Raw genomic sequence first — 103,441 nt, 5'->3', positions numbered from 1 at the left:
ATGACATCTATTCAGAGCTACATATGTTATATAATTTTATAGATCTTAGAGTGCTAAGCCTGGCCAAAGCTACGTGTCCTTACCACGATAAGTACCTACTCTTAAGCTTGCATTGTTGAAACCGATGTCGTGACTGCTTCACACGAATTGGCAAGTCGCGTGACTACATCAAAACTTCCGTGAACACTATCCTTTAATCTTTCATGTCAAGACATCTGTCCTTGTATGAGTGAAGCAGTGAAAGCATAAGCAAACACAAATAATCAAGAACAGTCACTGCTTTAAAGGATCGTTGATTAGTTGACTTTAAATTAGACTATTTTAGGATTCATTGTGAAGCCCTGATTGGTCGAAAAGGAGAGTATCAACTTCTGTGATAGTATCTAAGCATATATTGTATTGATGTTTGCAGATTTAAATCTGAATGCTTGAAAAAGCTAACTTAACATCTTTGATGTCTTTATCCAACATTCCAAGTACACGTATATAATATTTATACGGCTCAGTGTATCTATGTAAATGACTGCTTTAATACTGTTTTTTTATGCATATGGTATATAGTGTTATATTCTTTACATGGAATATAATGACATATCGTACGATGGCTGAAAGGTGCCTGACATAGAACTAACATAAGATTTCTAGGCCTATTAGAATGCTCTTCCGAAGGCCGTAAAACAGCGACAGAAAATCTGATTTTTGTAATTATTTTGTTACATTTTTATATCTCTATTGCTACATTCACACTTTTCTTAAATGCACCTGTCTATACAGGTAGCTGTTTGGTTCTTAGTATCATACATTTTATAATGATTTAACCTTATAAACCTTTTATACCTCATTATTATTGACATCATTAGATCAAATTTAATTACATGAAAGGGAAAAATAAACTAAGCACACAAAGACAGCATGCCATTCTTTTAGTAACAATGAATAATCACCTCTTTTCATGTGAGATTTATTTTAACGTAGTCTTGTATTTAGATAACATGAGATATATTGACAATGTTACCAGAACATGATCATGACCAGGATTTACATGAAAGAAATCAATGAAGAAGAAGAAGACGCTTACTCTCCTGGATCACCTTATGATAATCTCCTTTCGCATTTCCCCATGTAAATCTTACGTTTGCTCAGATTTTGCGCAAAGTTTTATCGAATTTGACTTTGAATAAAGATTCTGTTGATATAACGGTATATGTTGTTTTGTTTTATTTATTTTTCTTTGTTTTGTTTGTTTGTTTTTTTTCATTCAGTGAGAAGTCGAATTTGAAGTTTTCCACAATTCACAAATGAATTTCTTACATTACTGTATAAATAATAGTTGGTATTAAAACCAGTATTTTTAAATATGTATTACAACTGGTTGTTTAACTTTAAAATTAGATGATTATTGTTTTATACTTGAATTCAACATAATTTTCTTCAAATGTAGGAAAATGTATTAGCTTTTCATGGAAAAATGGTTTAAATAATAGATTTAAGTGAGCACCCTTGTGTTATTGTTACTAACGACAAATTCCTGTACGGATTATGCCACACTTTCTTTTTGGATGTAATTAGACGTGATATATTCCGTGCATGAAGTCAACTGACGGACAAAATCATAACACATGCTTCCAAAAGATGCAGATTGATGCAAATCATGGGGGAGTTTTATAGTTTATAGTGATCTCACTGAGGAATATTCTATTTCATTTTGCGATATGAAGCTGGATGTGTTTGATGCTCGTTAGTTAGCCTATTTTATACCATGTTCCCATTTGAGAACGTGACATTACTAACTTCGATTGACCAAGGTTACATGGCGGATGTCACTGAAGAAGCAGAAGACACTTACTCTTCTGTTTTTCTGTTCTGAAAGATATGGCGGGTATGAGTCTCCATAGTAGTTGGAGAAAATTTCATGTCTATATATTCGATGAATCCATATTTGCATAGTGCTGAGAACGCCAAAGCTTGCTTAGATACCTGACCAATCTTCGACAGATAAATTGTTCTTGAATAATCGAGCCATATTGCCAAGATACCTTTCGGCATTTGTTACTATACTTTGAGATAATCTGGACATTTAACGTTTCAGATTGCTAAAAAAAGTCCTATTAAAATCTGAGGACCTACTAAATGGATTATTGCGAACTGAAAACGGAGCTTACATCTGTTTCTTAAGCTCCAGATTTTTATAATCTTGTTTTCTGTATTGTATGCCTGCCATTCTAACCCTTCGTTGAAAACAAACTGAAAACAAGAATGATGTTTTCCATTTATGGAAAAGACCCAGTCGCCGTCTGGATCATAGTTGGTGAGTACTTTAACAGGTAACGAACTGTCATTTCTGTGTATTAATGTGATTGGCGTCATTAGGTGTTTGACATATGATGGAGATGTTAGCAAATATTGCTCTTTACCTTGACTTTCATTCAGATAATACTATACAGCATTACTGAACATTAGGCCAACGTCACACATCAATTTACCCTCACAACTGCATCAATTCATTAGGCCAACGTCACACATCAATTTACCCTCACAACTGCATCAATTCATTAGGCCAACGCCACACATCAATTTACCCTCACAACTGCATCAATTCATTAGGCCAACGTCACACATCAATTTACCCTCACAACTGCATCAATTCATTAGGCCAACGTCACACATCAATTTACCCTCACAACTGCATCAACTCATTAAGTCAATTCCTAGATTAATGATTTGGAAATTTTCCGACAGTTTTTTCATAATACGATATTACATGACTTACCTATATCAGTCATTTGATGGCGTGACGAGATTTTATAGAAATTCGGTGAACAAATTCTATTTATATGTCGGTGAATATTGAGATGTCCTTCAGGGCTTTGTTTACTAACATCGATTTAAAAAAACTACATAGAATGTTTAACATTTTTATTGTGTGTCCTTCCATCGCGGTTAGTTGTGTTTTAGGTATTGAGGAAACCTTCAGCATTTTAGTGTGTGTATGGAGAAGGAAGAGAGGACAAAAAAAAGATAGTTAAAGTGCGATTAAACTTGTTTTGTTTACTTTATTCAGAATGATATAAGACTAACGTTTTAATGCATTTAGCCCAGTGAAAAGTCCCGGAAGTCAAATGAGAGGGACGGCTGTGATAATCGATGACGGCAAGGATAAATCTGATATCGTTGTTGAAAAGAAACATCAGATATCTGCAAAGATGGTATAGAGTTAGTTCGAAGCTATTGATTTTGTCCTTACTTACCAATTACTTATTTTTTTCGTGTTTGATTTTCAGAGTCAAACAGATGAGCTCGTGTATATTTTTTATACAAAACGACATTCTCGTGGTTTTTTAACTTAATATATTCTTTTTCTTTTACCTGTGTCTATTTCATATATAAATAATCTTGACCTTATCAATGCGTGTTTAAATACTTGAAATAAGTAAAATTATATTTCATTAGATTTGATTACAATAGTACGGAAATAAATAGGGCACTCCGGTTTTCTCCTATAGAAAGACCCCGCGCGCGCTTCCGTGCGGGCCGCGAAGAGTGATTAATATTAGCTTAAAAGCTCTGTGTCGCAATTATTGTAAAAATAAATAGTGTCTGTATCTTTTCTTTATAATAATTTTGCTTACGGATTCTTTATAATGAAAATAAATGCATAAATAGATAGATAAGATAGGTATTAAAATTGTTCTTCTCGTTCATTACTGTAAAATAATTGATTTTCGCATGGCATTAATTTTCGTTCAATCCATAAAATTGTAAGCCCACGAAATGGCATCGATTGTTGTAATGGTGGATTTTGAGAGGCATATTTATTCACGAAATCAAATGACAAAGAAATTAATCTTTTTGGGAAAAAAACTTTTGCCGCAAGACAGTGAAAGAATCTGCAGTAAAAAAAAAACTTAATCTGGCATTGAATTTTTTGTGAGCGACTCCAGAATTTTAACTTTGAATGTCATAGAAATAGAATATGAATATATAATTCAATGACAGTGTTATTCTAGTGACTAAATCGGGGTTGAAAATCTACATGCTTTCGCAGGACACCTTAGTAATGGACACTTTACTGACAAATCCTCTTTTACTTAATAGTTTTCCTAGGAGGTTTTGTGAGGCCAGAATTCCAAGAATGGATCTGGAATGATGATGTAGGTCTCTTGAACCATTCCATCAGTTCTCTCACTATGTCCACTACAGCTTCATCAACGGTCAGCTGCATGGTCATTTGTACTGAATGGTTTACAATGATTGCTTCGACACTGACCTCAGGGAAAAGAGTATGCGAATGTAATACTGAGAGTAACGGTTTGACATCATATTCCGGAAGTCGTCTTTGGAACAGTAAATATAAATTAGTATATTTAAGGAATTCACGGTCAGTGTCATTACTGTCATTTTGACGAAGGTAAAGAAAGACAAATGTTGTGAACATTTGTTGAGCCACTTATTGGCCTTCTGTAAAAAGCTACAATACAGCTTATATATTATACATTGACTATATAATCTATTTATCCTACAACATTGATAAAAAATGCACTTTCAAATATTCGATAATTTGTTGTTAAAAAAATGTGTTTACCTGACGTTGATGTTACGCTGACTTATGCCTACTGACGTTCGCCAAAAGAATTGCTCGGCGCGGAAATGTTGTTCTTAACTTCAACAGATATAACATTCATTTTTGTAAATAAATTTGTTCTTTGCAGTAAATAAAACCACAGTTATTTATGTGTATATATATGTATATTCATTTTTAGACATTCCTGCAGAATATGAAGGATCTGAGTCTCTAGGATTCTTCGTCAAGTTGTACGAAAATTATTGGTACACATTCGACGAAGCCAGTGCAAGATGTGCACTTGATGGCGCGAGATTGGTTGTCATAGATACAATGGAAAAGTTCAGCCTCATTCCTTCGTTGCCCGGATACAAAAGTAAGTCTTATTCTGATCAATTCGCGTACTTTTTTTTACAAATTAATATGTAGTCTTACTACCAAGCATCACATGACCATTATAAACGCAAGTACGAACATTGCGACTCATTATCCGATTAGGATACTATGCTGAATATTGGAGATATAATTTCGATATAAGTTTTTTTTTACCTGTCTAATAGACAAAGGCGACCTAATGGTTAAGACGTCTGGCACTAGTTGTCCACCTCTGGGTCTCGGTTTCGTGGCCTACGTATTGTCCACAAAACGGTGTTTTTTGTTTTGTTTTGTTCTGTTTTCTCTCTTTTTTTATCTTTTCTTTTTTCCTGGAACTCTTACTTTCGTTCATCTGTCTGTCTGTCTGACAGTTTGTTATATACTACAATTTAGCGATTTCGAATGCTAGTGCCGACATCTTTCTATCTAGTCATTGTTCACCTTTCCGTACAATCAACGTCAATGACCGTCTGTTTTAATTAAGTGATTTTCAAGCCAAATTCAAGACTTCATTCTGAATTATTTGAGCCATATGAAAATGAGTATGTATTGATTTCGCATTCAAGGTAATCTTTATTATCTCGTCGGGGCAAATGACAATGAGCAAGAGGACACCTTTGTGTGGAGCACCGGAAGTCTTGTGTCACGTGATACACAGTTATGGCACATTTATCAACCAAACAATGCCGCGGGAAACCAGAACTGCCTTACTCTGTTTCGGTCACAGTACGATGACGTCACATGTACAAATGATTTCAAATTTATTTGCGAACTTGTATAAGAAAATTCCCTTTATCTCACATTAAAATATAATCGTCTGACATGGAGCAGTTTTGTCCTTTTATATTCTGCTATTCATTGACTATATCAACATCACTTCTTTGTTCAGGAGCAGGTGAAAACACACTTAAAAAGGTCTTATTTAACACATGATAACGAAACGAAATATCCATCTACAGACTTATGTGACAGTCGTGATTTTAGAACCAAATCAATGTTTACAATGTAATAGATTACTTAAATGTAGTAGTTATTGCCAGTGTTTTCCTTTGTGCAATACCAATGAAAATTGTCTTCAAATTTTATCTAAATCCGCCAGTGACTTGGTCAAAATACTCCAATGAAAAAAAGTCAATATATTGAATTTGTATTGTTTTAATGCTGATTATTTTGTTCTTTTATCATGAAACAATATTGGATGGAATTTAACTGCAATTTAATTAGCCAAACGACAAGGTGTCAAGGTCACTGGGTCGATGACTAATGTTGAGCGACAATAAAAACAACGGAATACCAAGTATTTAACAACATGAGTCAACAAAATACACCTTGCTGGATTAATAAGCACAGGAATAAAGGTTTCTTAACCAAGCCAATCTCCAATGTTTTTACAAATGAGTTATGTCTGCAACTTAACAAAGGAACTGATCTATGTACACCGTGCGGCATGATAGGTGTGTTCGAACAGTACACTTATATCTCGCCATGGTGGTTCTGTCCATTATACGTTTTGCTGTGTTACTTACCAATGACATATACCATAGAACGTATATCAATCCGTTCATAACAGGACGTTTTAGAAATACTGACGGAGAGTATTTTAAAAAAATACTTATTTCGTATTATTAGCCAGAATTTCAAAGTGACAACGAGGTCTATTTCTATTTCGATTGCTTTGTTTTTATCTTATGAACAACGACAGTTGTTTTTCGCGCAAATATACACATAAAGAGGTTAACTGATAATCATAAAAATTGAAATATGTATATATTTGCGTCATATATATTTATATGATAACGCATGCGCACAAACACCGTCGTCTGTAAACAAAAATAGCTACCCGCCTTAATTGGTTGCGACTGTGTCACTTCTGTCAGTTTCAATTCTGCTCGCCATCATGTGTTCGTGTCTACAAAATGAACTGCCTCGTGTTTACAACTATTATGCGAAGTTATCAGAGCCAAATTTAGATAATTTCCCGAACTAAAAAAAGTAGTCAAGCTAGACAAAGGAAATCGGCAGTGAATATCAGAATATCATAGAAACGTAAATGGACATATATAAAACACGTACAACCAATAAAAAGTAATTTTAACCGCGATGTTCCTTTGAATGATGTAATTGAATAAATATTCATTTAGTAATATGATAGTATTGGATTATATCTTCAGAAGGGACTTCATTATAAGCAAATGTCTATTTTTCACTAATTTGTAGTTGATGCCATGGTAACTATCTAATTTTCATAACAATTTTTGTTAAAATAACAAAATTGTATCTTTGTTAGTTTGATTTCATTTTTTTTTTCACAGAGTTAAGCAGAGAGAAGAAACTAAATATAACATAGGAAATGAAAACAATTATCTGCTGAATTTTGTAACGAAACGTTATTTCTGTATTTTAATGTTGCCATGGTAACCAAAATTTGTGGAAAAGACAAAAAAAAATAATGCAATTTAACAAACAGTTTCAAACACATCTATAAACAAGCGCCTTAAATGCAATTGCAGACCTTATCAAAGTATTTCCTTTAGTATGATTTACTGGATTTTCCAACGGATGTTTCGTTATCTTGACTTCTAGGACGTGTTCAGAAAGATATGTTCATAAATTAGAAGAATCTTGACGGGAGATACAACATATATACATTAATTGTAAACACATGTCAGCTGAATAGTAATCACATTTCATTCACAAAACACACATTGCTAACTATGATACAAAGTCTAAAAAAAAAAATATGCAGGCTTCGTAATTTCCGTCTTGAGCCCATCACGTGAGGTCAATGTCGCGGATGGCGGTGATATCTCACACTCACCTAGTTACATGTTATCAAGTATCACGATCGTGTACCTGTTAAGGAATGGTCTTTTCAAGATGGCGGATCTAGACGGTCACGAAAGGTAGGTGCTCACTTTATAATATAAAGTCTTTGGTTAAAGTAAACATTCTGAACGAAACAAGTACCTCGCGAAACTCAGAAATACTCGAGATTTGTATTACGATATTTGTATGGTGCTGTCACGGTCATAAATAATGAGCGAACTGTTGAATTCGGCATCGAAGCGGAACTTGCTGTGATATTTTAAGCCCATATAGAAATATCTTAGCAGTCTAAGGTATATTTTTATTGTCAGGGAGATACGTCCATAACATCCGATTTTAGCGATATATCATCTAAGGTTATCGCCCTATTCACAAAAACGAAGGAAAACATTCTTGTCTACGTTGCGAACGGAAACTCAGAAGATATAGCAACTTTGATTGAAAATGTTACGAATTAGTTCCAAAAAATTCCCTTTTCGGTTATGGATTGGTCCTATTATAGACTAAAATTAAATTAATTAAGAAAGAAATTGAAGTATATGTACCTTAATATATTGTACAGTACACTTATTTTGGTTTCAAATCGTTTTATCGTATTCTACAGTTAACAACTGAACTTCAGTAAATGGAATGTATCGTTTTAAATTTCTGGTCCAAGTCTTAAATGGGAAATTTTGTGCAAAATGAAATGCTGATCTCGAAGTTAGATATCGGCCTTGACAGTAAAAGTACTTGAACAGTACAAAAGTTTCCGCTTTAAAAAATGTTACGTCAGCTACTTGTACCTCATCTCATGCCATTTCATATTTTTCATAAAGAAATAAAGCCCCGTAAATATTGTAATACGAATTTCGAGTTCGCAATGTACTTGTTACGGTCAGATTGTCTTCATAAACCAATGACTTTGTAGCTTAAAGGGAGCACCTACCTTTCTGGGCCGTCTAGGTCCGCCATCTTGGAAAAGAGAGTTGTGATATGGTTGACGATTTTATTGATTTAGTGATTTTTTCCAGAAAAAAATAAAGATGTGTTTGCAAATTGGCTGATAAATTTAGAGCTGTAACATATGCACGTAGGTATACTGCAATGCGCTTATGTAATATGCAACTTCATTATGGATGTTACGGGGCGTGCCGGTTTTGAAAGTATCGTGGAATGTTCTTCTGGTGTAAAATATTGCTGATGTTAATTGCATCCTCTACCTTATTTATAAACTCAACTTTCATAAATTGTTGTGGGAGGATCGCTTCCGTTAACTGGAATATGAATTTTAAAATACTTCTGGATTCTGCTGAAAACTATGCAAGACAATTTTTGAAACGATAGCATGCGGCATTTGATTCCCTTTCTGAGCGGTGGGTTAAGTCCATTCGGTCCATCATTCGTAAAAGAGTTTGCAGCTTGATATCAAAAATGATAACAAAACATAGGTCAGCTTTCCTCGATCCTGATGTTAAATCCACACTTTAAGATTTACTTAGCAGGTATGTTATTGTGCCTGTCAAAAAAGCGTCCAGTAACTTGATCCTTGTCTGCAAACACTTACACTACCTGCATACAAAAAGATCTCGGTTTGCCTGCTGGCTTGTTAGCTGTTCAACCAAGCTTTTGTAAAATCTTTACCATGTAAGTACCATCAAATCTGAGATACAGTCTTATGATGATACTGTTTACTGAAGAAGTTGAATCAATACTATGTGGATTTTAAAGAACTCCAAAAAGCTTTTGACCAATCTTCAACACCCTCTTCTAAAAAATCCATTTCTTCTATAGTGCTCTAATTAATTGCTGCGATATGAAGCTGGGCGTGTTTGATGCTCGTAAGTGTGCCTGTTGGTTCCGATGTTGTATACCTTGTTCTCATTTGAGAACGTTATATTACTTACATGGATGGGTCAATATTTAGTCGGCGGAAATCTTCGATGAAGCAGAAGACGTTTACTCTTCCAGAACACCCGGTTTTATTCTACTTGTACTTTTTCGGGAGTCTCCATGTAGATGTTTAGAGTATGATATATGTTGATATGTTAGTGTTTTTTGGGGTTTTTTTATATTTCTTTGACAGGAAAATATTTAAAATAATTTAATTTTAGGGCAATTTAAAATTTAAAAAAAAAATAAATAAATATCCGTATGAAAGAGTGTTGTTGACAGCATTTTCTCCTCCCCAAAATGCCCACTTTCTATTTTACAGGCGAGCGCATGATATACTGAATTAGTTATTACAGAAAGATATTTTGCCAACTCTTACAAAGTATACTTATCACAAGTTCATGCGTGTGTATTGTTATCTGACCCAACCAGGCAATATAACATGCATATCCTAACACGTCTGATCAAGAACTAGTCAATAAGAATGTATGATGATTGCATGTATGCTGAAAAAACGCCACGAGTGCAAGGTATCTGTATCCACCTAAAATACTGTACAAATTGTTCTGCGCTATTTCTCTTTGTTTAATGCGCCAAGTTAACGAAAATAACCACGTAGTTACGCATAGGCCTACATTTGAAAGATCGCTGTTTTTGTGGCCACCTCGGAATCCATCAGGTGATGTCAGACATTTGGCAGCTCCACACAGAATAAGTGTGAAGAATTTAACGTCGTGAATGTTTGGTGTCTTACTAACACTGCTATGCTTATTGTATATCGCTCATCCAATATTACGAATTGCAATTTTTAGTTCTACTGTGAGTTTTGCTTTGTAAACCAAGAGGAGATCACTCCGAATGCATGACGTCACGCCAAACATGGATTTCTTTGTGGATGAAGTGTGTGGATAGTTAACATCAAAGCCATTATGTGCCATTAGAGCCAGCAAAGTATGTTCGCAATGACAAAATGTATATTTTAACTATTTTTTACTGGTTGGAAATGTTGATATAAGGCAGTACGTTTTATATGTAAACAAAATGCTAGCCTCGAAAGGTCTATCGTTTATGCTGACATAAGTTTTTACTAGATAGACTAAGTAACAGATGATTCTTAATCTCCCAAACAACATATCGTCTATCAATGTATTTTAGTGGGCACGATATTTCCGCTATTTCGTGGAAGATAAACGCGACCATAAAAATTGAATCTTTGAAATAATGAGACATGTGCTATTGGATGTCATTTTAAATCCAGATCGCTGAATGTTTAATTCATTAAAAATATCATTTAATCAAAGAATTTGCAAAAATTTCGACCATTGAAATAACCAGTTAAAAGTATGTAAAATTAATGGAAAAAATTGTGGATATTGGGTATACTTGTGTTGTAATTCGAGTGAAGTTTCCTGCTCTTTATGGACCTATATAGAATACGATCTCAGAGAAAAGACGTTCATGTCCACTGTATACAGGCCAACATCAATGTAACATGTGCGGAGGGAAAAACCCTGGTATTTTTAGAACATTAAAGATAAAAGAAAGCCCTTAAATAATTTACCTAAAACAGAGTTAATTCTGTATTTGCTCCAGTTATATATTCAGCTACTCATGAACTTCATAATTCATGGAAGTACAGCCGTTTCCTCCAACACCGACTTGACGATGCGAAGCTCGAACTTTATTGTTTAGATAGAGAATGGAAAGATGATGGATATTGTAAAAACATTTATTGACATGAAATAAATTATAATATCCTGCTTGATCATTGCAATACAAATTCTAATTTATCGTATTGGCAGTATTTCAGTGTGTTAGTTCTCCTATGTTACATTCTTTGTTTTTGTCGACAATCTAGAGCTTATCTTTTAAAACACTGATCATTTATTCTCTATGTTGTACTCATTTAATGATAATAAATGGTTTTCGTTTGTGGTCTTCTTGTAATACAACAATAGACGAAACATGGTTGGTTGATACCAAGCAAGGTAGGAATATATAGGTCTGATTAGAACCTACTGGACTGTTATCACTGATTCTCATAAAATAATCGCCGTGACTAATTCGCTTAACATGAAATATTTTTTCAAACATGTTATATACTTCCAGCTTGGGTACAATTTTTTAGCATGAATGGTATGTTTATTTGAAGGGTAAAATCCCTTATATGGCTTATTACAGTAACAACTAATGACGTCACAAGTAAAAACAATAACATTAGAAAAAATTCAAAGGTATGAATCACATGATTTAAAACATAATCGCCAGATTTAGAAAATTGAATGAAAAGAAAATGAAAAAAACATCAGATTAAAACATTTGATTTGAAATCTGAATTATAGGCATTAAACTAGATTTTTAAAAAAATGAATTACGAAAATTCATGAAATATTTTGAATATATTAAACAAGACTCATGATCAACACGTACGAAAAGTTCAACAGTATATATCATAAATTATTTTAATATTTAAATTGCACAACAAGACTAACGTAGCGATTCACAAGATATAGAATGATCAGCAAAACATTTTTTTTAAACAAATGATGCAATAACAAAAATCATCAATGAAGAGAACACAATAAGAACTTATATTGTTTTATAAAGGTACAGAATTACGATTATGAATAAGGTAATGTGGACTATGATATCATACAGACCTTAGTAAAATAGTTCTTACCTTAATAACACATCATTTTTTTCTAAACTGACTATCTGCAAAATAGTTCTTACCTTAATAACACATCATAGTTTTAAACTGACTATCTGCAATAACAAGAAAAATACCAACATGTCAACATAGTTATATTCCAAACTCAAATTCACTAAAAAGGAAATAATTGTAAAAGGCAATAACCTGCTTTCGGGTTGTCGAATACTTTGGTCACACCTTCATGATATCTATTAAGTCTTTTTTCTACATGAGAATTCGTGGACAAGAAATAGCAGTCCATTGGCGTGAAAGTAATGAAATATCAACGTCTGTAATTCCATACAAGTAAACACATGGGAGGTCGTATGGTGCAACGATGACGCAATCACCTTCCACCTAGGCGTCCTAGGTTCGATTCTCCGACATCATAAAATAAGGGGTCATGTTCCCGACCACGAAGGTTTTCCCTGGATACTCCGTTTCCGTCCACAGTAATACCCCTAGTGAATTTCCATAGACACAACAAGAATAAACAATATTAGTTCGAATAACTTCTATAGCGATTGTTGTGAAAAAAATATTCCTATTTGAATTTAAAGACATCGTGGACACCTGGCTACGTAGTATTCTCCACTGAAACGAGACCATAGGAGTTAAAACAAACACTAAGAAACATATTCAATATCTATTGAGACGCCTTAAGCCCGTTTTAAAAGCAGTGTGAGTCTTTCTATCAAAACTACCTGCAAAATCACCACGGATGTACTAACCAACCAGAATCAAATCTCAAATTCAACGATAAAAAGGCAAAATATTCACAAAAGAGAGGTTAACTCGGAGATGTTTTCACACTCGGAGAAAAAGACCAGGTTTCCAGGAGTTGAAGCTTTGTCTGTGGCATCGACGAGACTCGGCATGATGGTCAATCAAAGTAAATATAGCCATGTCCTTAAAACGTTTGTAAACCCATCATATAAAACCAGGTGGATGTTTCTTAAACTAGTTCACAAATAAATCTGAAGATATCTGTACAATAGATATCATCATACTTTGAATTAGAAAGTGAGACACAGTTTTGGTTTCCACCTGCATTATTTGGTTGATACTGGTGCCACAACTGTGCATCACGTGACATTGGAGTTCCGTTACTCCAAACAAAAGTGTCTTCTTGAGCTTCATCATTCGCCGCGACGTGGTAGGTGTATGCAGCTGGAAAAAAAACCGTAATGTATCACCATGAATAATTCATCATATATAATATTGTTTATTTAATCATGACATACCGAAAAAATTCGCACTACTGGGATTGGAATTTTTTTTATTTGTTTTGTTTTATTTTGAAAACATGAGCAAAATGTTTCGGTGAATCTAAAGATGGTGAGCTGACTATATATCTTCCATTACATAACACAAATTTTACACGATCAACATGATTAAAGAAAAGGAAGGACACACCAATAAACTGAACATATTGTCCTTCCGAATTATTCGATTATATATGCCTTGTTGCACAGAGGTTCCATTCCAAGGTCGGGCGTGAAAATATCGGTCAAACCACGTGGATTCCCTTAAAGTACCCCGGATGCTTCCTATGCGATACACCATACAGCATAGTAAACAAGATTCAATTAAAAAGTGAAGTATTTTTCAGAAAGATAAATGCGCTAACTTTGCATCAAGAAACCATTTTGAAATATTTCAAGAATTGACCAAAGTCAACAATGCCGAAGAATAGATATAGAGAAAAACTACGCACAGGAATGACTAATTTAGTGATCATGTTACAAAACAATTTTCTGACAAAACTCACAATTGTAATCTGATAGTGTTACGATAAAGTTGAATCTCTCCATGGTATCCACGACAACCAATCTGGCACCCTCAAGTGCACAAACTGATTCGGCTTCCTCCTTTGTCTTCTTGTATTCTTCATAGAATTTGACGTAGAACTTTAGACGCAAACTTCCGTTATATCCCACTGGTATGTCTGGAATTTACAACGCATTTCAATCTCATGTTTAATGTCATTCGATGACATATGGAAAATATTTTTTATCAATAAGAGATGAACATAAAGACATACTCAAACTGATGCTTGATGTCAGTCGATGAAATATATAAAATTTGAAATTAACACAAAGATATAAAAAGTAAAAGGTGATTGTACAAAAGCCACTCAAATGAACACCATCCTTCAAAACAAATGAAGAATAAGATCCATTTGAATCAAACAATGAATTTAACCATTCAGATGTTTAACCTTTTGGAGACTCGTCAGTGATACGTAAGGAATATATTTTAGATCTAGGAGGCGAATAAAGAAAATCTTGTGATCTAAAAAAGTCCTGATTGGGAGATACAGTTGTGTCATATTTCAATTGTCATCACAATACACAAGGGTAAGCGTCTTCTGCTTCAACGACGACCAAAGCTTTGTAAATTTTGGTCATTCAAAGCACGCCATGTCACGTTCTCAAAATGAGAACAAGGATAACAAGTACTATGTGTAATGTAAGTGATTATTCTGTTTTAAACAAAAATATTTCATTGAAATTTTTATTTCTATCTTATATCATAAAACGCCGTTGTTGGTAATGCTTTTTATTTGCAAGCAAAATTATTTCGTAAACAGGAGGAGTCATTAAACAAAATAACACAGAATTTATTCGGTATAACATTTGTTTAAAAATCATAGTACCAAACTGAAAAACAACATCAAAACGCCGGACTGAAAATCGAGACCTATTTTCTTTGATAGTATTCAAACATAACTTTATTAAAGTAAATTACTAACAGCTTATTTTCTGGATAGGCTTATTTTCTAACATCAACTTGTTTTCGAGTCTTTAGGGTATGTTTATATCCTGAAGATGATATTTTCAATGTATAAAGTAAATTACCTGGGAAAATCTGGCTAAATTAACCATAAAACATGTTGCCAGATACTGTTTTCTTGCTATTTTTGTACCGTTAGCACATCTTTGAACAAAAGCACGTAACGTGTAGCATGTTATTTTCGCCGGGAGGCTATTTTCGCTATTTTCCCTAATGCGTAAGGCATTGATAAGATCGCTAAACAGACTGACTGACTCTCAAAAATCAAAGGATTTTTCAACAATTGATTGAAGGGTTACAATGTCCCCGAATACAGAGTATCTGTTGCATGGTAGGGAGTACTTTAATAAATTATCATTTCAATCATTCCCTCTCTGATAATGTTGTTATAGCTCACTGCTGTGCTTTAAGTCCCCGAGGTTTGCTCTAACGTGCTTGCAACGATTCATTCGGAATATACACGTGTATTTGACGTTGTTTTAAAATTATCTGATATATGAAAATTAAGAAATTTATCTAAGAAGGTACCTAGTGTACCTCCCCGCGCAGATACGAACTTTTCATTCTATCAGTTTTCCTCAATCGCTTCCTAGGCATCACTGACGAGTCCTAGAAGATGAAACAGCTGTGTGGTACAGTGTTATTCATTTTTTGTCTCTACTGTATCTAACTCTTAATCATTAAAAGGTAATATGTTTGTACAGTCTCCTGGTCATCATTATGATAACCTCTCGTAGTGTTTGACTGATAAGTCAGCAATTATGTATTTGAAACATGACGTTGGAAGCAATATTCACGAAAACATTGGATGCAATCCTACATCTAGAGAGCGAAAATTAGATTAAATTATGTAATGAAATATCATATTCTTTCATTTCAAATAAAAAACTGCCAAAATTTCCGTTGGCTCAATGGTTAAAGCAAATATAGAAAGAGACTAAGCTTGAACAGGAAATATCAAATAGTATTTATATTTTTATGTAGGCTGTGTGTTACATCAGGTTTGTTTTGCTATAAAGATTCTTATCTCGCACACAATTTCAGTTCAGTAGCTGTGATATTATAAGTTATGAAACACTGACATCGTATAGCGTAAATATCATTTTTTCAAAGACTAGTCTTGTTCTTCTTTAGCACGTTTTTAAAATGAAACATGTACACATATCGTGAAATATAAACACTCCCGCGAACTTGAAGCGGTATTGAGTTGTCGTTCTTGACTACAACGCTAAGCATGATAGGAGCCCGCTCAAGCCGAATTCGTCGCCCGGACGGAGACACAGTTTCATGTTATTCGTAAGTTCTTTCTCGTTTATTGTGAAGTAAGTGTACTGTTTTTTATATCAAGAAATTATTCAAAACTCATATGCGCTCATATTTTAGCATGCGAAGCTCTGGATTTGTCGTGACAAATACCGGGGTAAGAAATTCCCTTTGGAATTTGCCGACTCTAAATTAGATCGAAATGACGACATTTGCTTTATTCAAGCTATTTCATTGGTTGGTATAATAAGATGATGGATAATCGTCCTACGTCATTTTAAAAGTAATATGCGATTGGCTGAGAAAAAGAAAAGTTATAAACGCGAAACCAGGGAACCCCTGCAAGGCGTATGCTCGGTATACAGTCACGGACTATCTCCTGACTTCAAGATAACCTTTTTTGACGGTGAAATTCCGTTTGCTTTTAAATTAGAAATTAATTGTACATTTTCATGAATACTTCAACTATAATTCGCCGAAAGTAATAGAGTTAATTTTTCATCGATAGCGAACAACGGACGGAAAACTCAACTCCGGCTTTCATGCACAAGAAACTGTTCACTCGCCAAGAACAGTAACTCTGTATATATCTCAAAGGACAAGTATTTCCCGCTATGTGGACATTTAAAATTTTTGCGTACTGAAACCAGAGGAAAATATGATAATTGAATGGTATGGAATCACAGCATTACAAACTTCACACTTACATAACCACGGTAGGGTTCCCGGAAGTGACGTTATACCGTTAAATGTGGAGTAACAGATACATAGACTTGTCGCTGACTTGAATATGGCTGCAGCTGTGGTTGTCTCCCCTGTACAAATGATTACGCAGTTGACTGCTGATAACGTTTGTGTGGTCAAAAGGGGAGAGCTGACGGACAGGTTAGAGACGTCCACGTCATCCACCCATGTCGTCTCCAGGAATTCTGACGTCACAGAACCGTTCAATGTAACTATGAAGATAAAAACAGAATGATATTTTATGGTACTATTTGACATCACGGTGATCACGATGACAGTGAATATATACGAGTAAAATCGTTAAACCAAATAGAATCACTACAGTAGTTATACACCCTATTATCATAAAAAAAACAACCACTTAACGATAACGATCTTCTTCTAAGCTTTAAACTATAGGTCATCATAGACCAGTCCTAGAGAGACAAAACAAGGGTGCATATTGATTCAATATGTGACTCTACTAGTGTCATTTAGTGTATCTAAGACTCCGACAGTCGATTAACACGTGATTAACGTTTGTGTTTAAACAAGGATAAATTAACAATGGAATTTAAGAAGATCGAAACATGTTTTCAAACCTCCTGATAAAGGAGTTTGTTTCGTGTACATTGCCGACGAAGAAAAGGAGAAAATTAATTAAAAACAAGTGACATATTATGTACCCTGATTTTTAGATATTTAATACAAATATCGTCGTGAAAATTAAAAAGTTGGTCGTGTTATAGTTTCGAAATTCCACGTCAGTTAGTAAGGTTGAATTATCCAAATATACGGTAGTTAAAAAAGGGCGAAATGTCAACACTTCAACTTAGTTTAATGGGGGAAAATCGATATGTCGCGCAATACCATTTAACGTTAAACAATTTTTTTCTACCTTTCAAATGTTTTATAATTATGAAAAAATCCATATCACCGCTTGGCATTTTTACATAAATTGTTAAATATAAGTAATCAATGATGTGAAGGGCACCGGAAGGACGACCCTACATTTGTTTGTGTTACTTAGCGTCCTTTTAACATCTAAGGATATTTAGGTCATTTTTCCTGAGAATGTTAGGTATGTACGCGTGTTTAGTGCGTGTGCTCTCGGAGGGCTCCAGTAACGGAGGCCGTAACGGACATCTGACTATAAAGATCTATATTATATATATATATGATAAAAAGCCACATAGGCCTACATAGCTCTACAACTTACAAAGACTTTGTCAGTTCATAAAAAAATCTTTTGCAAACTTGAAATCCTATTTCTTATACATGAAGCAACACAAATACCATTAATCCAGACTTATTGCTTGTTGAAACAAAAACAAAATTTAATATCTCAACTTATTTTACCCCTGCGAAAGTGGGTCAACGTCATTTATTTACTTGGTAGTCCTTCATCCCATCATACTACAGCACTCGGGCCCTTTTGGTTACAGAGAAGAAGTCGTTTAAATGTTTTGAAATATTTGACACCTGTGACCTTGAAATTGGGTCAAGGACATTTCACGTGAACAAACCTGGTAGTATTTCAACTAAGCATGCTCTAGGTCCAATATCACAACCCTTGACCTATTGGTTATTGAGACGAAATCGTTTAAAGGTTTCAACACATTTTAATCATTGTGACATTGAAAGTCATTCAAGGTCATTCATTTTCACAAACGTTGTAGCCCTTCGACCCAAAATTCTATTGTCCCAATATCAACACCCTAAGCTTTTCTGTTATTGAAGTGTCGTTTAAATATTTCAACACGTTTGACCCTTGCGACCTTGACAGTTTGTCTAGGCCACTCATTTTAACAAACTTGGTTCCCTTTTTCTCAACATGCTACAATTACAACAACAGCAAAATGGTTTTTGAAATATTTGACCCCAGTGACCTTGAAAGTGAATCAAGGTCATTCGTTTTACCAAACAGTTTAGCACTTTACCACAGGCCATATATTAGAACCTTAGTTATTGAGAAGAAGTCATTCACGAAATAACAAAATACCATTTTTGATAAAACGAAATATTTCGAAATAACGAGATAATACCAGGTTAAAACAAAATAAAATTATCGTGACATGTCAGTAAAAAGTTTCCGTAAGAATCCCAACCAAACGACCCAGCTTTTTTTTCGAGAAAAATCAAGAAAAACAGATTTATAAGTTAAGATTAAAACTAAGAGTAATTGCTATGACATCAAACAGATTAGTGGATATTTTTTTATATAAACATACTTACCAAATATCGTCAGAGTTATGATGAAACTTTTTCCATGTTCCGAAAACATTGTTACGTCATAAAAACTCCAAGACGGAATGTTGATCAAACGACGCAGTAGAAATATATGAGTGAAACGAGCACAGTTAACCAGAGAAAAATTGTACTAAGACAGGAAAATCTAGTCTATTTTTTCTATTATGTCTGTACCACCGCAATTCATTTAAGAAATTGTCTTTTTAGAATTTATTTCCGTTGTGGGTTAATCTATCTTCTGATTTGGCTGCACGCGTCTGTTAACTATCTCGTTAGAGCAGTTGGATGATAAATATGTATCAAGCCCTATGAAGGTTTGGGAGAATAGACAGTAAGTCTCGTTCTAACTGGATATTTATATAAAGTGAATATTTCAAGGCCTCATGAATATGTAAATATTTAGATAACTTATGCGTTAACAAGGACTTATAATGATATTTTCTATCCGTTTATACAGTCATTGTATTTAAAAAATGAATATGCTTCATAAGATAATCGATGATTATCTTTTCAAATGATAAACACACTTTTGTGATCATTTATGAAATTTTGGAATCAGATATGTATCTAACAATGGCCATTCTGAACAATATGGGATAAACAGACGTGTGATATTCAATAGTTCTGCTGTATTTACTATCTAATTGTAATAATACTAGTTGGTTGGTCGCCCGTATCTTTTCTTTTATTATTTTTTTTTCAAAGTAGACGACAGACTACTGAGTTTTAAAAAAAATCTAATAAATAAAAAACATCAGACGAAAAATCGAATCTTAACGGAGTTTTAGTTCAAACGAAACTTCGATGAAATTTGGACAAAATATGAACAAAAGAATGAATTACACGGAAATTCCTGAAAAACACATAGAGAATAAGACCAGGTGTTCTGGAAGAGAAAGAGTCTTCGGCTTCATCGACGACCCCCTGGTGTTAGACCAAAAAAGGAATTATTCCTGCTTTAGTACCTTACACAGAACGGCAACACAAAATCGCTGCTTGTTGATATTTCTTAAGACTTAATTTTCATGCAATATTAACGTGAGAGAAACAATTAAGAAACATAAGTCATGCACTAACACAGCTTTACTGCATCATAGAGTTATCTCCCCTCCCACAATGGAGTGCTATGTTCTCTTCAGATGGAATCTGCAGGTCAAGTCTGAGAAAGTTTTATCGCATGATATGGACAGAATCGTCGAACTAAATCTCACCGGAATTAGGACAGTAGATTAATGTTGGCGTCAACATCATGGAAAATAAAGACTTTCTCATCTATAAAAAAAACAAGCCACATTGTATCTAACGGTATGTTCAAATATGTTGTAATTTAACTCATAACGAGTAGGACACAAATATTTCGTGAACTTGGAAGTTTTGTTAGAAATTAAGTTCGAATGTCCCGATATGATTACCACTTAATACAGATTTAATGCTAGCACAGCAGGCATATCTTGAAAGCGATAAGAAAATGATCAAATCTTAATGTATATACAAAAGTATTTATTTATTATTTATCTATATTACTTATTTATTACTTATTAATAACTTATTCATAGTACCTATTTATAATTGATATATTACCTATTTATTACTTTTTTATTATTTATTTATTTCTTATTTATAGTACTATTTATATTACTTACTTATATTACTTATTTATTACCTATTCATTACTCATTCATAGTACTTACAAAGACTGTGGGCCTTATATGCTTCAGATTTAATGGACGATTATAGATCGGTGATATCACTTTAATTGTCGTGTTTCGATTTTTCTAAACAAATTTCATGGAAGGACGAAACGGCTATAACATACCTTTTAGTTCATTGTGTGATTCCTCTGTGTTTAAATCAAAATTAAAACGCACTAATGCACCTTTGTGTGTGCTGTATAATAATGGAGATTAGAAATGTTTGGATAAAATTTTAGTCCCCAAGGGGTGTTGTAATTAATTCACCTACCACGTGTTTATTAATTCGAATAATAGCACGGTATTAAAACGTGCGAGTCACGTGCGAGTCTGCAGTACAATCTTTTCACTTACTGATCCATCAATGTATGTTGCTGAAGATAAGTCGATAATCGATGAAGTCCATCAGTAAATAAAGCCTAGTGTAACTGTACTTAGATTGTTTATTGTGCTCAGAACTATCAAAGGTATCTTGTAGACACGGCTAGATAAATGAACGTCCGGAATAAATGTGGCGTGTAAATCGGGAACGGTTATGTAAATCACCTGGATACGACATGGGGACGCCATTACCTTACGCTGGTACCGCGACCAATTAATTCATTAAAACAGTCCAAACAAAAATATGGTACTTGTTTTTTTTAAATATTAATAACAAACAACATTAATTAAATCCTTCTATGCACTTTTACCTGAGAAATTCCTGAATTTAAAACGATAACTTTGTCCTCGTTTTAATATCAGACAAGTGATTGTTTACACAAATATTAATTTGGTGATGCTTTCTGAATTATACATTTTTCAGGTGAAATTCTGAGCCGTTTTATTTGACATAAACAACATCAGGTTTATTATGTATTTTAGTAAGTAATAGTTAAACAAAACAAAATCCTGAGAAAACAGGTTTCTGTCGATTACAAGAAAATGTTCTTAACCATTGTGTTACAATAAAACTTTGCAGATTTTGGAAGTCGCGACATATATCTTTTTCAGTATTGATATCAAAGCTTATACTGTAGATCGGGTTCTTTTCATTGTCTTTACCTGCAGACTGAACACAGAAATTATCTGTTATACAGGATTGTCTCCTGTTATTTGAATTGTAACAATTAATGTTTTCTATATTAAAAAAATACCATAAGAACAAAAATTAAAACACTTTCCATTTCACAACCAAATGCTATATGGAGAAAATCTTTTCTCAAATTCGTCAACAGAAAGATATTCGGTATTAAATGTGATTATTAGAGTTTTGGCATTTTCAGGGTGCCTTTAACCTGAAGGAGCCAAGGTCGTTAAAACCTTTTTTACAGGATATACAAACTTGTAAATCTGAATGCTTAATCTTATTGTAATTTCTCCCATTAGGAGTCTTCATCACCGGCCTATAACTACATTTTCTTTTTCAAATCATTGTCTTCTATATATATTGAATCTTACTTTTGTTTTTATTGATATGTGAATTCATGAAATGAGAATATTTTTTTTTTATTTAAAGGCGAGATGAAATGAAATATCAATGACGAGTTTCATGAATCACATATCAAAGAGAAAAATAATTTAAGATTATCTTTTCCCATGATTGATTTTACAAGTAAATATGCTAGAAAACTTACATTTCTACTTCAAATTGGCCCACTCTACATCTATTATATCAATTGTTACGTCACCATGCAATTTGTGAACGCGTGACGTCGTTTGGATAGTCTACAGTGACGTCACAATTAGCTATATATATTGATCTTTAAACACATGTTTGGATGGAATCTTTTAAATATATCTCGTTAAAATGTGATAGCGTGAAATTCACTGGGAAAAAACAAACATAAATTTCTGTCAAACGAGAGTTACATATGGCATCGCCATTTTTTACATTCTCGGCACGATGACCTAACTCCCTGCTTCTTTGTTGTTTTTTTTAATTTTTATTTCAAAGTAACATCGTTTCCATTGCTGAAGTAGCGACAGGACAACACAGACATACATTCTATACAGATTAATGGGTTCTATATTCAAGGATTGAATACAATAACATAAAAAAGATACATTGAAGATAAGATTGAGAATGAGAACCATAGTGTTAATTTTGTCACTTCTCTAAAATACTGCAACGGTTTGGAAACGATCATAAATGATATATTCGCTTTACGATACAAAAGGCTCATTGGGTGTTCCGAATCATCATTTGTTTCTTTTTCATTTGGTGTTTTTAAAAAGCTTTCAAAATTAGATCAATAACGATGTTATACAAGTTCACAAATGAAGTTCATTTGATTGTGACAGGACGCGTCATCGTAAACCCACTGGTACAACACTAGGCAGTTCTGATTGTTGTGATGATTGTCAGGTTGTGAGGGCGCCCATAGGGTTGACTGGCGTGATACCGCGCTTCCAGTTTCCCAAACAAAAGTGTCTTCAGCTACCTTATCATTGGCACCAATATGGTAATAGCTGTTATCTGTAAAAGAATTAAAAGATCAAAATATCATTGCCAACCTCTTGTCATGTATATCAGTCACTGCTTGTAGATTAGTTTTGTCAAATTAGCGCAACAATGAATGAAGACTTATCCACAATGATTGCGACAGATAGCAAATGCAATAAGAGGAATCATATTTTTAGCGCAATACCTTATTCAGAATTTGTTTGTTTGTTTGTTTTTTTTTTTTTTGTTTACTGGTGTGTAAACTGCATCTTTACTGATATTTTACTAAAGTGTCACTCGTTATATCCGTAAAAAACAAAAAGGGGAAAAATATATTTACATTTGGACAATCAGTTTTTTTTATTTACCCTACTTTTAAGAAATTGTAATCGTCATTCACTTGACTTTATAAATGTATGCACCCACGGAACGGACCGACAACTGATAGAACTTGATAGGCAAATAGCTAATACCGTTTTTGCGGGAAATCTGGTCAGATTTCACGTGTACCACATTGTAAATATAATAGATAAACATACATTTACAGCATTTGTTCATAGGAATATATAGATCTGGTTTCTCTGTATACAATTAGGGAATTATATGCTTACTTTTTGCATATATTTGATATTAGACAATGAATCTTGAGTTTTAACAGGACATCAATTTCTCCATAGTCGATGTCGATCATCTGTCTCTACAGGAAAGATGGCCGCCATCTTTGGGCTAGCGTCGGCGTTCATGAGTATATCGGGGATTGGACCATGAAAATTATCCAATAAGAAAATGTGTTACATAACCATTATTTTAGAATTTGAAATAGATAAATCAAAATTGGAATCCCTTCTATAGTATACGAACATTTCACGTCACTTAAACTGGTGATATAGTTGTGTTTGTCAACTGTTTCCATCACAACTAATCTCCCACCGTCTGCCGCGCATACGTTGTTAGCAGAGTCGTGTGACAGCCATTGATCTGCAACAATCTTCATGTACAAACCAAGTGAATGGTTATGTATGTAACCGTCGATTTGGACTGGAAATTAAACATAATTAGATATAAACGTGTGTAAAACAATATTATCTTCAATTTCAGCCAGTCGGAAGTTCAGTGTGAATACTGCTTATGCGCTAACCTTGGCGCGATAAGAATTTAACACAATATCGACAAAAAGGGCCATGCTGGATTACGTAGCGGTTAAAGCAATCATATTTTAGAGTAATATTTTAGCGCGTCAAGTGTTAAAATGAAATGACTGCTAAAATGAGATGATCACTGAGACAAGTACGTTTAAAATATGCAGTAATCAAACTACAGGAACTGCTTGCCACTAAGGCTAGTCATTCAAGAGACTAAAAAATGTCCTTAAACTAGGAGCTATTGACATTGGGATTTTATAGTCTACATAGATTGCCATTAGATAAGTAACTTCAGTGATATTGCATTCGTGATATTTGAAACACTCCTGACGGTCTAAAACTGTAGCTCAAAGAAAAGATAGTGGTTCTTTGCTTGAGAAATCAATATTTGTCTACCTGTCGAAATTATTTTTATCAAATTATTTTATCCTTATTTTATGAATTAAATTTTAAGAAAAATAACTCCAACTGCTGAGTACGTGCATTTTCAAACAGTAAGATAAGAATGTCTGTGGCGGATCGAGAACCTAATTACATTATCCCATAGACTCATTAAAATGGTTAACAAAACAAACGAAGTTATTCCCTCAAAACTAAAATATGCTGAAGTGTCTGCCAGTGACTTTTATCAAAGGTAAAAAATAACACCCACACTCCGAAAGGTACCTGTAACATGAGTAAAGGGAGGTAACTTGGTATTGAAACTGTATTTGAAGTCAGAAGGAACACTAATTACAATTTCCAGTGGACAATAAACATAGGTTTTGTCTCGGATCAATTGGTACAATTTTAAAATTTTAAAAGAACCTAAGGTAACTATCGAATTGCCATATCAAAGTGTACACTTAAATTTGGAACCGTTCTAATTGTTGTTATATTATGACGCTGTATACTTTAAAATTACAGTTGATTGAGAGAGAGAAGAATTCGGCCTAGATAAAAAACGATCTTTAAAATGAAAAGAAAATATTTTTTTTCTCTTGACAAATTTGACTTTTCCATTTTTTTCTTTAGAATGATTTGTTTTAAATCTGGTTATCTTTGAAACATTAGAAGGCAAAAAAAATACATGCTGTCGATTCATTAACGAGCTAATAACAACAGAACATTGGCCTATGACGGAGTCAGCCTAGTATCGAACAGCTGATTATCTCGTCAATCCTTAAATCGATAACAATAATCAAATATTTGTTAATTGTATGTATGTATTGCCGTGTTCCCTTCATCGAAAATCTTGGACAAAACACAAACTGGACATCAGCCTCTTTCCTTCATTTAAGGAACGTGACAAAAAAGGACATTTTACTAAGTTAAATGAAAGTATTCAACTATATTGAACCCTCTTGTAAATCTGAACATGACGATAACAATAGAAAATATCTGCTACTAGTTAACAAAAGTACAAAATAAATAACGTGTAATTGTTTATAGGAAATAAATCCTTACGACTCCAGAGGCGATTGCCCATCAATGACGTCATAGTGGTCAAGCTATCGTAGCAATCACAGGTACGCGTCCTAGTGTTATAAATAGCGGTTTTGGACGATGTTGTTTTTACACAGGTGGCAAGACAGACGATTAAAGTCGTGACAGTAGTGGTCAGTAGGGATGGACTACAGGCAAGGTCAACACTGGACAATTCCTCCCGCCACTTCACGCCTCCAACTGTCACCATTATCTTCAGTTCCTTTACGGAATTTGTCTGTTCAACATACAAATAAAAAGTCCATGAGATTTCTGTAACCTGCACGCCATGTTTGAATTCATTTGAATGGCTACACGGTTTAGATGTAATAAACCTTCTCTTGGAATCTTCCGATATTTGAAAAAATGAAATGTATTGAATTATGGAGCTGAAGACCATAACAATCTGGATGTTTTTTTCCTCAGTTACCCTGTTATCATCGCTACCAGGTGCCCTTTTCTTGTGTGTTAGTCGACAATCTTTGCTATAGTCTTACAGCGATATTTTTGTATAGAAAACATCGGATCAGCATTGGCAGCTACGGAATTTTAATGTTGATATTAATAAGTAAAGCGGTCGAGATAAACGCTAGACATCGTCAAGATCAATGAACGATTGTTTTTTTTCTTGTAAATTATCAATCAATCATTTACTGTTAAGTTCTTTCTCTCATTCCCATGTAATTTTTTCCTTTAAACTTGCTGTAGATTACCGGTAACATTGCGCCGTTACTTCAACACTTTGTTGTTAACATGTAGGTTGAACATACCATAATTTAGGCACTTTGTCGAATATTTGGTACGAAGCATGTAAGGTGTAAATAAGTGAATAAGCTGTGAGTCAAATGTAAGCAGTAAGGAGAGTGTAAGTTGTAAGGCTAGTGTAAGTTGTAAGGCAAGTGTAAGATGAGAGTAAGCCGAGTGTAAGTTGTAAGGCGAGTGTAAGTTGTAAGGTGAGTGTAAGTTGTAAGGCGAGTGTAAGTTGTAAGGCGAGTGTAAGTTGTAAGGCGAGTGTAAGTTGTAAGGTGAGTGTAAGTTGTAAGTCGAGTGTAAGTTGTAAGGCGAGTGTAAGTTGTAAGGCAAGTGTAAGATGAGAGTAAGCCGAGTGTAAGTTGTAAGGCGAGTGTAAGTTGTAAGTCGAGTGTAAGATGAGAGTAAACCAAGTGTAAGTTGTAAGGCGAGTGTAAGTTGTTAGGCGAGTGTAAGTTGTAAGTCGAGTGTAAGATGAGAGTAAACCAAGTGTAAGTTGTTAGCCGAGTGTAAGTTGTAAGGCGAGTGTAAGATGGGAGTAAGCCGAGTGTAAGTTGTAAGGCGAGTGTAAGTTGTAAGGCGAGTGTAAGATGAGAGTAAGCCGAGTGTAAGTTGTAAGGCGAGTGTAAGATGAGAGTAAGCCGAGTGTAAGTTGTAAGGTGAGTGTAAGTTGTAAGTCGAGTGTAAGATCAATGTAAGGCGAGTGTAAGTTGAAGGCGAGTGTAAGTTGTAAGGTGAGTGTAAGTTGTGAGGCGAGTGTAAGATGAAAGTAAGGCGAGTGTAAGCTGAAGGCGAGTGTAAGTTGTAAGGTGAGTGTAAATTGTATGGTGAGTATAAGTTGTAAGTAGAGTGTAAGTTGAAGGCGAGTGTAAGTTGTAAGGTGAGGGTAAGTTGTAAGGCGAGTGTAAGTTGTAAGGCGAGTGTAAGTTGTAAGTCGAGTGTAAGTTGTAAGGCGAGTGTAAATTGTATGGTGAGTATAAGTTGTAAGTAGAGTGTAAGTTGTAAGTCGAGTGTAAGTTGTAAGTCTAGTGTAAGATGAGAGTAAGTCGAGTGTAAGTTGTAAGGCGAGTGTATGTTGTAAGGCGAGTGTAAGTTGTAAGTTGAGTGTAAGATGAAAATAAGGCGAGTGTAAGTTGTAAGGTGAGTGTAAGTTGTAAGTCGACTGTAAGTTGTAAGTCGAGTGTAAGTTTTAAGTCGAGTGTAAGATGAGAGTAAGCCGAGTGTAAGTTGTAAGTCGAGTGTAAGATGAAAGTAAGGCGAGTGTAAGTTGTAAGGTGAGTGTAAATTGTATGGTGAGTATAAGTTGTAAGTAGAGTGTAAGTTGAAGGCGAGTGTAAGTTGTAAGGTGAGGGTAAGTTGTAAGGCGAGTGTAAGTTGTAAGGCGAGTGTAAGTTGTAAGTCGAGTGTAAGTTGTAAGGCGAGTGTAAATTGTATGGTGAGTATAAGTTGTAAGTAGAGTGTAAGTTGTAAGTCGAGTGTAAGTTGTAAGTCGAGTGTAAGATGAAAGTAAGGCGAGTGTAAGTTGAAGGCGAGTGTAAGTTGTAAGGTGAGTGTACGTTGTAAGGCGAGTGTAAGTTGTAAGGCGAGTGTAAGTTGTAAGTCGAGTGTAAGTTGTAAGGCGAGTGTAAGATGAGAGTAAGCCGAGTGTAAGTTGTAAGGCGAGTGTAAGAAGAGAGTAAGCCGAGTGTAAGTTGTAAGGTGAGTGTAAGTTGTAAGTCTAGTGTAAGATGAATGTAAGGCGAGTGTAAGTTGAAGGCGAGTGTAAGTTGTAAGTCGAGTGTAAGTTGTAAGGCGAGTGTAAGATGAGAGTAAGCCGAGTGTAAGTTGTAAGCCGAGTGTAAGTTGTAAGTCGAGTGTAAGTTGTAAGGCGAGTGTAAGATGATAGTAAGCCGAGTGTAAGTTGTAAGCCGAGTGTAAGTTGCAAGTCGAGTGTAAGTTGTAAGGCGAGTGTAAGTTGTAAGTCGAGTGTAAGATGAAAGCAAGGCGAGTGTAAGTTGAAGGCGAGTGTAAGTTGTAAGGTGAGTGTAAGTTGTAAGTCGAGTGTAAGTTGTAAGCCGAGTGTAAGTTGTAAGTCGAGTGTAAGTTGTAAGGCGAGTGTAAGATGATAGTAAGCCGAGTGTAAGTTGTAAGGTGAGTGTAAGTTGTAAGACGAGTGTAAGTTGTAAGTTCTCTATTGGCAGTGAGTAAGATAGGAGTAATCTGAGTATATGTTATATCTAAGCTGAGTGGAAGCTGCAAATAATCTAAGAGTAAGCTGTATACAAGCGGTGAGTAAAATATGAGTAAGCTCAGTGTAAGTTATATATAAGCGGTGAGTAAAATATGAGAAAGCTCAGTGTAAGTTATATATAAGCTTAGTGTAAGCTCTAAATAAACTAAGAGTAAGTTCTATATAAGCGTTGAGTAAGATATGAGTAAGCTGGGTGTAAGTTATACATAAGCTCAGTTTAAGCTGTGAATAATTTAAGGGTAAGCTGTACATTCACGATGAGTATGCTGAGTATTGCCTGTGTTATTTTCTCTACAAAGAAAACCTAAACAATAATACATTGATTTTCATTTTGCCATCCTTGATAGTGGGACATCTAGAAAACGGATACATATAGTATATATACAACGTATAATTATTCGAGAAAGATTGAAATTACAGCGTGCAGATTAGTTATTTCATGTCAACTGGTTTTCACCGCAAAGAAAATCGTCTTATTTTCAAAGCAGATGTATTATTCAATGTATACCATATCTTATCTGATCCCTGAATTCTTACCAGACCAGTGGATCGATTTCACAAAAATGACTACATATATTACAAACACCAAGCATGACATATTAAAGTAACTATTTATAGAAACTGAATGTAGTGTATTGTCCTCTAGAAACAGGTTCGTAAGGTTAAGAAACTGTACGAAATCTCTAAGGAATTTTCTTTGCTATCTTTACCTTTAAAACAACACTGTTGGAAATAAAAAATCGAAATCAGGTTATAACAACAGATAGAGGTCAAAGGTCGTTAGACAGTAAAAGGCATTATGCTTCTGAATCAATTAAAACGGACTAGGAATTAATTAATTAATTAGTTAATCTAGTTTGTCATAACAACCAATGTTCGCATCGATAAAACCTGCATCAGGATTAATTAGGTTCTTGGAGTGATAAATCGAGTTTCAAATATACCGTGCTGCACAATGGAGACACAGGTGTGAATTCACGAGTTTAAAAAGACAATACTGAACGAGGAAAAAGAATATCATTACATCCCCAGAGAGATCTTGGTGGCCAACATGGTTGAATCTTTACCCTTTTCTCTTCGTTGCTCTCATTTGTTCTTAATCATACAGAATTTGAGAATTCCTCTAAGTAAAAGCAATACTGAAGATTAACAGTCACCTACCAGCTATGTCGTTTTCGTTATATCTTCGGTTTTTTATCAATTCCATAAATATGGACATTGGAAACCATTTGCATAGGAAGTTTATGAATGGTTCATTCAGCGTTTCTAAACAAAACGCCATTATTTAAATTCAAGGCCACATGTCAGTCATTGATTTTTTTCTAACCCGTCCTGAATTTTTTTTAAATGTGCAACAAGAGACAAACTATCCAGCCTGTTTTCCTTTTCATTTAACAGCGATAAACAAACTTTCATTGCCAAAATTAAACATGACCGACTGTCAACAATGTTGTTTTCAGATCAGTACCGATTCTAAAGGGAACAAATGGACCAAGGGAAATCTGCCCATGTGATCTGAGAAAGGTCCATCTTTTCCATCTCATGAAATAATGATAACAGATTTTTCATAGTCGGAAAATCAAGAAGGCCGCCTGTCAGCTATATCGTTTGTTTAACCAATTCCAAAATCAAAATGGGTAATCTATATATGAAATATGAGAAATATCCATAGAGCACTTCTAAAGAAATATCGAGGGTGAAAATTGCTTAAGGAAAAACGATTTATGGACGACGGCAGATGATGGACACGCTGCGATTCAGTTTCGTCCTTCTAGGACTCGTATGCTATAATGCTAGAAGTAAAAAATTCCAATAAAAAAAAAGGTAAACAAATATCGAGAGGAAAAAAAATGTTAGAATACAGTGATATAAATGAGAATATTCATCTCCATCAATCAATCTATTAGGTCGATTAAATATGCAGACATTAAACAATACGAAAAGGTATTTTGTGACAATGTTTTCTATGATTGTTATAATTAAATACTTACCGTTTAATCCACACCGTTTTTCACAAATGACCATAAATGTTCAAATTAATCACGTGTAAATTATTGTGTACAATCTGAATTATACACATTTATATCCCCGTGATACATACCGATTTAATTAACATCACGTCATATACAGCCAATATTCAGAAATTTATCTAATTACAATGTCAGTACATCTTACCATCTATATATTGACATCGACCAACATTCTCTAAGGCATCAACGAATATTGCGGACCCATCAACGAGTCCTAAAAGTTTGGCGGGATTCTGCACGCGATCTTGTTTTTAATTGAACACTACGATTTTGTTTGTTTATTATATTAACATGCTTGTATACTACAGATAAATCGATGCTTGATTGAAAAAAAAAATAATAATAAAAACACTCCTTTATAATTTAGAGTACAGAGAGGTCATCTTCTTTCATGAGATAAACACAAACGCCTTTTAAATTCGCTTCAAATTGTCGGCTGGCGATTGGGGAATTCGGACCAAACAATACACGGATTAATCATTTTTATCTCCAATCTCATTATCTTCGATCGAATTGTAACAGAGGAAGTTAAACCCTGTAATTTAACTTTCCGATGTGTCGATGTACTGCTAGAGAATGATGTGACATATATACGGAAGTATATAGTTTAAATAAAATCTTTAAAAACTATATGTAAATTTGTTTCTCAGCTTCTTACTTTAATCTTACGCTTTACACAGAGAAAAGCGTCACCTTGTCGATTGTCTGATATTATACACTCACCTACAAGATTTGATATACATATTAATCGTGAAAATCGTTAATTTTCGTGGTGGATTCTATTTGTGCTCCTCGAAAATTACCATCACTGCCCTTTATCAAAATCTTATATCTGGAACATATCTTTGCTTTAATTAAAACTGGGAAAATGAAACACGCTGATTATACAAAAAAAATATGTGCAGTGTACCTATGGCAAGGCCCGCAATTAATCAACTGCAGAGACATTGATCCTTGTTAAAAGTTTCGTGTCCAGAACAAAGCTTCACTGCTTGCATTTGAACTAGGATCATGAAACTTGGTATATACATTGGTCACGTTAAAAGAATGTGCAACGTTTTAAATTTAGGGCATGCAATATCTTATTTATATTAAGGTTATTGTCCTGTTTTTTTTAATTATTCAAAATAGGATAATGAACCTTGGTGTATATTTACTTGTCATACTAAGAGTATGCGCTATGTTCATGTACCAAATTTAGGCCCCGGAACTACTTAATTCACCAAAAAAAACTAACTGCTTCTTTTGAATGTTGAATATTTAGAAAGTTTAACTTCCTTGACACTTAAAAGCTCCATTTCCGTGCCGAGGAATGTGAAATGAACCAGTCTTATTTGACGTGGTTCATTTGGCTCTGCCCCCATCGGCTGTCAAGCTTCACGCACAGTGAAAACTAAGGGCGGTTACTCTGGGAAATCAGAATGACGTGTTGTGTCCTTAAGCACAACACATTTTTTTCATTATTGCTCTGACATGCGACGGAGCTTCTGTACGTTGTTCACTGAGGTAGCAAATGGCTGTTTCTTACAAGGAAACATCCCCTCAGAATAATAGTACAAACAACCAAGCAAAATTACAATAAGAATTTTCATCAAAGGGAAATAACTCTGTAATTAAGAAGTTGCGGGCCCTGAAATTTTCGAGGAACGAAATGTATAAATGAAAGATAGGAATCCTCAAGTGGGACATGTTCGCATTGTTCAGATATTTGTACGTGAATCCTTCATACTAGTGTAATTGTATAACAAAATATTTTGGAAGTAGTATAAATTCTCACCGACAAGTTGTATAACTTTCAACAGATACTGTAAAATCATTTATTTTCGTGGATGATTTTTTTTTTTTTTTCGATGAACTTGCGGTTTCTCTTATTCCAAGAATTTATATATCCAAACAAGACAAAGAGATAAATACTAACAAATATTTTAGTTCATGTTCTGGTGGATTTGATGTGTAAGATGAATCTACGAAATCAAGTACATATTTTTTTCAAACCACGAAATTCGAGCCCCACGAAAGTACAGGGTTTTACAGTACCATTGTATAGTACTGTATAATTACAACTATTTTCATGAGATTGTATTCAAAATAATGTGTGTTAAGGCTTTTAACAATCCCTTTAATGTTCCGAAGACATGAGATCATTGGTTTTTGTTTTATTACCGAGGACTATTTAAACATTTTGTTAATGAGTTATCTCCCCTTAGAAAGTTTGGACAGCAATATCATAATATAATACCAGTTTTCTCCAGCGCTGTATTATTGTTGTTATCGGAATGTCATGTGTTGGTTTATAAAAATTTCATGCAGAAAATTCACAACAAAAAGACTGACACTGAAAGAAAAAAAACCAGGACACTGAGCTTACAATAAAAATGTATATAAATGTTTAATTTGTACTATTTTTACAAAAATGTTTATTTGCACTTTTTAACGGTTTGTATAGACTTTCAACTAATAAACGTTTCTTTTGTAACATATTCTTGTTACCAGAATGTGTACATAGAACAGAGGATCAAGAATGTTAGAGTCTTCAGTCATAAACAACAGTGAACAGACATTAAGTGCCAAGTTCTGTATACAGCTATGTCTTAAAATCACACCACTTTTATTATGAAGTTTTTCATCATTGTACACAATACAAACAGATGTTATGGTACTGTGAAATTTCTTCAATGTAGTTCTAAATCTGCCAGGTAGGAAACCCAGACTACATGTATATATACTTAGTGAGATAATCAACAGGTCTGATATCTGATATTTCACTTTATGTGATGTGGACAACGTAATTACAACCTGAGTGTTATATTTAAAAGCTTCACAGAAAGTTTTTAATCTTTTAAAATATCATCCAGACAGTTGTTATAACTGTCCACATTACACAGAGTTCATTGTGAGCTGTCTTTTCTCAATTTGAAGTGAGATATGAGAGATATCATCCTGTTTCAGAGGAAATAACTTCGTCTGTAGCAGAATGGTTGTTTTTTGATGCAACTAAGTTTGTAACCTGAAATTGTGGTAAGAAGATTTGATAGTGATTTTGAAAGCAGTCAATAAAATTAAATATCTTTATATCATTTTCTTATATTTGCACCAACTTAAACATATACACAGTAACTGGTAGTGTACTGCTGATCTTCCTGCAGGTTGATGATATGTCTATCCATTTGAGGGAATCAGAATACATGGAACACAAGTTGTCCTGTTTCACCATTTTCAATTTCTCACTCCTGGTAAAGTAACTGTCAAAACAGATGTCTTTTTACTGAATTTTGCTCCAGCATCATCATCCATTATCTTACATGGGAAAACCAGATGCAGGTCATACCTATCTTCGACTGTCAGCTGAAGGTCATCCTGTAACAAAAGCATCAACTTTACATTCTGGCTCAAATATGCTTTCAAAGAATGTGTAAATACTTTGAGGGAAACACAGCATTTTTTTCACTTTATATTTGTTTATCCACAAATTTCTGATTTTTGTCTGAGAATTAGTTTGGGCGATATGGATGATAGATATAACAATATCTTTTTTGATATTTCATTGGTAAGGAAACATATTTTGAAAATCACATGTAAGAATTTGACAAAAAAAAATTTTTTATAAAAAACAGGGAAAAAAAATCTTTTTTGGGGGATAAAAAATACTTCAAACATAAAAATAGAGACACAGGATAAGATCGCTCTTACCTTTGAAATATCAAGTTCACATTCACCAACACTTTTAACTCCTGGAAGCTCAATCTTCACAGTGACATGATCTATTTCTTCATGATCATTCCGTACAGAATCCATTGTATATACAGGGCAAACCAGTTTGGAATTACTTTGAGAGGAAATCTCTTCAATAATGCCTGTTTTCTTTACTTCTGTTTGATTAGGCATTTTAATAGTAGGAGAATCATATGTGGTTCCCATGTTATGCCCATTAGCTTTTGATGAATTGCTTTCTTCTGTTGACAAATTTGCTAATTTATTCAATAAGGAATTTTTTGCACCTGATGCCAAGGGTCCGAAACTTGATTCTAATTCTGATAATTGTTCCTCAAATTGTTGTTCACTTTTTTGTGATTTTTTAGAAAAACTTTTGTGGAGCAGAGTTATGTCCCCTTTGTGGGTAATGTCACTTGGTAATAACGTAAAACTTCGAGAGATTTCCACTTTGTGTTGATGTTGGATAAAATCAATTGCTAAATTTATCAGAGTCTCACGGTCTGCAAATGATTTTGTGTCATGACCGTATTCTTGAATAACTTTTGGGTTGAACGCACACGATGTCATTGAATAATCGCCTGGAAATAAACAATGATGTCTGAGTTAGGTATATTCTTTATATAAAATATTTTTCAGAAATTCCTGGCAACGTTCATTTTTATTCTCATGTTTCTAAAAACAAAAACATTGCTATTTCATCCAATATACATATGAAACAGGAAAATCATTGATGATTTTATCAAAATACTGAAGTACATATACAGGGTCAACAACTTCTTACCGACAGAATAGAAGTTCTTATCATACAAACAATAGACGATTTGAGTGTGACATTCTGATAACTAAATATCTATCATCACTTTCATCAAACAAATGACCAGTGTAAAGCGTACTAGCATAAGGAATGGACCAACTATAATCCTATGAACACTAAGTTGACAAGACGGAAAACAGATAAAAAAAAAAAGAAAAAAAAAACGGATAAACAAGATGGTAACAATGTGCTGTAGTCAATATGTGTTGTTTGAAAAAAGACAAAAGAGGAAAAAAGAAATCATCATCCTCATGTCAAATAATAGATGGTCATTACCTTCACATATCGAGAGCGACAATGTGTTTTTAAAAGAAAACTTGTAATGAATCTAATGTATAGTTATCACATCTGTATGTGTTTGGGTTAATGTTTTATGTTACGTTTGGACATTAATTCAATTATACTAGATCCAAAAACGGAATTTGAAAATTTTGAATATATTTAAAAACATTGTTATAATATCATCCATTATTCTGTTTGCACTTAAACATAACATGTTACCTGTAACTGTTATATATGTAACATGTAACTGTTCTATATGTTACCTGTCGCTGTGTTATATGTTACCTGTAACTGTTCTATATGTTACCTGTAACTGTTCTATATGTTATCTGTAACTGTTCTATATGTTACCGGTAACTATTCTATATGTTACCTGTAACTGTTGTGTATGTTACCTGTAACTGTTCTATATGTTACCTGTAACTGTTGTATATGTTACATGTAACTGTTCTTTATGTTACCTGTAACTGTTCTATATGTTGCCTGTAGCTGTGTTATATGTTACCTGTAACTGTGTTATATGTTACCTGTTACTGTTCTATTTGTTACCTGTAACTGTTCATAACTGTTCTATATGTTACCTGTAACTGTTGTGCATGTTACATGTAACTGTTATATATGTAACATGTAACTGTTGTATATGTTACCTGTAGCTGTGTTATATGTTACCTGTAACTGTGTTATATGTTACCTGTTACTGTTCTATATGTTACCTGTAACTGTTCATAACTGTTCTATATGTTACCTGTAACTGTTGTGTATGTTACATGTAACTGTTATATATGTAACATGTAACTGTTGTATATGTTACCTGTCGCTGTGTTATATGTTACCTGTAACTGTTCTATATGTTACATGAAACTGTTCTATATGTTACCAGTAACTGTTCTATATGTTACCTGTAACTGTTCTATATGTGTCCTGCAGTTGTTCTATATGTTACCTGTAACTGTTGTATATGTTACCTGTAAATGTTCTATATGTTACCTGTAACCGTTGTATATGTTACCTGTAAATGTTCTATATGTTACCTGTAACTGTTCGATATGTAATCTGTAACTGTTCTATATGTTACCTGTAACTGTTCTATATATTACCTATAACTGTTCTATATGTAATCTGTGACTGTTCTATATGTTACCTGTGAATGTCCTATAAGTAACTCACCTATTTGCCAATCACTTAAAAGACTAAAACACACATTATAATGTACGAGTATGCTAGCTTCTTTATCTAATTCAAAATTATATGTCTTGATTTGAGAAGACCAGTGAAGAAAATTCCTTTACACAACATACCATATTTATCTTGACCTTCTGAAATATCAGTACCAGTGACTGGAACAGCATCTTCCGGTGACTTAGGTTCAGGAACTCTCGTCCAGGAACAGAAGTTGATGTAAAAAGACTTCCGTCCAGGTACCTAAAAAAAATGCGATATCGTGGTGTTATGGTAGGTTAGACAAAAAACTCAGGACTATAAACTAGACATTGAATCTATATATATATCCATGCTTTTCACTGGTTTGAGATTAATTTCCTTGTCTCCCCTGAGCGATTCTGCTTTCAAATCTATTATGTCAAGCCAATGATGCAAAAAATTGGACCAAAAAATGACACATACCTAATAAGGCCAGCAGGGTAGGAGATAACTAAACATTCACTCCATTGTTGGTGATCTGAGATGGAGGATCTCAATCCTCGGGAAAAGATAAATAGGCTACAAAATAACCTTTTCCCTCCAGTTGAGTTCACTCAGTATCTTTTCTGAGGGGGTGAAAGGTTCCATCACTCCATTAGTGATCGTTTTTTAAAGTTTCTTTTTCATAATTAGATAACATAATTACTTCTGTATTATGGTGAGAATATAAAAGAACAGAATAATAAACAAATTCTTTCATGTGATGATTCACTTATCAGTAACTTGTGAAGGATATGTAAATATGTAATATATGTAAATTATCTAAATTACTCACCAGTAGGTTAGTTTGAACACACATGTGAGGTGTGGGCGGGGACATGAACTCCTGACCCTCCTTAATGTGCTTGTCTATGAAATTTTTATATGCTTTGGGGTCCGAGTTTGCCATATCATCCAACATTGACCATATATGCTGGGCTTGATGCATCATAGAATCGCTGTCAACTTTTTCACTGGTGTCCATGTTGGTTTCTTTCTCTTGTTGTCAATCAAAGTAGCTGTGTCCGAGTAGATCTGTGTTTTTTCTGGAAAATAAAATTTACTTCGGATTTTTTTATGTTTTCAGCATCTGAAATAATTGGATTTTTCATCATAATGGAAACGTTTCTAAATCCAGTCTCGACCACAAGCCTGATAATGGGGGCTGTGTTAACACGCTCAAGATTAATTATAATACAAAGAAAGCCTAATTAAACTTTAGAGAAAATGCTTTCGGTATTGAACCCATTGATCAAGGTAAGAACATTTACTTTTTGTCGTCAATTCCTCGCAGTGGACATATGTGGATGTGATGGTTGTTGAACCGCAGGCCACAACACGAAAGTAGCGTCCTTAGTATGCGTAATACGTCACAAATTGTGTCCTCAAGGGAGGCCACTCTAAATTTTGCACAAAAGCGTGAGGGACACGGTCGTCGATGATTGATCGGTCAGTATAAATACAGAAATGTTTGGGTTGATCTTTTCTAATGTATGAACACGATTATGTTGTACTTTGTAAATGACATCTACATGGCTTATCGTAAATTAATCAATCAATTTATTTGATGTGACCATTAATATGTGTAGGTTATTTTACTTGGCGTGGTTTTCTGGTACAGCCTACAGGACCTAGCGGTTCTCTACACCAGTCTCGTTATCACTCTCTATAAATGTTGTGATCCTGTCACTTCTAATTGGGGCTTTAAAGTCATAGAATATGCTCTGGTTTCCCCAATGTTATCCAATCTGCTTTTGAAGGTATCTTTCGTTGGTGCACTAACAATATTTTCTGGTAGGTTCTTCCATATATTGACAGTTCTAATGGAGAAGTAGTTTTCCGGAGTTCAGCTTTGTTTGGTTGAGGGTAGAAGTTTAGAGAGTTTCCCCTGGTTCTTTGTCTAATTGCTGAGTTCCTCCATAGTTCCACAATACTGCTTGCCTCTGGATCATAATGCTCGTGTAATATGTTGTACAACTCCATCATATCCCCTCTTACACGTCTATATGATGGTGTAGGTAATCTCTTCAGTCTCTCATGGTAGCTCAACTCTTTAAGCCCAGGTATCTGCTTTGTCGCCCGTCATTGAACACCTTCTAGCTTCTCAATATGCTTCATTTTGTAGGTGACCACACAGGACTAGCAAAGTTTAGACGTGTTCTAACAAAACTCTTGTACAAAGGGATAAACAAATCTGCATTTAGGTATTGGAAAGTTCTACATATTATTGCAAAAATAGAGTTTGCCTTGTTGACCTCCTCATAAATATGTTTCTCAAAATTTAAATTATTATCTATGATTACTCCAATGTCTTTTTCGGTTTCTCCTATCTGTAAGGATTTTCGCTGTAGTGAGTATTCTGTAGTTTTTGGTTTCCTGTTAATGTGCATGTATTTGCATTTATCAGGATGAAATCTAAGAAGCCATTCATCACTCCATTGGGACATTCTATTGAGATCACTTTGTAATACATTGCAGTCATTTTCACTGGAGATTATTCTAAATATTTTAGTATTATCTGCAAATAAGTATACATCCGATTCCACAATATCTGGCTAGTCATTTATAATGATGACAAATAATGTGGGTCCTAAAACTGATCCCTGTGGTATACCTGAAGTGACATTAGTCAACTCTGAGTTTTCCCCATTTATTGAATCTTTTTGCTTTCTGTTGTACAAGAATTCCTTTATCCAACATTGCATATTAGTGTGTATACCGTAGGACTCCATCTTACCGACCCATTGTTAGAAAGAAATAATAAATTAACTTTGATATCAAGGGTGTTTCAATGTTCATTAGATCTGTTTGATGAATCATACCTATAATTTTCAAGAGCAACACATATGGGAAGGGAGGCAACTGTGTTTTACATGACGTTATCTTTCCAGTCATTTCAATTTTCTGTCAGGTGCTTGTACTCTCTAAAGCATTTTCATGTTCATCAGTCTACATATACATATTCCCATTCACATATATCTATCAGGTACCAAGTCCTGTACTCTTTTTGGTTGAATTTCTGGAAATACTTAAATTTTCATTATGAGCCCAATTATTTTTAGCAATGCAAGTAATTATTAACAAAAATAAATCATAGATTCATCACAGTGCTTTTGAAAATGAATTTGATCTTTACTTATGTACATTGTAAAGAAATCTTACATCCCTGTAGAGAAATTTAACTATATTTGTTAATTTTTCTTTTTCAGAACTCCTTAATTGAAAACAGAATATTCTTTGGCATATGGCTTTAACATTGATGGGAAAAGTATTCGTCTGTTTATTGTGGCTAGAGAGAAGATGTTCACATCTGCTGCTAAAACCCTGTTGAGGAATCACATTCGCCATGCCGACACTCATAACAGGGTAAAAGGACACACAGAGAAATTAGATACAATCAACATGTATATATTACAGAAAGTAGAAATAAAAAATAAGCTAATGAACTCTGTGCTATTTTATATCTACATGTATATATATATATATATAATGTCTATTTCTTTTTTTGTTACCAAAAGTCCAATGAATAATGAAACAAATCGAAATGATGTCCATTCCATTTTACATTGATCCATTTCTTGTTCCTGTATTCATTTCCTTCCATTTTGTCTAAAGATTTAATAAGAAGTAAAACAAAAAAGCAAAATATCTCATTTTGTATATTTCATTTCCTTTCTATTTTGTTCCTTTTGTAATTACAATGCTTAATATTACTGATGTTTCTGCAGTCGGTAGTAATATTATATGCCCCGGGACCCTCTGTGCTATTTTTGGGTTATTCAGATATCTTATGATTGTAGTAAATACCATGAAATTACCAATATCATTTGCAACCTTAGCCTCCTCATCGAAGTTTGTAAAGATCAACATGATATCTTTAAATTTCCAATTTCTTGATCATTATAACCGATTAAAGTTCTCAGAAAAAAACAAAGCCTTTTATACATGAAGGTACATATTGTACACAAAAAACCAACAAATGCCATTACATGTAATTAAATTATGGAATTTTTTTCTCATCTTGTTACAATCAGACTGGACTAGATCAATCGTTGGTGACCAGGAAGCTCAATCAGTAGAGCTTCCATCTGGAGTTCAGAGGGTCCCGTGTTCAAACCTCAGTCTAGTTGGCTGTGCACTTTGTACTTCTATTTCAATTAAAAATTAGAATTGATAGTACCAAGGACAATGACACAGGCTGTTTTTTAAGTCCTGTTATTTCATCTAGTCTTCATCTTCTAACTTTTCATAAGAGGATGTAATGACTAATCTTATCAGGTACAGGTAATCTGTCTTCTTTTCTTAAAATCAGAGAGATTTTCTAAGTTTTATGAAGCTGGATGGTTAATCTTCTTTTGATATCTGGTTTGTAATTGAGTGAAATAATTTCTGCTTTGTTTTAGGTAAGTTGTTATAAGTTACAAAAGAAATCATAAAAGTATTGTCTGTTTTTTTCACAATGGAGATAATTATACATGTTTATCTGTTCAATACATTGCGACAAGGGAGGTAATCCAGAAAATCTTGACAGAGGAAGTGTTCCCATATTGTATGTATGGGAAGTCACCTACTTTTCCTCACAACAAAATTGATATCTAGTAAATTTCCCTAAAGGAAGATTTTAACAAGGGAATTTTCCAATGGGGAAGTTATCTATCTTTTTACAAGGGAGATAAGTATCTGTTATTGTGACATGGCGAGATAACTTAAAAAGATTTCATTAGTAAAATTATTCAATCATATTTCCCTTTACAGATTGTGGAGGAGTCGGAGATGTGGGCATGTCATAGCAAACTATCTCAGATCAACAATTATAAAGCTAAAACTGACAACCACAGAGTGAGAGATCATACAAAATCTAGATACGACCATGAAAGAGGGTCCAACAAGTTCAAAGGTCAAAGTGACAGCCACGCTTCCTTCCTTTATGATCAAAGAGATGATTCAGAGTCGCCTGAAGATCGTGGAGGTGCCTATATGGATAGACTTGGGTCCAGTAATGTTGTATCCAGTCGTGACTTAGAACGGGCAAGGAAGTCACAAAGATCCAATCAGGAGTTAAAAGGAGTGGATCGGTAATACAGTAAACCTGTTAAATTAACATATATGTTCACTAATAAGCCCATAGCAAGGCATATCAGTATCTATTGCAGTTTAAGTTGCATTTTATTGTTGCCTTTTAATAAGCTTTTTCTCCCTCCTTTCTTTTGTTAAATAGTTGTATATTGGTCCCAGGGAGGTGAGGGGTGGGGGAGGGGGAGGAGGGATAAGGATGGAATGTATATACTTGCTTTTCAAGATGGACATTATTTGAATTGAAAAAAATTGAATATAAAAGGTTATTTTAATTCAAAAGTATGTATAGCCCTCAGCAAATTTGGTCCATTATGCACTACCAAATCTTAATATTGATCTTTGAAAAAAATCGTTTGGTCAAATATGATAGTCTCAAGGGTTTAATGTCTTTAAGTCTTAATGTGTAAAAAACATATTTACAAATATTGATTATTGACATCTACTTGTTTGTAGTTGGGACCACAGTGGATTCGAGAAGCAGAATCCTAATGATAGACGGGAACATAAGCGTAAGAGGATGGTCAAAACTGATAATGAAGACAGGTATGAACACAAGGCCAAGAGAAAAAAATGGTTTACTTAAAAATTTCATTTCGTCATAGGCACCCATTTTTTTTTTTTTTTAAATGACCCATAAAATGTTTGAAGACCTACATATATTTACTGGTTTTATTCAACAGATTGTCAGCCTACATATATTTACTTGTTTTATTCAACAGATCATTGACCTACATATATTTATTGGTTTACTTACTCTTTCATTATTCAAAGGTTTTAGATATAATTCTACAGGTTTCTGAAATGTTTTTCTTAGTGATATTGATATTTAAAAAGGATTGTACCTACTGCTAATGATTTGTGGGTAATTTCACTCATCACTTAGTCCAGAGTATTGTGATGTTCTGTATCAGTCTGGAGTTGATTTACATCAGAGTAACAGCTCTAAACATGCAAAGAAAATACGTGACTCACACCCGAGTCAGTATAACAATGATACAAGAGCATTATAGTAAAAGTTTATAGAATGTCAGATTTATTTGGGCTACTCAGCAGTGTGCTAATACAGTTAAGTAAATCTTCACAAATATGTATTTGCAAACATGTATGTTTAGGACTGTATGTAGTCATAAATGTCGCCAAGTTTTGAAGATCAGATCTGAAGTAAACACATTATACAAAATATTGTTAAATTTATAAATGTCATTTGTGTTATATTCTGTTTGGAAAATTCAATTATTTTAGAGAAACTTTTTCTTTGAATCTAAAGGGGAAATCTTTTTACGTTTGTACAGATATGTTCAAAAATCATTTTCCTGTTCATAAAGTAGTGTGTATGTAGAAGTTTTATTCTCATTATCATTCTGAGAACTGACAATAAACCAAAGCAGTTGTTAGCAATTTCAGTTAACATTCAATTGTACTTAATTGTATGCCAATATCAAAATAAAAACTACTTAAAGATTTTTTCCAAGAAAGATATCATAAAAAGTTTTACAATTTTACGAATTTTTATAAATATGAATTATAATTGTAAATTTAATGATTTTAGCAATATACCAGGTATCAAAGGTACATATAATGATTTAAATGCTTCATATCTGTAGTTTCAAATGAAAAAGAGTTATTTATGAACAAGAAAAATCAGACTTCTTTAAAATAGTAAAACCCCACTTGTTCGATCTCACATTACTTGTATACATGTATACATGTATTCCCTGTTCATGTATTTGACTTTGATATGGATGTTCTCACACAAGTTATATCTCAGTTTTATTAGAATGAAATCAGGTGTCCACAAAAAAGTATATTTTTGAAAATCCATGAAAATTGAACCCCACAAAAATATTGTGTTTTCCATTATCGTATATAAGGTGTTAGTTATGACTGGATGCCAACTTCAGACTTCAGGGTTTGGGCCCTTAGCATCACTGACAAGTCCTAGAAGACGAAATAGTCCTAGAAGGATGAAAAAGTCCTAGAAGAATGAAACAGTCCTAGAAGGATGAAACAGTTTGTGATGCAGCTTGGTTCGTTGTTTGGCTCTGCTGTATTTAGTGCAAAATTTGTATTAAAAGGTGCTATTCACTTGTGTGTCTTTTGTACGGTTTTACTATTCTATGTTTTTGTGTAAAACAGATGGGGCCATAGTGGATACAAGATGTTGTACCCTGGAGATTTTGACAGCGATTCTTCCATCGACCACAGGAAAACAAGAAAGAAAGACAGGTACCCCAAGTAATGGAAGCCAAGATATATTGTTTACTTACTTCATTAAGTCTGTATCTGTATGTTCACCAGAACTCTTGGGAAACTTTCTTTTTAAAGGAAATTTCACTCAAATTTTATTCAATGGATCAGCCAGAAATTTCGCCACATTGAGAAAGCTGAGAAATTTGAAATGTATTACTTATGTATAAATCGTGTTTCACATTCGATGCGGTACTATATAGGGAAACGTTTGACTGCAGGTTTTTTGTTTGCCTGAATATATAACTGGCCATTTTTGCCCTGTGTTAAATTTTTCCTTATTCAGATCTACCTTGCGTATCAGTAAATATCTTTCAGCTGATGAAGCAGGCTTTAATCTATCATTCATTTTGGCCCAGTTTTCAGATGGGTGAAAGTTTAATTTTGGTAGAGGTTTCCACCCAATATTGACAGTAATATCCAATTTGTCTGTCAGGATAACAATCTACATATTAAACCTGACAATTTTGTTCCTTCAATCATGAAGTTAATAAGTATATTCTTTAGTGTTGTTCCGATTAATCGAGTTAATCAAGTATCACTTGTTTGAGATGTTTGATCAATTAATCGCTTAAGAAATTTGTAATCGATCATCGTGATGTATGAAAATAGATTATTTCAACATTGAAATTATTTTCAACATTAATAAAATTATTTTAAAAAAATGACATTTGTTTATATTAAAAAGTATTCTGTGCAATAAATGAATAACTAGCACACAAAACGATGGTGTAGGTACAATAGTTTTAGTAATTACGTGAATTGCTGTTAAAACATAACACAAAATACATATTTAGACTTGAATAATATCCAAAAACAGAAAATTAAGAATTCATCGATTTTAATTGATTTTAATCGATTATCAATCGGTTACACAAAGTTGATGATCGATCAGGAAGTTTCAACCGATTCCGAACACTAATATTCTTTGCCACGTACAAAAATAATTTTAATTCCTGAAATTCCTTTTTCTTATTTGATATTTTGATTTTTTATGTTTCAAACAGAAAGAATAAAAAGAACAAAAAGGACAAGAAAAGAAAGAAGAAAAAAAGTTCTGGAAAAAAAGATCGTGAGGACAGGAAGAAATCATTGGAGAGAGAACAAACAGAGGTGGGCCAAGTCAAATCTGAAATAAGTAGTCGGAAGACAAGCTCTGATCTTCTACTCCTGCAAAGATTCACCAGAGAAATTCGACCTAAGAAACCGTCAAAGCCGAGAATGAAAATGAGGACTTGGAGTAGTGACAGCTCAGCCGACTCGACACCAGACAGTCGAGACAAATCAGGGATTCACAGGAAAACTCAGGGAAAAACTAACAGATCTAGTGACAGTTCATTTGATTCAAGTTCAGACAGTGACAGTGAAGTAAACAGTAGATACAAAGAAAGGAGAAAGACGAAGAAGCAGAGAAAAAGAAAGAGAAGACATGAAAGTGATGAAACAGATTCTGATCGCGGAGAAACTTGTCCATCAAATGAAAAACGAGTTTGTTCTGTCCGGACGCCTTCCTCAAGTGATTCTGCTGAAGAAAGTTCAGGTAAATTTATGTTAGACAGAAAGAAAGTGCATAAGGTGAAAAAACGAAGAAAAAGGAAGAGACGACATGAAAATGACGAGTCAGATTCAGAGAGAAATTATCAGTCAAATGAAAAACAAGTGTCCTCTAGAGCATCAGGATCCTCTACTGAAGATAACTCAGGCAAATTAATCTCAGATAAACAAACTGATCTAAAGAGATTTTGTGAAAATTCTGATTTTTCAGACAAATCTGATTATACCACAACAAAAAAACATAAAAAGAAAAAAAAGAAACACAGATAGGAGAGAAGTATATACTCTTGGAATACATGATTGAAATTAGGACAATATTACTTTTACCTGAAGTAGTTAATAGAAAGTGAAAATGGAAACAGGCACAGACACCCAACCACAGATGATAAAACTGACCATTACACATGGTTGCTGCAACAGTTTTTATCGTAAAGGTGCTAAAATGCTGTACACACTTTGATATGAACTTGCATATAGGTATATATTTAAAACAAAAAGAGGCCTACATTGGAAATTATAAAGTATAAATTTGTGTCACTGTATTTATTTGTATTAAGTTTTCTTCTTACTCATTTCCTATCTGTAGAATTTCACAGAAACCTTGTATTATTCTTCTTTGATATTGATCTAGTCAAAGATATTTATAGTTTTGTGTCTTAAGTATTTTTGATTCAGTTCTGTTCAAACCTTTTTTCCCCAAATTTTGATGAGTATTTAAAACTCAAATATCAGACCCTGCATTTGTGCAGTGTACATTTCAAAATAAGTTAATATGTATATCAAATTTAAATTTTTGTTTCACTCCTTCAAATATCTGAATTTATCTATGCATTGATTTTTCCTTTTCCTTTCAAATCTACCAAAACTGTATGAAGTTGATGCTGTAGCAACTGGAAACAGACTATTGTGTGACTTGGTAAAGTTATAATGATATAGCATTAGATTAGCTCTGCTTGTTCCTTTATACCAGTGAGCTCAATTTTGACCTCTCCAGAGTTCATTTTATATTCCGGGGAACTCCTGGTACTGGAGATTGACAAGTGACCTCTCTGTTCTTTGCAAGGACATATCCAAATCTGACTTATATATAAACCGTAAGCCTGAGTGAAGCGCATCAAAATTTTGCCTCCAACTAGCCGTGATTTTGTTTGTTCATTTATCTGTTGAGTAGTGCTAGATTTCAGTTGTGCCTTTGCTAAATATAGCACTTCCAATTAACCGCATTTACTTAATTATATATTACTTTGAACCATGTAGGAAAATCTAGGTCAATTTAAGATACATATCGAAAGTGTGGGAAATCAAGTACTCTCAATTTAGTCCTGTAGGCTACTAAGTTGTCATGTGCTCCACAAAAATTGAGCTCATCATTTTTAACTGATTTTACATAGCAAAACCTCCAGTGACCTTATTTTTTACCTTGCCTTAAAATTGCTGAAATTGCCAAATGCTCTCCGCTCCAATTTTCCTTTCGCTACATGGACTTTGTACCTTGTGGGAGAGGGTCAAACCCAACAGAATATTTCTAAGTACATATATCTTCTGTGAGAGAGAACTTTGCTGCGATTTAACTTTCTTAGATTTTGCCTCTTATTTTATCAATGAGAAATTAAAACGGTGGATAATTAAACATCAAGATGAATTGAACATGTATGTTATTTAGCAGTTTGGGTGAATTTATCATAGGATGATTATTTTGATGGGAGGGTGAAAATAACGCTGGTCTAATATTTCCCATTATACAGCGTACAGTACCATGTAAGTATAAGACATGTCCAACACCATTCTGATGTTCTCTGTTGTCTCCTATTCTAATGATGTCATAATAACAGCAGTTGATATGGTGTGGGATGTTTTGAAGTAGAATACTTTGAGTTATGAATTAAACTCCCTTATCAGTTCTCAAGATCTGGAAGTCGCAGAAATAAAGTGCATGTAATATATTTAGTTATGAGTGGAATTTTTTTTCTGTCCACCAGTCACTGACTTATCACCAGTAAATATTTGATGGAAAGTTTTCTCTGTCAACACAAAGGATTGCACACACTGATCCCTTCAACCTGAAGAACTTATACCTACATAAACATATTGATAAATCCTGTACTTAGTTTATAAACAAAACATTGCTGACAACAATATCATAATACAGGTCTACAAGTGATCTAAATGATGATGTTCAAAACAGGGAACATGTTTACTTGAGTCAGAAGGACAGCTTTCCAACACTTTCCATCCTTTTGTTACAATATTGGACAAGAATCACTGAAGGGAATATGCCATGATTAAAAGTGTTGGGAGAAAAATAGTCATTCGTGCAGCATCAGTGTGATATAACCTAAAACCCAGGGCCAAAGTTTTGAATGTCCAGCCCTTGACAGAGCCTCCATTTGGAGATTCTAGAATACCCCCTTGGATATAAATTTCTTTCCCACATTTTCAAGGTAAGGAAAGATTCTGTTACTCTTTCAAAGACTAAAGAAAGCTTAACAACAGATAGGCTAATATTAATGAACTGATTCGTGGCTGTCAATGGTTTTTATTACTTCTGAATTCATGATATATAGCTTGAAAAGGCTAAATTCATATTTCTTCTTTTAAAACAACAACAAAAAGCATTTCTGATGGTAAACAAAATATTTAATGATGTACAAAATTTTACATGTTATAAGAGAGCGATAATTTAATGTATTTACAGGTGTGAAGCGTTATAAATAATTCATTATCTTGTTCAGAACACCCACGCGGATCTGACTTCCAAATACATATCACAGCATTATTCTTTTGTCTAAAACATGTTCCAAAATGTCTTTGTGTCAAAGTCTTTTTCCCTTGCAAAATAAAGTAAGTACAGTAGTGAGAAGGCACTCCAATTATTAATTAGTACTTGTATCATCCTTGGAAGGGAAATTCCCATCTTGCAAGGGAAATAACTCACAATATGCAACACCGTGGATACTCTATCTTTGAAAGGAGATAAGTTATCAACAATGGGAAAGAATACCTATCATGAGAGGAAGTACATGAAAAGAATTATTTTGCAAGGAATGGTCAACTAAGGGAGATAACTCATTTACGATTGTAATACAAATTGGAAGAAGGGAGACAATTTCCTTTTTTCATATTAATCGATAGAATGGCAGTCAATTCATACAGATAGATTTTTATAAAAGCTGTCTATCTACGAAATTATACAGTTTTATGAATATTCCAACTTGCAGACATTTTGCTTGAAATTTATTGTCTTCATATCCACAAGAGTATTGTAATGCTTGAGCACAGTTTTGGAATGTTTTAACTATCCAGGATATATATATGTCCATGAATAAGGCAAAGACTTATATACCTAAATATCACATTTCTTATCTTTCTCTAACTTTCTTCCAATACTAGTTTTCACTTCTAATCATCTGTTTATGTGGTTTCTCCGATTTTACTTAGTCTCAATTTCTAAAGAAACTTTCTGTCAACTGTCACAATATCAGAAAAAAAATTCCATGAAATCCATGACTTTGTTGTACAAATGCCTTTCTTGTGTACTTTCCACAAACAGTTTGTTGTCCAGATCAGTTGGATTTCTTCTTTACACAAAGTCACAATACTGAGTAATAATGTCCACCCTATCCCACCCACCAATGTTAATCTGCACTCCATTACTCGGCAGAAGCTTCCTGTTCAGCCTGCTCTGTTGGCGCTTCCTCTTGCTGCGGTGCCTCCTCTGAGACTTGTTCTGTCGTCTCACCTTCTGCGGGGGCCTCTGGGGCTTCAGTTGTTTCTGCTTGTGTCTCTTCTTTTGGTTCCTCACCCTCTGGCTTTGCAGCCTCACCTTCAGCCTCTCCTTCCTGTGGTGCCTCTGTCTGTTCCTCCGGCTTTGCCTCCTCTGCCTGCTGTTCCCCTGTGGTTCCTTCAGCCTGTTGCTGAGCCTCTCCTTCCGTAGCCTCCGGTGGTGGTTGTTCTATGAGAGAAACAAACAATATTTAAAGATTTGTAGAAATTTTTTTACATGCCTGGTATTGATATTGGGAAGGTTTTAATGACACAAACATTTGAAAACATCATACCTATTCCAAGACACTGAATACTGTATCTTAAGCAGAATTCAAATATTTACATTATTAATGGTCCTTGTTGACAAGCCAGCAGATTTATGACGTTTAAATAGACAAATTTTAAGATAGATTCAATTCATTGGTTCACAAAAACAATTTTTAAGACAGATATAATTCAATGTTTCACAAAAACAAATTTTAAGACATATAATTCATTGCTTCACAAAAACAATTTTTAAGACAGATATAATTCAATGTTTCATTTTAAGACATATAATTCATTGCTTCACAAAAACAATTTTTAAGACAGATATAATTCAATGTTTCACAAAAACAAATTTTAAGACATATAATTCATTGCTTCACAAAAACAATTTTTAAGACAGATATAATTCAATGTTTCACAAAAACAAATTTTAAGACATATAATTCATTGCTTCACAAAAACAATTTTTAAGACAGATATAATTCATTGCTTCACAAAAACAAATTTTAAGACAGATATAATTCATTGCTTCACAAAAACAAATTTTAAGACAGATATAATTCATTGCTTCACAAAAACAAATTTTAAGACAGATATAATTCATTGCTTCACAAAAACAATTTTTAAGACAAAAAATTCAATGCTTCACAAAAACAATTTTTAAGACAAAAAATTCAATGCTATGATATTTTCAATCACAATATTACTACTGTAAAGAACCAAATGATAATCTGTTATTGTTAATATTTTTTCTATCAACTTTACAGACATTTAATTTCATGTCAGTTATTTTTTAATTCACTATTCCAGTGTATCTATACTTTATGTTACACATCATTGGTTTTATATGAAGTATGACTTACTAAAACACTCACTAATACATACACAACAGTAAACACAAGGACAACAGAAATCCAATATATGATAAATCTTTATACTCCAAATATTTATCTGAATGTTTATTATCAATCATATTAACTTAGACTGGTTTATTTAACAAGATTTGAAAATTGGAACTGAATTAAAATCAATGTTTTCATCTTCTATTCTATTTTGTGTGCATGCATGTGCTGACCTTATGCTTATGAATCAATTTTTTTTCAAAGCAAAATTAACAGAATTATTAAACGAGTATGTATGATATGTATTTCCATTAATTATGGTCATAGCTGTGTTTGTATTGCATTGTGCAGCATTCCTATTGTGTGAGGAAAAAACAGCATTCATGCAGAATATCAAGTTTCTGGTAGTTGTTTTTTTTTCTTGTAGGAAATCAGTAATACTATACAGTGTAGTGCATGTATTATCAACATCAAAACGATACAATGATTTTACAAACAATACTTCACTCGAAGTAAAACACAAAAGAATCTGGATAACTGGATCCAGATCTATCAACAAAATTACAACTGAAAGAGACAACGACAGAGCATGCTAACAATCAAATAACAGAAATGTAGACTTGCTACAACAACAACGTCAACTTTGATACATCAGAAAAGCAACACATCTTGCTCCACAATGCTGGTACACATTGACTACGAAGGCATTTTCAGTAAGTGAATTTAAATGGTACATTAAAAATATTATGAGTCATTGTTTCATTACTTCAATAGATTCATTGTTTTTGATAATTTCCTCTCATACTAGTTTTTTTATTCTTATCATGAATAAATTTAAATAATTTTAGTTCTGATAATTTCAGTACATTGATAAACTAGCCAGAACAGCTTCATTAATTCTAAATCAAATATTAAATTGTCTTTTTGTATTTCTAAAGAATTCAGCTGGTTTTTACAGTTAGAACTACATTTCAAATATTGATGATTAATATTGTGCATGAGACAGAACTAATTGGTGTTTTTTTCTTTTTTTTCCCCCCCAATATAATCTGTAAGATGGCAAGGAGTACATAGATCAGTGAAAGCCCGCGGACACATTGTGGAACTAGGACAAATGCTGCGTGCTGTACACATGCTGGCCAATCAGTGACCATAACTGGACATGAGTGTTTACCTGAACATGATAGGAAGTGTTAGTGATGTCATGTTAGTGTTTAGCCTGGAAACAGAAACATTGATGGAAAGGGGATTGAACCAACTTCACATGTCACAAACATTTTCTAGCATTTGCTTAAAAACATTGAAAGAACATTTTCCAAATAGTTTGAAACCATTTAAATCTTTTCAACACCTAATACATCAAATGCTTTGGTCATAAATGAATCAGCTCATCATGATGACAATACAAATCATATATATCAATCGGAAGATCAACCTTATTTTCCATCTTCACTTTAATATAGCTATGAATTATCAACCATGTCTTTTTTATTGTGGTTTCTTTTGCTGTTTGAAGTTTCCATAAAAATCAAGTTAATCTCTGCGATTCCTGTGATATTCCTGATAGGTAGAAGTGTGATGGGAATAAGACGACTGTGACCACACAAGATGTTGTTAGTACCAGAGGTTTGATATTGACCCTTTTTCACGCTTCCATGCCACTGATTTTCACGGTATCTCGTTTTTCTTCTGTATGTCCACCAAGGTCCATTCAAAACAAACACGTAAGATACTCTACGCTCTGCCCCAATACTTTAATCAGACTCTTTACACAGTCAGACACTCTAAGCTCTGCCCCATTGCATCCTATCAATTCTAAGCTCTGCCCCATTGCATCCTATCAATTAAGACACTCTAAGCTCCCCCCCCCCCCACTCACATGAATTAGACACTCTAAGCTCTGCCCCATTGCATCCTGTCAGTTATACACTCTAAGTTCCCCCCCCCCCCCCACACACACACATCAATTAGACACTCTAAGCTCCCCCCCCCCACACACACACACACATTAATTAGACACTCTAAGCTCTTCCCCATCACATCAATTAGATACTCTAAGCTCTTCCCCATCACATTAATTAGACACTCTAAGCTCTTCCCCATCACATCAATTAGACACCCTAAGCTCTTCCCCATCACATCAATTAGACACTCTAAGCTCTTCCCCATCACATTAATTAGACACTCTAAGCTCTTCCCCATCACATCAATTAGACACTCTAAGCTCCCCCCACACACACACACTTCAATTATACACTCTAAGCTCTTCCCCATCACATTAATTAGACACTCTAAGCTCTTCCCCATCACATCAATTAGACACTCTAAGCTCTGCCCCATCACATCAATTAGACACTCTTAGCTCTTTCCCCGTAGCAAACTCTGCCCCATCACATCAATCGGGCACTCTAGACACTCTAAGCTCTCCCCATCACATCAATTGGACACTCAATCTATCAATCACATATTCCAGACCACTCTAAGCTCTGCCCCCATTACATCAATGGGTCACTCCAGACACTCTAAGCTCTGCCCTCATCACATAAATTGGACACTCCACCACAACAATCACATAATCCAGACAATCTAAGCTCCGCCCCCATCACATCAATCAGACACTCCTCCACAACAATCACATATTCCAGACGATCTTAGCTCCGCCCCCATCACATCAATCAATAACTCCAGACACTTGTCCTCACCTTGACTTGATTCCTCTTCTTTTGCAACCTCCTCGTCCTCCTCTTCTGTCTGTAGATGGATAGTTGTCACTTGACCTGCCTTCCACTTAGGAATGATGTTTGCTGATGCCTCTTCATCCTCAGCTCCCTTATCTTCTTTCTCCTGTTAATTCATGATATTGATATCTCTATCACTCCAAGATCAATACATCAAAAACTGGCATCTCAGGGCATCAGTTATGTACATAAATGTGGCTGACAGAATTAAATCACTTCAGCAATTTTTGTGAGTCAGTTAGAATTACAGAAAATGCAGTCATAATTTGACTATGGAATGAAAACTACCTATTACACAAACACCTGACCTCTACCCTGTCTATAAAATATGTCACTTTCAAACCAAACTTCAAATAACTTGACCTCTGATTTCTCCTAACCACTTGATTATGATCTCTAATCCTTGTTATCTTTGACCCCTTCTATCAAAGACCTGATCTCAAATGTTCACCTTGTCACTTGACCTCTGACCCTTTCTATCAACTACTTGACCTTTTCTCTGTCCTTGTATGTCATTTGACATCTTAACTTTTCTTTAAATGACCTGACCTCTGAAATCTGTTTCTGTGTGTTACTTAACCTCTAACCCTTTCTGTCAAACATCAAAGAATTTCAATTCCTTTTACTGTCAGTAACTTCATCTGTAACCTTTTTTTATTTGACCTCTAACCTCTCCTTTAAGTCACCTCTAGCCTCTGCTGTTGTGTCCTTACCTGTTCTACAGGGATGTATTCTCCGTGCTGCTCACATCCAATATCAAACACATATTTTCCTTTTCCCATTGGCTGAAATACAAAAGTGACATCATATTTTATACATACATATGTAAAGGCTATGATTATTTTCTGACACATGTAATGTATGATTACATATAGCTACACTTATTTGTACTTAACATGTATTTATAATAATTAACTAAAATGTTTTCCAGGTGTTTCCAAAAATAACTTCTGTTCAACGGAAGTTAACGATAGGCAAGTGTCAAGTTGGCAAATGAATAGATCGTACAACCAATTTTTTTCCCTTAATTCTAAATTTCATTTTTTTGAATTTTTTTTCTCATTAGAAAGAAAAGTCTATATATCTAACATTTTATTTTAGCAGACACAAAGTTAAAATGTTATTTTCCTTTTTTTTAAATTTTGGTTGGGATGGGGGCAAACTTCACACAAACTCTTCATTAAAATAATCAACACACCTTATCATCACGGAATACACCAACGTATTTATGATTCGTGTGCACCAGCTCGCCATGGCCTTCCCGTTTGCCGTTCTGCCAGCGCCCGACGTATTTTGTACCTGTTGCGGCATATGTGTAGGTTCCCTGTCCGTGTCGTACATGGTTTTGCCAGTCACCTTCGTAAATATCTCCATTAACATAAAAATATTTACCAAACCCGCATCGCTGGTCATCAACCCAACCACCTAAAACAGAAATATCATTTTTCAGAAAAATGCACAAATTTTTCATCAAATAAAAACAAATATATGTAACCAAACTCATATCTTTTAAAACACATTTCATTCAGCATCAGAATTTAAAATTTTGAAAATAATATTTGTACAATCAAATCATTTGAAACCTTTAATAGTAAAAAACATAATAAATATCACCTTAAAAAAACAAAAAAGAAAAAAAATTGGAAAATAAAGATTGTAGAAAAAGAAAAATATCAGACAAACCCTCTAACATTAAAGTTTAACTGCTATCATGTCTTGTCTAGAATTTGTCATTTATTTAGATGGAAAAAACTTTTCTCACAATTTAGCAAAACAAAGCTAAATTCCATGTAGAAAAAATGCATGTAATATTACCTTCATATTTTGAACCATCTGGATAAATAAACGTTCCCTGTCCATGTTTTTTGTTCTTTAAGTATTCACCAATGTATCTGGCACCATTTTTAAATCTGTATTGCAAACATAAAAACATCAATTTTTACATTTATCAAACTAAAATAACTAATTACTGATATGAAAGTGACAACTACTTTGAGAATTAAAGAAATATTTGAAAGCTGGAAAAGTTTATTAACTAGATTGATAATAAAACGTTAACTGTATATTCTTTCTTAGTTCTGAGAAACAACTGCAATAGCTTGAAGTTCGCTCATACCTATAAACTCCCTGTCCATGTCGTTTACCACAATCATACATGCCCTCGTATGTGTCACCGTTTGGCAATGTTGCTTTCCCCTGACCATGGCGCTCTTCATTTTCATTACGTCCACCTTCATATTCCTAGAAAATGTCAATTTCAACACAATATCACAACTAATCACATCTGAATTTTATTGCCTAAATCTTCAAACAAATTTCTATGTTATTTAATACACTGAAGTTGATATTCTTGTTATTAAAACATTTAACCGATTCAGAAACCCCCTTACAGAAGAAGATGTTATTTATCATAGTAGGATTTCCTGTGTACACTATCAACCCTGCAGGCCCTACATCCCACATTGGTTCTGTCACTAGTCAGAGTGGCTAGTGATCGCCCCCAAATTCTTTTATCAAAGTATCCTAAAATTTACTGAAATCCTGCACCAGAGTTGAAATTCTGACAGATCTTTGGTGTTACCAGCTAACATCTGGCCCCAACATGTGACCTGACCTAACTGAAATTATCAGTCCTCAGGTCCAACACCCAATTTCTCATGGAGCCATGAAACTCAAGTAAAGTCTTCATCTTCAATTACTTAGACCTATTCAACATAATACCTTGGAAAAGCTATTCCCAGTTTTCTTTAGGTTGGGGAAAAACCCGTCTTTTTAATCCTTGAAACTAAGAATGTTAAAAAAGATAATTATTTATGGAGATCTGTAAAAGAAGGGAACTGAGTATTCACTGATGTTTTTACAAGGTGTGGTTTGGAGATTCGTTGGCATTTTGTTCTTTAAAGGTTCAATTCCTCATACAAACACAAAGTTATAATATTTGAAAATCACAAAAAAATTATTTTACTTTCTATATGTATTTGTTGCTTAATAACGAAATAAGATAAGCCCGACTTACCTTTTAACGAAAATAAATGACCATGTCAGGGTCGAACATAAAAGTTTACTGAATGAGTCCGTCGAAGAAATGCCATACTTTTATTAATATTCACAACACAATAATTGAGATCTAGGAAATAGTTAGCTACTACGAAAATCTTAGAGAATATTGAGTGTTGGTCTAACTCGAACGATTATCATTCTCGTCTGACTCCGAGTCCGAAACCAGGCAGCATGCTCCGCTGTGATAAAAACTTATCGATTCAAAGAAAACATTCTGAGATTTATACAAAAATATTTCATGATTTTGGTTTATACTTACGCCTAAATATGGCCCCTGCTCCTCCTCCATCTCTTCTGAACCGATATCAGACATTTTGTGTTTTAAAGTGTTAAAACTTTCAGACAAATTTGTTTCTATTCCCTATCGACTGCTGTCTGCTACCAACAGTAATGGCGGACGACATCAACAACCGTTGCTGGGATACACGCCACCTGGTGACACAAATACCGTGGTGTGTATTGGAGTTACCGCCCTTCCACTAAGATCAGGATAGGACTTGCGCCGTGAAAGGCCGTATACGTGGACGTAAATCCCAATAAATAAATTCTAATGTTGACATCTCCTGGCTTTTAAAGTTGTTAAAAGTTTGCAATTGATAAGAAATCATTGCACAAAACACATTCCGTATGACAAGAGTAAGGGACTTAAGAACTAAAAATATTACAAAAGTATACACTGAACGGTAACGAATACCCTTTTCCTAAAGCGGATTGCTAACTACTTGTCCTATTTCATTATTCATTAAAATTCACTATGTGCTTAAACTTTGCAAACGATTAAACAAATATTGTAAGTTTTCATACTTGAATTTAAATAATATAACATATCATTATCCCTAATTTGGTATATTAGTTTTTTTGTTAGCGTTAATAATATTCTTGTTTACCAGCCAGTTATTACACGTGTTAACCCTAATTAAGGTACACGTGACCAAAACGTGACGAGAATCTCTTTTTTTAATGTTTGTTTTTTAATCATTATTTCGATACAAATAATATTACAAAATTTGAAAAAAATACCCGCAATTGAATTTTGCATTTTTGCGTTTGTATATATGCACATGCCTTTCTAAGACATCAGTCTACATAATGTACACACCACATAGCGTAAGCTACCACTACTAGGCGATGTTCTAAATCCATATACCTGCTGTTTCCCAAACTTGACATTTTTTTTCAAAGGATCAAGTTAATTTGTTATTTCAAATATTTGTTTACGTAGCACAAAAGTCAACAACAACTGACGATAACAAAGAAAGGAAAATAACTCATTTTCCTTTTAGAAATGTATATAAAAGACACTATCAGATTTACTTTTTTTATTTAAATGTGTTTTATTGTATACGACAGATCTATGATTTAAATATATTTTATTGTCGACAAAAGACAAATGGATAAGAGACAAGTTCTTACAACTTATAAACTCTTCTCCACAAATACAGTACAGATAATATATTACAACACGTGACATATATTCGTACAATAAACATGAAAATACAGAATTATAGATTTCATGTTTAAATCAGTTTGTGGATCCATAATGCTGTAAAATCAGGAGTTGATGAGAGAGGGAGGGAGAGAGAGAGGGGGGGGGGGGGGGAGAGAGAGGGAGAGAGAGAGATTCATGGACGACTGCATTAGTAAAGATTCAGGTAGCATCAAATCGTTTGGACTGTTGGATATATGTTTGAACTGATTTTACTATTTCGCAATTAGTTTGATATGAATAAGAGTTAATATCACCCCATAATAAGGTTTCTACGTTAAAAATCACGTCTAGGTCATATAAAGTATCAAACAATATACGTCTACAATTAGAAAATAAAGGGCACGAAAGAAAATAGTGACTTGCATCTTCAACGACAACTCCACAAGAGCAATTTGGAGATTGACAAATTCCCACTCTAAATAAATCTGAGCGTAATCCACTACAGTTGTTCCTTATTCGACAATGTATAACAGAAAGGAAACGGTTACCAGAGTATAGATATTTAAAGACGGAGAGGCTTTGACAGAATTATCTACTTTATTCCACAAATTTATAGACGACGGCACAAAAGATTTTTTCATAGTATTTAGACGATTGTGGGGTATTTGGTAATTCTCAGGGTTTCTTTATTCAATATTTAACTCACGTCTGATAGGAGATAGTAGATTAACCAAGTAAGAAGGGGCAATCTTATTGTGTATTTTGTAAAACATAGTCAATTTTGATTCCTCTCTTCTTTGTTTGAGAGAAATCCAACCTGTTTCACGATATAAAGACTCGCGGGACGCTACGGATGTGAGACCAGTAACGATCCGTGCAGCCTCTAACTGGACTTTTTCTAATGAGTCGGACAAGTGTTCCGAACAGCCATCCCAAACACAAGAGACGTACTCAAGAATGGGTCTAATAAACGATATATGAATAGTATTAAGAGTAAACTTATTTACCTTGTACTTAAGTGTTTTCATGGCACATACTTTTAGAGAAAAAGTTTTAATTAGGAGGTTAACATGGTCACTCCATTTGCAATTACTGCTAAAGGTTACACCCAAGTGACGATGCGAATCTTTGAATTCAATGGGTTCGCCATTGCATACCAAGTTTGGTTTGGCAGGGTTATTTCTAGGAGAGAAGATAACAGCCTCCGTCTTAGCAGGATTGAATTTCATAAGCCATTGGTCAGACCAAGTTTGAAGACGACCTAGATCCTGATTAAGGGCAACTTCAATTTCCTCTAATGAGGCAGATGATTTTTGAAGAGAAGAATCATCAGCAAATAATCTCACAAAAGTATTCATGGGATCAGCTAGGTCATTGATGTAAAATAGAAACAGCAAGGGACCCAGTACAGAAACCTGAGGTACCCCAGCCCTGACCGGCTTAAAAGAAGAAGTATTGTTTCCATATACAACAGACTGGTATCTATTGGTTAAGTAATTTTCCAACCAGGATACTAACACTCCATCTATTCCATACTGACGGAGTTTAAACAAGAGACCCTTGTGCCAGACTTTGTCAAATGCCTTGGACAAATCGCAAAATACAACGCAAGAATATTCGTTACTATCCAGTGATCTAACAATACTGTGGTACATTTCTATTAACTGATAGACTGTGGAGTGGCCGGGAAGGAAACCAGACTGATACTTGTAAAAAATATTGCTATCTCTAGCGAAGTTAAAAATATGTTTAAAAACACATTTTTCCATAATTTTTGACAAACAACTTAGCAAAGAAATAGGCCTATAATTTGAAGGAACATGAGCATCTCCTTTTTTAAAAACTGGTAAAACATGGGCTTTTTTCCATTCCGAGGGGAAAACAGCATCCCTTAGAGACCTATTAAATAACAATGTAAGGGGTTTTGAAATAGTTCTGGCTGTAGCTTTTAACATGCGGTGACTAATCCTGTCAGGACCAACAGCTTTCCCTATATCAAGAATAGATAAAGTATCATAAACATCTTTTTCTTCGATCATGAAACTAGAAAGTGAATTAATACATTTTCTGACGAAGTTTGGCAGATTTGTATTAGAATCATCAGTACTGGAAACAGAAGTGAAGTAATTATTGAGGATTTCTACCTTTTCCTGGTCACTAAATGCCATTTTGGTAAAGCCATTAACATTATATTCTAGGGGAGGAATAGAGCGAGGAGAGGAAGAGAAAAAGCTGTTAAGAATTTGCCAAAAAGCACGAGGATTTTCAGCTTTTGCCGTAGAGACACGTGATTCCAAATTACAGAAGAAATCGGCCTTGGCCTTCTTTTTCATATTATTTACTCTGTTTCTCATACCCCTGTATGAAGACCAGTCATCTTGGCGTTTAGAACGTAATGCCTTTTGTTTGAGTCTGTCCCTTATACGACAGGATTTACGTAAAGCCGAATCGAACCAGGGTTTGTCGGAGGGACGGATAGTAACTGTAGAATTTGGTATAAAGATTCTAGCCAGATCTAAAAATTTACTAGTGAAGTTGGAAACAGCACAATCGATAGTAGGTGCATTAGTAATTAAATAATGCCAATCTACTGTTGATAATGAACCATTAAGGCCAACGTAGTCTGCTCTATTATAATTCCACACAAATCTTTCGTAAGATGATTTACAATTATAAGAAAATGATAAATTTATAAAAGTCGCTTTATGATCACTAACAGTATTGTCTACACTGAATGTCCCACTATCGAGACATTTAATATCAGAAGAAATAAATATAGGATCTAAAAGTGTAGCTGTGTTAGTGGTTACGCGAGTGGGCTCGGTAATAATATTTACTAGATGGTAGTTGGTTACTAATGTATCTAACTTATTGTTTCTGCGTAACAAATCAACATTAAAATCGCCAAGGATAACTATATCAGAACAATAATCGGAGACAGACTCAATGCACCACTCGAAATTTTGATAGAAAGAGTTAGTGGAGTTTGGTGGCCTATAAAATAAACCAATCATAATGCGTCTATTGTGGCACATGACTTCCGCCCAGATGCATTCTAGAGTTGCAGGTTCAAACTCACGCTTACGACAAACTTTTATGGAATCTGAAAAATATATAAGAACACCACCACCAAAAGCATTTCTATCTTTACGTATAAAAGTGGAATAGCCAGAAATAGTAAGAGAATCAATTACGACTTAATCGTCTAGATGTGTCTCCGAAAAGTACAAAATGTCAAAATCACTGATGAAAGAATCGAGAAAAGAATATTTATGTCTAATGCTTCTAGTATTTAAGTGGAGTAAACTCAAATCAAAGTTGCCATGATTGTTAGGACCAGGGTTTGTTTCAACATCACCACTTAGAATTAAGATAATAAATAGAAAGGGAAAATCAGCACTATGAAAACCGGATAGACATATATCTAGACAATGATAAACATGTTGAGAAATCCATATTGAATGTATATAGGTCATATGTTTAAGTAATGTTAAAAGAAATAAAAAGAAATATGCTGGGTTCAAAAGTATTTTAAATGAGGACATAAACGAGTAGATACTACCGTTAAACCTTCCGATTGACGCCCGATAATCCTCTAAGGAATTACCCATCATCTAGTATACAGTCATAGATAATAACATACAAGTAGAGGGCATCAATCGGAATACAGCCGACTACGAATAAAAAGATTGGTAGAGAGAAATGTAAAAGGTAGACAGAAAGAATAGGGCGAACATGAAAGAGTAGAGTGAAAAAACGATAGACTGAAAGAGAGAAACTAGCAAAAAAATTGTGTCTATAACAAAAAACATTCATCGTTGACATAACACTAAAGAGCAAGGGGAAAGAGGAAATTCAGAGAAAAAAAAAACTATTTCCGGTAAAAACCATCATACGTAAAAACATATAAACGATAAATAAAATAAACCAGTTCAAGCAACATACTTCCATACACACCTACTAGTTGTTTGGGGAAAAAAAGAAAGAAAGACGAAACTTTCTTTTATTAGGACCTTCTAATTTGCATCGTACGAATCCGAAGATAATTTAATGAGTAAATAGATAAATCATGGACTTTAAGTCCGTGGATAAATGAATAATACTTTAACACAATTTGAATAAGCTCAACATAGTACGTGTATATTTCACAACCATTTGAAATATATGTATAAAGAACTGATTTTCCCTCAGAAAATCTAAAGCCTATCATCACTAAGACATCTAAGTAAGTATATAAGCATGGATTCTAAGCTCAGTATTTCATCAGTTGCTGATAGAAACAGAGACAGGCATTTATCTTGCCTGAAATTGATGTACAAAATGCAACTGATTAAGATGTAAATACCAAGTCCGTGACATTACAGGTACAGTGAATTCACACAAAAATGCACCCGCGCATGGGCTTATAAAACACATACATGACAAGTTCATAAGTGAATCACGGGCATAGGCTGGGCGAGTCCATTTCGTTAGATACATATAGATGTACTTCAGAGTTTTATATTCATCACCACAATATTATGATATTAAGTACTTTTTAATGATACCAGCTCCCAAGGGTAAGACTAATACCAGGTTTGCTTCATAAACAAATTAATTAAAGACATAATCAGCAGATATTATCAGACTCCGGAGGTGATACATGGACTCGACCAAAGAGGTCGAAAACTGGTTACGAATGCGTACGCGTGACAGCTATTATAAACAAACCCACGTGTTATATCACGTGTTAGGAGAAACACGTACACCGATGAAACCCTGACAATTACTAGGTAATTAAACACTGAAACCACATGTCATCATATTATATATGTTGGAATATTGCGTATGATCCATAGGAAAAAAAATTGAACAGAAAAAATGTTGGCAATAAGGAGATAAAGATTACCTCACTAAAGTAATATAATCCTTTCTAGCGTGAGGTCATTACCATATCAGTCAAACAATTTCAATATTGTAATAATCGCAGGGTTAAAATCTCTAACTAGGTAATTCACTATGAGTGTATAATATGACTATTATCTTTTTCATGTTTCCATGACAGTTTTGAACAAATATACCATAATCATAAAGTAATAGTCAAAAATAAACATGCTTATGGATAATATATATGTAGGCTTTGACACCTGTCCAACATTCGTTCAGAAACCACAGCTCTAGTTCTTTTGGAAAGTTTCATGTCTATAATCAGGAAGAACGTCAGTGAGATCATTAATTGAGTTTACCACCATCTTACGATCTGCCTCGGACTTTTTCATAAAAATGCGTCCATCACGTGTCCAGAACGAGTGGATTAAACTGGCATGTCTCAACTTGTTGAGTTCGTTCACTATATGTTGACGTTTCCTCGTAAGGGACTCGACTATAAGTATTTTGTCCTTGTTGTTTTTAAGTTTTTTCTTACGAGCGAAAACTTCTTCACGGTCAATATATCGCAGGAACCGGACAACCACGGAGACTTTCCCATCAGAAATAGGCCCGAGGATGTGACATCTACTGATAGATCTAGGTTGGACTTTCAGACGAAGGTGGGTTTCACAAATACGTAGGACAGTTTCAAGAGGATCAAAGGAGCTAGCATCCTGACCATGCGGAACTGGGACATTTAAGAATTTCAAATATGTCCTTCTCGAGTACTGTTCGTGTTCATCTAATATGTTAGCATGGTCGTTTTTTGATTCCTCAAGGGAATCAATTTTCTCGTAGAGAGTTTTAATTTCAGCTTGTTGAAGTTGGATTTTAGACTCCATTGAAGAAAAGTGATCATCTAAATTAGAGACCTTAGAGTTCACACACTTTTCAATGACGCTGTTTACGTGGTCAGTGCTCATCAACTCAGATACAACTTTATCAACCATGGGCTGGAATTCTGACGACAAAGTTTGAGTGATAATTGACGCCGTTAGTTTGCTAACAGGTTCAACTAGAGCTTGAACCAGGGTATTGAAAAACTCAGGGTCAGAAGTGTTCAGAATAACGTTTGTCTGGCCGGGGGGTGACGATACACCAGAGGGGACTGTGGGGCTGGAATCAGGATCACTATTAAGTTTTTTGGACACTGATTCGATAGACATGTCTGGAGAAGAATCACACTGTTGACGTTTGAATCCGGCAATATTAGAATTACAGGAAACTGGCGATGAAAAAGTTTGAGCTTGTTCAGGTGTAATACATCGCTTACCTGTAGGAATGATATAGGCACGTGCACCGGAGGGTGACCGTCGGTATGACCTTCCTCTGACATTGTCCACAGTGAACATATAAGGATCCAAAATATACGATTTCCAGACACTTTCCGTAGATTTTAGAGAAAAGTCCAAAATCCAGTTACATAAGATCCCGAGTCAGCGAAAAAAATGGTGGAATAAAGGTCCGGAAATCGAGAAATTACAAGATTTTAGTTCCCCGATCTACAACACCTGTGGTCAGTTAATACATCACGTGACCTATCAAGCGTAAGCTATCAGTATTTGGCGATGTTCTAAATCCATATACCTGCTGTTTCCCAAACTTGACATTTTTTTCAAAGGATCAAGTTAATTTGTTATTTCAAATATTTGTTTACGTAGCATAAAAGTCAACAACAACTGACGATAACAAAGAAAGGAAATTTTCCTTTTAGAAATATATATAAAAGACAAATCAGATTTACTTTTTTTATTTAAATGTGTTTTATTGTATACGACAGATCTGTGAGACAACAATTAATCACTGAACCCTTCAACAGGCCTATCATGTAAAGCATAAGGATTATAATAGAAAGACATTTTAAAAATTGATATAACAAAAATATTTGAAATTCTTTGTGGCATTTGTTCACAAAGTTTTGAGTTTCCACAAGATAAAAAAAATACATAGGTATCTGTATAGCTGTACACTTATACCCTTGATTTTACTCCAAAAACTGAAAGGGTACGCAGTTTAAGCAACATTTTCTCAAACGTATATGTGGTTATAAATAATCTTTATTTATTTTCCAACAATTGCGAAGCAAGTTTTTCCAACATATCAATCACTCTTGTTGGCCCGGAGGGAAGCATGCGAGGGTCTTAGTGTGGGAGGAAACTGGAAAACCCACGTGGTCGGGCAGGTGACCCCATGCCTTTTGACATCCATTCCGGGAATCGAACCGCGGACGGTGAAAAGCGAGTGCGTTACTACCCAAACAATGAGGTTTCCCAATCTTTCTAAAGTAGACCAATCTTTCAAATGAAATAACTGTATTGGTTATTATGAACATTGATAAGTTGCTACATAAACCACCACAAAAGCAAAACACAGTTTATTCGTTGGAAGGATCAGCCATACAAATAAATCAAAAATATAAATTAAAAGTATAAATTACACCGAAAGCAGATCTTCACCGGAAGTTATTATCTACCTTAATGTCATAAATTTGTGATTTAAAATCAGACCAGCCAATCGTTTTATATCTGCTTATACCAATTACAACCTTATACATTCAAAGATAATACTAACATGTTACTTAAATGAAGTCATTCAATTACACAGGGAAGTTATAAAATTAGACTCAACAAAAAGCGATAAGTTCCGTCTTTTCTTTTTAATCTTTGTGATTTCTCCATACGTACACGACACAAACCTTAATCAACTCATTGTTAGTGTTACCATACTTTTTGAAGCAATGGGAACTTAATTGTTAATATCTAATAAATGAATGACCAAACATCCATACACTCAAAAATGTGACCCAATTGTTAGTAGTTATCACAACACTAAAGGCAAATGGGGATTAACATCACTGCCATCGTCACTGAAATGGAATATCATAGAAATGAAATTATTAAATGTGTAAAAGTTTGCTATTGGTCATTTTTATCATCGATATTTCACTTTTAAAAAAATCCTTTACATTTAGGCCAGGGGAGGGGAGGCTTTTTGTGAATTACAGGAATTATTAAGTCTTATCAGATGAAAACATAAAATTATGAAAACCGTGCCAATGTCATTTGACGAGTCAGCATCAATGCTAGAATACACTACTCTAGACAAAGACCAAACGAACCTGTATCCTTCACCTGCTTTTCGGTTTCTAAAGAGAAAACAAAATCGAAAGCGTTTCAAAGTTATCACCCCTTCTTTATGTAGTAGTATTGCCTTTTTGTTGTATACACACCAACAAACACAGTTCAAAAGGGTTCTCCGATTTATTATAAATTTTACTTTTACCCTATTTGTGGAACAGGGCAGTGGGGTCACATTGACAGCTGACGATGTATATTAACTTTTTTATAATTTTTCAAAATTTCATCTTGTCAGTCAAGTGTCTAAAGTCGGAGTGCCAAATAACGCGCCAAAATGACCAAAACCACAATACAAACAACACTGACCATTGGCTAAAGAAAGAGGTACCAGCAGGATTGCTATAAACCAACCAACCGAATAAATAGAAATACTCTAAACATATATCAAGGCCAAACTAAAGGGAAATACGTATTTCAATTAATAGACGGACGCTATAATGTATACATGAACTGAAATAATAAAAAATAACGAAATATCGTCTCTGCCACCTTCCTGGCTGGAGTTGTAAAATTTCTTCAGTAAGATATCCTTTCGCATCCAGCTTCTGAAATATGTCATCTACTGAAGCATCAGCACCAACCTTCGTCATTATCCTCAAAGCTGAACCCTTCAAAGAAGTCCTGACAGCTTGACGTATGGTAGATTGGTTGTGGCCTTCAGTCTTCAGACACAAAACTTCTTGCTTCCAAATATCGTAGGATACTCCTTTTCCGTCCCCTGAAAATTGTGATACCTTTGGGAAGTGCTGAAGCATAGACACCGCTACGTCTTTCCCCTTTTTATCTTGTTCCTTCTCCTTGGTATCGGGCTTAATTTCAACTTCATAATTACAAACCGTTCCTGCCATCCATTGAAGAAAATCTTGCTCAGAGTCTAACTTCGGCTTCACTTTCATTTTCTTCATCAAGTCAACCATCCTGGTGATTTCATCGTGAGACAGTTCATCGGACATGTTGGATTGTGATTAGGTATATGAACAAATATAATATGTAACTAAGTACGAAGTAACACAGACTAATCAATGCCAATAAATACACAAAAAAGAAAACAAAAATAAACAAAGAAATCTGCATTGAAATCTGAAAGGAAAATCAATATTAAATGCACACGCGAAAAGTAATAATTAAAGACCTTCAAATTAATAAATGACTAATACAAAATATTAATGAAACTTACACTATATATAGCACGTCGACACACTGGACTGAAATCAAAGAGTGGTTAAAATGAAAAGTAATAAAAATAACCAAAACTAATATAAGTATATATAAACTAAGAACCTGAAGCTGCAAAATACTAGCCTAGTGAGACTACAAAGAAACCAAAACCTCCACACTGAACCAGGTAACCTACATTGCCAAAAGTATCAAATAAAAGCAATAATTTCTAAGAACGACAACACAAACGATATCACAAAAATTACCGAATGTCAAAAAATTCAAGTCAATGTCAATGTCAAGTCAGTATATACTGGATTAATGCTTCAAATAAGGATATTAGTAATAGTTATACGCATGCGCTGGGGATTATGCTTCCGTTGGTGGGGAGGGGGTGGGGATATAAGGTACAAATCAATCTAAACGTTCAAAAACAAAACACTATAAAGCTATGCCTTCAAAAATACTATGCTCCCTAGATACTACAGTTACACATGTTCACAATGTCACAACCCAACCCAACAACATAAATATATATATAAAAAACAGCAGTATACACCAATACGGTGTCCATATATGAATAAATCAGCACATGAAATCTATATAAAAGTTTACGCAAGGAAAAATAATAATGTAACATAATTTCAAAGGAAAAAATCACAATAAGTTCAAGATTATTAAATAAGAGTCAATGTTTTGGGGGTTTTATTTCACTCGGACGATAAAATTTTCACGGCTTCTTCGCGGAACAGGAAAAGTCTATAGATTATAGGAAAGTCAATGGATATAACTTACTTATATCCGTAGCAGGTCACACGGGTAACATATAGCTGGTCAACGTGACGTCATACAGGTGCGAACACAGGTAGAAATACCAAAAGACGATATATCTCAAAATTCCAACTCTGCACTTATTTTTGACAGCTCGACGCTGACAAATGAAACACATAATCGGACCTCTGGAGCCTCCATTGTAGTAGTGTTGCCTTTTTGTTGTATACACACCAACAAACACAGTTCAAAAGGGTTCTCCGATTTATTATAAATTTTACTTTTACCTTATTTGTGGAACAGGGCAGTGGGATTACATTGACAGCTGACGATGTATATTAACTTTTTTATAATCTTTCAAAATTTCATCTTGTCAGTCAAGTGTCTAAAGTCGGAGTGCCAAATAAAGCGCCAAAATGACCAAAATCACAATACAAACAAACAAAACACAGACCATTGGCTAAAGAAAGAGGTACCAGCAGGATTGCTATAAACCAACCAATCGAATAAATAGAAATACTCTAAACATATATCAAGGCCAAACTAAAGGGAAATACGTATTTCAATTAATAGACGGACGCTATAATGTATACATGAACTGAAATAACATAAAATAACGAAATATCGTCTCTGCCACATTTACAGTATGTTGTCGATGGAACATAAAGCTCGCATCTTCTTGGTTATTCTCAAGTCCTCCTTAAGATTCTAACGCACTTTGCTCGCATTTTTTCACCTGTAACTTTGAAAATAGGTCAATGTCATTTATCAGAACAATGTTCATATCCTTTCATCCAGGGATGTGTCTGCCCAGAAATCATGATCCAAGGAATTTTTGAAAAGAAGGTTTAAATATTTTGACATGGTTTTATCCTTGTGACCATGTAATTGAACCAAACTGATTAACATAGAAATCTTGATAGTCCCTCCTCCAGGTATGCTATTGGCCATTAGACGTTGACCTTGTGGTTGCTGAAACCCGTTGAAACTCGAAAATGGGCCAAGGATACATATTTAAAGCTACTAACGGTGAAATACTATGACTCTGTGCCTTTTAGCTATTTCGATAAGAAATTATTTAAATGGAAAAGTTGACCCCGATCTAGTAATGATGAATTTTCATACTACAAAATATATTGAAATCAAACAGAGATGACTAATAGATATTTAACATAGTTTTGTTTCTAACAGCATCGAAATGGCAAACTGTTTAAATGTCCATGTCCCAGAATTCTTTGCGATATATTACACTGTGTGCCTAGCAGAATAGCTTTTCCACTTAGAGCAAGAAATAAAGACATATCAAACACAAAAAAAGACATGCGACTACACAACCCAAAACGGTAACCATGTCGGGGTTTGATGAGGTGGCTTGAAGCAGCGGCCTCGTTGTAGAGTCCACACTAGGTGGTGGAACATCCGGGACTCTGTGACGACGACTAACAATCGTGGAAAATATCTGCTCTTTCAGATGAGAGAATTTGACGTCATGGTAGCTTTCCTCCGAATTTGCGACGACATAATTCTGCCCGCACACCTATAAAAGAGACGAACAAACGTTTACATTGTACCTCGAATGGAGACAAACAAACCGACATCGAATGTTTTTAAAAATTCGAAAAGTTGATATCAGTACTTGCCACATTCATAAATTTCAGGATAGGAATGTCAATTTGTGGTAAAATTTGGCGCGTTCGGGTCATGGCTGGGTCAACGTCATCGCAATAGTTAGCACACTCCAGAAATCTGTGTGAAGCGCCTCCTAGCGCCAGCAATTCTTGAAACCGTCTTTTTCTTTCTTTATATTCCTCTGTCTGTGATTCTACTACTAGATCATACTCTGTCAGCACCCCAAAGACAGGAATTTCTAATAAAAAAGACGTATATATAAACATAATTGAACATTCAGATAAGTAAGTGAGTGATCTTTTTATAACCTATTTATAATATCATATGGTGTTGACATTTCCTGGTTGCCATCTGTTCACAACGAATTATTGTGTTAACGCACTTTTAGAATTCTGAGGTATATATATGGTATTGTTATATTACCGTATAACCATTTTTTAATTATGCACACTTTGTTTTGAATAAGTAGTTTTCAAACAAAGAAGTTTTCATTCAGATTCAGCAGTTGTTGTGAAGATGAAGTAACAGAACAAGACAAAATCACAATGTCAGAAAATCCATAGAAACCAGATACACCTGCACCTCGTTATATCGTTCTTATATACCTCGAAAACCCCGTTTAATTCGAAGCAACTTTACACGAAAACATCTCACTTAAATCGAATACCCTGTTACCTCGAAATTTCCCACGGTCCCACCGAGTTCGAGATAACGAGGTCTGACTGTACATGTATTAACGTACTGTTTGTTAACCTTTTAGAAACGACTGTACAAGATTTTGTCTAATCAGAAATATTCTGACGTTTAATCGAATTCTACAAATATACTGAGAGTAAAAAGAAACGCAATTAGCAGAAAGTTAATATTGTAAATTAAATCCTTGACGTACACCCTTGAAACTTGACAAATGTGTGCATTTGAGTTAGGTCCCTATGGTACTGTATTAAAATCACTGATACATAACTAAACTGCGCATGCCGCTTGTACAAAAGAATAAGAGACAAAAGCACGATATCTCGAACCCAGTATAAAGGATTGGTTCAAAATCTGTGTGTGCAATTCTTCAGACATATTCGTCTTGATTTCCCACATTGTAAGCATAAACAGTTCACCGTAAAAATGCTACGGCTTTCCGAAGTTAACAGTGGTCTTTCCATTGCACTTCTTATGAAAGGTACCCAGCAAAATCAGGTCGCTAATCAATTTGGAGTCAATCCATCGAACATTTGCCGTCTCATCCAAAGACTACATTCCACCGAAAGGGTTGCAGACTGTTCCCGAGGCGGTCGCCCTCATGTGACGACGCGTCGCAGGATAGGGCAATGCGACTTTCGCACCTACGCAATCGCTTTTGACGACCACGGAAACAGCAAGGAACACAATTGGGCGTCATCATGTTCCAATTGATCCAAAACAGTGCGCACTCGACTGCGTGCCTTCGGTCTAAAACCGCGGAGGCCATATGTTATTGAACCACAGCTTAATGCGCGGCGACGTGCCAGACTAATGCAATGGCTGAACGCACATTCCGTAAGACGCTTCCCAATACAACGTTGGAGAAGAGTCCTGTTCTCAGATGAATCCAGGTTTTCGCTTTACCGGGCAGACGGCCGACGTCGTGTCTATAGACGTACCCACGAGCGCTATGCAGATGCTTGCGTGAGAGAGAATAACCGCTTTGGAGGAGGATCGGTCATGGTATGGGGAGGGATTGCGCATGGTATCAAGAATCCTCTGGTCGTTATTCAGGGAAATCTCACGGCCGTCCACTATAGAGATCAAGTCCTAGCGCCGAATGTTGTTCCTCTAGTACAGCAGCGTCAACTGACGTTTCAGCAGAACAACGCCTGGCCGCATGTAGCGAGGGTTTGCCGTGGTTATCTCGCAGCAAACAATGTCCCCATCCTAGACTGGCCCCCATACAGCCCTGACCTCTCCCCAATAGAACATTTATGGGACGAGTTGGACAGAAGGATAAGACGTAGGCCGAATCCTCCAATCAACGTCGCTCAGTTGGCGTTGGCGCTGAATGAGGAATGGAATCGTATACCAATGAGGAGGGTAAATACCCCGATCAATTCAATGTACAAAAGAGTTCGTGCAGTTACTGCAGCTCGTGGGGGGTGGGGGGGGGAGCACACACGATATTGATGGGTCCAGAACGCACTTCATTTTGAGTGGGGTACTCTTGAATCAACGTCAAATTTGAAAGGTTTACTTAACGTACACGAATGAAATTCTCGTAGATGAGTGGTCAACTATCTTCCAGTTACACCATAATCACATTCTAAAATCCTTTTCTTTTTCCCGTAGTTGACCTGGAAATTCCTAATTGGGTTTCTTTTTCCTCTCGGTATATGTCACTAGGCGATGAACGTTTCAGAAATCAGTCCCTATATAAACCGGTATGTGGCCACGGCTTTGTAGCTGAATGTGGTTGTGGGCTTGTTCCTGCTATGGTTTTTGACAGCTCTAACGAATGCCTTTAAGTGACCCCCATCAATCATGAAAGCCGTCTTCATACCGTCTTGTAAAAAAGGCCAACACATGGTAAAGGGTTATACCTAAACTCTCGTTGTTAATTTCATTCATCAGTTACCCACCTTAGTGCTGATATTGTTCAAAGGACTGTGATAAAAAAAAACCCGCTCAACAAAATAGCACATTCTAGGTTTATCAATTTCAAGTTATGTTTGGTAACGATGTTTTTCGAAGTGTTGAGATTGTCTCCAAATAACCTGTTGTACTTGTGAGTGACTTGTGTTGGAACCTTTTTATTACTGATTGGAAAAGAATCGACTGAATGACTCACAAAAATTGCTCTTTTGTCAAACTGAAAACTGGCGAAAATCACAAGGACGGGATTGGAATTTAACTTGAAAGAAATCAAAAAAAGAGGTTGGAAAGTTATGTGAAATTTAAAGCATTATAATACCTGTATTTCCATAAATGGTTACGCCAAGATTATAGTATAACAAGTTACTGTAAAATAGAGGGATTTATATTGTATTTTAATGCATATTTCAATGACAGATTCCGTGCGGCAAAGTGCCAATATCTCACCTCTATTTTGAAAATCGGTTGTAGGTCGGGCAGCCTTCATAACACACTTTATGAGTTTAGCAGGTACCTCACCTCTTGTCGCCGAGGCTATGAACACAACACGATCAACCTTGAAATGACATTCAGTGGAAAACACACCATACCGCCAACGCAAAGCTTCTACACCAAAACGCCTTCCAAATCTAAAAACTTTGTGAATGTTGGTTGAATTCTTTAGTTTTCCGTAGAATATTAGTCTAAGCAAGTCCGATGTGATTTCTTCGTCTTCATCTTGGAATCCAGTTAGGTCTATCAGAGTAGGCAAAGACCAGTCCTTTAGATTAGACGAGGTTACATAATTCTCTGATGCAATGCTGTAAAGTAAAGATAAAATCCGATTTCACACCCATAATCTTGTGTTTATTGATATACAGAGTATCACCAGTGCCGTACAAGGACGTTAGCTACAGGGCAAAATAACAGTTTAATTAGGAATCATTGTCTACAAATATCTGCCCTATTTCGGCAGGGCTGAGAACCTGTTGGTTTAAGAGATGCATCCGCCCAGACTAAAAACACTAGGAGTTCTGTCTAAAGAGTGTGACATACCAAAGTCACTCTGTATGATACAAGAAGGGCTGGTTCACCCGTTGTTAGTATCACGTGACCAGGTAGGTTGTAATTCAACCGTGTCCTGCACCCGTCACAATGACAATGTACGCATTGTGTACTCGGACAAAGATAATTTTGGTGATAAATTTGGCACCTGAATCCTTCATTTTAATTATTCGAAGAAAGGTTGAAAAGTCGTCAGGTAAAGTATTATTTCTATGGTAAGGTTTATCTTTTCAACAGTTGATTTCAAGATATTTACAAGCAAGTTTAAAGAAAGTTGAGCTGAACCGAAAATTCTTGTCAGGGCATGGGAATGGATTATGAATACGGGTCAAGGTCATGGCATTGCTATGTTTGATAAAATCGTGTCCAAGTATTCACGAACACCGTCCTCATATGACCTTACTATGAACTGGTTTGAAACAATTAAAAAAATCGGTATACAATATGAATTCAATATTGTTTTTAAAAAACGCACATAAATAGGCTGTGTGGAGAATTTTAAGGTAAAACTGCTATTTCACCTCTTTAATTCAATGTGTAAGCAATTACAGAATTACCATTGCATTCGAACTGTGGTCTGGTTATCACCCAACAAACGTCCTCCCCCTCCACTGAAGGCGAATTCCTGCCAACACTTATCTGCGATGGCGGCAGCGAAGGAGTTGATGAAAGAGGATTTTCCACATCCGGGTGTCCCAATAAATACAATATTAAGTGGACGTCTATTGCATCTTCCAACCTTGAATTTCAGGTCATCTATCAGTTGCGTCCTTTCTTGTAGATTGGCGTCCTCCATCTTTCGCACTTCAACGTTTCTATTGATTTAAAGAAATATTGTCTATGTAACATCCCTATCTTCCTGCATCAATTTATATATTTCCTTACTCAAAGTTTATCCAGGATGTAAATGAATCAAATTTTAGAACTTTCAATATTTCCTTGAAGAAAACATCTTTTCAGATTTCCTGTATTTTCATATATAACATACTGGAAAAATATGATAATCGTCATACATTGAATATCATTTTCATACATATTTTCATATGCTTATTCACTGATCATATCTACCGTCTATATATGATAAAGTTTGATATCGAAGGGCCTGCAAAATTGAAACCAGTTTAAAATTTGATGGGCTAATATGTGTTTTGAATTTTGAAAAGGATATTCGTTTATCTCGACCTCTATTTACAACGTTACCTATAAGGTTGGTTTTCCATTAAGTTGTATTATAGATATTATTTCAATTTACTTACAGTGAATTTTCTATTTCTGGATATCAGTAATCCTACATCTCCTAGATATGCCGTTGCTGTGATACTCAAGAATTTGTTTATCATCAAGCCATAGTATGACAGCTGACGGATGAATTCACAACCCAAAGGAATTGAAATATGTTTGTTTGAACTCTTGATCCTGCTCGGATTTCCTTATATGGTATGAAATTAGATGCTTGTCGAATAATGATTGGCTTCATTGATGATTTTAGAAAGAGACATCACGGATTTGGATTTCAACCATCTGGGATACTTGGTCTTTATAAAAATATTTTATCATTTTTTTAACATTTTGTCGTCCTTATATCATTTGTGTAACAGGTACGCAGGGAGTGCAGTTACGTTGATACAAGCTTAGTCATACAAAGAGTGACCTGTACATGTATATATGACAATATACAATAATGATTGACTCTTGTAATACAGATAATATACAAATGTTCGAAGGAGTTAATAGAGATATCCACTTTGTATAACGATATCCTAATATTAGTAACTATCCGTACCTATATCAATGTTATTTACTGTCATTACATATACAACACGGTGCAGTCGTTACTATTAATAACTTGCTAGCTACGTAAACATCTGCACCGGTCACAGTTATTTTTACTAAGGATCGACAACATATGCATGAATATACAATACTACTTATATTTGATATCTAAATTTTCAGCCTTACCACAGAGGTGCAAATGAGCATATCTGGTGTGTAGGTCCACTAATCATTTTGTAAAATTTACCTTCGTAGATCGATTCATTCCCACTCAGCCAACATCTTAAAAACATTACCTGCAGTTACCTGTATTTACCTGGACAAAGTTGGCTATAGTCTATTTCAGTATTTATGAGCGAATCAAATTACGTGTTCAACTCAGAATGAAATTTTTAAAAAATGTGTATGCAAAAAAATTTGAAAAGTAGTATAGATGAGGAAGAAGAAATTACTTCTTTTAAAATACATTTACATATTTGTCACTATAGAGACAAAGTTCAAAATCTTCATGAAAGTTAATTATATCATTTTATATAGGCATATTAATGAGTTGTTTCAACCAAATTAAATTACTTGACTTTTATAAACAACTAGATATAGTTTACTAATGCAATCATAACAGTTTATCAAAACATTGATTCCGGTTTTTAAAACATTTTTGGTCACTATAAAAACAATTAATTATTATTTACTCTAACTGTGATATGTAGAGAACAGTGTGTTTCCGTTAGTGTTTGCTTTTCTACCCAACAAACGTGAACAGACATATGTGAGATTTTTCACCCTCCTTTGGGATGCCATGACACATAGAAACTTAGCCTTTGGTCCAGAGTGCATAATGTTGGATTTCGAAATTGCAGCGAAGAACGCAATGAGGACAGTATTTCCAGAATTGACAATCAGAGGATGTTTCTTCCATTACACGCAATGCATTTGGAGGAAGGCGGTGACCGACAGCACTGGAACCATTTCGACCATGATGGACCCCGCACGACAAATAATGTTGAAGGCTGGCACAGCAAGCTGAACCGGGTATGCAAGAGGCCACATCCCTAAATCTTTGCAATGGTGAAACTCCGCCAAGGAATCCAGTCCACCAATGATGCCAAGATGCTGCAGTATCAGGCAGGAGGAAGACCATGTGCCAAGAAGCGCAAATACGGACAGATTGACAAAAGACTACAGACTTTCAAGGACAAGCTCCGAAACAACACAATGGATGTGATGTCGTATGCGGATGCTGCTTCACACCTGCTTCATCTAGAGTAGACTCAAATAACCTTGCTATGTTTGGATTTATGTGACTTGAACATATGTGTTTTGCTAAATTTTCCTTAAAAACAAACAGTTGAATGAGGATAAATATAGTGCTGTATATTATTTTGTGCTGCTAATACGGATACACATGATTACGACACAGTGATGTATATAATCAATTATGTTTGATGGACAGTGACTGTTTGCACTGTTTACTATAATGTCTGAACATATGAAATGGGATACAATATCTGACTGGGATATAATATCTGACTGGGATATAATATCTGACTGGGATATGATATCTGACTGGGATATAATATCTGACTGGGATATGATATCTGACTGGGATATAATATCTGACTGGGATATGATATCTGACTGGGATATAATATCTGACAGGGATGTAATATCTGCGTATTCAATAGCGCTGTGAAATACTCAAGTGTTACAACATGACTAGTTGAACTGTGTGTACCATTTCTGAAAACGATGTATATTTCATAGTGTTGTGAAATATTGTAAAAGTATAATAACACAAACTGTAGAACTTTGAGGTATCTATATCTGAAATATGAAATATGTCTAGGTGATTTGTGTCATATGGGGCTTATATTTTGTGTATCACAATGAAGATATTGACTCTTATAAATTAGTTTTTTTCTCAACAATTACTTTCCAAAGGCATTTTTCATATTTTCAAATGTATTTGTAAAATTAATAAATTATAATTATCTGTCAATATTTTCATTGAGATTCACAAAAATATATATCTTGCGTGACCCACAAATATTCACACTAATAAGAAATAGCTCTAATATATAATACTAGAACAATGCTACAGGTAAGTTTTTACCTGCGAAATGCCTATTTTCCCAAAACAGACTATAGCCTTACCTGTAATCAGTACCTATTGGTCTCCACCTGTGCCCGATAATGAAATAGGTTGTTTCCTGATTGGAAAGACACCCGTAGATCGGTCATAGATAGGACTTTAGACTGCACATAGTTATCAACCTTATCTGGTTCCAGGAACAAGATTCACAGTTTTGTTTTTACATTACGAGATAAAGGAAATGTAGACCGACAGAAGCATATACGTCAACAACAGGAGTGTATAAAACAAGTTGGGAACATTAGTTTCTTGTTGATACACCAGAGCTCTAGACTATCCTCTAAATAGGGGATCTTTAACTTTTGAAAAATTGTAAACAGATAAATCATACTTTGATTTAAAGTACACGAAAAATTAACGCATATGCTGTCTTATTTGTGTACAATTCAGTACACCACACACTGCACAGTGAATCCACAGAACAGCAATGCACAGATAGGTGAACCTATTTTAGAATGAACTCGCCTACATGTTTCTGACAAAAGGCGTCATTGTCATCAATTGGTACATGGCTTGGTTTATCAATTTTTTGTAAAATGTAAACAGTATATTGTCGAATGTTTTTGTATGGTTAACATCTTTTCCAGTGAACGGGGAAATGCCGTCTTGTACGACTATCTATAAAAACCAAACAGAGACTTAACTGCTTTCAAATGCATACAACCTTAAGAATGTTCCAACCTATTTTTAGCTATAACTCCTTACCTGAGGGCTCTGTAACACATGACGCGAAGATAGGTTAACTCATAACTGATTATTCGTTTGACGTAATGAAACAAAGTTAATGTCTCTGGTCGTCACACGTTTGATTAACATGTCGATAAAACAAATGAAGTATGAATACCTCTTACTTCAGATCTTGTCTTCGTTTTATCGTATTCAAGTTTGAACCAATATTATGTCGATATGTAAAGCACTGCAGGAACCCCTAACATTGGACCTACCAACCGCAGTCAGCAAATGAATCTGGTGAAGATGGATGTAATATCTGGAACAAAGTAATTAATGAGTCCCTTCTCTCATACCCCTAAATTCAAACAAAAGGCATACCCAACCCAAAAGCCATTTAATTGTCACTACATTTTAATCATTGAAAAACAGGTAAACCGTTACTAATGACGTATATGTATTAACGTTTGGAACCATGGCATTATCCTACTTCATTCAACAACATTATTTCATTCGTAACAAGCGCAAATATATGACCCTACTTCTCAATTTCTATCGCAGGTTTTCGTGGTAGGAATCGGATGAAGAAAAACACCAAATTTACAGTATAGATCAAAATAACTTTCATTTATACATCCAAATATTTACAACATTGAAAGCAATATCAAGCACATTAGATACGATACAAATTAAATTGAATATATAATTGTTTTGACAATGTAAATCACCAGGTATTGTTGATAAAACACAACATTTTGAACATAAACAATAAAAAGCATTCCATTGTTTGCTGTAACGGTTGTAGAAACCTTAAAACATATAAAAATGTAATCTCAAGTGACAATTTTGTATTTTAAAAATTCTAAGAATTCGTTTGAAAGATTTGTTATCGGTACACAAGTTGTCCGATTATACATGATAGAATGATCGGCTTTAAGGAAGAAACGAAAAAGAATTAAGGAGTAGTGACATTTGTATGATTTAAGTTATTAAATTAAAGAATAAAGCAGGATGCAACATTTTAAGGATGAAATCTTATCATAAATGATGATGATTCCCTTTTAAATGGTTTTTCTGTGCGTTATAGAAACTCTACTTAATACCAGCCTTTAAAATGGTAGCTATTTCTGCTACGTACATCTTAGACCGATGCAAGTATGATGTGACTGTTGTTGACAGTTTTAACATATGTCAGCAAGATCATTTTCCAGCTTATCCCAATTATTTATCCTTGAATTGTCTGTAGAAAAAAATCAATAAGACTAGGATTATTATGTGTAGAGAAATTTAAGGTTATCTGTATCAAGATCAAGTCTTCCTTTGACACCAAGACCTAAACTACATTAACTAATTTTCATGGCACACAAAAAGTTATATTAAAAAAAATCAAACAATGACAACAAAGTTGTTTCTAATACTGCGATGTTTCAACTTTCACCAAAGTAACACATATTGACTAAAATTATATTTCGCTAACTAATTGCAAGATTAAACAAAATGTATTCATCACGCGTGATATCAGACACAGTTTGAAAATATAGATTACAAAGCAAGTACAATATAACGTTATACCTCGAGATTCGTTTGATGTACATCAAAGGACCAAAATTATTTTTTTGTATTACCCTTTAGGTGTCGTACACGAAGTCTTCAATTTTACAATGAAATATCCCCGTGGTGCAGGCAGCGATCGTGAGCGTAACCCCTGGAGTATCGAGGATGCGGGAAGTCATTTTCCAAATATCGTAATATAAGGCAAGTCTATTTACCAAGCACACTAGAATAATTTAATTCTCCTCTGCCCCTAACAATAAATTCAATCAACCTAGCATTGTTATGATACTACCGGTACATACATCTTTCAGACACATTTGGATAAAGTTTTGATGAACGTGAATCAGGGTGCATTGTCATTAGAAGCAAATGATGATATTTTAGATGCACCACTTCGAACACGACAAAATCATTTATATAACTAGAAATTGTTGTTAACAATTTGGCGGGCTTTTCACTTCCAAAGATGAACTTTGAATCTTGAAACGTTAAGGAGATATAACTACATAATAACGAAGAAATACACTTTTTAAAGGTTCAAACATATTTGACCCCTGTGACCTTGAATGTCGGTCAAGGTTAATCATATTTGCAAGCCTTATAATGTAACATCTGATAATCAATATATCCCCAATATTAGTTCTCTAGACCTTGTGAAACTTGACAAGAAGATTGTTGAACACTGGTACCCTATTTTGTATATTTGAACCTTTGGGAAACCGGAAGTCGACATTTTGAGGGAAGTTTTCCTTATGACGATTACTAGGAAGTCTCCACAGAAGGTTTATAATCAATTTTCATCATTGTATGCCTTCTAGAAATTGAGAAAAAAAAATTTCAAATTTGTTAAATTTTGAAAACTTTACCCAACACCGAGCTTTTTTATTCGACATATTCTCTGATAACATGTCATAACAAAAATATAGATAAGGAAATTCTCTACAATTAATATAATTGCACATTCTCTGTATAATCAACGGTTTCGAGATATTGCCGTTTTAAAGTTTTTAACTTATGACGTCATGGCGGCCATATTGGATTTTTGACCTACTTAAAAAATCTGCATCGTCACCTTCCAGTATGTACCTATAACATAGTCAATACATATTAGGTGTGGTCTTTACCGTTTAAAAGATTACGAACCCACAAAGCTCGGAAGAAAAATAATAATAATAAGAAGAAGAAGAAACATAACAAAAACAATAGGTCTTTTCACTATTTGGTGAAAAGACCTAATGAAAGGACAATCATACTTGAAAAAAGAGTTATTATTATGCAAAAAAAAACATTAACCAATTGCTGGGACCTTTCCCCACTGAAAAAGTTGATCATCCAGTAATCCTCGTTCGGGTTGGCGACTTGGTAGTTACGCCCACACACCTGTAATTATTTTTAAAAATGTATTAGTAAAAATTGGTTTTGGTTTCACGAGAGATCTTTCATGCAAAATATAAGCGTAGGACATACATTCCACTTGAATTGGAACCATTGTAATTTAATTATACAAACACACACATATATACATGTGTATGTAAGTAATGAATAAACATATACTCACCACATTCATGAATCTTAGGATAGGGACGTCAATATCCGGCAGAGTTTGGTTTGTCCGGGTCGATAAAGGGTCAATTTCGTCACAATAGTTGGCGCACTGAGCAAACCGGTGACTAGCACCCACCAGCGACAGGCTTTCGATGAACCCCTGTTTAATATCCTTGAATTCTGTACTAGATTCGTCGACTTCGTCGAACTTTGTCAAGTTTCCAAAAACTGGGACTTCTGAGGGACATAAAAATACTGTTACATTTTCTCGGAGCACAAGCTTATTATACATAATAATGATAAAGTTGTCCAACTGGATTCTGGAGGGCAAGTCTCATAATGGATGCTTATAAATTACAGTCATCATAGTGATCTCATTGAGAAATATTGTGTTAACTTCGTGTTAGTTTGCTTGTTTTTGTATACCTTGTTCTCACTTGAGAGCGTGACATTTATTATCAAGATTGATCAATATTTACATGGCGGTTGTCGTCGATGAAGCAGAAAATGCTTACTCTTCCGGAACACCTGGTCGTATTCTAGCTTTTTTCATTAGTCTTCGTGTATTTTTTCTTTTGTATTTAGTTTGCCCTAGTGGGTTTTTTTTCATTATGTGTATGTTGACATTTTGCATTATGTTTTATGTTTTATCTCTAGTTTTATTGAAATTGAGTTTGAATTGAACAATGACAGAAACATCGAGCTAATTTTCTTGCTTTTTTGCAATGGTCTCCTTGTAAGTCTTTCATTTGGTAATGTGTTGCCCTCGATTTACCCAAATGCTTCGGAAATGCCATCTATAATAACGATATCTTCCGGTGAAGGAAGTGCAGAAATATTAGTTCAAGTCTTGCTTAGAAACGAGTACGCATATCCCAGGGTATAAAAAGATATAAAAGGGCATAAAAGGCCTGCATCCTGACAAACTGGTCATGATAAATTTCCATGACAGTGCAATGCTATAAACTATTCAAAGGAAAGTTAAGTGAACACACCATGAATCAAGGTAGTTTTATATTTGACGAAGTCCTTCTCTCCAAATAGCTTACCTCTTTTATACTGATCACCTTGCGATCGTGCAGCTTTCATTACAGACTGAATAAGATTTCTTGGTATAGGTTGGGTTGCCGAAGCAACCACGATGATGCGATCTACTTTATTGCTGGCTTCTGTGTACACTTTCCCATATTTTGACCGCAATCCTGTCACGCCGTTTTCCTTCCCGAATCGAAACACAGAATGTAAATTCTCATTATCTCGTAACTGGCCATAAAATATTAATCTGAGGATTTCCTCAGTAATCTCGGAATCTTCGTCTCCAAACCCAGATATGTCTGTCAGCGTTGGACAGGCATATCCCTGAAGTCGTTTTGATGTAACATAGTCAGCTGCCTTAAAACTGCAAATATAAAATGAGCCATTTTGTGTATATGGTTTCCGTTAAAAGTTTTAACTTTCAAAACTAAATGTTTTATTAAAACGCACTCTTAGCGATGTCGTCCTGGAATGGGACGTAATAATTGTTCCGGCTGCCCTATTTGGTGATCGTAAATGGTGAGTGTCTGTCCGATTGAAGAAGGTTATGTGTTGTAACAATGTCGTTGAAATATCATTTTGGGGATCATTTCTTGTCACTTATAATTGAATTAGATACACGATGACAAGTTAAGACAGCTCTCAGTGTGATAGTACAATAAAAGTGCCCCTTGTTAACCACAAACAGGTAGCAGATAAGATTTGTACCATTCCACGATTCGTAAGAAGCGACTGAATATGGTACGAGATATTTAATTTTACGAGACTTGTAAATATGGTATCTGATATTTCACCCTCAGATCCTACATAATGTACGAAATATAGTATCTGATACTTCATCTTAACATTAGCTAAGATTTGTTATTACGTTGAGAGTCGGTCGCCTTCGTAAGAAGGCTTTACGTTCTGTTATCTAGCATACCACAAAATAATGGTTACTATTTCTGTCCTATCGCTCAGAATTTCAATAGTACAAACCACTGGTTTACCCTTTGTCTGGATAATGAATGTGATCTGGTTTCGTGTCAGACTGGGCGTCTTCAGTGTGGTAGCACTATAAATTTGGTATTAGTTCCCATCTAAGGAGGCTTACCTGAACGCTTTGCAGTCCCCAGAAACCACAAGCGTTTGGGTCAAATACATAATGAAGATGTCCCAATATGACAGCAATTGTGAACAGAACATTTATCATTATAAACCCAGTCAAATACATCCATCCCTGGACGGACATAGTCTTTATAAGCCCTTAGCTATTGCGAGGTTGCAAGGCAAAGAAGAGCGTCAATAGACAAGCGGAAACCTTTTGATCCGGATCGTAGTTTGTCTGGACGTCCCTGTTCCACTGCCTTCCTGTCCGCTGATGGCATATTCCCGCCAATAATCATCTGCTATAGACGCTGCAATGGAATTGATGAACGACGACTTTCCACATCCCGGCATGCCGATGAACACGATGTTCAAGGGATGACGACCGTCTTCTGTTTTTCCCAAGACGTCCTTCAGTTTCGTTATCAGGGTGATTCGTTCATTAATTAGGTTTGACTCCATTGCAAATCTTCAAAGAAAATAACAAATATGGTTGTAAGATATCAAAGCGACTATAATGTTAAAAACACTACAAGAAAACGGTATAAAACTTTCTATTTTCCAACAGTATGTTACAAAACTTTCTGTTAATTGATAAAATCAAAAGTCATTGCAACAATTTTTTATTGGTATCTAAAAAATAAAGAATGTCAACAGTGCGGTCTTGATCTAATTCATACATTACCGCTCGTAACCCAGATGCTGCGCATGCGTATAAGCTTAGAAAGAAGCAATATGGCGGACGCAAATACGAAAAGGCGACGAGGACCTAAAAGTTACCTTACAGAAAGTGCCAGAAAGCGTAAGAGAAAGGAGTCGGACCAGAAAAGAGGACAGGCAAGAATTTATATTAGACATGAGATCGTTAGATGGCGAAAGGTGGAGGAGGATTTTGGACTGAATACGGATTCGGACTTTGCGAAGATGCTGCTTGACTGGTTAGCTTAACGTGAGACCTATAATTATAATGTATCCGCCTGTCATTGATTATAATCCAATATCCAGTGTTTGACGCATGAATATGTTATGATTAACACTAATTAAAGTGTTATCTGATAAATGTCGAATGAAAATAGTTGTGTTATTCGCTTGAATTTACTATCATTTGTTTGTTGTTGACTGCAAGGTGGGGTCCAATTGGGGGTATTCGTTCTGGATGTAAAAATATGACAGTACTAGTGTTTCTGTGAGAATAATGACCATGGTGATAAACATAACCTTCATAAAAAACACATAGATACATGATGAATGGTAAAAATATATATTAGTGTGTACAGACAAAGGATCATTTCCTGTGCGTTTCTGCACAATGAGTTTTTTTCTTTTCCGATTGTAATTACCCCCATTGGGGCCCCACTAGTATAACGCCGGCAGTTGACATAGACAATTCTCGCAATTACCAAGATTGATTGTTAAAAATTATATATCATAACATTATAAACATTGCAAAAAAGAATTAGCAGAAAGGCGTGGGCGTTTGTTTACACTTTTCTCGTAATCCATTTTTTCTTTGTGGCGGAAGTAAATGACTTCGTCACGTGACAAGCCATGTGACCCACTCGGCTTTCTTCGTATTAAACCGAGCGTGAACATGTTTATAAACAATATTCAAGATAAACAATGTTCCGACGCCGAAAATATGTACAAAAACAACAAATTTATTATGGATATATGTTATTACTCATAAGCCGAATTCTCCATTTTTGGATGTTGAAATCGAAGGTAATAACCGCTTTAAACATTGGAGCATCAGTGTAGGGTAAACAGCATTGGTTAACATATTAAATAATGTTTGTGTAAACAGATTTTACCTACTATATCACTACATCACGTGACATTACTGGTAAGTTCAGTTTTCATTTATGGTATTTATTTTCAGAAAAACAATGTTACTACCTATATTTTCATATATAAACTATAGTTACGTACCAAATATTACAATTTTGTTGATTATCAATATGACTAAAAACATTACATTTCAATACATAAATTCCTATACACCTTCGAATTATCAGAACAAGACGTAACTTTGTATGATGTTAATTTCCGATTTGATGAATCCAACAATTGATTCGCCCGTTGTTATCTGTCCTGATACTTTCAGCAATATACTATGTTTGGCAGCACTGTAAAGTCATTATCAAATTCTGCAACTTCGATACCCATAAGCAGTCACCACATGCATTCACCTCGCATAGATAGGGAGACTTTTCATAAGTGACAATATCTGCTAATGGGACATATAGTATATTCAAACTATATCTTTGTAGCACCGTGAGTGACAACCCATAAAATAGGATTTAAAAGGTCCATACGGCCTGTGGTACGACCCATTCAGTGTACCCTGTGGTTATAATACTTTTTCAGAGGCAAAACGAACACTGTCATACTCCTAGGGTAACGACACTAAATGGGTCGTAGCATAGGCCTTATTGACACTAAATGGGTCGTAGCATATGCCTTATTGACCTTTTGAACCCTTTAATCCTATTCCATGGGTAGTCACTCACAGTGCAATAAATATCACCAGTTTTATCTAATCTAGTGGGTGGGCAAAATTCAATTGTTCCTGAAAGAGATCCTTTGGTACTATAATCAGTATAGTGATATATAGTCCCTCAGCTGACGGGTTGCTGTGACTTGTATATAGTGTTAAATACGGTTTCTGTCACTCAACTGACTGGTCGGTGTGACTTGTATATAGTGTTAAATACGGTCTCTGTCACTCAACTGACGGGTCGGTGTGACTTGTATATAGTGTTAAATACGGTCTCTGTCACTCAGCTGACGGGTTGCTGTGACTTGTATATAGTGTTAAATACGGTCTCTGTCACTCAACTGACTGGTCGGTGTGACTTGTATATAGTGTTAAATACGGTCTCTGTCACTCAACTGACGGGTCGGTGTGACTTGTATATAGTGTTAAATACGGTCTCTGTCACTCAACTGACGGGTCGGTGTGACTTGTATATAGTGTTAAATACGGTCTCTGTCACTCAACTGACGGGTCGGTGTGACTTGTATATAGTGTTAAATACGGTCTCTGTCACTCAGCTGACGGGTCGATGTGAATTGTATATAGTGTTAAATACGGTTTCTGTCACTCAACTGACTGGTCGGTGTGACTTGTATATAGTGTTAAATACGGTCTCTGTCACTCAGCTGACGGGTCGATGTGACTTGTATATAGTGTTAAATACGGTCTCTGTCACTCAGCTGACGGGTCAGTGTCACTTATATGTAGTGTTAAATACGGTCTCTGTCACTCAGCTGATGGGTCGGTGTCACTTATATAGAGTGTTAAATACGGTGTCCGTCACTCAGCTGACGGGTCGGTGTCACTTGTATATAGTGTTAAATACGGTCTCCGTCACTCAACTGACGGGTCGGTGTCACTTGTATATAGTGTTAAATACGGTCTCTGTCACTCAGCTGACGGGTTGCTGTGACTTGTATATAGTGTTAAATACGGTCTCTGTCACTCAACTGACTGGTCGGTGTGACTTGTATATAGTGTTAAATACGGTCTCTGTCACTCAGCTGACGGGTCAGTGTCACTTATATGTAGTGTTAAATACGGTCTCTGTCACTCAGCTGATGGGTCGATGTCACTTATATAGAGTGTTAAATACGGTGTCCGTCACTCAGCTGACGGGTCGGTGTGACTTGTATATAGTGTTAAATACGGTCTCTGTCACTCAGCTGATGGGTCGGTGTCACTTATATAGAGTGTTAAATACGGTGTCCGTCACTCAGCTGACGGGTCGGTGTGACTTGTATATAGTGTTAAATACGGTCTCCGTCACTCAGCTGACGGGTCGGTGTGACTTGTATATAGTGTTAAATACGGTCTCCGTCACTCAACTGACGGGTCGGTGTCACTTGTATATAGTGTTAAATACGGTCTCTGTCACTCAGCTGACGGGTCAGTGTCACTTATATGTAGTGTTAAATACGGTCTCTGTCACTCAGCTGATGGGTCGATGTCACTTATATAGAGTGATAAATACGGTGTCCGTCACTCAGCTGACGGGTCGGTGTGACTTGTATATAGTGTTAAATACGGTCTCCGTCACTCAGCTGACGGGTCGGTGTCACTTGTATATAGTGTTAAATACGGTGTCCGTCACTCAACTGACGGGTCAGTGTGACTTGTATATAGTGTTAAATACGGTGTCTGTCATTCATCAGATCTCTGATCATTGTCGCGTCCTGGTTTCGATTGCTGTCTCGTGACACTGGACACGGACATATTTGCTCCTGTTATATAACATATAAACTATAGAAAGGTACTTTTACACGGAATGTCGACCTAGATCCCCTGTACTTCAAAAAGCACATCGGGATGGGTCCAAATATATCTGTGAACCACATGACCTATTTCATTGACTAACAACTGTTTTGTTACATAACAACGCGAGCGTACTCAGTCTTTAAAATTCCCCTTGAATCTATTTCTAATATCACTATCTATCCTTTCTTTGGTGGTCCTATTTTTCAGCTACTGCTGAATTCACCTTGATATTAACACGTATGCTGAAATTTTCTTCTTACCTTTCTGACAGTGACCATCCGGAAGTTGTAATGTTTTACTTTCGTTTCTGAGAAATGTAATTTAAAGAGTTATTTCCCTTATTACGTTATACAGTTTTGTTTATCAATGCAAACTATTGTATTCTCAGGGGGGGGGATAAAAGTAAACATTAAGAATTAGGAAGATTTCCTGACTTCAGTTTTGCATCAAATGTTAATGATGATACTGAAAATTCGAAAAATTTGTGAAAGTAGGATAGTAAGGACTATATTTTTGCTCGTCGACTGTTTGATTTCTTGTTTAAATTTTTAGCTACGTAATATAAAGGTTATCATACCATTATGATGGAAATGTTATATTCAAATTCCGTCTACATCACACCGTTTCGTAAATATAACATTGGTAACATCCTCATACTCGTAAATATGTTTAAACAGTTGTTTCAACTAGTGTTACATGAGGGCAATATCTAGGATTGATGAAACCTAATCCTAGCAACGTGGCATACATAACAACCCGAGCGTACTCAGTCTTTAAAATTCCCCTTGAATCTATTTCTAATATCACTATCTATCCTTTCTTTGGTGGTCCTGTTTTTCAGCTTCTGCTGAATTCACCTTGATATTAACACGTATGCTGAAATTTTCTTCTTACCTTTCTGACAGTGACCATCCGGTAGTTGTAATGTTTTACTTTCGTTTCTGAGAAATGTAATTTAAGAGTTATTTCCCTTATTACATTATATAGTTTTGTTTATCAATGCAAACTATTGAACAGGGGCTTTAAAAGCAAACATTAAGAATCAAGAAGATTTCCTGACTTCAATTTTGCATCAAATGTTAATGATGATACTGAAAATTCTCAATTTGTGAAAGTAGGATAGAAAGGTCCACATTTATAGCTCGTGGACTGATGGATTTCTTGTTTAAATGTTTAGCTACGTAATAGAAAGGTTATCATACCGTTATGATGGAAATTTTATATTCAAATTCTTTCTACATCACACTGTTTTGTGTAAATATAACATTGGAAACATCCTCATACATGTAAATATGTTTAAAATGTTGTTTCAACTAGTGTTACACGAGGACAATATTAGGAATGATGAGACGTAATCCTAGCAACGTGGCATAACATTGATTTTACGCTAATGATATAGGCATGACGCTGATAAAAGATGAAGTTGAGTCTAGCTATGTCATATTTTCGCTGCTGAAAAGTTGCTGAAATATTATATAGAGACAATGTGGTTATACTTAAGTTTATCAATTTTGTTTTCATTTGTGAAATTCAACAATGAAATACTTATCTCTGAGTAGAGGGAGAAACATTTTAGGCAGACAGACAATAGAGTGTCTGGTGATTCAAATTTATTGGCGTCGTTAATTGAGTCAGCTGTTGTAATCAGGCTGTACAGTGGGGTGTATGAGTGTTTATTGTTTTAAGAATAGTAGTATGATTATTGAGAACGTAATGTGGCGTGATTCTATTGAGGTTAATAGCTATTTAGGAAGATAAAGGAGGTGGATATTGGAAATAAACACAGTGTTGTAGTAATGGAATGTGGTGTGCGGTCATTGAGGTGAGCTTTGATAGGTAAAGTGTGATTGTGTTCAGCAGAGTAGTTTTCGTATGGACACCAGAAAGACAACGTGATTATGGTTCACATCATCTACATCGTGTTTAGTGGAAAGATCCGCCAACAGACTATTGGCAAATCTATCGGAAATAACTGAGCCCCTCTGTTGGCTGACGTGTTTTGGTTTTTATATGAGGTTGAATTTATTGAAGAGCATATCAAAACAGGTCACAACGACTTTGCATTGTTGGGCGAGTGCATCTCCGATTACTTCAGCTTTTCTTTGATCTCCTGGATTTTACTATTTAGACACTAAGCATCACTGAAGCTCCCCAGATTATTCCATCCTTTGATGTACTTAATGTCTTTGTATTAAAATCGAGAGTTTTATCAAAAGATCGTAAATCATTGTTAACTAGTTTTTTTTTATAGTTATGGACAGATCTAGACGCATCAATACGACTGCCAAGAAATGATTACTGATCTGTTTCGTAAACTTTCACACTTCCATCGAAGTACCCAACCCACAACATGTTGGCATAATTAGCGAGTGAGTATGGTACAACGTCTGTTGGATCCAAAACGGTCATTAAGGATCGGCATTCCAACGAAAGGAGCTTGACACATCGGCTATACTTCTCAATCACAATAAGATTGTCTCCGTCCGTGAATTCTACGTCGTTCACAGTATATGGCATGTCGGGTCTGTAAAGCACACTCTCAAATCTCTGATGATCTCCCAACACAAGGTTGTTACCTAGATATCTTAATTTCAAGGTCAAGTCTTTGTCTAAGATCACTAGATGATTATTATCTTGATCTGTGCGATTGATCACTACCAAAGTGTCGCCAGTCTTGTTCATCTTGATACGATTAGGTTGAATAAATATTGCGTCTCCAAATCGATCCTTTTCAACCCTGTGTGTTTCGACTTTGTTCTTGAACGTGACTACACAGCGTGTGCTTGCAGGAGTAACTTGCAAGGTTTTGTCATCAACAAGTGTCACATGAATTTCGTCTTTCATTGACCCACACACGAAGCATGGATGAAGAGGTTTTGTTGAGAGATAATGAGAAATATGACGTTCAAGACCTGACAGCTCTTTGATACACTTGTCATTGTAAAAACACATCAACAGTGAATCAGTTACCCCAGGTGTAACGCATATGCCTCTTACTCCTTCAGTTCTCACAATTGTCTCTATATCACCGCGTGTACTCATAAGTTTGAATTTGTCTTTGCCAGCAAAATTTATCCAAGAAGTTCGTTTTCCTGTTGGCCATATTTCGGATGCATAGGTTTTATCAAAAACGTTCTTAGAACACTGAAAACCTCTTAGATGATTTGCCTTAAAGCTGCAGGCCGTGCCTTTAGATGAATCCTTTTCCTTGCGAGTTAATGGCTCTTTACTTTTTCTATTTTGTTGACGTACAGAGCCTAAGAAATCTGAACTTTGATTTAGAGAAAGTGTGGCACCTGTATTAATTTGAATACCGATAGAGTGTTGTGCCATGTTAGCTTCATCTTGTGTCACGTTTGTAATCGTTTCCTGTGAACGAGCTGTGACAAAACCAATCATTTTTTCCAGTTTGGGAATATCGATTTTTCCTGGTCTATATATTAAAGACGTTGCGATGTCATTCTCGTCAAAATTGCTTCTCATTTGTAAGACTTCCAACTTGTACGTAGCAATCAACCTATCAGCAATGCTGTTGACTGCTTCGAGAAGTTGTTCCCGCTGCAAATGGATCTTTTCAATCACCATATTTGTCTCTTCCTATTTATCTCCTAATCACAAATCATGGTTATTCTCAGATTCTTGGTAGGAGATCATTTACCTACATGTGACATCCTTTCTTGAAATTTTCGCTTAGTAGAATCGGTTAGGGTTAGGATGGTCTCAAAAGACTAATATTCCACTGACACATGTGTTCCGTACGTTATTGCACGCCATGAAAGCAGACTCCACGTGGTTCTTGTCGTGTAGATAACTCGTTATATTTTCAGCTTTCCTATTGCGATTCTGTAACAAAAGCAAATCTTGATCAATTGTGCGTTTGTTTAATAATGCATTTCCGTAATAGTTGTTTGATATGGAACCGATTTTTCTTAATTAGTTGTCTTTAGAATTATTGTATTCTCTACCTTAAGATACATTAACACGATTAATACGTATATTTTCTGTGTTAAATAGATCTTATTTTGAATTTCTGACATTCACGTTAGACAAATCCGGGGTCGGTTTTATTTATCATTAATTTCTTCATAAGGAATATTTGACAGGCATTCCTTCTTCCGGACTTCCGTTTATACCACGAACATAATTGTGATGTTATATCTAAAACATAGTTTCGCTTTATCATATACTGTAAATCACTTCAGATTTCTCGAATACTTGATTTTGCGAACTTACCTTTTCAGACATATTTGCGAACAGTAATCTAGAAATAACTTTCAATTCGTGACTGATGGACTATAAGGCATATGAACTTATCAGTAACCAAATCAGTACTGATATCATTAAGAGTCATTTCTGTACAAATAATCGTGAGGGATTTGAATTCTTAATTAAATCTCTTCGCGGATTAACTCGACAATAAATCACAAACGAAATAAAAGTGATTTGCAGTATATTGTCAGCTTAAGGAATCTTAAAGGCATGCCACAAAGTTTTTTAAAAGTATTTCGACATGATGAATCTGTAATTGCATTATAACATGGAATTCTAAATAAAGCGACCTCTTTTTTTTCTAATATCACGTGACCAGCGTTGCGAAAATGAGTGAAACTGCGATGATGGATCTAATCAAAATGTTTTTATTGATCAATACTAAGAAATATATCAAAACCATTCCGTTTGTCATTGATACAAATCGCACGGTTTATGGTGATGTTTAATCTCCTTATACTTGTCCTTGTACTCAAATTCAATAAAACTAGGGCAAAATATGAAGAAAAGAAATATTCTAATGGAGACTCCTGAAAATGGATATGGAGGATAAGCCCAGGCGTTCCGGAAGAGCAAGTGTCTTCTGCTTCATCGACGCTTTGTAAACCTTGGTCAATCCAAGTAAGTAATGGTTTATTTTTCAAATGAGAGCACGGTGTACAACAGTGGAACATTATTTACAAAGGTTCCCTGCTAGTTTTATATAAAAAAGGTCCAGTTTTAATAAATATTCAATCAGTGAATTAACAGTATCTAATGTCGCACACACACACATACACACATCTATATATATATCACGAAGACTCAGTTGAGAATCAAATTGTCACGCCAGTTTGTCGACATACACGTATGATTTTACCCGCGTTTAACTAAATATCGCTCAACTTCGCTTTAGATTGTGTTCCCGTTCACAATAAGAAGTCTGCCGGAGAACGCGACATTTCCACAGGACATTATGTACACCGATATCCTCAGAACATTTCACACGCAAATTTTGTTACTTGCATATGCTGAATCACTTGGCATATCTTTATACACCTTAACGATGTTTGTAGTATGGGGTTGGTTTTCCTTATATGTCTTACCTAAACAGATCGGATTGAGAAACCAAAATAATTTGTCACCTACCGCAAAATCTTATTTTCGTCTGGCTTAGATTTCGTGGTGTTAAAAAAAATATGCATTTGCGCTGGCGTGTGATTTCGTGAATAAATTTTGCTCACGAAATCCACAACTTCTTTAATTCAATACATTTAATTTTCACCTGATTGTTATTTTTTGGAAATATAAATTTGTAGGTAATAGTAACTTTGAATTAAATGTTAATGAATTCTCGACGAAATTGTATTATTATACAGCATCTAAGAAGGTTCTGCTATACTTTAAACTCCTATTTCATCAACCCCTTAAAAATCATTATCGAAAAATGTACTAATGATTCAAAATCTCTTTAATAGTTATCAATATAGTATACAATAGTCTGATAGTTATTCCAATATTCCATACCTACCTACAATACTGGGGAAGATTTTCGATAACTAGTTCTGGGTATTTTCATAATTGTTTTCCTTATATGGTAATCATTTAATTTAGGGACACAATGCGAACAGAACGTTTCTCTAAAGACTTTATGTAGTTGTTAATAGACTGGTTATCTTAACATAAAATTAAAACCATTAATTAATACTTTTTCTTTAAAATCAATGAGTTCTTATGTTAATCAGTTCTTGGTGAATATTTATCTGAATTATAAGGCATTATCAAAATTATCATTCAAGAAATATGAATGAGACAATAAAACATCCAAACAATGATATGATAAATATAAACAACAAAACAACATCAGAAATTAGAAAATTATCCTTCCTGGACACAGGTTAATTACATGAAACAATCATACCAGGATCTTAATCGCGTCCATGCACTGTCAATATTCGAGTGTTTTATAACGTTGAACGTTTGATTCTAATCTTACCAAGGCAAATCACGTTTTGATCCCAGCTTGTTAACTTCGGCTCCTGTTATATAGACTGTTTAACTTCTTCTGCTAAGTTGTCAAAATATATGTAAAAGTGACTTCCTGTTATGCCCTTAACACTTAATAGGTTCTTGTTTTCGAATCCTCATTGTTCGTCTGTGTATTAGTTTGTAACTTTCATAAGTTGAATAAAATACAGTTAAAACAACTTAAACCTCTCTTGGCTTTGTACCTCAGGAACAAGTCAACTGTATACCGTTGGCACTTTGGTTTTGTTTCCGCTAACAATGCTCTCGTGGTGTCGTGGTGATTGCACAAGTGCACTGATACAATATGAAGGCAGGTAACCTAGTATGTGGGTATATCTTATAGAAAAACGTGCTGATGTCTTTGTTATGACTATTTAAATTATGACGAGATATTACGAGACTTGTACCACTTAAAGGTCACCGGCAATGGAACTAAATAGCAGGTGCGTAGCTAGCCAAGCAGAAATGTGTAGGCCCAGGCGAGGGGTCTGAATTTCATGATTTCAAAGATGTTTTGAATCGTTTTCTGAGACAGTTTTTTTTATTTATTTGACAACAAACTTCAACCCCTGATATTTATTTTCAACCTTAGTTTTGTAATTTTGTCCGACATACTCTATACACGGATTTTTGTATGTGTAGGCCCGGGCTTTTTTTTCTATGGAAGCTACACCCCTGAATAGTGATTTGATTGTAGAAATGTTCCAAGGGGAAAGTTTGTCTACAATAATGTTGTTCTTGTATATATACCAATGAATTGGGGGGGGGGGCTGTAAATACAGAAAAATTTTTATTTTTTTTTTAGAAACGGGGGTAGATTATGGGGAAATGATCAATGGAATTATAATGGATGAGAACTAGAAGGTGTCGATGAGATTAATTACTTGGGTGTTTTGTTAAATTTCAATGGAAAATTCAGGAAAACTCAGGAATAAATTTCTGCACAAGGACAAGGGGAACTTTTTGATGTAACCAGTGTGTGAATGAAAAGGTATTTTAACGTTGAAACACAACTTCATGTCTTTGATACATATGTTGCTGGTATTTTGAATCATGTTTGCGATGTCTGAGGAATGCATAAAACATCCGATATAGAAAAAATACATTTAAGTTTTTGTGAAAAATTATTAGGGATGAAGAAGAGCACACAAGATTGTATTATTTATTATGAATAAGGGAGATTAGCGATAAGTTTTATTCGTAAATTATGAACTATTAAGTATGGATTCAAATTTAAAAGAAACAAGTGTATTCTGTAAGCTTGTAACAAGGAAAGTATGGCGGACAGAACAGATTTATATGAGAAATGAATTGTTTGGAAAGGGATTGGGATGTATGTGGTATTAAGGTAGTATGAGCGATCAAGATGGCGATGTAGATAAATTCAGGATTTTTCAGCAAGAATACAAAGATAAGATTTCATCTCTTTCCGAATGTGAATTATACAAGTAGGTTAGTGATAATGTTGGTTTGCAAAAATATTTATCTATGTCAATTGGTGCGATATATTCGAATGTCACATAAGTTAAATGTAGAGGTTGGACGATATGATAACGTAGCACGTAATCTCCGAAAATCCACTGTTTGTTATAATGGTGATATAGAGGATGAATTTCATTTTAGAATTGAATGCCAAAGGTAAAGAGATTTGAGACGGAAGTTTATAACAGTGGTAATATTCAAGGCCCAATATGTATAAATTCGTTCAATTAATGTGTACAGAAAACAAACAAAAAAGATGGCTAATTTGGAAAAAATCGTTTATTTAAGCAATAAGAAACGCGAGCACGTGTTATGATATATTATTTGTTGAACAGTATCATTATTATTTGTGTAGTACCAAAATTACTTTATCTGTCTTGAGCAATATGTTCTTTGGTACAAGTAATTCAAACATTATGAGAACACATAATTATGAAATTTATCCAAAAATATATATTTTTTATTCACTTTATATTGGTTAAATTTGAGTAACGTTTGTGTGATATCTCTCTACACTATTCTAAGCTGCAACCGGCCGATATTTGAGTGTGTGCGCATGCGTGATATATGGTAGGGTGTGTGTTTGTGTTTATTTTGATTTATCGTCTTGTTGTTGTTTGTATATTTACACTGATAATTCATATATATATTGAAGTAATGAAGACTCTGAATACGTCAGTGAGTCGGTTTAGATGTCCATACCGTCAGCCGCACGCGCGGGATAATGCCAGGCTCTTTGTTTACATTTAAAATAATAAACAATATAATCTTATATGATAAATATGAACGTTTAAAGACTTGAATCAACGTTACTATCAGTCAACAAAATACGGGCATCTGTCAGCAATGTGTACGGACATAACACGGCTAACGATCTGACATGTAACAAGTTACTATCACAGAGCGTATGTCTATTTCTGTATGTGTCGTTTTTTATCCGGAAATCTACGTTCTATGTTGAGGATGTCGGTTAAGTGGTTGTCGACATAGATTTGCCTATTTCCTTGTGATATATCAAAATCAGTTTGGTCATATACACTTTAGGTGTACCTGTTCATTGATGTTCATTTCATGGTCTCCCGTCCCGAAATAAACACGAAATCTACAATTAAAGTGTAACTTCCTTCATTTTAACGAGGTATTTTACAACAACTTAGCTTCAGCTATTCACATACAAACCCATTTCCGGTTATTTTTCTTGTGAAATTAATCTCAAACAATATGTTTATTCAGTATTCGCCAATATTTAAACACACGTGTTTTACAGAGTTTGATGGGAAATCAAGCATGGAGATTATTTTCATTCCTTTCCAAGTTGGCATAAATTTTATCAGTAAAACTATAATCGTGTTTGTTTAGTTACGTTGTACGGTCATGTACACTTACTGTAAAATTATATCTTTCCAGGAGCTCAATTTTCGTGGTTTTTCAAAAATTGACTTTGTCGTGGACACTCGAATTCGCGAATTATTACAGCTCTCTAAGTTTCATTATAATAATCTTAACAGTTCAAGAAAATCTGAATTCGTGGATTAAGAAAACCCATGAAATCAAAGAAAATAAATCCCCACGAAAATTGATAATTTCACAGCAAGTATATATGATAACACATGGTAAATATATATATATTGTTTGATATATCATTTCGCTCTGTCTAGTAGTGACCCAGGAATATAAGATAAATCTCATGTCATTATATACATACAAGTAATCCTCTTTGTTTTAAGAGCATGTTCTCATTTCTGTAAATCAGGTTATACCCGTGGAGACCGAGAAATTATATCTGCTGTATAATTGTAGGGCACTATGGCAGTTCGGGGATGACTGACTATCGGAAAGCCCAAGAATTTGGTCAGTTGTGTCTATTACATAATCGCGGGAGACGACGAAAAGTTGTGTCAATTATCGAAAGTATGTTTGTTTATCTTCAATAATAAAACAAAAGCTTAATAAATCAAACGAATGTGCCATTCACAGAATATAGGTTTAATGCGTAGGACATTAAAATAACATTGTCAAAAAGAAAACTCAACAGAAGAAACAGTACCTTCGGTGACCTGACGATGGCATGCAACGATGAACAATGTTTAAACGACACAAGCACGCATGAATGAATGTGGTGAAATTGATGTAAACACTCCGGACATCGCTGTTAGTCTACCTCTCGTAAAACGAGTTGTTTTTCTTGTAATGTGAGTCTGAAACTCGGATAAATACAAGCTGCAATTGTTAGTAAGAATTAGTAAGCCAAAGTTAGAAGGTTCGATCCTTGGAGGAGACATTTGAGTTAATTCCTTGATTTGGAGTGGCTGGTTCAAATGACCGTAGGATAATTCTAATAAAAGAAACGTACACTGTATAATTGAATTATTTTATTACCCCAATGTAACATGTTGAATGCAATCCCTTTCTAAATGTCTTCCGTATGTTTAACTTTAACATCCTTGCTAGATACCACAAATATGACATACCTTCTCACACGTAATACATTTGAATAGTGGCACGGTTCTTCTGAAATTCTGAAAATTACAAAATCTATTGAAATGTTTGTAATAATGCACCTCCCGATCTAAATTGTGCCATTTGTTCGATCGATCAATTTCATTTTTCTCCGTATCCTCCTATTCTAAATTTTAGGCATTTAGCATCACTGTCCAGTTGAAGAACATTGAAACAGCTGCATGATAAAGTTTAATATAAAGTGTCTTTTACAATCTTCATGTCATATATCAACGAAGCCACGCCCCTCATTACCATGTATTACCTTGGGAATACATGGAGTCAGAGTATGTGACGTACAATCTCGGTTATTCTGTGTGTATACAATATATAGCACTTCAGGCTTGTGCAATATATAAGTATTCTGTCGGAATAGTTTCGTTAATGCATGTGAACGAACGAGATAGGAATGTAGCCAAGAAACCCATTTATCAGTTATATGCTTGGATTGCGGTTAATATGGATAACATAGTTATTCCGTTTTCTATACCTCGTTATTTCGATGGATGACATAGTTATTATCTTTCTCTATACCTCGTTATTTCGATGGATGACATAGTTATTCTCTTTTTCTATACCTCGTTATTTCGATGGATAACATAGTTATTCCCTTTTTCTATACTTTGTTATTTCGATGGATGACATAGTTTTTCTCTTTTTCTATACCTCGTTATTTCGATGGATAACATAGTTATTCTCTTTTTCTTTACCTCGTTATTTCGATGGATAACATAGTTGTTCTCTTTTCTTTACCTCGTTATTTCGATGGATAACATAGTTATTCTCTTTTTCTATACCTCGTTATTTCGATGGATAACATAGTTATTCTCTTTTTCTATACCTCGTTATTTCGATGGATAACACAGTTATTCTCTTTTTCTATACCTCGTTATTTCGATGGATAACATAGTTGTTCTCTTTTCTATACCTCGTTATTTCGATGGATAACATAGTTATTCTCTTTTTCTATACCTCGTTATTTCGATGGATAACATAGTTGTTCTCTTTTCTTTACCTCGTTATTTCGATGGATAACATAGTTGTTCTCTTTTCTTTACCTCGTTATTTCGATGGATAACACAGTTGTTCTCTTTTTCTATACCTCGTTATTTCGATGGATAACATAGTTATTCTCTTTTTCTATACCTTATTATTTTGATGGATAACCTAATTATTCTCTTTTCTATACCTCGTTATTTCGATGGATAACATAGTTATTCTCTTTTTCTATACCTCGTTATTTCGATGGATAACACAGTTATTCTCTTTTTCTTTACCTCGTTATTTCGATGGATAACACAGTTATTCTCTTTTTCTATACCTCGTTATTTCGATGGATAACATAGTTGTTCTCTTTTCTATACCTCGTTATTTCGATGGATAACATAGTTGTTCTCTTTTCTATACCTCGTTATTTCGATGGATAACACAGTTATTCTCTTTTTCTATACCTCGTTATTTCGATGGATAACATAGTTGTTCTCTTTTCTTTACCTCGTTATTTCGATGGATAACATAGTTGTTCTCTTTTCTTTACCTCGTTATTTCGATGGATAACACAGTTGTTCTCTTTTTCTATACCTCGTTATTTCGATGGATAACATAGTTATTCTCTTTTTCTATACCTTATTATTTTGATGGATAACCTAATTATTCTCTTTTCTATACCTCGTTATTTCGATGGATAACATAGTTATTCTCTTTTTCTATACCTCGTTATTTCGATGGATAACACAGTTATTCTCTTTTTCTATACCTCGTTATTTCGATGGATAACACAGTTATTCTCTTTTTCTATACCTCGTTATTTCGATGGATAACATAGTTGTTCTCTTTTCTATACCTCGTTATTTCGATGGATAACATAGTTGTTCTCTTTTCTTTACCTCGTTATTTCGATGGATAACACAGTTATTCTCTTTTTCTATACCTCGTTATTTCGATGGATAACATAGTTATTCCCTTTTCTTTACCTCGTTATTTCGATGGATAACATAGTTATTCTCTTTTTCTATACCTTATTATTTTGATGGATAACCTAATTATTCTCTTTTCTTTACCTCGTTATTTCAAAGTTGACTAGTATTCCAATTACAACATTTATGCTGTAACGAATTTCCAATCGATATTTTGTTGTTGTGTGTATGGTCCAATAAACAACAAAGTTCGTGCTGATGCGGTTTCAGCTTGGTTTGGATGTTGGTTATCTTAATGAACATAATATGGAAGGACCGCCATATTATTTTCATGATTTCCGACTATTTGTGAATGATCGCCTTTATATTAGAGAACTGCTGCGAAATGAGGTTGTGCTGGCGCGTCACATGATTTGCCTTAGGTATGATGTACAATGAAAAACAATGGCCAACTTCTACAAGTAATTGTAGGTTATATTTTTTCGCTTCAGCGAAAGTAATTATGTACTTCGAAAATAGATTTATAGACAGCGATAATCCTTTTGTGTTTGTTTGATGACATTTCTTCTTTATCAACATGTTTTACATATTTCACCTGTCTTGGTACCATATCTATAACAACATAACAATTCTGTTTCAAATTGTTACTGTAATCCGTATTAATAGCAAACACGTGTTTTTTATCCTCCGGGTTTATACATACGCTTAACATGTCAGTGCCTTTTTAAATGTGTTACTTAACATGTTGCAGTTCTGTTTCCTTGATATCTAGTTATTAGCACCTCGTCATCACGACTTTCCTGGGTGACTTTTCCTGATAATTCCCAGGTTTACCATGCTATGGTATAATCAAAAAATTTAATTTTGTCTAAGATGGCGATATATAAAGATCTCAGTTTAAGTTGTCTGGCGCCCTACCTGATGGGCGTCACAGCTTCATGAAAAGAGCCTCTTAATACTAATTTAAAGCAAATCCATTATTTGCAAGTCAATTGTGTGTTTTGTTTAAGTTCTTTGCTTCTGCACAAGAATAGAAATGTTACAGAAACCGCACCTTTTAGGTCGTTTACTCCCTTCGTTGTTATATGTCATGTGTGACCTACTTAATTGTTATGTGTCATGTGTGACCTACTTAATTGTGATTTGTCATGTGTGACCTACTTAATTGTGATTTGTCATGTGTGACCTACTTAATTGTGATTTGTCATGGGTGACCTACTTAATTGTAATTTGTCATGGGTGACCTACTTAATTGTGATATGTCATGTGTGATCTACTTAATTGTTACATGTCATGTGCTGTCTACTTCATTGTTACATGACATGTGCGGTCTACATTATTGTTACATGACACGTGCTGTCTACTTTATTGTTACATGCCATGTGCAGTCTACATTATTGTTACATGACACGTGCGGTCTACTTTATTGTTACATGACACGTGCTGTCTACTTTATTGTTACATGACACGTGCGGTCCACTTAAACATTGTTCAGGAAAACTGACATTGCAATCAATTAACCCTGACCACCACAAATTTCGTTTCCAATCACTGATTGCGAACAGGTCGATGATGAGCGGATAAAAGACTTTTTATGCAAACTACTTAAAGATTTGCCACCATCTAGCAAATATAATGATGATTGAGACATCTCCTTTTGATAGTCGGCATGCACGTGTTATGTGTCAGTAATTCTAATGATAAACTTTTTGATAACAATTGCGAAACAAGTTACCAGCTTATATCAACAACTTTTTAGCCCGGATTTATGTGCACGAGCGGTCTTTCATTGAGAGGAAACTTAAGTACCCGGGGAAAGGTAAGTGACCGACATCTTTTCATGGACATCCGATCGCTTAAGTGAGATTCAAGAAAATAAACGTGACTTCATTGCTAAGCCATTCTGATAAAAAAAATATCAGTTAAATATGCACCATTGATGTTTTAAACTACAAAATAAATGTTACTTGGTTGAATATTTATAACCCATTCAACTTGAATAGATTGCTGTTTAGCATAATTGTAAGATATCATTCTTGTAATCTACAATATGTGCTTTCTATTTTCGAACTGTATCCAATTCAAGTTCGGAATTAGAAAATCGCCTTACAATGTACTGGGTCTGTGTTATATTTTTACACGATAGAACAAAATTTTGTTTGATTTTGTCTGACAGATAATAGATAAAGACTCATAGATAAAAACATGCTGAAAAATATACCAAAAACAAACAAACGTCCGTAATATTCTCTTGTCATATTCTGTAGTAGATTTCATCAAATATAATGAAGTTTGAGGCTAAGTACCCCCCCCCCCCCCCCAAACCTGGATTTTGTCAATTATTTTCGCCAGTCTTGATTGTCCAATGTTGCTTAGCTGTATGATGCAGTTTAATTCAGTTTGACTATACCTAGTTAATTCTAAATATGTAACGAAAGGCTATATTCATTTGTTTGTATCTAGTAAAGTCTGTGTTTTGTAGAATACGTGGTTTTTGTAATGTATACACATTGTTGCCAGGAAACGACTTTAGGACAGTAATAAACTACCAATTAATGTTTATCTAGATTACCGATCTAGGAAATAAAGAAAGTAATATTTCTGGATAAATCAGGTCACGGATTTAGACAGCCTGTTAAGAATCTACTTGTTCTTCCTTGTTATAATGACTAGGGACCATTATACACGTTCAGTTTTTATTTTATTGTTGGTATATATTTATCTTGTTGTGTACTATAATTATTCCGAAACCCTTTTTACGTAGTTTAAGGTTTTTTCTCGTTTTTCCAATCTAATATGAAATCATTTATATTTTTGTCAAATACTGTATTGGCTGGTAATATTTACTGATCAAAATTCTCACGATTTTGTTTTTAAAATTGGAACAAATGAAAATTTCGCGTTCTGGATGTAAAAGAACATCTAATACATACGTGTCTCATTATTTCACGTGTCATATTTTCGTGGTCGCTTTTATGTACCGCGAAAAGGTGAAAATATCATCCTCGCGAAAATAACCAACCGTACGGTATTCAAACATTGTTGAAAATAACTTCTGTAGTTTGTTAGTCTTTTGTATAGAGCAGCCATCTATGTACTATTCGTATTTAAATCTCACAAGGATTAGAAAGTAGCCTAAATGCCTATATTACTTTTTTAAAGACAAAATGTAGGGCAAACATATATATATTAACAAATAGTCATTTCTTCTTCATTCAGTGTATTCGATACAGGGGAGGCAACCCCATTTTAAAATTGAAACAATCGGGTCGATATATACATTCAAACCTGAGTTGTAGACAGTAGACATTGCTGATGACTTAAATCCCCGTGGATCTTAGTTTTATGTAATTGTAAAACCAGATGTTTTCTAGGGGTTCAATTTTCGTGAATTAAAACTATATCGTGAGTTTCATCGCATGTTTCAATTAGTCTCCCATAAACAGGTCGTTTGAGCCTGAGTGTCTCCGGTGGTCCTAATGTCTAGTTTAGATATAATGTCATGTCATCTGCTAATAAAACAAACGTTGTTATTAGAAAAGTGTAACCAAACCTCATTTAAATCATTTTTAACAAAGAAACATGATTTAGGCATTAAACTTGTCTATAAGTATACAATTTATTACAAGGAAACAATTTCAGCTATATCAAATAACAAACAGGATATGTTATTAATTTTGCGAAATGATATCCTCATTTTTTCCTTATTATAATTTCAGTTCTTCACATATGTCAGATTCGTGTACTTCAGAAGGCAATGGTACCATATGTATGTTTGTAATTCACTGTTGTTGATGTTTGATTTGGTTGACGAACAGTTCTCACGATATCACAATGTTT

General features: G+C 34.7%; 5 protein-coding genes across 5 annotated transcripts; 1 reads left to right on the top strand and 4 right to left on the bottom strand.

The window, feature by feature from the left end:
• Positions 1–23,292: 23,292 nt before the first annotated feature.
• Positions 23,293–26,291, bottom strand: LOC132557087 (E-selectin-like). Its single transcript, XM_060221573.1, has 3 exons — positions 26,063–26,291; positions 24,336–24,512; positions 23,293–23,507 (listed from the first exon to the last, which is right to left on the bottom strand). The coding sequence occupies exons 1-3, from the start codon at positions 26,289–26,291 to the stop codon at positions 23,293–23,295; spliced, it is 621 nt and encodes a 206-aa protein (XP_060077556.1).
• Positions 26,292–34,306: 8,015 nt separating this feature from the next.
• Positions 34,307–38,064, bottom strand: LOC132557082 (PIH1 domain-containing protein 2-like). Its single transcript, XM_060221567.1, has 4 exons — positions 37,876–38,064; positions 37,199–37,322; positions 34,781–35,382; positions 34,307–34,447 (listed from the first exon to the last, which is right to left on the bottom strand). The coding sequence occupies exons 1-4, from the start codon at positions 38,062–38,064 to the stop codon at positions 34,307–34,309; spliced, it is 1,056 nt and encodes a 351-aa protein (XP_060077550.1).
• Positions 38,065–40,314: 2,250 nt separating this feature from the next.
• LOC132557099 (uncharacterized protein NKAPD1-like) lies at positions 40,315–46,488 on the top strand. Its single transcript, XM_060221589.1, has 5 exons — positions 40,315–40,445; positions 41,835–42,154; positions 42,609–42,698; positions 44,292–44,381; positions 45,410–46,488. The coding sequence occupies exons 1-5, from the start codon at positions 40,380–40,382 to the stop codon at positions 46,224–46,226; spliced, it is 1,383 nt and encodes a 460-aa protein (XP_060077572.1). The 5' UTR covers positions 40,315–40,379; the 3' UTR covers positions 46,227–46,488.
• Positions 46,489–48,623: 2,135 nt separating this feature from the next.
• Positions 48,624–56,968, bottom strand: LOC132557095 (radial spoke head 1 homolog). Its single transcript, XM_060221584.1, has 7 exons — positions 56,888–56,968; positions 55,685–55,809; positions 55,384–55,478; positions 54,767–54,993; positions 54,282–54,353; positions 53,533–53,674; positions 48,624–49,908 (listed from the first exon to the last, which is right to left on the bottom strand). Exons 1-7 carry the CDS (start codon positions 56,939–56,941, stop codon positions 49,607–49,609), a joined length of 1,017 nt encoding a protein of 338 aa, XP_060077567.1. The 5' UTR covers positions 56,942–56,968; the 3' UTR covers positions 48,624–49,606.
• A 12,550-nt stretch (positions 56,969–69,518) lies between these two features.
• Positions 69,519–83,600, bottom strand: LOC132557080 (uncharacterized). The gene is made up of 9 exons (XM_060221566.1): positions 83,349–83,600; positions 82,063–82,412; positions 81,027–81,250; positions 80,685–80,848; positions 75,192–75,209; positions 73,878–74,135; positions 72,796–73,076; positions 69,668–69,898; positions 69,519–69,568 (listed from the first exon to the last, which is right to left on the bottom strand). The coding sequence occupies exons 1-9, from the start codon at positions 83,594–83,596 to the stop codon at positions 69,519–69,521; spliced, it is 1,824 nt and encodes a 607-aa protein (XP_060077549.1). The 5' UTR covers positions 83,597–83,600.
• Between the last annotated feature and the right edge of the window lie 19,841 nt (positions 83,601–103,441).

Source organism: Ylistrum balloti, unplaced genomic scaffold, assembly GCF_031769215.1.
Source record: "Ylistrum balloti isolate Yb309-2 unplaced genomic scaffold, AGI_CSIRO_Ybal_v1 Utg370622, whole genome shotgun sequence".
NCBI lineage: Eukaryota > Metazoa > Mollusca > Bivalvia > Pectinida > Pectinidae > Ylistrum > Ylistrum balloti.
Note: the sequence above shows the minus strand (reverse complement) of the source record. Positions and strands in the feature narration are given on the sequence as shown.

What these genes read in the sequence shown, in the direction of transcription:
- LOC132557087 (XM_060221573.1), bottom strand. Translation starts at nt 26,291, where the DNA reads ATGGTGACAGTTGGAGGCGTGAAGTGGCGGGAGGAATTGTCCAGTGTT. An exon ending in GGGCAATCGCCTCTGGAGTC is followed by an intron (nt 24,513 to 26,062) that starts GTAAGGATTTAT and finishes TTTAATTTCCAG; the next exon opens with TCCAAATCGACGGTTACATA. An exon ending in CAGTTTAAGTGACGTGAAAT is followed by an intron (nt 23,508 to 24,335) that starts GTTCGTATACTA and finishes ATTCTTTTACAG; the next exon opens with ATAACAGCTATTACCATATT.
- LOC132557082 (XM_060221567.1), bottom strand. Translation starts at nt 38,064, where the DNA reads ATGGACACCAGTGAAAAAGTTGACAGCGATTCTATGATGCATCAAGCC. An exon ending in AGAAGGTCAAGATAAATATG is followed by an intron (nt 35,383 to 37,198) that starts GTATGTTGTGTA and finishes GTTTATTTCCAG; the next exon opens with GCGATTATTCAATGACATCG. An exon ending in GTGAACTTGATATTTCAAAG is followed by an intron (nt 34,448 to 34,780) that starts GTAAGAGCGATC and finishes CTTTTGTTACAG; the next exon opens with GATGACCTTCAGCTGACAGT.
- LOC132557099 (XM_060221589.1), top strand. Translation starts at nt 40,380, where the DNA reads ATGTTCACATCTGCTGCTAAAACCCTGTTGAGGAATCACATTCGCCAT. An exon ending in ATGCCGACACTCATAACAGG is followed by an intron (nt 40,446 to 41,834) that starts GTAAAAGGACAC and finishes TTCCCTTTACAG; the next exon opens with ATTGTGGAGGAGTCGGAGAT. An exon ending in GAGTTAAAAGGAGTGGATCG is followed by an intron (nt 42,155 to 42,608) that starts GTAATACAGTAA and finishes ACTTGTTTGTAG; the next exon opens with TTGGGACCACAGTGGATTCG.
- LOC132557095 (XM_060221584.1), bottom strand. Translation starts at nt 56,941, where the DNA reads ATGTCTGATATCGGTTCAGAAGAGATGGAGGAGGAGCAGGGGCCATAT. An exon ending in AGCAGGGGCCATATTTAGGC is followed by an intron (nt 55,810 to 56,887) that starts GTAAGTATAAAC and finishes GACATTTTCTAG; the next exon opens with GAATATGAAGGTGGACGTAA. An exon ending in GTGTATTCCGTGATGATAAG is followed by an intron (nt 54,354 to 54,766) that starts GTGTGTTGATTA and finishes TTTGTATTTCAG; the next exon opens with CCAATGGGAAAAGGAAAATA.
- LOC132557080 (XM_060221566.1), bottom strand. Translation starts at nt 83,596, where the DNA reads ATGGAGTCAAACCTAATTAATGAACGAATCACCCTGATAACGAAACTG. An exon ending in AGGTGATCAGTATAAAAGAG is followed by an intron (nt 81,251 to 82,062) that starts GTAAGCTATTTG and finishes TATGTCCCTCAG; the next exon opens with AAGTCCCAGTTTTTGGAAAC. An exon ending in TCCTAAGATTCATGAATGTG is followed by an intron (nt 80,849 to 81,026) that starts GTGAGTATATGT and finishes AAATAATTACAG; the next exon opens with GTGTGTGGGCGTAACTACCA.